Source organism: Malus sylvestris, chromosome 15 (assembly GCF_916048215.2).
Source record: "Malus sylvestris chromosome 15, drMalSylv7.2, whole genome shotgun sequence".
NCBI classification, from domain to species: domain Eukaryota; kingdom Viridiplantae; phylum Streptophyta; class Magnoliopsida; order Rosales; family Rosaceae; genus Malus; species Malus sylvestris.
In genome coordinates this window covers 15,849,755-15,975,290 of record NC_062274.1, presented here as the reverse complement: position 1 = coordinate 15,975,290, position 125,536 = coordinate 15,849,755, and the positions used below count along the sequence as shown (strand labels likewise).

The 125,536-nt window shown below is 39.0% G+C and overlaps 19 protein-coding genes, 2 long non-coding RNA genes, 2 other non-coding genes and 4 pseudogenes across 34 annotated transcripts; 13 read left to right on the top strand and 14 right to left on the bottom strand.

Moving 5' to 3' along the window:
• Window positions 1–8,410: 8,410 nt before the first annotated feature.
• LOC126601564 (uncharacterized) lies at window positions 8,411–10,383 on the bottom strand. Of its 2 annotated transcripts, none has more exons than XM_050268292.1 (2): window positions 9,333–10,383; window positions 8,411–9,159 (listed from the first exon to the last, which is right to left on the bottom strand). In XM_050268292.1, the coding sequence occupies exons 1-2, from the start codon at window positions 10,186–10,188 to the stop codon at window positions 9,119–9,121; spliced, it is 897 nt and encodes a 298-aa protein (XP_050124249.1). In that variant the 5' UTR covers window positions 10,189–10,383; the 3' UTR covers window positions 8,411–9,118. The 2 variants fall into 2 exon arrangements, with proteins under 2 accessions (XP_050124249.1, XP_050124250.1); XM_050268293.1 differs by having other exon boundaries at window positions 9,339–10,383.
• A 5,971-nt stretch (window positions 10,384–16,354) lies between these two features.
• Window positions 16,355–16,460, bottom strand: LOC126606090 (small nucleolar RNA R71; annotated as a pseudogene).
• Window positions 16,461–23,767: 7,307 nt separating this feature from the next.
• Window positions 23,768–24,799, bottom strand: LOC126602720 (uncharacterized; annotated as a pseudogene).
• A 7,692-nt stretch (window positions 24,800–32,491) lies between these two features.
• On the top strand, window positions 32,492–34,999 carry LOC126605326 (uncharacterized). The gene is made up of 3 exons (XM_050272694.1): window positions 32,492–32,659; window positions 33,162–33,360; window positions 34,555–34,999. The coding sequence occupies exons 2-3, from the start codon at window positions 33,179–33,181 to the stop codon at window positions 34,739–34,741; spliced, it is 369 nt and encodes a 122-aa protein (XP_050128651.1). The 5' UTR covers window positions 32,492–32,659; window positions 33,162–33,178; the 3' UTR covers window positions 34,742–34,999.
• A 1,400-nt stretch (window positions 35,000–36,399) lies between these two features.
• Window positions 36,400–38,412, top strand: LOC126605894 (probable phospholipase A2 homolog 1). The gene is made up of 4 exons (XM_050273342.1): window positions 36,400–36,595; window positions 36,677–36,716; window positions 36,822–36,941; window positions 37,998–38,412. Exons 1-4 carry the CDS (start codon window positions 36,479–36,481, stop codon window positions 38,174–38,176), a joined length of 456 nt encoding a protein of 151 aa, XP_050129299.1. The 5' UTR covers window positions 36,400–36,478; the 3' UTR covers window positions 38,177–38,412.
• A 319-nt stretch (window positions 38,413–38,731) lies between these two features.
• LOC126602719 (uncharacterized) lies at window positions 38,732–40,683 on the top strand. The gene is made up of 2 exons (XM_050269611.1): window positions 38,732–38,740; window positions 40,030–40,683. The coding sequence occupies exons 1-2, from the start codon at window positions 38,732–38,734 to the stop codon at window positions 40,552–40,554; spliced, it is 534 nt and encodes a 177-aa protein (XP_050125568.1). The 3' UTR covers window positions 40,555–40,683.
• A 1,162-nt stretch (window positions 40,684–41,845) lies between these two features.
• LOC126603525 (uncharacterized) lies at window positions 41,846–47,730 on the top strand. Its single transcript, XM_050270402.1, has 7 exons — window positions 41,846–42,171; window positions 42,392–42,524; window positions 42,999–43,102; window positions 43,329–43,500; window positions 43,828–43,968; window positions 44,113–44,362; window positions 44,467–47,730. Exons 1-7 carry the CDS (start codon window positions 42,140–42,142, stop codon window positions 47,454–47,456), a joined length of 3,822 nt encoding a protein of 1,273 aa, XP_050126359.1. The 5' UTR covers window positions 41,846–42,139; the 3' UTR covers window positions 47,457–47,730.
• Window positions 47,731–48,071: 341 nt separating this feature from the next.
• On the bottom strand, window positions 48,072–50,805 carry LOC126603526 (deoxyhypusine synthase). Of its 2 annotated transcripts, XM_050270403.1 has the most exons (7): window positions 50,709–50,805; window positions 49,956–50,239; window positions 49,495–49,881; window positions 49,292–49,378; window positions 48,880–48,985; window positions 48,563–48,798; window positions 48,072–48,420 (listed from the first exon to the last, which is right to left on the bottom strand). In XM_050270403.1, exons 2-7 carry the CDS (start codon window positions 50,148–50,150, stop codon window positions 48,340–48,342), a joined length of 1,092 nt encoding a protein of 363 aa, XP_050126360.1. In that variant the 5' UTR covers window positions 50,151–50,239; window positions 50,709–50,805; the 3' UTR covers window positions 48,072–48,339. The 2 variants fall into 2 exon arrangements, with proteins under 2 accessions (XP_050126360.1, XP_050126361.1); XM_050270404.1 differs by lacking the exon at window positions 50,709–50,805 and having other exon boundaries at window positions 49,495–49,877; window positions 49,956–50,095.
• Window positions 50,806–51,313: 508 nt separating this feature from the next.
• On the bottom strand, window positions 51,314–51,385 carry TRNAP-UGG (transfer RNA proline (anticodon UGG)). The gene has a single exon. It is a non-coding gene; the product is annotated as a tRNA-Pro (tRNA).
• Window positions 51,386–51,423: 38 nt separating this feature from the next.
• On the top strand, window positions 51,424–53,385 carry LOC126603477 (60S ribosomal protein L28-1-like). Its single transcript, XM_050270329.1, has 4 exons — window positions 51,424–51,566; window positions 51,709–51,874; window positions 51,990–52,153; window positions 53,034–53,385. The coding sequence occupies exons 2-4, from the start codon at window positions 51,727–51,729 to the stop codon at window positions 53,172–53,174; spliced, it is 453 nt and encodes a 150-aa protein (XP_050126286.1). The 5' UTR covers window positions 51,424–51,566; window positions 51,709–51,726; the 3' UTR covers window positions 53,175–53,385.
• LOC126606096 (small nucleolar RNA R24) lies at window positions 52,344–52,435 on the top strand. Its single transcript, XR_007617118.1, has one exon. It is a non-coding gene; the product is annotated as a small nucleolar RNA R24 (small nucleolar RNA).
• Window positions 53,386–54,078: 693 nt separating the features above from the next.
• Window positions 54,079–57,317, top strand: LOC126603474 (histone acetyltransferase type B catalytic subunit). The gene is made up of 10 exons (XM_050270326.1): window positions 54,079–54,234; window positions 54,388–54,429; window positions 55,015–55,124; window positions 55,261–55,329; window positions 55,472–55,510; window positions 55,593–55,669; window positions 55,766–55,865; window positions 55,950–56,031; window positions 56,156–56,316; window positions 56,417–57,317. Exons 1-10 carry the CDS (start codon window positions 54,153–54,155, stop codon window positions 57,077–57,079), a joined length of 1,425 nt encoding a protein of 474 aa, XP_050126283.1. The 5' UTR covers window positions 54,079–54,152; the 3' UTR covers window positions 57,080–57,317.
• A 178-nt stretch (window positions 57,318–57,495) lies between these two features.
• Window positions 57,496–60,104, bottom strand: LOC126603475 (uncharacterized). Of its 2 annotated transcripts, XM_050270327.1 has the most exons (7): window positions 59,550–60,101; window positions 59,359–59,444; window positions 58,607–58,685; window positions 58,469–58,528; window positions 58,219–58,340; window positions 57,996–58,067; window positions 57,496–57,844 (listed from the first exon to the last, which is right to left on the bottom strand). In XM_050270327.1, exons 1-7 carry the CDS (start codon window positions 59,943–59,945, stop codon window positions 57,742–57,744), a joined length of 918 nt encoding a protein of 305 aa, XP_050126284.1. In that variant the 5' UTR covers window positions 59,946–60,101; the 3' UTR covers window positions 57,496–57,741. The 2 variants fall into 2 exon arrangements, with proteins under 2 accessions (XP_050126284.1, XP_050126285.1); XM_050270328.1 differs by lacking the exon at window positions 57,496–57,844 and having other exon boundaries at window positions 57,996–58,105; window positions 59,550–60,104.
• A 302-nt stretch (window positions 60,105–60,406) lies between these two features.
• LOC126604876 (zinc protease PQQL-like) lies at window positions 60,407–66,928 on the top strand. Of its 3 annotated transcripts, none has more exons than XM_050272199.1 (21): window positions 60,408–60,704; window positions 61,267–61,513; window positions 61,588–61,713; window positions 61,850–61,987; window positions 62,083–62,217; window positions 62,302–62,559; window positions 62,653–62,790; window positions 62,890–62,959; window positions 63,046–63,259; window positions 63,491–63,596; window positions 64,020–64,253; window positions 64,426–64,590; window positions 64,679–64,828; window positions 64,909–65,000; window positions 65,252–65,333; window positions 65,428–65,511; window positions 65,596–65,712; window positions 65,801–65,911; window positions 66,069–66,149; window positions 66,241–66,435; window positions 66,539–66,928. In XM_050272199.1, exons 1-21 carry the CDS (start codon window positions 60,490–60,492, stop codon window positions 66,605–66,607), a joined length of 3,027 nt encoding a protein of 1,008 aa, XP_050128156.1. In that variant the 5' UTR covers window positions 60,408–60,489; the 3' UTR covers window positions 66,608–66,928. The 3 variants fall into 3 exon arrangements, with proteins under 3 accessions (XP_050128155.1, XP_050128156.1, XP_050128157.1); XM_050272200.1 differs by having other exon boundaries at window positions 60,560–60,704; window positions 61,272–61,513; XM_050272198.1 differs by having other exon boundaries at window positions 60,407–60,704; window positions 62,653–62,959.
• Window positions 66,929–69,785: 2,857 nt separating this feature from the next.
• LOC126604442 (60S ribosomal protein L31) lies at window positions 69,786–71,676 on the top strand. Its single transcript, XM_050271695.1, has 3 exons — window positions 69,786–69,912; window positions 70,174–70,279; window positions 71,222–71,676. The coding sequence occupies exons 2-3, from the start codon at window positions 70,197–70,199 to the stop codon at window positions 71,499–71,501; spliced, it is 363 nt and encodes a 120-aa protein (XP_050127652.1). The 5' UTR covers window positions 69,786–69,912; window positions 70,174–70,196; the 3' UTR covers window positions 71,502–71,676.
• Window positions 71,677–72,195: 519 nt separating this feature from the next.
• On the bottom strand, window positions 72,196–75,391 carry LOC126604441 (uncharacterized). Of its 3 annotated transcripts, none has more exons than XM_050271692.1 (9): window positions 75,203–75,391; window positions 75,034–75,095; window positions 74,856–74,939; window positions 74,223–74,379; window positions 73,792–73,927; window positions 73,326–73,376; window positions 73,168–73,245; window positions 72,982–73,065; window positions 72,196–72,349 (listed from the first exon to the last, which is right to left on the bottom strand). In XM_050271692.1, exons 1-8 carry the CDS (start codon window positions 75,306–75,308, stop codon window positions 73,029–73,031), a joined length of 711 nt encoding a protein of 236 aa, XP_050127649.1. In that variant the 5' UTR covers window positions 75,309–75,391; the 3' UTR covers window positions 72,196–72,349; window positions 72,982–73,028. The 3 variants fall into 3 exon arrangements, 2 of the variants coding, with proteins under 2 accessions (XP_050127649.1, XP_050127650.1); XM_050271693.1 differs by having other exon boundaries at window positions 74,223–74,277; window positions 75,203–75,384; XR_007616602.1 differs by having other exon boundaries at window positions 72,982–73,245; window positions 74,223–74,277; window positions 75,203–75,380.
• A 1,487-nt stretch (window positions 75,392–76,878) lies between these two features.
• On the bottom strand, window positions 76,879–77,664 carry LOC126605977 (uncharacterized). Its single transcript, XM_050273436.1, has 2 exons — window positions 77,054–77,664; window positions 76,879–76,951 (listed from the first exon to the last, which is right to left on the bottom strand). Exons 1-2 carry the CDS (start codon window positions 77,507–77,509, stop codon window positions 76,937–76,939), a joined length of 471 nt encoding a protein of 156 aa, XP_050129393.1. The 5' UTR covers window positions 77,510–77,664; the 3' UTR covers window positions 76,879–76,936.
• Window positions 77,665–78,481: 817 nt separating this feature from the next.
• Window positions 78,482–81,646, bottom strand: LOC126602176 (IAA-amino acid hydrolase ILR1-like 4). Its single transcript, XM_050269008.1, has 5 exons — window positions 81,086–81,646; window positions 80,619–80,744; window positions 79,606–79,920; window positions 79,231–79,317; window positions 78,482–79,090 (listed from the first exon to the last, which is right to left on the bottom strand). Exons 1-5 carry the CDS (start codon window positions 81,521–81,523, stop codon window positions 78,683–78,685), a joined length of 1,374 nt encoding a protein of 457 aa, XP_050124965.1. The 5' UTR covers window positions 81,524–81,646; the 3' UTR covers window positions 78,482–78,682.
• Window positions 81,647–87,523: 5,877 nt separating this feature from the next.
• LOC126602181 (vacuolar protein sorting-associated protein 32 homolog 2-like) lies at window positions 87,524–90,384 on the top strand. Of its 3 annotated transcripts, none has more exons than XM_050269013.1 (8): window positions 87,524–87,691; window positions 87,835–87,945; window positions 88,265–88,364; window positions 88,829–88,914; window positions 89,053–89,144; window positions 89,365–89,479; window positions 89,756–89,957; window positions 90,052–90,384. In XM_050269013.1, exons 2-7 carry the CDS (start codon window positions 87,865–87,867, stop codon window positions 89,945–89,947), a joined length of 666 nt encoding a protein of 221 aa, XP_050124970.1. In that variant the 5' UTR covers window positions 87,524–87,691; window positions 87,835–87,864; the 3' UTR covers window positions 89,948–89,957; window positions 90,052–90,384. The 3 variants fall into 3 exon arrangements, with proteins under 3 accessions (XP_050124970.1, XP_050124972.1, XP_050124971.1); XM_050269015.1 differs by having other exon boundaries at window positions 90,043–90,384; XM_050269014.1 differs by having other exon boundaries at window positions 87,526–87,691; window positions 87,838–87,945.
• A 1,023-nt stretch (window positions 90,385–91,407) lies between these two features.
• Window positions 91,408–92,171, bottom strand: LOC126602183 (uncharacterized). Its single transcript, XR_007616006.1, has 2 exons — window positions 91,946–92,171; window positions 91,408–91,653 (listed from the first exon to the last, which is right to left on the bottom strand). It is a non-coding gene; the product is annotated as an uncharacterized LOC126602183 (long non-coding RNA).
• Window positions 92,172–92,270: 99 nt separating this feature from the next.
• On the top strand, window positions 92,271–93,453 carry LOC126602184 (uncharacterized). The gene is made up of 2 exons (XR_007616007.1): window positions 92,271–92,414; window positions 92,871–93,453. It is a non-coding gene; the product is annotated as an uncharacterized LOC126602184 (long non-coding RNA).
• Window positions 93,454–93,707: 254 nt separating this feature from the next.
• LOC126602182 (meiotic nuclear division protein 1 homolog) lies at window positions 93,708–96,081 on the bottom strand. 2 transcript variants are annotated; one of them, XM_050269016.1, is made up of 10 exons: window positions 95,942–96,081; window positions 95,577–95,657; window positions 95,259–95,375; window positions 95,111–95,149; window positions 94,898–95,005; window positions 94,728–94,790; window positions 94,576–94,627; window positions 94,451–94,495; window positions 94,273–94,352; window positions 93,708–94,078 (listed from the first exon to the last, which is right to left on the bottom strand). In XM_050269016.1, the coding sequence occupies exons 1-10, from the start codon at window positions 95,942–95,944 to the stop codon at window positions 94,010–94,012; spliced, it is 657 nt and encodes a 218-aa protein (XP_050124973.1). In that variant the 5' UTR covers window positions 95,945–96,081; the 3' UTR covers window positions 93,708–94,009. The 2 variants fall into 2 exon arrangements, with proteins under 2 accessions (XP_050124973.1, XP_050124974.1); XM_050269017.1 differs by lacking the exon at window positions 95,577–95,657.
• Window positions 96,082–99,163: 3,082 nt separating this feature from the next.
• LOC126602718 (probable protein S-acyltransferase 7) lies at window positions 99,164–100,104 on the top strand (annotated as a pseudogene).
• Window positions 100,105–104,975: 4,871 nt separating this feature from the next.
• Window positions 104,976–105,968, bottom strand: LOC126602178 (uncharacterized; annotated as a pseudogene).
• A 557-nt stretch (window positions 105,969–106,525) lies between these two features.
• LOC126602180 (60S ribosomal protein L6-like) lies at window positions 106,526–108,754 on the top strand. 2 transcript variants are annotated; one of them, XM_050269011.1, is made up of 4 exons: window positions 106,526–106,907; window positions 107,071–107,177; window positions 107,915–108,096; window positions 108,323–108,754. In XM_050269011.1, the coding sequence occupies exons 1-4, from the start codon at window positions 106,651–106,653 to the stop codon at window positions 108,515–108,517; spliced, it is 741 nt and encodes a 246-aa protein (XP_050124968.1). In that variant the 5' UTR covers window positions 106,526–106,650; the 3' UTR covers window positions 108,518–108,754. The 2 variants fall into 2 exon arrangements, with proteins under 2 accessions (XP_050124968.1, XP_050124969.1); XM_050269012.1 differs by having other exon boundaries at window positions 106,530–106,907; window positions 108,457–108,754.
• A 1,221-nt stretch (window positions 108,755–109,975) lies between these two features.
• Window positions 109,976–111,378, bottom strand: LOC126602179 (transcription factor MYB36-like). Its single transcript, XM_050269010.1, has 3 exons — window positions 111,139–111,378; window positions 110,880–111,009; window positions 109,976–110,610 (listed from the first exon to the last, which is right to left on the bottom strand). Exons 1-3 carry the CDS (start codon window positions 111,272–111,274, stop codon window positions 110,106–110,108), a joined length of 771 nt encoding a protein of 256 aa, XP_050124967.1. The 5' UTR covers window positions 111,275–111,378; the 3' UTR covers window positions 109,976–110,105.
• Window positions 111,379–116,517: 5,139 nt separating this feature from the next.
• LOC126602177 (zinc finger CCCH domain-containing protein 20-like) lies at window positions 116,518–118,379 on the bottom strand. The gene has a single exon (XM_050269009.1). It carries the CDS (start codon window positions 118,314–118,316, stop codon window positions 117,123–117,125), a length of 1,194 nt encoding a protein of 397 aa, XP_050124966.1. The 5' UTR covers window positions 118,317–118,379; the 3' UTR covers window positions 116,518–117,122.
• Between the last annotated feature and the right edge of the window lie 7,157 nt (window positions 118,380–125,536).

The following is a 125,536-nucleotide window of genomic DNA, read 5'->3' as shown; positions in this document are numbered from 1 at the left end:
ACATGTGCAAAGAAGGCCTACTGACGTTCCGATTAGAAGATGCGACTATGGGACAGAGGTTCAGGGCCGAAGGGGTAGAGGAAGACCTAGGAAAACTTTGGAAGAGACTCTAAGAAAAGACTTAGAGTACTTGGATCTAACGAAGGACATGACACAGGATCGAGCACAATGGCGTTCTAAGATTCATATAGCCGATCCCACTCAGTGACTTGGATTTTCCAAGTCTCCAACCGAGAAGTTTTCCTCACTCGGGAAATTAAGGGAACACTACCCCAACCTACATGCTCCACTCAGAAAGCTTCAACATACAAGCTTTAACAAAAGAAAATTCAAAGAACTTAGCGAAGAAGGCTTTGGTGTATTTAACACAATACGTTGAAATGAAGGAAAGCTTATTTATTGATATCCCCGATAAGCTACAAATATGTACATATACATGAGTCAAAATAAGCACACAAGAGGGAGCCTTCACAAAGGTTGCTTAGGAGAAGTCTCAGCAGTCGGTAGAGCCCCAGAAAGAGAAGGCACCGGAGGGGGATCATTTGGAGCCTCAGTACTGGACAGAACCCTAGAAGGAGGAGGCATCAGAGGTTGATCATTTGGAGCTTCATTACGCGGTACAGCCCCAGAAGACGAAGGCAATAAATGCCTTTGGAACAAACCCACAAATCTCTGATGATCAAGTAAAACCTGACCATCAGTTTCCTTCATCTGGTCAAGCTTCCTCTTCATGTTTGTAGCATAGTCATGTGCAAGCCGGTGCAACTGTTTATTCTCATGCTTGAGCCCTCTAATCTCCTGTTTGAGACTCATCACTTCAGCCGCCAATGATTCAACTTGGCGGGTTCGAGCAAATAGGCGTTGGGCCATATTAGACACAGAACCTGCACACTGAACACTGAGAGCCAGCGAATCCTTAACAGCTAACTCATCAGACCGTTTGGAAAGTAGTCTGTTATCTTTGGGAGTGAGAAGGTTCCTGGCCACCACCGCAGCGGTCATATCATTCTTCATCACGGAATCCCCAACGGTAAGAGGACCAGTAGGGGAGACGAAGGATGGGCGCCATATGTTGTCTGGAGAAGGCGGGGCTGCCTCTTCAACAAGGTTCAAGTCAAAACGACGGTCGGAGGGGCCAGACATTTTCAAAGGTGTTGAAGAGAGAAGAGGTCGGACAAATCAAGATCTTAGAAGTGCAAGAATGAAGCTTCTACTGGTGGAGATTCAAGTGTGCTTTGGAACTTAATGCCAGCCCCTATAAAAATCTGCACTCGACGAAGCTTCAGAAATCGAAGAGGCGCCTGCTCAGAAATCGAAGAGGCGTTTGCTTTCTCAAAAGCTGGGCTGCTTAGAGATCACGAGGGTTGATCTCAGAAATCGAAGAGGCGTTTGCTTTCTCAAAAGTTGGGCTGCTCAAAGACCACGAAGGCCGATCTCAAAAATCGAAGAGGCGCTCGCTTTCTCAAAAGCTGGGCTCCCCAGAGACCACGAGGGCCGATATCAGAAATCGAAGAGGCACCTACTTTTCCAGCCTTTTCCAGCCTTGTCAGCACCTGTCACACGCACACTCAGTTTTGCGGAAATTATGGGCATTCTGTCAAAGACTTCTGGGGAAGTAGAAAACATATGAATCTTACTGTTCAATCACCCACTTCCCACACGCAACAATAGCTCATGGGTACCACAGATAACTTTGCCAAAGTTCTCTGCCAAAGTTGAGCACGTGAAGGTTGCAGCTCCCACTACATCGCTCTGACCAAGAAGGGTAAAAGAATAGCAAAGAAACAGCACTAACAAAGTTTAGACCCATAAATTTTGAAGGTCTAACTACCATATTATTACCCACAAGGGTAAAGGAACAGTACCACTGCTGGATAATTGGAAAGTCCCTGTGTGTCAACCTATGTGCTTCGTGGCAAGGTAGACTAGCAAACATGCCCAACCTTTACTCACATTCGAGAAAACACTCCCAATAAGATTGCTTGCTCCAAAATCGAAGAGGCACCGTCCTCCGAATCTCGAGAGCCAGACTCCCAACATGACTACTTTCTTAAAAATCGAAGAGAGGGTAAAGGAACAGTACCATTGCTGGATAATTGGAAAGTCCCTGTGTGTCAACCTCTGTGCTTCGTGGCAAGGTAGACTAGCAAACATGCCCAACCTTTACTCACATTCGAGAAAACACTCCCAACAAGATTGCTTGCTCCAAAATCGAAGAGGTACCGCCCTCCGAATCTCGAGAGCCAGACTCCCAACATGATTACTTTCTCAAAAATCGAAGAGACACTGCTCCCCGAATCTCGAGAGCCAGACCCCCAGCATGATTGCTTTTTCAAAAATCGATGAGGCATCGTTCTCCGAATCAATCGAAGAGGCGCTCGCTTTCTCAAAAGCTGGGCTGCTCAGAGACCACGAGGGCCGATCTCAGAAATCGAAGAGGCACCTACTTTTCTAGCCTTGTCAGCACCTGTCATACGCACACTCAGCTTTGCAGAAATTATGGGCATTCTGTCGAAGACTTCTGGTGAAGTAGAAAGCACATGAATCTTACTGTTCAATCACCCACTTCCCACACGCAACAATAGCTCATGGGTACCACAAATCACTTTGCCAAAGTTCTCTGCCAAAGTTGAGCACGTGAAGCTTGCAGCTCCCACTACATCGCTCTGATCAAGAAAGGTAAAAGAATAGCAAAGAAACAGCACTAACAAAAGTTTAGACACATAAATTTTGAAGGTCTAGCTACCATATTATTACCCACAACTGTAAAGGAACAGTACCACTGCTGGATAATTGGAAAGTCCCTGTGTGTCAACCTCTGTGCTTCGTGGCAAGGTAGACTAGCAAACATGCCCAACCTTTACTCACATTCGAGAAAACACTCCCAATAAGATTGCTTGCTCCAAAATCGAAGAGGCACCGTCCTCCGAATCTCGAGAGCCAGACTCCCAACATGACTACTTTCTCAAAATCGAAGAGAGGGTAAAGGAACAGTACCATTGCTGGATAATTGGAAAGTCCCTGTGTGTCAACCTTTGTGCTTCGTGGCAAGGTAGACTAGCAAACATGCCCAACCTTTACTCACATTCGAGACAACACTCCCAACAAGATTGCTTGCTCCAAAATCGAAGAGGCACCGTCCTCCGAATCTCGAAAGCCAGACTCCCAACATGATTACTTCCTCAAAAATCGAAGAGACACTGCTCTCCGAATCTCGAGAGTCATACCCCCAGCATGATTGCTTTCTCAAAAATCGAAGAGGCATCGTTCTCCGAATCTCGAGAGCCAGATACCACAGACCACTTTTTCAAAGTGCTCTGACAGAGTTAAAACATGTGAAACTGGCAGCTCCCACTACCGTGCTATGACCAAGCAGGGTAAAGGAATAGCATTACTACTTGTTGTTAGGGAGACTCCTATATATGTCGACCTCCATCCCCAACGGACAGGCAGACCTGCAAAAATGCTCAACCCTTCATCATATCTGAGAGGGCACTCCCAACGAAGCTTTTCGAAATATTCAGCTTTCTTTCCCCCCGATAATACCTCTGCAAACAAGCTATACTAGAGCAAGAATATCTCATATCATCAGGGTTAAAAGCAAGAGTATCCCATATCATGCTTTTTCCCTGTCTTTTCTTTTGGCCTTGTTTTTACCTGCAAGACAAGGAGAAAGAGAGCAATCAGTCAGCACTTGGAATCAAGCTTCCAGCCAGGAACTGACTGCCTGGAACCCCTTACCTGATTACTTACCTGGCATTGCTCTCGAGTACTCATCTTCAACATCTTATGTTTCCAGGGAAGATTCCGCATCTGCTTGAGGAACAGATAGGGCAAGTGCGAAGGATACAAGGAAGCATGTGGAGACAAGCGTAACAGCACACGTGCCGATACATTCATTACTCTGTCAAAAGCAAAAGTATCCCATATCAGCAGGGTGGAACGTACTCTAGATTTGATGGACTTGTTTTGACCCTCAAATTCTTCAGTCGGCCTTATACTCTGGAGAAAACCAGAAAACCCTCCAGCTCAGTTCAAGAATAAGCCTGTGGAAAGTTACTTCTTCAAAAGCAAAAGTATCTCATATCATCTCTTCTCATTTTTCTTCTCTTTATCCTTCATGCTGCTGCAAGATGGGGAGAAGGTGAACAATCAGTCGGAGCTCTGATTGCTTACCTTGTCTGTCACCTCTTTCAGCAGACCCCCTAGCTCGGCGACTTGGGGGACTCCTACTACATGGTTTGTATCGCGCTTGACCAAGCCTGAAACTACAAGTAAGCTTCAAGTGAAATTGATACATTACCTTGTGCATCTCCACCAGTTAAAGATACCACCCCTGGATGGAGGAAGAGTACTTCCAGAGAAGATGCCACATCTACCTATGAGACAGATAAGGCAAGTCAAGACGACACCACACTCCGATACTTAGAAGTTTCGTGATTACGAGATCATTCTCCCACAATATTTCCTAATGTCATTTGTACTAAATCATTCACTTGTACTCACTAAATGAGAGCTTCAACCTATGTACTTGTGTAAACCCTTCACAATTAATGAGAACTCTTCTATTCCGTGGACGTAGCCAATCTGGGTGAACCACGTACATCTTGTGTTTGCTTTCCTATCTCTATCCATTTATATACTTATCCACACTAATGACCGGAGCAATCTAGCGAAGATCACAAAAAGCGATCGTTTTCGCTACCTAGGATCTATCTTGCAAGAGAACAGAGAATTAGATGGAGATCTCAACCATAGAATACGAGCTGGATGGAAAGAGTACATCCGGCGTGTTGTGTGACCGTCGTAGGCCACTGAAGCTCAAGGGAAAATTTTATAGGACGGCAATAAGGCTAGCGATGTTGTATGGCACAGAATGTTGGGTGGTGAAGCATCAACACGTACACAAAATGGGTGTAGCAGAGATGAGGATGCTTCGTGGGATGTGTGGGCACACGAGAAAGGATAAGATTGGGAATGAGGATATCCGAGGTAAAGTAGGAGTAGCCGAAATTGTAGGAAAGATGAGAGAAAATCGGCTCCGGTGATTTTGAACATGTGCAAAGAAGGCCGACTGACGCTCCGGTTCGAAGATGTGACTACGGGACAGAGGTTCAGGGCCGAAGGGGTAGAGGAAGACCTAGGACAACTTTGGAAGAGACTCTAAGAAAAGACTTAGAGTACTTGGATCTAACGGAGGACATGACACAAAACCGAGCGCAATGGCGTTCTAGGATTCATATAGCCGACCCCACTTAGTGGGAAAAGGCTTTGTTGTTGTTGTTGTTGTTGTTGTAGTCCTTATGAGCAACATGAAGTGACCATCTTTGGCCTTTTACTCTGAGGATGTTGACAAATTAGCTGTCCTATTGACTTGTTCTTGTCAGAAGTACAAGAACCCTAATCTCTGGTGTGCTTCCATTACATGCATGCTGGCTGCCCTGTTATTAATTAGTTGGAATCCACTTGGGAATGTTAAACACTTTCGTAGCAAAAGAGCTTGACAATTGACATGGTTTCTTGATCATCTACCTATTTAATTCATTAATATGTAGTTGATATAGCAAACTAATTTAGTTATGTCGATCGGCTGCTAGGCTGCTAGGCTGCTAGCAAGTGATTCCCCACTTCTAATGAAATTAGATCGGCCCGCAGCAAATTGAAAGTCATGACCATAATGTTAAAAATTTACAAAGTAGAAGTTTCGTGTCCATACAAATATGGAAAATTAGCTAGGTTTTATTTTATAGAGAAATATTCTCATTGATTATATAAAAAATTGAAGGTCCGTATCTTGTGTATAGATTTTGTTTGATACTTGTCTCTTGAATGCAGGCTGAAGTCGCCCTGGTAGTCGTCATATGATCAGTGGCTATATTTCACGTTCTCTCTTTTCATGTTAGGAAGGTCTATCTACCATTTCCAAATCTCATGCTAGCTGTTGCGTTTTTGCACATGGATTCTCACGACCTCGAGCCCCACTCTGTAGTTCTTATACCCCTGTATTTAAATTATCTTTTTTCCATAGCCAAGTTAGTTGATTATAATCTACACAAATTAGAGACGCGATCTCAACAAATATATATCTTGACTCCATGCATATATTGATAACGCTGATAACAAACTATGAAGAAGAACTTATGAAGAACTCAAGAAAGCTTTCGACGAGAGAGAATGTAGAGAGAGAAACTGTATTATCATTATATCCAACTATTACATCATACATCCTTATAAATACAATGACACATAACTGACTTCTAGAGTTCTCAATACAATTGTGACACCTGGCAATGTAAAACAATACTAATCTTTTATCCTAACATTCCCCCTCAATTTTATGCTGGGCATTGGCTAGCATAAGATTGTTACAATGAGAACTAAACAAAGGAAAACAGAGACCCTTTGTAAGAATATCAGCAAATTGTTCAGATGAGTTAACAAACTGCAACATAATGGTGCCTTGCTGCACTCTTTCCCGCACAAAATGACAGTCTATTTCTATGTGTTTAGCTTTAGAATGGAGAATGGGATTGGTTGCTAAAGCCATGGCTGATATATTGTCACAATGGAGTAAAGGAGTTGTGGAAGGAGATAAAGATAGATCCTGAAGTAACTGCTGAATCCACACAACTTCAGCAGTGGTAGTTGCCATTGCGCGATATTCTGCCTCAGTTGAAGAACGACTAACTGTATGCTGTTTCTTGGAACTCCAGGAAATTGGATTATCACCTAAAAATACAACAAAACCAGTGGTTGACCGTCGATCATTGGGATCCCCAGCCCAATCAGCATCTGTGTAAGCTCTTATATCCAAATTACCAGGTTGAAAACACAAACCAAGATGCAGAGAACCTTTGAGATACCGCAGTATGCGTTTGACAGCAACAAAGTGACTGTCAAGAGGAGAATGCATAAACTGACATACCTGATTGACAGAATATGCTATATCAGGGCGAGTGAAAGTCAAATACTGTAATGCCCTGACGATACTTCTATAAAGACCGGGATCATGGAATGGAGGACTACCATGATTTAAGAGCTTTTGATGTGGATGACAGGGAGTGGTACATGGCTTACTGTCAAACATATGTACCTTATGCAACAAGTCCCTGATATATTTGGACTGATGAACTAACAATCCCTGAGGTTGATACTCAATTTGCAGCCCAAGAAAGTAGTGGAGGACCCCTAAGTCCTTCATATCGAACTCCCTAACAGCAACACAACAAGGGAAGGACCATCACGTTTTACATATAAGGAAGGATCGGCATAAGAGGATGTGAAGCCCAAACTGAGAAGGAAGCTCGAGAACCTTGCATTCCAAGCACGAGGGGCTTGTTTGAGGCTATACAAAGACCTTTCTAATTTGCAAACAAAATCTGGATGATCCTTGTCAATAAACCCTTGTGGTTGAGACATATACACTTCTTCATCTAGAAAACCATGCAGAAACGCATTTTTAACATCTAACTGCTTAAGTTTCCAGCCATTTGTTGCAGCCAATGAGAGCATTAACCTAACAGTAGTAGGCTTAACCACGGGGCTGAACGTTTCATAGTAATCAAGGCCGGCTTCTTGAGAGAACCCCTTGGCCACTAAACGAGCCTTATACCGAGCCACAGATCCATCAGGATTTCTTTTGACTTTATATATCCATTTACAACCCACCAAGTTCTTATGAGATGGGAGAGGAACAAGAGTCCATGTATGCTGTTTAATAAGAGCATCCATCTCTTCTGTCATTGCTTGTCTCCACTGAGATGATCGAGCAGCAATACTAAAAGACTGAGGTTCCTTGACATCTTCGTGAACAACAGCAGAAAAAACCTTCTTTTTGAAAATCCCTGACTTGGACCTTGTTTGCATAGGATGAGTATTAGAACTGACTACAGAAACATGTTGCAAATCTGGAACTTGAGAACTTGTTACATCAGGATGAGACTCGGACAGCAACAATGAAGATGCAGAACGTGAAGCAGAATTGCCTCCAGTAGGACCAAGATCACCAAGTTGCTGAAAATCGGACTAAGTAACTGATGGGTGAGAAGATATGTGTGGAAATGGTATTGGAATAAATGGAGGATGAGAAAAGGTAGTAGGAGGAGCTAGTGAAACTGGAATTGATGCAGAAGAGACAGTAGAACTGAAGGATGAAGAAGACAGACCATATGTACTAGGGAAGACAGATTCATCAAACAAAACATGCCTAGAGACAATTAGTTTATTATCACTTATAGCATAACAAATATACCCCTTATATTGAGCAGCATACCCCAAAAATATACACATAGTGGTCTTAGGATCAAGTTTATTGGTTCGATAAGGTTTTAAGGAAGGGTAACAAGCACAACCAAAAACCCTCAAGTGATCAAGTGTAGGTGGGGATTTATACAACACTTCAAATGGAGAGTGCATCTTCAACACGGAAGTAGGTAGTCTATTAACAAGATATGTACTTGTGGCACATGCATGAAACCAAAACTTAGATGAAAGAGAGGCTTTTTGAAGTAATGTAACAGCAGTTTCAACAAGATGCCTATTTTTCCTTTCGGCTAAACCATTTTGCTCAGGAGTGTATGGACAAGATTTTTGATGGACAATGCCTTTGGTGGTGAGAAAGTTTTGAAATCGAGTACTAACATATTCCCCTCCCCCATCACTTTGCAAAACTTTGACAGTTGCAGAAAAATAATTTTGAATATAGGCATGAAACTGAACAAAAATCTCAAAGACAGCAGCTTTATTATTCATGGGAAAAATCCATGTATATCTGGTACATTCGTCAATAAACGACACATAATAGCTATACCCTTCTATAGACTTGGTAGGAGATGGACCCCATACATCCGTGTGAATGACCTCAAGTGGAACAAAAGATTTGGAAGCCATTACAGGAAAAGGTAACTTGGTGAACTTGCCTTGGAGACAAGCAGTACAAGTTTGAGATGGGGAATTACAAGAGGAAGTAATAGCTGACTTACTAAGAGCTACTTATAGAACAGAATTGGTGGGATGACCCAATCGACAATGCCAAAAAGAATCATTTATTTTCTGTCCAAGAAAAGCTGCAGGATTAGTCTTTGGTGGTTTGAGAAGTGGAAGAGGATAGACAGCTTGGTTACTCAGTCCTTGATAGAGAACCTTGTTGGTGACCTTGTCCTGTATACACACAGAAAACTCATCAACAATACACCTACAATTGTTGTCTTTGCATAATTGATACATAGACAGTAAGTGCTGTGACAATTGTGGAACATGTAACACAGAATTTAACTCGAGTGTATGAGAAGGAGTGGATAAGCAAGCTTGACCAATATGAGAAATTTGTAAACCTTCACCATTAGCACCAGTCACAGTTTCTGATGAAGCATATGGAGTAGCAGCTTGCAGATTTGACAAATCAGATGTCATATGATTAGTTGCTCCCGAATCCAGCAACCAATACTCATGTGTGGGGGCGGATGGTGAGAAATTAGTGCGTGCAGTAAAAGCAGCCTGCGAATTATTGGGAGGAGACATCATTCCATTAGGATACTGTGATGAAGACATCATAGTAGGATGCTGCACGGGAGATGAAAATGAAGGTGAAGAGTGAGGATGGGGCTGCAACTGTGAAGAATTCTGAGAATATGAATGCTGCGGAAACATCATAGGAGATGAGGAGAAAGTAGACATAGGCAGAGATCCAGTATTGTTCCTGTCAAAGCAAGTGGCAGCTGTGTGCCCTTTTCTGTGGCAGATTTGGCAGCCATTCTGAAAGCAGTTCAAAGCTACATGGCCCTTTTTATCACATATTTGACAAATCAGCAGTGGTTGAAAAGATTGTCCCGAAGCCATTTGAGATCCAGAATTTTGAAACTGAGACTGTGACGGAAGAGAGGGTTGAGCAAAGTGTTGATGTCCAGAAGGTTGTTGAAAACCAGTGTTAAACCTTTTCCCTTTACCCTTGTTTCGATAGTTAGTCCCCCTGAAATTGTTGTAAGTTCCAGAACCAGTCTGAGAAACAAAAGCAACATGACCATTGGGAAATGGCAATTGTTGAAACTGAGCCATTGGTGAAAATGAAGAACCACCAGTATATGGACCAGTATGAGAACCCAGATCAAAGTTTCCAGTATATGGACGAGAATTGGAAGATCCACCAGTTTCATAAGTTGTGTTGGAAGCATTAGCAAACATAGTTGCCATTAAATGTGGTTGTTTAAGACCTTCTTCCAAAGTAGACTCCTCTGCCTTCAATTAAGACCGAAGTTCCTTCAAGGAGACCAAACTTTCTCTGCCCCGAATCACAGACTTAATGGTATTGTAGTCTGTAGGTAATCCTCTTAAAGCCACAATCACAATATCTTCATCAGAAATCACAACACCAGCAATAGCTAACTGATCCCTACATTCTTTAATCCTCTGCAAGTAAGCATCAATCGATTCTGACCCCTTCTTAATGTTCTGCAGATCAATTTTCAGTTGAACAATACTAGTGCGAGACATATGAGCAAATCTTTCTTTCAAATGATTCCACATATCACTGGAGCTTCGACATCCAATAACACAAGATAAAGCAGCAGTAGATAGTGTGGCAGTTATCAAGGTCATAAGAGCTTTATCATGAATTTGCCAAACTTGATAGGCATCAGTCAGTGGAGAATTATGTACAATCGACTCATCATCAGACTCCAACTCAGTATATTTCTGAGGACAAGGAATGGTGCCATCAAGAAATCCCATAATTCCATTCCCTTCTAGTAACAAAGAAATCTGGAAATTCCAAGTAACATAATTGGAATCATCCAATTTCACAGTCACCGTGTTTCCAACACTAGGTATAAGCGACGAAATTGGAGATTGAGTGAGGGCTAATTGTGCAGCCGTAACCATAATGCAAGAACAAGAATCAATAGATCAAGAAAGCAACAGAGAAACACCTCAAGAATTACTCAGCAAGAAGTACCACAAAGCAATAATTGTGATAGACAAAATCTTGCAAATATCAATACGGAGAAATCGAAAGAAAACACCTCAAGATGATCACGACGGCAGCTGCAAAGATCAACGAACAAATCAACCGTTGACGACTACAGAACAAACAACCAACAAGAAGAAACTCCACCGACTTAGAGCACCAGACTACACGAATCACGGCACGGCAGTAGCTGCACAGAACGACGAACAGATCAACAGTCTCCAATGGCAGAACGAACAACCGACAAGAAGAAATGCCACCGACTTAGGGTTTGAGAAATCAACACTTCTCTGAAATTGCGAACAACCAGCAAGGATCCGATGTCGGTCACCGGAACAACCACGACGACGACGACTACGACTACGACGACGACGACGACGAGCGGAAGCACATGAATCGTTAATCACAGGTGTTAACCATGGCAGGCTCTGATACCATGATAACGCTGATAACAAACTATGAAGAAGAACTTATGAAGAACTCAAGAAAGCTTTCGACGAGAGAGAATGTAGAGAGAGAAACTGTATTATCATTATATCCAACTATTACATCATACATCCTTATAAATACAATGACACATAACTGACTTCTAGAGTTCCCAATACAATTGTGACACCTGGCAATGTAAAACAATACTAATCTTTTATCCTAACATATATATGTCTGACAAAAATACATAGCTAGCTTCCACATTATATATATGCCATTATAACATTTTGTATATGTGGCTATTGGTTATGGTGGAGAAATAATGTTTATGTTGCATGGAGTGATGTGGTTCAGATTCTCACTATGACAATATAAGGCAGAATAAATCACATCAAACAAACATAGTAAATCCCTTACACGGGCATTACAAACAACACAATACACAACAATCAACGGTGGAAATTTGTCACAAAAGAACAGTGATACAAGTTCTGAAACCAAGGAACGCACAAAGCCATAACGAAAGTGAGGCCATGCAGCCGTAGACAACACATACAAACACAATTTATAGCTAAGCCAAGAAAAAAACCACCAACGACTCATCTCCAGAGTAAAAATTAGGGCAGCTACTTCTTTGTTAGTTTCTATTTAATTATGTATCCATTTTGTTTTACATATCGCATTTCAAACAAGGAATTATAAAGTTTTCTATTATGTATATATTTCTTATTAAGTCTCTACTCTCTAGGTTATTTTCTCTATTTAAGTAATGTATACAAGAGTTTATGCTAGAGAATTTTAGAATGATTTTACTGAAGGAATTAATGCATGTTTACAGTGTTCTACCATCAAATTAATTGATAAGATAAAGATGCATTTAAATAAACACATACAGGGTCACTTTGACCACTACTAAAAATGAAGGTCAATGGTCAGGGTTGCCATGGCCACAGATTTACTTGTCAGACCAATAGCCATAACTCTCTGGCCAATCTTTGAGGGGAACTAGTAAAATAATTGAAGTGGCCCCTGATTGAATTAGCTGTTTACAAACAAATTAATACAAATAATTATTTCTTTTAACGCCGAATTCATACTTTCAACAGTTACTATGTTTGTTGTTCTTTTGAGCACCAAATGTCTCTTCGTTTTATTTATTTATCATGCGTTGCTGTATTGGTGATTGTTATTAACGTGAGCCATTATGAATTCGTATAAAAAAGGTTACTATTGATAATTTTATGTATTGGTTCTTTAGTTTCTTTCCTATACTTTGTATACAAAACAAAACTTACATATATTGATTCTTTAATTTATTTTCTATACTTTGTAAACGCCACATTTTTTGTTTTGATTTGGCTTTCGCTTCTATGTATTCTCTCCTTGTTCTCGTTTTCGTTGTCTTTTTTCTCTTCGGTTGTTTGGTATACTTCTCTTTGTTACTTTTCTTTGATTGAAGTTACAAACTCTTGGTTTCTTGATTGTCTTGTCATTGTCATGCTGGACTTCTCAGGCTGCTGTTTTGAAAGAAAGAAAAATTAAAAAAATTGGTTGGGCAAACATTGCAAATGCTTAGTCTTGGATGATGGTCGCTCATGAAACTAAAGGTGATGCTTGGCTTGGATATACATATGTTTGGTTTAGGATGAATGTCGACATACGCCATCTTCAATTCACACAAGCTTGTTTGTTTGTTTAAAGCTCACATTAGAGGGATTAGCTACAATGCTTACACATATATTTAATATAATTATCATTACGGATTATATATAATTCACGTTGATACATGTATTTAATACAATCATCATCTGACAGTTTAGATAATAATTGTATTAAATATGTTGATGCACAAAACCGGAGGTCTTAGAATAACGTAAATCCGACCGTGAATATGCAAGAAATGTAAAGAACACAAGAGGTATCGTGATTCACCCCAATGTTTGGGGCTATGTTCACACTGATATTGTATTTCTCTGTTTGTGAGATGATTGTGAGGGTGAGAGCTTTGCTCTGAATATGAGAGGGGATGTGAGGCTTTGGGGATCTCAGGCCTAGGAATTGGCCTCTCTCAATGAGGAGAGTGAGCGGTCTTTTTATAGAATAAGGGATCCTCACTTATTACATATTTGTCCCTTCATTTATTACATAATTACATTTGAGTCCCCCGAGTATTTATACGAGATCTAAATACGGAAGCCCTAAGTATGGTACAAACAGTAGTCCCCCAAGTCTTCGGTCAAGAGAGTTGATGAGTAGATTTTATATTATAGATTTTACCCTAATCTTAGTATATTTTGGTTAATATTTTGGAAGAATTTTGATACTTTGATTTGTATTTTCAATATAAGATTTTTGACTTCCTCTGGAGCAAAACAGGGCCAAATTGACGAATTTTGGAGTAATTTCAGTTGGAGGATGTTCGTGAGTCACTTGGCATGTTCGTATCAAAATTTGGGATTTTTCTACCAAACGGTTATTTTCTGGCGATGGAATAAAGAAGCAGTGCGCGGTGCTGGAAAATGACGTTTTTGGGCTTAAATTGCATTTTTGGAGACCAAGATGACCTCGGATGAGTTCGTGGCCTTCTGGAGAAGTGTTTATAATATTTCAAACATTAAATCCAGCTATATTGGGCCAGTTTTGGAGCAGCTCATGGGTCCAAAACGTGGCTGTTCAGATTTTAGGCGAATTTTACCATTTAATTTAGGATTATGTTTCCTATTTTATTTGATTATTAATTTTAGTTTCCTAGGGGGAATAAAGGACCTGTTTGTGTGGGGACTTAGCAAATATATTTGTTTGGCTGTCTACAATTTTTCTCTATGCTTCCTTTTATGAAACTTTGGAGACATAAAGAATTGATGATAGGGTTCTTGAAGATTTTCTACTTGGAGGTGTTTTTATTCTTATTCATTTTAATGATATTTCCTTTGATTTTTATTATGAGTATATGTAACTAATTCTTTTGCTAGGGTTAGGCCATGAACCTTAGCAAGAATATGTAGTTTTATTAATTTGCTTATGAACGTATGCATGTTTGCTTTGAATTATTAATCACTGCGGTTAAGACTATATATATATTTTAATGATTGATCACCATTAGGGTATTTAGACAAGTAATTTGATGCAATTTTTGTTGAAACATCACCTTGAAATTGAGAAGGGCTTCTTGTGATTAGTAATTGTAAGTTCGCTTAAGGCGAACATCACGCTCTTAAGGGTTACATGGTTTTTCAAAGGGTTTTCACGAAGTTTAGTGAGTCTTGCTTTTTTATATTTGATCTGAACATCACAGACGAATTGCATGCTAGATATACGTTTTCGCTTGAACATCACAAGGAAAATATGCATTAGAAAAACCTAACATTCAAAGCATGGATGTGGAAATTCATAAGTAATTGATAGAATTGCATAGGATTGTGATGGTAACGGCTAAACCCTAGTCTTTCCCTAAATTGATTTTAATAAAAACAAACAAAAAACGTTTGGGATTTTTGGAAAAGTAACCATATTTTAGACCCCATATAGAATTATAGCCTCCATTTTAGTTTTTTGATAATTATAACCAAAACTTGATGTAAAAGTACTAATATATCCTTAATGTCAAAAAAAATCCCATTACTCTTAACCATGAAAAAACAACAATTAATTGAGATCTTGAAGCATAAAAGATGTAGCCTCTTGAATACTACCCGGTGCCCCTTACTCTCGAACCCCTCCATTTCCTACAATCTTTTTTAATCTATATATATATATGTATGTATGTATGTATGTATGTATGTATGTATGTATATAGATATAGAGTAGATATAGATATTCACATATTGTTGTTAAATTAAGGGTATATTATGAAAAATTGGCAAATGGTGCTCATCTGGTTTAAGGTGAGAAACCAAAAGGTTGCAAGAGAGTTTAAAGGAGTTTTTGTTGTGAGAAACCCTAATATTAAGGGTACATTAGTACTTTTACATCAAATTTTGGTTAGAATTATCATAAAACTAAAATAGTGGCTATAATTATATATAGGGTATAAAATATGGTTACTTTTCCAAATTTCCCAAAACGTTTTTATTTTTTTCTGTTTGCTGCTTTTATTTTCTAACTTCTAGGTTTCTTTAATTGTTAATTCAATATTTTCAAACTCAAACATCTCAAATCTTTGATAAAAATCTGTTTTAACGGTTAATTAAGAGTTGATATAATTACGAATTCATGAAACAATCTTTGGGACAACGACATTGCATGAGCAATTATACTACAATTACCTTGTCTTCTTGCAAGTATTTTCAATGATTTTAACCCTATTGCGCAGGTATAAAAAATCATATCAAGAAATTGGCGCCGACGCCGGGGATTGTTTTAATTAATTTGTTTTTATCATATTCTTAATTAATTATTTTCGTTCAAAAAAAATTCTTAAATTTTAATTTTTGTTTTTTTTTCCAGATTATTGAAATCTGTGCATGGTCAACACCAGGTCACAATTTGCACAGCTTGTTCAATTTGATCCTGAGACTGAAAGAACGTTACGAAAGCAGTGACGGGAACAATTTTTAAGCGTTTCAGAAAGCGAAGAAACAATGGCTTTTGCTATGCCCGAAGCTGGGCATCCCTTGAGACAAACACTAGCAGCCCGTGCTAACGAATTACCGAGTTGCGTTGTTTATCTAGAAGATGAAGGTGATACTTTTGAGATTAGACATCACATGTTGGAAATATTGCCTACTTTTCATGGACTAGCTCATGATGATCCTAACATGAATATTATCGAATTTCTGATGGGTTGCAAGAATATTTTGGTTAAAGGGTTTTCTGCAAAGTCTATTAAGCTTCGTCTTTTTCCTTATACTTTAAAAGACAAAGCGAAAACATGGCGTTTTACACTCCCATCTGGGAGCATCACTTCCTGGGCACAGTTAAGCGAAAAGTTCTTAAGCAAGTTTTATCCAGCATCCAAGACTCTTGACATAAGAACTAAAATTCTATCTTTTGTTCAAAAGCCTAATGAAGAGTTCCATGAAGCTTAGGAGCGATTTTCAGATTTATTCAGGAAGTGTCCTCATGCTGATATTAATGGGGACACAAGAATGCAAATATTCTACAAGGGTTTAAATCCAACTACTAGAAGTTATGTGAATGCATCATCCGGATGTTCGTTTTCAGATAAAAATGCCCAACAAGCATTTCAGTTATTTGAGAAAATGGCTACAGAGACATAACAATGGGCAGCGGACTAGACACAAACTAGAGGCGTTTTTGATATGTCAATTGGAACTTCACATGTATCTGCTCAAATCGAAAAAATGGAGAAAAAAATTTGGAAATTTTGACTCAAAATTTGACATGCTTATGCATAAAATAACAGTACCAGTGCATCAGGTTGCTGTACAGCAGCCTACTGCAGCAATTTGTAGCATCTGCAGCATGCCAAATCATGATTTTATGGGCTACCCACATAAAGATGCTTATCCAGAACATGTGGTAGAATAAGTAAATGCATTCAACAATTTTCAAAGACACAGAAATGATCCATATTCTAATTTTTATAACCCAGGTTGGAGGGATCACCCAAATATGAAGTGGGGAGGAAACCAGCAAGTGCAACCTTTTCAGCAAAATCATATACAGCAGCCAGTTGTACAGCCCAAATGTTCTTTGGAGGATACACTCCAAATGTTTATGCAATCTACAAAGCAGTACATAGACAAAAATGATCAAAATATGCAGAATGTACAAGCTTCAATTCAAAATCTGGAAAAGCAATTTGGCCAGTTAGCAAGTCATATCACAGAAAGGGAGAAAGGAAAATTTCTTAGCCAAACAGTCCTTAATCCACGGGGTTCAAAAGAATGCAGTGCTGTTAGAGTTTTGCGGTGTGGTAAAAGTTATGATAATCGTGAGAATGCAAAAAGTGAAGACCACTTGGTAGAAAACCCTGTAGAATCTGCTGCTGAACAACAACTACCCAAAAACAATCTAGCAACAGAAAAATGCCCAGAACATGTTTATGAGGCCCCAATTCCATATCCAGAACGTTTGAAGCCAAAAGAAAAAGATAAGCAATTGAGGGACTTCATGCAAACTCTATCTAAAGTTCAAATTAATCTGCCACTACTTGATGCAATAAAAAACATTTCATCATATGCCAAATTTTTAAAAGATGTGTGCACTCACAAAAAGAAATTGGTTGATTTTGAAAAAAGTCATTCTTATTGAACAATGCAGCGCAGTTCTACAGCACAAATTGCCACCCAAAAGGAAAGATCCAGGGAGTTTTACAATTTCTTGCACAATTGGAAAGTCTAATTTTAAACGTGCATTAATTGATTTAGGTGCTAGTATTAATTTAATGCCTTATTCTGTTTTTCAAAGATTGGGCCAAGGAGATCTAAAGCCTACATCCATTATTCTCCAACTAGCAGATCGTTCTGTTACTTATCCTAGGGGGATTATTGAAGACTTAATTATCAAGGTTGATAGTTTATATCTACTAGCAGATTTCGTAGTTTTGGACATGGATGAAGATTTGCAGACACCAATTATTTTGGGAAGACCTTTTATGGCCACTGCCCGAACATTGATTGATGTGGAAGCAGACACTTTAACATTTAGAGTTCAAGACCAATCAGTGGTTTTTAGCCTATTTGAGGCTGTAAAACGCCCAGAAGGACAGCAAGAGTGTATGTGGGTTGATGTGTTAAAAGGTGTTATTTAGGCAGAAATTATGACTCGATTGACATCTGATCCATTATTGAGTGTTCTACATAGTCCAGATACAGCACAAATAGAGGATGAAGACGTTTTTGAGTATGTAACAGCATTAGACAGTGTACCAGCCCAATTACCACGTTGGAGACATGTTTATGAAAACCTTGGAGAGCCAAAAACGCCCCTGCAACCTTCTAAATTGCAACCCCCAAAAGTGGAGCTAAAAGCATTGCCAAAACATTTAAAATATGCACATCTTAGGGCAGATGAAACGCTGCCAATTATTATTGCTTCAGATTTGACAAGCATAGAAGAGGAAAAATTACTGCGTGTTTTAAGAAAATACCAAGATGCATTGGGGTGGACTATAGCTGATATTAAGGGTATAAGCCCAACCATTTGCATGCACAGAATATTGATGGAGGATGACATAAAGCCTATAGTTGATGCTCAAATGAGGTTAAATCCTATCATGAAAGAAGTTGTGCGAAACGAAGTAATGAAACTACTTGATGCATGCATGATTTATCCAATTTATGACAGTAAATGGGTTAGCCCTACACAAGTTATGCCTAAGCGTACATGTATTACATTGGTGAAAAATGATAATGATGAGTTAATTCCAACAAGGTTGACTACATGTTGGAGAATGTGTGTGTACTACAAGAAGCCTAACGTAGGGACAAGAAAAGACCATTTTCCATTGCCTTTCATGGACCAAATATTGGAAAGGTTAGCTGGCCGAGCATTTTATTGTTTTCTAGATGGGTATTCTGGGTATAATCAAATTCCAATTGCACCAGAGGATCAAGAGAAAACCACTTTCACTTGTCCATTTGGTACTTTTGCTTATTGGAAGATGCCATTTGGGTTATGTAATGCACCAGCCACCTTTCAACGGTGCATGATGAGCATATTTTCAGGCTTGGTTGAGAGAATTGTTGAGGTATTCATGGATGATTTTTCAGTTTTTGGGGATAGTTTTGATCTTTGTCTACAAAATTTATCTCAAGTTCTCGAAAGATATCAAGAAACAAACTTAGTGTTAAATTGGGAGAAGTGTCATTTTATGGTAAAGCAATGCATTGTTTTGGGACATCTTGTTTCAAACAAAGGAATTGAAGTTGACAAGGCAAAGATTGATGTAATTTCCAAGTTGCCGCCCCCTACTACAGTAAAGAGCATTCGATCATTCTTGGGTCATGCTGGGGTTTATCGACGGTTTATCAAGGATTTCTCCAAGATTAGCCGTCTTTTGTGCAACCTACTTGCTAAAGACGCCCCGTTTAATTTTGATGCAGATTATTTAGAGGCATTTAACCAGTTAAAGACACTTTTAACTACAGCTCCTATCATTGCTGCCCCTAATTGGGGTTTACCCTTTGAGTTGATGTGTGATGCTTCTGATTATGCAATTGGGGCAGTTCTTGGTCAGAGAAAAGATAAAATTCCTCAGGTCATCTACTATGCTAGTAGGACATTAAATGATGCACAATTGAATTATGCAACCACTGAAAATGAGTTATTAGCAGCTGTTTTTGCATTGGAAAAGTTCAGATCCTACTTGGTTGAGGCTAAGGTTATAATTTACACAGACCATGCTGCATTGAAATATTTATTATCTAAACAAGACACCAATCCAAGGTTAATTTGTTGGGTTTTGCTTATGCAAGAAGTTGATTTAGAAATTAGAGATAAAAAGGCAGTGAAATTCAGTCCATGTGTGGGCCGAAGTAACTAGATGTCGTCTAGAACTAAATACTCGATATGAGGTGGTTCTCAATGTGAAATGATGCTCAACTAGAAGTAGCACATGTTGTGAGGCTACTCGGATTGTGGCTTATGTTGCCTTGGTTGGCTCGGCTTGTGGCGTTGAAAGTGAGGGAGTCCCTTTTATAAAATAAGGGCTCGCTCCTCAATACATAAATGATAGGCTAGAGTTGATGCTCGCGGTGAGGCGGTTGCTCAGTAGGCGGCGATGCTCTCTAATGATGGTGAGGGAGTCCTTTTTATAGAATAAGGGCTCGTTCCTCAATACATAAGTGATGGACTAGAGTTGATGCTCGCGGCGAGACAGTTGCTCAGCTGGCGGCGATGCTCTCTAATGATGGTGAGGGAATCCCTTTTATAAAATAAGGGCTCGCTCCTCAGTACATGAATAATGGGTTATGAGTGATGCTCGCGGCGAGGCGGTTGCTCAGCTGGCGGCGATGCTTTCTAATGAATGTGAGGGAGTCCATTTTATAAAATAAGGGCTCGCTCCTCAGTACATGAATAATGGATGCTATCTAATAAAAGTGAGGGAGTCCCTTTTATAGAATAAAGGCTCGCTCCTCAATACATAAATAATGGGCTAAGTCTCCCAACTATTTTTCATAAGTGCTCTTTAATGAAAGTGAGGGAGTCCCTTTTATAGAATAAGGACTCGCTCCTCAATACATAAATAATGGGCTAAGTCCCCTAAGTATTTTTCATGAGGCCCAGTTGAGGGGTCATTTTATAGAATAAGGGTTCATCACTTATTACATATTTGCCCCTTCATTTATTACATAATTACATTTGAGTCCCCCGATTATTTATACGAGATCTAGATACGGAGGCCCTAAGTATGGTACAAACAGTAGTCCCCCAAGTCTTCAGTTAAGCGAGTCTTTTGGCTGGAGACTTGAAATTCAGTCCATGTGTGGGCCGAAGTAACTAGATGTCGTTTAGAACTGAATACTCGATATGAGGTGGTACGCCACACAGCCACTGTAGCTCGTCCCCATCACACTGAATCTCTCCACCCCGACCTTTTCCATTATCTTGGCAACCGAGGATGCCTGAAAGACCCCAGTTTGCTATGGGGATGCGGTGGTGGAATTCCTAAAGAAGACAAGGTTGGGGATGTAGAAGTTGAAGTGGGGGAGAAGAACTGGACTTGGTTCCGTTACTGCCACATGGCGGTGAGGCCAAAGCCGTGGATTAGAACTAGTAAAGCTTTTTCGGGGTTTTAGGTTTGGTTAGAAAGTTTAGGGTTGGGACCCCAGAAGTGGAGTGTGGTTTGATCATTGTCGAGTTATAAGTTTTGCTGGGAGAGGCCCGAGCTGGCAAAGCAACGGCGGACGCAAATGGTGAAGGAAAAATTTTGTCCTAGCTAAGAACATGTGAGAATATTTGAATACATATGCAAACTATTAACACATTAAAGTAGGCATGCATTAAAAAACAATTCATAAAACTCATGACTTTCAAAGCCTAGTGAATGGTGAACCAATAAACTCTTTAACAACATTAAAGAGAATAAAGGATTTAGAGATTCTTTACCCTTGAAGCTCATCCTTGATAACACAAGGAATTCACCCAAGTGGAGGGCCTTCAAGTCACCTCCTTGCTCCTTGGATCTTCCTTGTGAGTTTCTTCCTTTTAGTGCTCATTTGCTTCTTTGAGGATTTGAGGATATGTTCTCCAAAACACCAAAAGCTTGATGTCTCTAAGTCTCTTCACCAAGGATGTATTGTGAAGATGAAATGGATGACTTAGAGAAGAATAGATTGCTAGCTAAAACTTCTCTGAATACTCGATATGAGGTGGTGCTCGATATGAGGCGGCGATGCTCTCTAATGATGGTGAGAGAGTCCCTTTTTATAGAATAAAGGCTCGTTCCTCAATACATAAGTGATAGACTATAGTTGATGCTCGGGGGCGAGGTGGTTGCTCAGCTGGCGGCGATGCTCTCTAATGATGGTGAGGGAGTCCCTTTTATAAAATAAGGGCTTGCTCCTCAGTACATGAATAATGGGTTAGGAGTGATGCTCGCGGCGAGGCGGTTGCTCAGCTGGCGGCGATGCTCTCTAATGAATGTGAGGGAGTCCTTTTTATAAAATAAGGGATCGCTCCTCAGTACATGAATAATGGGTGCTCTTTAATAAAAGTGAGGGAGTCCCATTTATAGAATAAGGGATCGCTCCTCAATACATAAATAATGGGCTAAGTCCCCCAAGTATTTTTTATGAGTGCTCTCTAATGAAAGTGAGGGAGTCCCTTTTATAGAATAAGGGCTCGCTCCTCAATACATAAATAATAGGCTAAGTCCCCCAAGTATTTTTCATGAGGCCCAGTTGAGGCCCAATAGATGGTACATAATGTAGTCCCCCAAGTCTTTGGTCAATAGAGTCAATTGGCTGGAGACTTCAAATTGAATCCATGTATGGGCCGAAGTGGCGGTTGTTCGGAGGCGGTAGTTGTATATCCTGCACTGAAGCTTTGTAGGTGAAGCTTTGCAAGTGAAGCTTTTGAAGATATAGCTCTGTAAATGAAGCTTTCGAAGCTGATTGACATGAGTGCTGCTTATGAATGTTTATGTTGACTGAAATGAGTGATGCTCATGGATGTTGACATGAGTGATGCTCATGAATGTTGACATGAGTGATGCTCATGAATGTTGACATGAGTGATGCTCATGAATGTTGACATGAATGATGGTCATGAATGTTTATGTATGATTGACATAAATGATGCTCATGAATGTTTATGTATGATTGACATGAGTGATGCTCATGTATAATTTTGGAGTACTGGACGTACTTTTGATCACCTGGTTGGTGATAATAGTGACATGTTGCTGAATAATTTTGGAGTACTGGGTGTACTTTTGATCTGGTTGGTGATAATAATGGCAGGCTGCCGAATAATTTTGGAGTACTGGGCGTACTTTTGATCACCTGGTTGGTGATAATAGCAGCAAGCTGCCGAATAGTTTTGGAGTACTAGGCGTACTTTTAATCACCAGGTTGGTGGTAATAGCGGCAGGCTGCTGAATAATTTTTTGTAGTACTGGGCGTACTTTTGATCACCTAGTTGGTGATAATAGAAGGCCTGACTCTTTTGGGCATATAGGCCTTCGCCCTCCACATAACATTCCAGCCCACTATTTTAGGCTTGCCGGTTTTTTTTTTACCCTCTGATGGGGTTATATAGATATCTGCGAAAAATAAGAAAAATAAATTACATCATTCAAAACAAAGGTTTCGATACAAAAGCTTCGATAGTTGCAGATCGTTGGTGTGTTGCTTTTGCTTTTGCTTTTGTTTTCTGCTTTGCTTTTGCTTTCTTCTTTTCTCTTTCTGCTTTGCTTTTGCTTTCGTTTTTCTCTTCTTCCTTTTAGCATATGGCAGACAACACAAAGGAGAATAATAATAGAAATATTGTAAGAAAACTTATCTTCATCCTGTTTTCCACTAGTGCTCGTGGTATTCGCAGGAGATGGGATCTGAGCAGCAACAAGGCCGCTAACGTGGGCCATGTCGCAGAGCAAAAAAGAGCACTGCACTTATCCGCAATGACGCGAAACCGAATCTGAGGGATTGGGTTTGGATGAAAACAAAAAAGCTATGTCTCCCCCTCATCTGATTTGTAGTAACTTTTTGTCTAAAGTAAGCCACACCCATCCAAAACGCTGCAAAGCAGCGTCTTGATGAGCTAAAGTAGCTCGTCATTCGAAAACTTGGCCATGGCTTTAACTAACAAGAATCGTCGTTTGGAGAAGCTTAGGGTGTCGTTTTGAGAAACAAGTAATGGTAAAGAATCAGCTTGAAAACCTCAGGTCCTCGTCCTTCCATCATCGCCTGTAAATCTCTTGAATTTCCAGAGAGCGAAAACTTGTGGTGTAGGAGATCGAGCCTGGACTTGTCAACGGTCTGTCGGTGCGCAGATTAGTAAGGCAGATGCGTCGAGCACCATGAACCAAATCGAGACAGCTTTTCTGCCAGTAACTGTTAGCAAGAATCTTCCTATACCTCGTCAGTTCCAGATCCATGGCAGTTTTTCCCTAATACCCTGAATATCAAAGCCTGCAGCTCCAGCTCCTGCCACTGTGACAAGCTGAAATAGCTTCCCATTTAGGGAAATCTGTATTATGTCGCTTAAGAAAAAGTCAGGAATGATGTCGAGCTGCCGGGCCATGGCGAGGTTGAGTAACTTGTTGAGCTGAGCCGCTGTGGAAGGCAATATGAAATCTTCAATCTTTTCCAACTTTGCCCTCTTCAAAAGTGCCTCGTGATCTCCTCTCCTCATATTAACCCTAGAGCTAGCAATCACCACTTTCTCTATTCTCTCCGGCCACATCTTCGCCAAGTGGTACGCCACACAGCCACCGTAGCTCGTCCCCATCACACTGAATCTCTCCACCCCGACCTTCTCCATCATCTTGGCAACCGAGGATGCCTGAAAGACCCCAGTTTGTTATGGGGATGCGGTGGTGGAATTCCTAAAGAAGACAAGGTTAGGGATGTAGACGTTGAAGAGGGGGGAGAAGAACTGGACTTGGTTCCGTTACTGCCACATGGCGGTGAGGCCAAAGCCGTGGATTAGAACTAGTAAAGCTTTTTCGGGGTTTTAGGTTTGGTTAGAAAGTTTAGGGTTGGGACCCCAGAAGTGGAGTGTGGTTTGATCATTGTCGAGTTATAAGTTTTGCTGGGAGAGGCCCGAGCTGGCAAAGCAACGGCGGACGCAAATGGTGAAGGAAAAATTTTGTCCTAGCTAAGAACATGTGAGAATATTTGAATACATATGCAAACTATTAACACATTAAAGTAGGCATGCATTAAAAAGCAATTCATAAAACCCATGACTTTCAAAGCCTAGTGAATGGTGAACCAATAAACTCTTTAACAACATTAAAGAGAATAAAGGATTTAGATATTCTTTACCCTTGAAGCTCATCCTTGATAACACAAGGGATTCACCCAAGTGGAGGGCCTTCAAGTCACCTCCTTGCTCATTGGATCTTCCTTGTGAGTTTCTTCCTTTTAGTGCTCATTTGCTTCTTTGAGGATTTGAGGATATGTTCTCCAAAACACCAAAAGCTTGATGTCTCTAAGTCTCTTCACCAAGGATGTATTGTGAAGATGAAATGGATGACTTAGAGAAGAATAGATTGCTAGCTAAAACTTCTCTAAGTGGCCGGCCTCTATAGAGAAAAAGAGAGAAAATGTTTCACCTCTTTTTATCAAGAAAACTCTAAATGAAAATAAAGCTATAAAGTTGAATTTATACTTCATCACATGTGAGTGGCAAACTTGTAATTAATCCAAGTTTGCATCCACTCACCCTATGGCCGGCCATGTTGATGTTATTGGGCTAATTGCCCATTTTGTTTTAGTTGTCATACAACTTAAACATAATGGGCCTTGTGGACCAAAACGCTTTTGGGCCCCGAAGCCCAAAACCAACTTAAAAGCCCAATACGAACATTTCGTATAATTAATTAACTAATTAATTAACTTTGACCATTCTTCAATTAAACCATTTAATTGCATATCCATTTCATTTAATTTCTTCACTTTCATCCTTACTCGGTGTACGATCCATTAGGTTCCATTTAATGAGGTAGTGGGCGATTGTTGCTCTTAACGATCGATTGTGAATTGAAACCACATTTCAATTTTCCCTTAAAATTAGTGTTTGCTAATCATTAGGGCTTCCACAAACCATGAGTGACACCTAGCAGCATGTCATGGTTACCCAAGCTAAGTAGAATTGGTTGGAAAACCTATCCAGTTACAACTACAATGCAATACGGTCCTTCTCTAATACAATATTCTTAATCACATTGTTTAAGTGATAGTTTGTTTCATGTCTACTATCTAATGTGATACTTCTCCATATGATTCAATTGAATAAGATTTGGAACAAACTTCCTAAGTCATATTCATATGTTTTGGCCAAAGACTCTCTAATCATATCTTAGAGTATTCTCCTTCCACCATGGAAGGTTAGAGATCCCTTGTTGTGCATTCATATGCCTACATAACTAGATAGCTTGACCCCAACAATGCCGTGGACACTCCAATGGAATGCCTTTGACATGATCAAAGGTCAAGGACCTAATCATTAGACATCTATGATGCCTCAGGTCAAATGACTACTTTGCATATTGCAACTATCGAGTTCTTACATGACATGTATGTTCGAACTCTCCTTTTTTATCGTAGTTCAGTGTACTCGATTACTCTTTCGAGCACCTATGTGTTTGTCTTAGTGTCCAACACCAAATGACTTGAGACTAGTCATACTCATGCTTGAGTCGACATAACACATACTAACCTTAGCGGATTGTCAATGCCCAATTGTCAATCCTATGGCTAGGAACGTTTTAGGAATGAACATAGGAGAAAGGTCTCGTTAATCTAACTTACTTAAATCACTTATCTCTTAGATCAAATACATTCATTGGATTCTCTTATTGCTTAAACACATGATACAATAAATAGTGATTAACAATAAGCTTTACCCTTCATTAAACATATAATAGTTTAATACAATAAGTATTCCAAAAGTTATTACATCAAATGAGTGGCTTTGTGGGCATACTTCCAACAAATGGCGTATAAGGAAACGGGGCTGAGAAAGAAGGGTAATATTTTAGGAGTTTTTTATCATGAGAAAGATTAGTTCTTTCTGTTTTTGAGGTTGTTTGGGTTTCTGCAGGTTCACGGTGGTGAGATGGAAAAATGAAAGAGAACCGACATAGCTTTTCGTGTCGATTCCTACAGACAACGCCAAATGTTGATGCACAAAACCGAAGGTCTTGGAACAACGGAAATCCGACCGTGAATCTGCAAGAAATGTAAAGAACACAAGAGGTATCGTGGTTCACCCTAATGTTTGGGCTACGTCCGCACTGATATTGTATTTCTCTGTTTATGAGAGGATTGTGAGGGTGAGAGCTTTACTCTGAATATGAGAAGGGATGTGAGGCTTTGGGGATCTCAGGCCTAGGAATTGGCCTCTCTCAATGAGGAAAGTGAAGGGTCCTTTTATAGAATATAGGCTCCTCACTTATTACATATTTACCCCTTCATTTATTACATAATTACATTTGAGTCCCCCGAGTATTTATACGAGATCTAAATACGGAGGCCCTAAGTATGGTACAAACAAAATACATGTAAGTATTGTAGCCAAACTCCATATTAACAATCCATTTGTAAGTTTGAAATATTATTGTTATTGAAATTTTGCATTGGCATGGGCATCTGCATCATCAAACATTATCGTCGTTGATTTCCCCCTTTGTAAACTCATGATGTGGTATACCTGTAAACACGAAATTTTCTTGAAACAAAAGAGACAAGAACACGTGTACAAAAAAAAATTGTATTAATGATTTAGGGGTTACAATCTCTCTCAAATTTGATCATCTGATTCGATCTCTGTAAGGTGTTGATTTGTGGATTGTGATGCTGATCCAAGGGCCGTCAAAGCTTGATCTCGGATGAATGGTTGGAAGTTTCTTCAAGGAAGGCTTTTGGGCTTAATCATGAAGTACGGTTGATGAACGGATCTTCAAAGGGCATTTGAGGCTTGATCTTGATGAACAGTTGATGGATGGATCTTCGGGTTTTTGGGCTTGATCTTGAAGAACTGTTGATGAACAGATCTTCAAGGGCCTTTAGGGCTTGATCTTGATGAACAGTTGATGAATGGATCTTCAAGGGCTTTTGGGCCTTATCTTGAAAAACGGTTGGATATATGGATTTGTTGATGTTGTTGATCCAAAGGGTCGTTGGGGTTTGATCTTAGGATGAACGAATGATGAACGATTAACGCTTTTTTCAAAGGTCGTCGGGGCTTGATCTTGAATTGGTGGAAGTTCCTTCAAAGGGTCGTTGGGGCTTGATCTTGAAGGTTGGGTTGACGAACAACGAAGAGAGCTTTCTTTATCCTTCGGGATTTGCTTTGGAGCTTTGGAGTTTCAAAGCTTTAAGGTTTTGGTGTGAGGTGAATTGGTTATGACTTGGTTTTTTTTCTTTCTAAATGAATGAAATGGCTTATATTTATAGAATTTTCCAAAGCCTAATTTTGAATATATCATTCAGATGAAATAAATCCTTTCTGCCAGGTGTTGACACATGTCTTGTTTGATGACTTTTCTGATGATTCTTGATTTTTTGTTAAGTCACCTGCTATGTGTAAAATTTATGTGACACGTGAACGTTGAAATTTTAATTATTGATCAACATTTACTTCACCGAAATTTCGATGTCTACAAATGCCCCCATTTCAAGGCGCGCCGTATACATGTGCTTGTCACGTGTAGAAGATGCGTTTTGAAGTCCCTTAATGTAAATGTCGATCCAAGGGCCGTTGAGGGTTGATCTTGAATTGGGCTGGAGATTTCTTCAAGGGCCATTGAGGCTTGACCTTGAATCGGGCTGGAGATTTCTTCAAGGGCCGTTGAGGCTTGATCTTGAATTGGGTCGGAGATTTCTTCAAGGGCCGTTGAGGCTTGATCTTGAATTGGGTCGGAGATTTCTTCAAGGGTCGTTGAGGCTTGATCTTGAATTAGGCTGGAGATTTCTTCAAGGGCCGTTGAGGCTTGTTCTTGAACTTTGTTTGAAATTTCTTCAAGGGTCGTCGAGGCTTGATCTTGAAGGTTGAAATTGGACCATAAGGAGCTTCATGTGGTAGATGATCATTGGCTTTGGTAGTGGATGAATCGGCACATATTTTGTTACACTTGTTGACTTTCCACAGCTTATTCTTAAACTAGGTTGGAGGACGTTTTGGCTTCCTCCGATTGTTGACTTTCCATAACTTATTCTTGAACTGGATTTGATTCAAGGGTGGTAGACACTTGATCTTAAATCGAACTTGTGATTTCCTCAAGGGCCATCGAGGCTTGATTTCGAATTTGGCTGGAAGCTTCTTCAAGGGCCATTGAAGCTTGATTCTTGAAGGTTGACTCGAACACATGGCAAGTAGGCACGAGGTGAAGGTGACGACTTGTTGCTTTGTTCAATCTTTCTAATTCACACCTGAGCAGTTTGGTCAACGGTATGATCTTCAAGATTGATGGGCTCTTCTTCTAGTTGGTGACTTGATCTTTAAGGATTTGATTCAAGGGTGGTGAATCGGCACATGCAGCCCACAACGCCTAGCGAGTCGACCCAAGAATTTGAGGGTCAAAACAAGTCCTCCACCCAGAGTGATTGCAACCCTGATGATATGAGATACTTTTGATTTTGAAGAAGTAACGGATGAATCGGCACATGCTTTGTTGTGCTTGTCTCCACATGCTTCAATGTATCATTTTCCCTTGCCTTATCTGTTCTTCTGGCAGATGTGATATCTTCTCTAGAAGCATAAGATGTTAAGACAATAGGTACTTCGAGAGCAGTGCTAGGTAAGCAATCAGGGAAGGGTTCCAGGCAGTCGGTTCTAGATCGGAAGATTGATACCAAGTGCTTGCTGATTGCTTTCTTTCTCATTGTCCCGCAGGTAAGAACAAGGACAAAGAAAAGGACAGGGAGAAAGCATGATATGAAATACTCTTGCTTTCGAAGAAGTGGTGGCGATTTGACAGCTTTGCACTGCGAGGATTTGTTCTTCGGCGATGGTGCTGTCAATATGTTGTTGAAGCTTCTCGAGCTCTTGGATTCAACTCATACCCCTTCTTCTCTCTAATTCTTCAACTCGGACTCCTTCTGCTGAATTGATTGTGCATGCCGCATTTCCTTATTTGTTCTTCAGGCAGATGTGGCAACTTCTTGAGTTCCTCAACTCAGACTCCTTCTGCTGAGTTGACTGTGCAGGCTGCATTCTTCTCTACTTGTTTCTTCTGCACGTTGTCTCCACATGCTGCAAGGTATCGTTTTCACTTGCCTTATCTGACTTTTCCGTTGGATGACTTATGAAACGGTGGAATCTACAGTACCTTGGACTGTCAATACGATTCATCTCTTCCGGCCGTCTCCACTCAGGTAAGTCGATCACCTTTTTGTCGAGCAAGTCTTTTAACATGGCAACCACATCAGAGTCAGGGAATGGATAAGTCTTCTCCTCAAGCTCCTTCAAAGTACGTCTACGCATCTCTTGATCACAAAAAGCTTCGGCTTGAATCGCCTTGCCTCGTGTAGAGATTTTGACGGGAGCTGTGTTGACCGTCATTGCTTCCTTGGTGGATTTCCACGCAGCCTTCTCCATATTTGTCCCAAGAGCTTTGTCGTTCTTGTAGTCGGCGATCGATTTTTTCTTCCTATGATAAGCGATGCTCAACTCCATGTCATGGGCGCGGGTGGCTAACTCTTCAAAGGTCTGTGGTTTAATGCCTTGAAGGATGTAGTGTAATCCCCACTGCATGCCTTAAACACACATCTCGATTGATGAGGTCTCCGAAAGTCTGTCTTTGCAGTCAAGACTTAGAGTGCGCCATCGGTTGATGTAGTCCACGACTGGCTCATCTTTCCATTGCTTCGTACTTGTCAGCTCCAGTATGCTTACAGTGCGGCGGGTGTTGTAGAAGCGGTTAAGGAATTCTCTTTCCAATTGCTCCTAGTTGTTGATGGACTCAGGCTCTAGGTCCGTGTACCACTCAAAGGCGTTTCCTTTCAGCGAGCGCACAAACTTCTTGGCGAGGTAGTCTCCCTTCGTCCCTGCGTTGTTACAAGTTTCGACGAAATGTGCAACGTGCTGCTTTGGGTTTCCTTTTCCATCAAACTGAATGAACTTTGGTGGTTGATAACCCATTGGCATCTTCAAGGCATCAATCTTCTTGGAGTATGGCTTCGAGTAGAACAATGAGGTATGTGAGCTCTCTTTGTACTGCGCCTTGATGGTGTTGGTGATCATCTCTTGCAGCTGCTGGATAGAAAGAGATCCCATGAGTGCCGCTGCTTGGTCTGGCTCCGGCTTCACATTGATTTTCTCCACCGGAGGCTCCTCTTCTTCGCCAACTCCTCTCTTTAGTGGATCATCCTCTGGGTTGGGGTTCTCGCCGTCATGTGGCTCCAGTCGATTGACGAGTGCAGCGATTTGCAAGTCTTTTCTTCCACAATCTGTGTTAGCCTTGCGATCGTTTCATTCATTTGAGCCAGTTGTTCTTCAATAGAGGTAACGCCGATGGTCATGACTTGTGCAACCAATATACGTGACTTTCCTGTAGACATCCAGGATACTGACGAAGAACGTTGTTGGCTGCTTTAGGATGTCATTTTGTGTGCCTCAGCAGCATGTTTCGGTGCCTCCAGCGAGGTCAGGTTAATGACGGACTCACGCTTTTGATGCTCCATTTGCTCCTTTAGCAGCACCAACTTTGAAGTGGCATGTTGAGGAGCGGTTGTGGCACCAATAGATTGTCTGTTCGCGGCAGAAGTGCTCAGGATCCTTCCCTTGGTGGTTGCGAGAACGGCTTGTCCCTTGCTTGATGCCATTGACTTTGAGGTGTATTTGGATTCCTTGAACGAACAAAGAGATAAGAGGTAGAAATGGTCCCACTAGGCGTGCCAAATTTGTAAACACGAATTTTTCCTGAAACAAACGAGAGAAGAACACGTGTACAAATTTTTTTTTGTATTAATGATTTAGATGTTACAATCTCTCTCAAATTTGATCATCTGATTCGATCTCCGTAAGGTGTTGATTTGTGGATTGTGATTCTGATCCAAGGGCCGTCGAGGCTTGATCTCGGATGCATGGTTGAAAGTTTCTTCAAGGATGGATTTTGGGCTTGATCTTGAAGAACTATTGATGAACGGATCTTCAATGGGCCTTTGAGGCTTGATCTTGATGAACAGTTGATGGATGGATCTTCGAGGGCTTTTGGGCTTAATCTTGAAGAATTGTTGATGAACGGATCTTCAAGGGCCTTTGGGGCTTGATCTTGATGAACAGTTAATGAATGGATCTTCAAGGGCTTTTGAGCTTTATCTTGAAGAACGGTTGGATATGTGGATTTGTTGATGTTGTTGATCCAAAGGGCCATTGGGGTTTGACCTTAGGATGAACGAATGATGAACGATGAACGCTTTCTTCAAGGGCCGTCAAGGCTTGATCTTGAATTGGTAGAAGTTCCTTCAAATGGCCGTTGGGGCTTGATCTTAAAGGTTGGGTTGACGAAGAACGAAGAGAGCTTTCTTGATCATTCGGGATTTGCTTGGGAGCTTTGGAGTTTCAAAGCTTCAAGGTTTTGGTGTGAGGTGAATTGGTTATGACTTGGTTTTTTTTTCTTTCTAAATGAATGAAATGGCTTCTATTTATAGAATTTTCCAAAGCCTAATTTTGAATATATTATTCAGATGAAATAAATCGTTTCTGCCAGGTGTTGACACGTGTCCTGTTTGATGACTTTTCTGATGATTCTCGATTTTTCGTTGAGTCACCTGCTATGTGTAAAATTTATGTGACACGTGACCGTTGAAATTTTAATTATTGATCAACATTTATTTCACTGAAATTTCGATGTCTACAATACCACCGTGAGTTTCACAGGTGTTGAAAAAGTTAGCAAGTTAGCAAAAAACAGTTTATCGGGGAGCAAATGGGCCTTGGACATTCTAAAATGGGCCTATCAAAATGGATAGAATGATTGCAGGCCAGCTGAGATGGCAAAACGAAAGCCCACATGTTGGTCAAAATTACAGGAACACCCTCAATAGAAAGCCAAAACCTCTGATCCCAAAGGCGAACTTCTCTCTACCATAAGCGCACAGGCCGCTCCGCAGCACAAAGAGAAGCTAAGGACTCCGGGAGTCTCACTCTCTCTTCGGATTTGCATTCGAATCCAAGAGCACGAACGCGAAGGTAAACCCACTTCATATTTTGCTTTCCCTGGTTCAATTCACTATCTGTTGATTTTTCTCATGGCTCTGAAGCTTTTGCTTGTTTAGATCTTGCGATTTTGAACTGACCCTTTTGGTGTTTTGCTTTGAATTTGTAATCGGAGCATGAAAATCTATGTGGTTGATTTGGGGTTTCAGACCCAGATGCAAAGATTTGATTTGTTCTTGCGTATGAAGTTTTCTGCTGATTTAATTTTGTTTTAATCTCGATGATTAGGGTTTATCTCAATACCCAATTGTCAATTTTCTGCTTTGAGGCTGATAAAACTTAGGGTTTATGTAAATTTCAAAAAAAAAAAAAAAAGGGGGGGGGGGGTTTTATTGTGCTTGGTGCAAAATGATGAAATTTTTGTTTTGGGTGGTGCTAAGATTACTTATTTTTGGTGAATTGTAGTTATTTTACTTAGTTTAGGGGGCGATTAACTGATTGTTATATTGGGTAATTTGTTGTATTGTGAACTTAGGACTGATTTGGGGATCAATGGCATCGAAGTTGCGTCAGTTGCAATCTAAGGCTTGTCAAGCAACACAATTTGTGTCCCAACATGGAGGTACCTACTACAAGCAGTTGCTAGAGCAGAACAAGCAGTACATTCAGCACCCACCAACCGTGGAGAAGTGCAACGAGTTGTCCAAGCAATTGTTTTACACTCGACTTGCTAGGTTATACTTCTGAACCTTTTTTGTTTAAGGACTGAATTTAGTTACTACTTGGCTGGCTCTGGTACGAGTTGTAGAGTGAATACCATTAAAGAAGTCTCATATATGTTGACTGAATGCTCTTCAAGATTTAAGTCTGCTAGTATTTTGTTGCATCCATGTAGACGATATGATCCATTATATCTCACAGCCTTACTTTGAAAGTCTTAGCACTGTTCTTACTTCCTAAACAGCCTGCTCATGGTAACTAAAATGTATGACTACAAATAAGTAGATTGAGTGACAATTATTGTGTAGACATTATTATCACGCACAATGATAGGGTGGATGATTTCAGACACACTCTTGCCGACATTAGGATCAAAATTTAGAACTTTATGAAGAAAATGTTTTATTTACATTTTAATACATGTTTGCGTATTAGATTTCTTTCATTTATCTGCTCTAAGTAGCGTTTCTTTTGAGAAGAAAGAAAAGAAAGCCTACTTTTTAAAACTCCGAAAATTGAATTTGATGTTGATGCAGATTTTATAATCGAAGGAGAAGCATGTAGATTGGGTTACTTGTTTGTCTTGCCTCCATTTATTTTTTATAATAACAATATGTGCTCTGCGAAGAAACTAAGAAAAGTGCATTGTCTTTGCTCCTATTTCTTTGTGCTACTAAGTTTTTATGAAGTTTTCAAGTGCTTAAGAAACTGGGTGAGGTCTATGGAACATGGGGACTAGTTGAAGTATCAATTGAGATAATGACAGATCATTTGACCTTTTAAGTTGGAACTTTATTGGTAGGATCTGTACTTCAATTGAGATAATGACAAATCATTTCACCTTTTTAGTTGGAACTTTAGGTGGTCCACCAAAAAAGATAGTGAAAAAAATTATTGCTAGAGTTTATAGGAATTGTTCATGTTGCATATGGTCTAGCATCGGGTATTCATTTTCCGATTTGCTTTCTAGATCCAGGAAGTGGCACTAGAACTTATTACAATAGTCTGAATAATTTGGATACGTCCTTGAATTACAATCTTTCATGGGAACTCAGTGGTTTGATTTTGATTTTCACAAGGGCTCGGCTATATTTGTGCAACTTGGAAACCGTCATTCAGAATGCATCTGATACCTTTTTTCATTCTTTTTCATTGCAACGACATCCTAGTTGTATGACTATAACTGACTCATTTTCCACTACATACAGTATTCCCGGTCGTACCGAGTCATTCTGGAAGGAAGTTGATTATGTCAAGCATTTGTGGAAGAACAGGAAGGAGTTGAAGGTTGAAGATGCTGGAATTGCTGCTTTGTTTGGGCTGGAATGCTTTGCATGGTTTTGTGCCGGTGAGATTGTTGGAAGGGGATTTACTTTCACCGGTTACCATGTCTAAGAGCAACCATAAGGTAAAATGTTTCTAGGGATTGCACATGGCCTTTCTCGTCATTTGTGGTTGATCTGAACCGCGAGTACTGTACTTGAAATTTTTTGTTTTCCGAGACGAATTTTTGAAGCTGAGAAATCGGTGGGCAAGTTTGACAGCCATAATAATCAAATGTATTTGAAAGTAACTTGAATGGGATGTTGTTCGGTTATCTTTTTTCCGGAATCATGAATGATGCTACTACTTTAAAATTCTGATTTGGATTCACTCTTTCTGTCCATCAATGGAGCTTGTATTTCTTGTTGGAACCACTCTGCCTTGTTCGGCGCCCCCAGCTTTATAATGGGGGACGTCGAACCCTGATGGCTAGAACGTAAGTTATTTGGAAACCAACCAATCTACTTTGGCATTATATTTCTGTTAACTGATTTTCATGTATGGCTATCCTTTACAGCAAGTCAACCTCTAAAAAATGTGCTGGCGCTCAGCCCATTTAATCCATTCAGTGAACAGTGATATGTTCCCATGAACAGTTGAATTGGTCAAATGCATCTACACCCTTAAAACTAAATAGCCTAGTCAATTTTATTAAAATATTATTAATTTTTATTATAAAATAATATTTTGACTTTTAATTTCTGACTTTTTAATAAAATAATAATAATATAAAATAAAATTATTATTATTAAAATATTTTTATTTTTTGCATCTCCACCCTTCATCCTCGTCGCTACTGCTTTCCACCCCTCCACTTCCCTTCCATTCCCACCACCGCCTCCAAACCTCCTCCTCCCATCCTCCGACGTCGTCGCCCTCCTATCCTTCAAATCTCAAGCCAACCTCAATATCAAACTCTTCTACACCCTTAATGAGCGCTTCGACTATTATCAATGGTAAGGCGTCAAGTGCGCCCAGGGCCGCTTCGTCCTCCTGTCCTTCTCCCTCCAACGCCACGCTGTCGTCAGCATGGTGTCCGATGGGCCGTCCAATGGGTCTGTCGATTCTGGATCAACCTATGGCCTGGCTTGGGCTGGGTGCCAGCTTATTAGGCTGGGGTGGAGCAAAAAAAGGGGACGCCGGTCCATTTTTCAAGCTGGGTGCCAACCCATTAGCCTAGGGTGGAACTGCTCTTATAGTTGTATAATTTTTTTTGGAGCTATTGTTAGAATCCAAAACAGAGCACTCCATTGTTTATAGCCACGTATCAGTTATCATGTGCTCCTCCTTTTTATAGAGGTGATTTTCACACACCCCTCTTCATTCTTGATTGTCGGATTGAAAAATTAAACGAAAATAACAGACAAGATTAAACAAAAGTAAAAAGAATGTGTGGTTATCATTTTCTATTACAAATTACTGGACCAATTTAAAATTGGAAAAAACGTTGTAGCGAGTTCAGAACAAAATTATTAGCCGTCCATTGTATGATTTAGTTGAACCCTCAATATTGTTTTATCACCCAAAAAAAAAGGCATTATAATTTATTTTGAAATGTTGATAATATTTGAAGTGCTTCATTCTCCAAAAAAAAAATAATAATAACAAATACGGCAGCGAGTCAGGGACCAGTGAAGGGTACTTCAGTAAAATCATACGAAGCCATTCGGCGAATGAGAAACCGACAGATCTGAACACAAGGAAACGACAAAAGTATTACGCGGAAACGCCTCGAGAGCAGAAGGCGCCGAGGGCTTCAATTTCTGGTAAACCCGTTGAGCCCAAATAGCTAAAACGCGAGCAACAACAATGTCGTCAATGTCGCGAGACGCCGGCCTCCATCGCACGACACAGTTCTCCGCCGCATTCGCCGTCGCTATCTTCTCCCTCGCCGTCGTCGCCCACTGTTCCAACAATAATTCGGAGGTAAAATATCCTCACTTCCCACAAATTTGGAAAAAAATATTGAGTAAATTGTTTATAAAATGAGGCTTCTGGAATTTTCAGGTGAATTGCAGCCGCATCTGCGTGGCGGAGAACTGTAATTGTAAGCTCAATCTCTCTACTGCCTAGTTAATTTCTCAAAATTCTACTTTTTTTTCGGTATTTTAATTTGTATTTGATTTTAATTCGTTGTTATTTGTAAACTTAGCGGTTGGGATTCGATACGGGAAGTACTGCGGGGTAGGGTGGACCGGCTGCCCGGGAGAGCAGCCCTGCGATGATCTTGACGCGTGCTGCAAGATTCATGACGATTGTGTTGGCAACAAAGGTAGCAATTTTACTTCATTTTTGTGTCGTTGGAATTTTGGAAGTATAAATTATCATTTTTCTTTGTTGTTGGAATTTTGGAAGTTTAAAAAGTATCATATTTCTGTGTTGTTGGAATGTGGTTGTTTCAGTTACTTCGGTGATTTGATAAGCTTTGGAAACTTGATTTTTGGATGAATGGGAAACAAAATGTCAAACGTGTTTGGCCTTTTGATGGCAGAAAGAATTGATCTTTCTATTATTAGAATATAGCGATGAATTGGGATAATTATGAGCAAAAACTTTTTGGTTGTTGTTCTGTTGAAATGGTTATGGTTTTATTTTTCCGAAGGATAGTAAAGGATGAACAAAAACCAACATGTCGTAGGTCGTACCCAATGCACAAGGCTCCCGCTTTACGCAGGGTCTGGGAGAGGTGAATGTCGGCTAGCCTTACCCCCATTTATGGAGAGGCTGCTCCCAAGTCTCGAACCCGAGACCTACCGCTCATGGGCGAAGGCACTTGCCATCGCACCAAGTGCGACCTGTACTTGGTTAAATTCTAGGCCTGCTCTGCTATAATGTAAGACACTTCTTGTACAAAGCAAGTTGGTTTTTGTTTAGCAAGTGATGAGTGAGATAGGGATTAACTTACACCGAGGAAGGATATATCCTTCCCAGCGAGCTGCTCTCCCTCGGGAGATTAACTTACACCGAGGAAGGATATATCCTCATTATGAGTGAGATAGAAACAGCGGGGATATTTCCTCGTCAGAAGGTACTTTAAACTTAGGGCTTAATTGGGGGGTCGATGTGTTGGTTTTGTGGTGCATCCTGAAAGACAGCTTACACAATTTATATCGAAGTTCTGTTAACTACCAAACCAAGAAATTAACAAAGGGAAGACAACTTGTGCAACCGTGAGTTGGATATATTATAGAGTAGACACTACAATGCTCGAGCAGTTTGTCGTGAATTATGCACATAATGTTGTTTGTTCTTGGCATTTGTTTCTGGTCTGTATATGGATGATTGTAGTTGAAGGTCCTCTGATTCTAGTTATATGTTGGTTTTATAGGTATGACCGATATAAAATGCCACGAGAAGTTCAAGCGCTGCATAAAGAAAGTACATAAATCTGGGAAGGATGGATTTTCTAAGCAGTGTCCTTATGATACCGCTGTGCCTACTATGGTACAGGGTATGGATTTGGCTATCTTACTGAGCCAGTTTGGTAACTCAAAGCTTGAACTCTGATTTTCGGAAGAACAGAGACATTTCCCAGGAGTGGAATCATATATAGCACCCCTACCTACAATTTATCTCCAACACCCGTAAAAAGGGGAGTGGAACTAACTATGATTCAGTAAATGGATCCTCAGATACCTGATTTTGTGTTGCGTTGACTCTTATTCCTTCGTTTTTGCAGTTGATTCTTATTCCACAACAATGTGATTATTGACATGAATTCGACAATTGCTTAGCCCCAAAAATTCTCTTACTGTGTATAATGTACAGGAAGCGAGTTGGATTCGCTCTGATTTTTTCTTTTTGGTGATAATGTCGTGATTATGTTCGGAAGAATGTTATCTTGGTAGGTATTTAGGTATCTTAGAAGCGGAACTAAGCGAAAGCTTGGTCTCCAGGCATCTGAAATAAAGACGAACTCAAGCTCCTTGTTTGCTTACTTTAACTCGGATGATAGTGAGTCTGAGGAAGATCTTCCTAGGAAGATTTCCACCAGCAATGCTCATCTGAATACCAATATTTCTTGAAGCGTCACGGAGAGACCGGGACAATGTTTCATACAACATGCTGCAGGTAAGTTTTTCCGGACGAATGTGAAGTGCCATGAAGTGATTAGATTTACTCGGCAGTGTCCTTGTAAGACAAATGTGCCTACTATTTGTGTATGTGGTAAAACTGATGTTTTACCTCCCGAACTATCATCCTAGTTGAAATTGTTCCCCTGAACATTACATAGATTTTGTTAGGTTAGATGTTAGATTAGTCTCGAACTTACGCCATAGAACTCAACTCCTTTCCACCACTGTGATGAAGGGCCACTTGCCAATTTGTTGTTAATTAAGAATATTATAAGTTTCAAATTTTATAAGTTTGAAAATTTAGTAAAGATATATATATATATATATATGTTAGTTCATTTGTTCTATGTTTATTGGTTGGTCCAAGGCGACCCGTAAGGTCATTTCTAACCGAAAGGTCCAGAGGGTCGAAAATAGCCCGAAAATCGTCTCCAACTGAGGGTCAGGCCAAATGGCTCGATGGGCTCCATTGGACAAAAAAGGGCCAAAGGGCCAATTGGTAGTCTGGGCCGGGCCACAATTTCAAACACAACGGCTAGCTAACGTTAGTGTGATGCCAGTTAGCAACTGCTAGTTGACGTCAGTTACCGTTAGATTTGAATTTTTTTTTTTTGGGCCAAATTTTTTTAATATATTTTTTTTTAATTCTCATTTTTTCATATAAATACCTAAGCCACTCCTGTACCATTTGTCACATAATTTTCACCATTCCTACACCCTTTCAATTTTCATATTTTCTTACCTCTTCCAATAATTTTTCCTTCAATTTTTTCAATAATTTTCAAATGGCCTCATTTGCAATGAAAGGTAGGGTTTAGACCCGAAAAGAAGATGAAGCTCTTTGCATGGCTTATTTGGAAGATAGTGTAAGGGGGAGTTCTTACAAGTGAAAGTGTTTGGACTCGTGTGTCCAAAAAAAATAATATGAGTTCTACGAAGGCACCACTCCATCGAATACCCGAAACCACGAGAGTTGTTCTTCAAGATGAAAAAAACATCTTCATCCAAGTTTGAATGAATGACATCAAGCATTGTTAGCAGCCGCAAGTAGATATGAAAGCGGCGCCAATTACTACGACGAAGTAAGTGTTTTCACAATTTATTTTAAATATTTAATTATATTACATTTAATTTCATAAATTAATTTCCCTTAATTTTTGTAATTATATTTAATTATATTACATTTAATTTCATAAATTAATTTCCTTTAATTTTTGTAATTATATTTTCTAGGTACTCAAAGCGGAGGAATTGTATATGAAGGGCAGCTCGAAACCCTTTTAGCATCATGGTTGTTGGGAAATTTGTAAAAGGTGGGTGTTATTTGAAGATCCACCTCAACATAGAGCAGGTCCTGCACCGGTGTTCGAAATTGCATCCTCAACTGTATATGTGGATGAAGATGGATCTCCTACCATTCAAGAAACAAGGGTAGAAAATTTGTCTTTGGGCAAAGGTTTCATACCTAGGGCTATGAGAGAAAACAAGGCCCGAAGATTGATGGAAAATGGCAAGGCAAAGGATGATTATGCCGCTCAACAGGAAGTGGCGGCCTCATTGCGATTAATGGTGGAGCAAAATGCCTTTGCTGTGGAAGACATGAACCGTAGGCATGAAGAACAGGCCAAACAAATACAAGAAGAGATGGATGATAGGAATATGCAAAACAACACTTCGGATTACACTCCAATGAGTAAGGCCTATTTTGATCAAAAAAAGAGGGAAATTATGGCCCGATGGCAATTGTTTACCTTCAACTATACTCCTACATTGGTGGATGATGAAGATGATGTTGATCATGGACTTTAAATTTAAGTTGTTGTTTTTAAATTTAAGTTGTTATAGTTTTTAAAATTTAGTTGTAATTTTTAAATTTAAGTAATAAATTATGTTTGGCCCTATGGTCCTTGGCCCTTGGTTGGAGATGATTTTTTATCACATGACTATGTTTGGCTCTTGATTGAAGATAGTAAGAAATACAACTTTGCATTGTTTATTAAAATATTAATTTCTTTGAAGATTAGATGGTTAAAATGAACCATCTGACCCTTCTTTGATTGGAGATGCCTAAGAAAGACTAATATCAGTTTGACTAAAATGTGGATCGAGTCCAATAGTAGAGGTAAATTGGCTACTTTTAAAATTTAGGTCCTTAATTTATAAAAAAAATAATAATTTAGGAAGTCAATTTCGATTTAAATAAACAGTTTAGGCGTAGAAAGTTGGCGCCCACCTGAAAGCACAGAAGTAACAACTTTTGCTGGCATTTAATTAAATTGGGCACATTCTGTAGTTATTATGACGGCTTGCAATATTGTATGAAATACTTGGTTACTAGTCGTTGCAAGAGAAAATCTCTAGCATTGATAATTTTGAAATTAAGTTTTGTTGTTATTGTGTATTATATTTGGAGAAAGCGGAACAACCATATATTCAAGAATTCATGTCAACCCGTTACGGTGGTTCTCAACTCAATTAAGTTCATCTTTAGACTTTGATTGAGTTATTTGAAAATTGTCCATTACACTGTTAATTACTCTACTTTACGGAAATAGAATATAAATATGAATAATTAGTGCTTGTTGTTGTTGCAGCTCTTTGTTGCGTGCTTGTATTTTTAGCTACTATTTACTGCTTGTACTTTTTTTTTCATATGTTTTATTTATAAAAAATAAAATATCTGGCTACCATTCTAAACTTATCCACGCCACTTGGTGAATGAATGCTTTTGCTCACAAGTTGGCTCGATTCCATGACAAGTCGTATCCGTTTTTATATATTTCGCATCCCGTAATCAAGTCACGTGAGAAATTATGTAACTAGACCTATATGTGAGAGACATGTAAGTGCCATAACAAGTAACAAAATACAGAATCATGAAATGACACCCATCATCATCACCCACCGGTATGGTTGCGGCCATCATCACATACAAATACAATGACGGCTTTGGGCATGTGCAATGGACGACATCGACATCATCAAATTTAACTATACACAAAATTAAATTAATCCATAAAAATTTTACAAATTATAAAAATAAAATTCTCTCATTTCGATGCGTTATTTTAGAGTTCCTTTATTAATCTCAAGTTTAGTCATTCGAACGCTGTGTAAGAGTTCATATGATTCCTTTATATTAAGGAAATTTTAATTAAAAGCTTCTGTTACCGTTTATTTTATACTAAACTATTTACTTTTCCTTACTTTTTTTACTAATCCCAAACATCAAAAAAATTCTAATTTGTAATAATATTGTCACACGCTTCCCCGAATCAAAACGCCATATCGATTTCTTACGCTCTCAGAAAAATTCAGAAAAAAATATTAATAATCGTATAAATTTCGCGATTTCGGAGCATTCGGTTTTGAAGATTCTCAATTCGAATTCACCATGCTTCACAGGAGCTTCAAGCCTGCCAAATGGTAATTTTCTCCCTTTTTTTATTGTAATTTTCAACGACCTGTTTGGTTTCCGAGAATCCTAGGGGAAGAGAAAGGAAAATTGGAACAGAGTTCTGTAATTACGTGATGAATTTGCGCGGGTTGACTCAGCTACTGTGGAATTTTTAGTTTTTATCGTCGAAAATTAAGTATGGGAGTTTTTATTGTTGTATTGATGGATTTTGGCGGGTTTTTGGTGCAGCAAAACGGCATTAAAGCTCGCGGTTTCGCGGATAAAGCTATTGAAGAACAAGAAGGATGCACAAGTGAAGCAGATGAGGAGGGAATTGGCCCAGTTGCTTGAGACTGGTCAATACCGGACTGCGAGAATTCGGGTTTGTCTTGATCATCATATCTAATTGCAATTGATCTTCTGTTTTTTTTTCGGTTTTTCTCTGCTTGAGATTTTAAATTCAACGTTTTGGTCTTGTATGGTAGAGTATGCTTCTTGATGGATTTGATCCTATTGGCTTTGACAATATTTGTACCTTGCATTGCATTGTTCACTAGTTTGTTTAATTTGGAGGACCTGTGTATGAATATTGCATTTTAAGAAGGTAATGATATGTTTTGTTTTCCGATTATGTTGGTTGAAATGGATTCAATGGGCGAGGATACGCAGTTTTGCAAAAATTTAAAGTGTGGTGGTGCACTCGTGAAAGGCCAGGAAGTGAATTAGAAAACTGAACTTCTTGCCCTGGCTGTTTGTATTTGATGTCTGATTATAGTAGCAGACTCTACTTTTTTTGAACTTCCAGTGTGCTAACATACATTTTTTTGCTGACTTTTACGCCAATCCTGTATCTCAGGTTGAACATGTGGTCAGAGAAGAGAAGACAAAGGCAGCGTTTGAACTTATCGAGATATATTGCGAACTTATTGCTGCACGCTTGCCTATGATTGAGTCACAAAAGTATGTAAATCCATTAATTCTTGAATGGTTTGGGCATCTTTTATTCATTCATATGCTCTTATGCTTAAACTTAGCAGTGTTTTTTTATGCATCAGTTACGTGGTCCATTGTCAGTGCTTCCCTTAACATTGTGCATTTTACTATTTTATGATAGGTTCATAGCTTATTCATGAATCTAGTACTATTAGCGTTCCTGCAACTAAGGATTTCTTTTATATTTTTACAGAAACTGCCCCATTGATCTGAAGGAAGCAATTACAAGTGTAGTATTTGCATCTCCAAGATGCGCAGACATACCAGAACTCATGGATATTCGCAAGCATTTCACAGCTAAATATGGAAAGGAGTTTATCTCTAACGCTGTTGAATTGCGTCCAGATTGTGGCGTAAGTCGCATGGTATGTACCTTGTGCAATTTCATGGATAATTTTAATATGGAAACTAAAATATCTCCAGATCCTGCGTTTTTGGATCATGGATCGAGCCAAGTATCACAACTTCTTCTACCTATCCTGTATATTGTCCTTTTAATTCTGTGTTGAAATATGAACTTATTAGTAGGTGAGATTTTATGGAAAAAGGTTCTTTATCTTCATAGCATAGGAGAAACAACTATTTTTTATTGGGCCAATTACAGATGGTTGATGGACTTGTCAAAAGTCAGCACTCAGCAGATTAGTTTTATTGATCTTTTTATTTATTTATTATTAATATTATCGTGTCAGTTAGTGGAGAAATTATCTACCAAATCACCTGATGGCCCTACCAAGATGAAAATCTTAGCTGCAATTGCAGAGGAACATAATGTCAAATGGGATCCTGAATCCTTTGAAGAGAAAGAGTCCAAGCCTCCAGAGGACCTGCTGGTAAGATTTGTTTCCCTCTAGCCTGGTCCATTCATTGCTTGAGAATACATAGATATCATAAAACTAGAGCTTCACTTTAGTCACATTACATTTGATTGTTTAAGACACATCCGTTTATTGCTATACTTTTTGACATTTGAGCAGAATGGGCCAAATACTTTTGCTAGAATTCCTGAGGAACCTCCTCGTGGCCCACTTCCTCCTAATCATGATGTCAAGGCACCTTCTAGTGTTCAGGCTCCACCTCAAAATTATGGGAATTATGGTCCACCCACGAACTTTAACGAGCTGAATGCAAGATCTGCACCTCGCTTCCAGGATTCTGCTTCTTCAAATGTTTCTTCCAACAAAGCAACTACATCTGGCTCATTTCATTCAGAAGTGAGACCTTCAGGTACATCAATAATCATTGGAAGATGGTGGTTTAATAAGTTTATTATTTACAAGTGGTATTTTTATTTTATCCTGTCTCATTCTTAATTTGACATTCCCACGCAGGAAATCAAAATGATGGGATGGAAAATAGACATTCGTCTCCTGAGGATGGAAATTCTTCTTCACCGGGTAGGCAGAGTTGGAACATGCATTTTAAGGATGCTGCTTCTGCAGCACAGGCAGCTGCTGAATCAGCCGAAATGGCAGGCATGGCTGCCAGAGCAGCTGTTGAACTTTCAAGAAAACACTATTCAGAATCACAGGATAAATTTAGCCAGTCAGCTCCCTTGGCATCTGATAGAACATCCACAAATGATCCTTCGGTGAATAGGCACCAAATGCAAGATCGACATCCTGACGAAGTGTCAGATCGATATCCTCAAAAGAAGTCATCTGAACCTGAGAAGCATGACTTTGTAAGTGAAGTGAGTACGACAAGACAGTCCAGCAACACTAACGTGTATGCAAGTGAGGTGCAAACTGGAATGAAACTTGATAAAACTTATTATTTGGGTAATATGAGATCAGAAGAGAAATCAAGTAGACCTTCCCAATCCAATCCTATAGGTGAAGTGAGTGTGAAGAGACAGTCGAGCAACACTGGTGTGGAGTATGGGAGTGAGATGCAAACTGGAAACAAACCTGATAACGTTGCTTATTTTGGTGATATGAGATCTGAAGAGAAATCTAGTAGGCCTTCCTCCCGATCTAATTCAAGCATTGGCAGTGATGATCAGGAAGATGTTTTCAGACGGAGTGACGATATTTCTTATTTGGGAAATAAGAGGAGTGGAGAACAATCTATCTGGTCTTCCTGTCATTCTCATTCAAGAAATTTTAGTAATGATCATGAAAGTGTTTCAAATGGCCGTGATGAGGATTCTTTTGTTAACGATGTTAATATCTTCCAAAGCACTAAGGAAATATGTTCTGATGGAAATGCTCCTTTGGTTTTTGATGAATCTGGTTCAGACGACGATAAATGTAAATTTGATGTGGAGGACTACAAGGGCCAAGAACCCAGTTTGTTTTTTCCTTTTCCTGATAGAAACTCATTTTCTCCTTCAGCTAGTTTGTATCCTTGGAGCTCTAAACAACAGACGTATGAAGTACAATTTAAGTCCAGTTCACAACTAAGTTCTTCATCGGTGAAGCACTCCCCTCCTGTTTTTTCAGAAAATTCAACAGGTTCCATGGACTCTTCACAACCAAATGACTTGTTGCCTGTTGCTTTTGATGCGTCAGATGGCCCAAGTTCAGACAGTGAAGAGGAGGTAGACAAGCTTGCCAAGAGCACAGTTTCTAAATTTTCCCTTGTGCAGAGCCAAAGTGCAAGTCGTAGGTCGTTTGGATCTTCATCCTCGGAGGAGATAAATATAGGTTCTAACACAAAGCCAGGGTTGCTGCTTTCATCTCATAATTTGGACTCAACTGAAGCACATCCCCAGAGAAGCCAAGGAGACAAAAATAGAATCGTCCCGGAGGAAAAGTATGATTTTGATGAAGTGCCTACTGGTCAGCCATCTGTAAGGCTAAGGAAATCTGGATTTGATTCAAATGCCAGGGACGATTTTCAAACACAACATTTGCATCAAACTATGAAAGATAGTGAGGTTTCAGATGGATGTAGTTGTGTCAGTGACACTGACAATGAGCTGAGCTTAGGGATGTTGACAGGTGGGCTGCGAAATAAGGGTTTAAGGCATCCACCGTATACGAAGAAATTACCAGGAAACTTTTTGTCTGTTAAACAAGATACTGAAGACACCAAGGTTGAGCAACCTTCCTTCTTTCCATCAGTCAGGACTTCTGTTGTCTCTGAAGGAGAGCAAGGGAGCAAAAAACTGATCAAGGAATGGAGCACGAGAACCCCCATCTCATATGTGGCTTCTGATGATGATTCTTCCGAGGATGAATTGTCACACAGAACTGCTAGAAGTAGCCAAGACTCATTCAATAAAAAATTGGGATCTGAAGTAAAGGCTAGCTCCAAATCCACGTTTTCTTTCTTTGATTCAGAGGATAGTGAGCCGGAAGAAGATCTTCTTACAAAGATTTCCACCAGCAATGCTCGTCCAAGTGCTAGACTGTCTAGAAGAACACAGCTGTCTTCTTCGAATTCTGTTAGAAGCTCTAGCTCAAAGACAACAGTAGTTTCTGACTTGTCAGGGACTTCAGAGTATGGAAAACCCTCTTCAAGGAGTTCATTTGACACTGAAACTGTAGTAAAGCCCTCGTCCCAGATCAAGAGCTCAGAGCAGGAGTGGAATAGACCTGTAGAACAAGTTGCTCCTAAACCAGTACGAGAATCCAAGAGGACATCACCTGTAGAGACTTCAAATTCAAACAGAAACTCCATTTCAAGGAGTTCCGATGCCACTGAAACTTTACCAAAGTCCTTGTCCCAGGCGAAGAGTTCAGATAGTCCAGGAAGTCAAGAGTGGCATAAACCAGTAGAACAAGCAGCTTCTAAACCAATGCCAGAGTCCAAGAGATCCTCACTTGTGGAGACTTCAAAGTCATATGGAAACCCCTCATCAAGGAGTTCCTATGCCGCTGAAAGTCTACCAAAGCCCTCCTCCCAGACCAGGAGCTCAGAGCATCCAGGAAGTCAGGAGTGGCATAGACCAGCAGAACAAGCAGCTCCTAAACCAGTTCGAGAATCCAAGAGTCCTTCACCTGAAGATGTAGAGACTTCTAAGTCATATGGAAACCCTTCTTCAAGAAGTGCGTATGCTTCTGAGACCCTACCAAATCCCTCGTCACAGACCAAGAGTTCAGAGCACCCAAGAAGACAGGATCGGCAAAGACAAGTAGAACAAGCAGCGCCTAAACCAGTTTTGGAATCCAAGAGGCCCTCCTCACATGTAGAGACCTCAAAGCCATTTGCAAGGGAGCAATCATCCGAAAATTCTCAAAAGATCGAAACATCAAAGTCCTCAGGTTCTACAGAGAATCCACCAAAGGAGAAGGTTTCTCATGTTCACCCAAAGCTTCCCAACTCTGATGACATAATCGCCAGGTTTATGGCTCTCCGGCAGAATCGACAGTAAACATAGTTATTACCACATACGTATATAGGATACATTTTCATGTGATTATATCAGGGTTTGTTATTCTTTGGTATGCTTGAATTTTGTATGATCGTCAGGTAAAGTGTTGATAGCTGTATCGTTACTTCGCGTCGAAATTGAGTCTTATATTTTCCAGACCATTGCAAATATGATGAGATTACGTTTGTTGAAGAATTCTGTAATATAGGTTTTGTCCCCTAATTTTCTGAAGTTGGAGACTTGAATTGAATAGAATATCTTGTTAATTTGTGAATTTCTGTTGTAATTTGTTTTTCAAACTCGGGTGCAAAGAGGTGGGCACACTGCTTCAGTGGTTTGATTTACAACAGCAGTTCAATATATTGATATCATACTCATGAATAAATTGGTATCACACTTAAATTTTCCGACCTATTGTAAAAGTGCGATTCATATATATATATATATATATATATATATTGGTATAACTTGCACTTTTTCCGGCCTACTGTGTAAGGCCTTACATGTATAACGAGGCATAAACAACTTCATCTTTGCAGTTACGAAATTAAATGGCAAACCGAGGTTCGAAGATCATTCAAACCAAAAATGAATTAAAACGAAACAAGGTAGGCATGTTCGAAATTAGACGAATTCGTCTACTAAAACTTCTTATTTCGTAGTTCAATTAAAACATAGCTAGGAAATTTAAAGCAAGGAGAATTGAGGAAGCCGGAGTTTCCTAATTCACTCCTATAGTCTCAACCTCCGCGATAATGTAAATCAATTTAATCTAACTTACAGGGAAGAAATGCGCCATCAGAATGCATCCTAACCCTACGTTAACAGCTTTAACATGTAAAAACCATATACTACGAATCAATCTTCACAATCAAAACCTGTATCAAGTCGTAGTCTGGACAGCGTTCTTCGCAAATGTTTCAGCAACCAGCAGAGGAAAAGCAATTGTTGCATCGCAATGCACCTAGTTCAACCAATCAAAAAAGGTGGAAAGTAATCAGAATGATATTACGACAGAAACGAGGATGACATATTCAAGAATGCAAAGGACACAATAGAACGCAATGAGATAACTTAGCAAAGATATGGGTTAAATTAAGTAATACCTTGACGGTTTTGGCAGAACCCCGTATTTTCCCCCACGATACAGCCTCGTCAGGACGAGCTCCAGAATCACTCCCATCAAACTCTTGTGCAGTATTGATGAAGACAGCATAATCCGCACCATTACGAAACATATTGGCATTGCAAATGTGATGTTTGGGCATTCCCCCTCCAAGTATGATCATTCCAGTCTTCCTTGGGCTTGCATGGACAGCTTCACCATTAATGGCCCTAATATCTGTTCAAAGGCATACTATCATGTGATTTCATTTCCCAAGTATATTATCAGCTGCAATGACAATGTAAACGAGCAACATACCTTGCACTATGTCGATGATCAGACCTGGGCTGCGGAAAGAATGAAAGTACAACATGTCTCCCAGCGAGCCATCTGTTAAGCCCGGACAGTAAACTGGGACATTGTTCTGGAAATAAACCACAAAAACATACCAAATGTAAGTGGACTGTCAGTAATTTCATAGAAACAAGTTTTAAAATGCAACTGCAGTACTAATTGACGGTACCATTTTGAAATCCTGAAAACTGACCCCTAAGACCACAAATAACCATTTCTATTCTCTCTACTCATCAAAATACAATTTCACAAGACGCTGTGTTTATGCATGCCCATCCAAGCAAATTTAGATTGTAAAACACATAATTCGTAAGGTAAACATACTATAGAAGCTTAAGAGCTAAATATAAAGTGCTTGATTAGGTTGATTTCTTGCCTTGTATGCCCAATACAGGTATGAACGTCGATCATTTATTTCCTTCCCCAAGCGTGCAATCAATTTAGACGGAGTCCACAATGCGTTCTGCTAAAAGAAAAAAACAATCAGAAAAAACCATATTGATCACAGCCTAACCACTACACCATACCCCTAAAAAAACTAACTTGAAAAGAAAGTTATCATTATATTTGAATCCATGCCTGCTCAGTTTGTTCCTTCAACATCTGGTCGAAAATTGGTATGATCCAATCCTCAAATTTGCAGTAATTTCCATTAGGAACAAGCAAATTACCAATACGATTCAAGCCTTTTGACCGCAAATGTGCTCCCGGCAGAGAGAAATCACCTCTATAAGTGGGCGCAAGGCATTTAATTAGATCTTCCTCTATACCACCAGCAGTTGAAACCACAACATCCACCATATGGTGCTCCACCAAGTACCGAATTGTATCTCTAATCCCCGACGAAACCAAATTCGAAGTAAAACCTAGGAACACTTTGCATTTCACCGACTTTCTGTATTTCAAATCCCTCTCCTCCTCACTGCAATCTTCATCTATAGCCTCATCTGCTAGCCTCCAATCTAGCTTCAGTGCAATAAAAATAATGGTTAGGTCAAAAATTAAAAGACAACTAGGTCAGTTTGGTAAGAGAAACCTACCATTTGGTTGACGACTTGAATGGCATCTCCGAGATTGGAGGCTTGAAAGCCAGTGGAGAGCATGGAGCTCATGAGGCGAGCGTAGTCTACTCCCTGATTGAAATCATATCCTTCGATTTCGGTGCTTTGGCCTTGCAAATCCTCTGACTCTTTGAACACTGTAGAGTGCACGGATGCCAGCCGGTTATCTTCCATTGCTTCACTAACTGATTCCAAAACCGTATTCTGCTACTACCGCGGTTTCCTTGTAATTTGGACAGCTTTTGGCTCACTCACCGAGTAATCTGAACTCAATGCAGTCCAATCCAAATTCATATTAGGTTGGATTACAGATTAAATATGCACAAAAATGCAGAATTCATCATCAAACGATTATCAAACGGGCCCTAAAAAAAACTAGCACGAAAGGCCGAAATCATAGTTAATCTTCACCTTCCTTATTCCTCCTCCCTCCCACGCACTTTCCCACTAAAAACTAAAAACTAAAAACTAAAAAGCGGAAAATGGTTATCAAACGGGCGCTAAACTTTCATAATAAAGTACAAATGTTAAGAAAGCAATGAACAACGTAAACGAAAACAACGACAGGAACAATTAAGCAAGAATAAACAAGTAAAACAACATAAAAAAATTTCAGTTAAGCTTACCGCAAGAGGAAAGGCATTTCAACGAACCAAAGTTCTCACCTTTTTGATCCCATCAATTTAAATTTCATATATTTTCGGAATTTAAGAGGAAGGGCAAAAATCTTACCGCAAGAGAGGGAGAGGCAAATGGGGAGCAGAGAAAAACGGCCGCCGCGATGGGTTGTGGAAGGGAAAGCAACGGGCTGGGAGCAGGGTAGTTTTATGGGCTCAGCCCTTCGAGCTGAGTGGCAAAGCTGTAATTTCCACTTTAATAATAAAATAAAAAAGAAAGTGTAATTTGTACTTCAAAATTTTCATTTTACACTCTTCACAAGTGTATTTTTTTTTCTAAATATAAAACGTTTGGAATGTAAAATAAGAATTTTGGAGTGTCAATAACAATTCCTATAAGAAATAGGAAACTTTAGTGAAAAGCTCCTGATACCGTTCACTTTAACGAAAAACCACATTTTTACAGCAAGAAGTCAATCATATTACTATTCATTTAACCTTTTATTTTTTTCTTTATCGTTAAAACTCAAATTTTTAAATCATTTTCATTAGTTTTCTTTAAAAAATAAAAAATCATATTTTTACAGTAAAAAATCAATCATATTACTATTTATTTTATTTTTTATTTTACCTTTATCGTTAAAATTCAAAAATTTCAAATTATTTTCATTAATTTTCTTTAAAAAATAAGTCTAATGAGAAAAAACAAAGTTAAAAAAGGGGCCGTTCCGAGAATCGAACTCGGGACCTCTTGCACCCAAAGCAAGAATCATACCACTAGACCAAACGGCCGGTATTGTTAACCCATCATGACTTTATAATGATACAGGTCGTCATTTACATTCTCAGCTGATCGTTTTAAGAGTGTAGGGTTTTTGTTAACGACGACTATATAAACGAAATCTTGAGCAGCTACACTGGTAAACCAACGGAGCCTCCTTCCCTCTCTCAGTCTCTCTCTGCCTCTGCAGATGTAAGTCCACCGCCGTCGCCGAGATCTCTCGAGCTCCGATTCCATTTCTGTCTCTCCGTTGACTCAGATCACGGTTTCTATCGAATCATTTTTGGTCTCGGTGTTGAATCTGAGCCGTTGATTTTTCTTGTGATTTTTGCAGCAGCGGAATCCAGGCGCCATGACAACCGTTCCGGGACAACTGATCTGGGAGATCGTGAAGAAGAACAACTCCTTCTTGGTGAAGGAGTTTGGCCGCGGCAACGCCGGTGTCCGCTTCAGCAAGGAGCCCAACAACCTCTACAACCTCCATTCCTACAAGCATTCCGGTAAATTTTCCTTTCTTACCTTCTGTTTGTTTCCGGGGAAAATAAAAGAATGTAAAACCCCGGGAAGCCGAATCGTCGTTCTAACCATCTGTTTGTTTCGGTGGGGGATTTCTAGGTTTGGCGAACAAGAAGACGGTTACTATTCAGGCAGGAGGCAAAGACCAGTCTGTGGTGCTCGCCACCACCAAGACCAAGAAGCAGAACAAGCCCGCCAGTCTGCTCCACAAGTCTGTGATCCGAAAGGAGTTTCCCCGCGCCGCCAAGGCTGTTACCAATCAGGTAATTAACAATGTGATTAGCATAAGCTTTGGATTTAGCTAATTGAGTATTGCTGTATGAGTCGAATTATCGATATGCTTAATATCAATAATCCTTGGATTAAATTGATTGTAATCGCAATTTCGTTGCCATATTATCATCTTTGTGTAGCCCTAGTTGTTCATGTGTAATGTGCTATGTTAGTTACTTTTTAGCAGTGATGAGCAGCTAACACGTAAGAAAATCCTGCTTTGTGTGGTATTTTCGATGAAATACATTTGTTACGCTTGGCTTCTGAGCACCCTCTTTAGCTAATACAATTTGGGCTTTTGTTTTTTGTTTTTTTTTTTTGAAGTTTCAGTCAGATTGGCATATATATATGTTTTGTTGAGTGATTGATGGATGATTAATATGGTTTTTGAAGACCTGAATACATTAGCGACACCTGAAGTAAAATCAAAATTCGCCTTTCAGGCCCGTCTTAAAAACTGTATCGTTATATCTTGTTTTCAGATGTTCATCCAATTTTGATGACCATAGTTTTATTGTAGTGTAGTTTGTGTTCTTTTACATTTGAAATGCTTACATTGTTTTTTCCCTGTGAAAACCTCTCAGTAAAGTAATAACTTTTCGAATTCGTTTAGTGTCCATGCTTTCTAGGCTACCCGAAATATGAACACACAAACACACACACACACACACACTCTCTCTCTCTCTCTCATGCATACATGTTTCTGAGATGATTAAATAGATTGATGTAAATCATGCAACGATAATTGAACTATAGGGTTGAATGTCCATGCCAGATTATCTGATTCCTCTTATTTCTCTCATTGCACAATGCAAACTTTGATTGAATTCTGCACTCACTGAATAGTTATTTGATTGTGACGTGTTACAGGTTGCGGATAACTTCTACAGACCTGATTTGAAGAGAGCTGCCCTTGCCAGGCTCAGTGCCGTTCACAAGAGTCTCAGGGTTGCCAAGTCCGGTGTGAAGAAGAGGAACAGGCAGGCTGTCAAGACCCCCGGTAGGAAGTGAGGGGAAAAATGTGTCATCGTTGTGTTCATTTGGTGTTTAGTTCCCTTTTCCAGGTCCAAGGAGAGACATGATTTCCGGTTTTAGATCTTGTATTTTCTCGTGATGAACATTAAGACTAGCCCTTTGACTGAACAAAGGAAGGATAGTGTTTTGTTTCTGTCGCCAAATTTTGCTGAAGATTAATTTCGTAATGCAATCTAGTTTTTAGAAATATCTCGATCACAGAGCTCAGTGTTGCAATTTCTACACCTGCATGTGAATGGTTCACTCTGGCTATTTCATTGCAAGATGGCTTAAGGTTATGGTTAATGAATGACAGTTTAAACCAAAATTTATCTTTCACTTCATTTTTTATTAACTAATTGAAGTCGAGGCGTACCAAACCAGCCCGATTTACCTTATAAGAATTTGGTTCTAAAAATACTTGCATAAATTGGTTTACTTCGAGTATTGAAGTTAAACAAAGGCTGAAGCGTGTGTGCTCGATCGATTTCGTTGTTGGAAACTTGGAATACTTGTTTATGTTTTGTGCAAATTTGGTTTTTAAGATCCAAAACAATCTCAAAACGAAGGGAAAAATAAGATCTTTTTGGCATAAACTCAAACCAAATCTAAACCGACAATACTAAAGTTTTTTGATTTGTTTGATTTGGTTTGATTGTATTGATATGACCCCTATTGTTCAACTTCAAATCCAAATACTTTATATGATTCGGTTTGAGTTTCAGGTTCCAAAAGAAACCAGACCAAACTAAACCGAGCCGAACCGTGTCTACACCGGTGAAATTCAACATTTCAAAAATTGGAATTTTGACAAAACAAAAATATGAAAATTGGAACGAGTAACACGTGCATTGCACGTGAGAGTTATCTTTACCAATTTCCGCTATAAATATCACAGACGTCCCAATTTGCAACAGTGTAATTTTCCCGCCTCTCTCCCTCCCATTTCCAGCTCCGGAAACCCTAATTCGAAAAATGGTGCAGAAGCAAGGAGCCTCCGCCGATCCCACCGCCACCGAACCTAAGAAACGACGTCGCGTCGGCTTCTCCAGCGTCGGTGAGTCCTTCTGGCATCCGTTTCCTCAGTTATGTTTCCGTTGTTTTTAGAATGCACTTCCATAGTTCCACGTATTCTACTCAAATTTCAATTTTTATTTCTGTTTCTGCCCTAAATTCATTGATTTTGTTTGTTTTGTCGATTTGGGAGCAGATGCTGGACTGGAGGCCAAAGATTGCATCAAGATTTACCTAGGTATGATGGGTTTTATGCGTTTTTTTTGGGATTATTTGATTAGTGTGCTTAATTCTGCCGATTTTAACTTTGAGTTAACGTTTTTGTATGATGATTTGCTGTTCGGTATCTTGTTCTGGTTCTGTAAAGTAGTTCCCTTGGCAAGAAACAATTTTTTTCGTTTTGGGTGGGATTTCATTCATTCCAGCTGTTTGATTAATCAGTAACTGCGGTGGCGGAAAATGGGAGTTTTGATTTTTAAGTTTGATTTATTGGACTTAAGGTTGGTATTCTGTCAGTAATCGAAAAGTGTTGATTTTTGGCTGAGTGGAAAATAAGATAGTTACATGATTGAGTTGCAAGTCCTAGAATGCTTAATAGTTTAGATGGAGGATGTTAAGAATAGACGCAGTTGGTTGCTTTATGGATTTTCAGATTTGTTGGAAAAGTTTAATTGTCGACTGTGATAATAATGTTTTACATTTTTATAATACTTTCGTTCTCCTCGATCTGAAATTCAATGATAATGGTTTTGTTGTGCTTAATTTATTTTAATAATATATCTCTATTTTTACATGCATGCTTAATCAATGGCTACGATCATAGTTTCTAGCAAAGAGGAAGTGGGTTCTACAGACAGTTTTTGTATTGAGCCTGTTGATTTGAATAGCTCTTTTGATGATGATGGGAAGATATATGGTTACAAAGGATTGAAGGTAATCTTTGTGCGTACCATTTGAAGTTTACCTTCACAGAATTTGCTGCACCGGTGCAAGTAATTTCAAAAGCTATTTTAATAGTTTGAATGGAGTGATTTAGAATGGCTTTGTTTTAATCTTTCTGCGGATGCAGATTACGATATGGGTTAGCAGTTTATCCTTTCATGCGTATGCTGATATTGCATTTGAGAGCACAACTGATGTAAGTACTCTTGTTCTGTTGATCTCTCTCTCTCTCTCTCTCTCTCTCTCTGTTCTATCTGCCAACTTTGCTTATTACTTGTGCTCCTATCTTCCTCTTTATCAAGAAAATTTTACTGATAGCAATTTCTAAATGTTATAAGGGTGGAAAAGGGATCACCAATTTGAAAGCAGCTCTTCAGGTATGCCTTGCTTCCCAATTTAAACCATCACTTTTGTTTAGTATGTTGTTAGTTCTGGTGCTAAGTCAGTAATATTCTCCAGAGAATTTTTGCTGAGACCCTCGTTGAGAGTGAAGAGGAGTTCCTTCAAACTTTTTCAACGCAGAGAAATTTGATTAGGTAATGAATTTTGCATTCCTTTCGTTGAGTGCAAAAACATTTAGATTTTTTTTGTTTACTTAATATCATGAATTCCACCATTTAATACGTGTGCAGATACATGGTCACAACCGGGGAGGTGTTACAGTGCAAGACCTCTAATGGACAAATAAGTTATTGTAATGGTCAGCTTGGAGCAACCACTTCTGATTTGCAGGTGCTTTGATGTGGCAAGCTTTTTCGCAGTATCTAAAATATGACAAATTTTCTTGCATTTTGGAATAACAGTGACTATGTTCAGGTTGTTCGCTTGGTTGTGGGCAAGACAGCTGCTGGGAACCTTTACAGTCACTTGATTCCTCTTGTTCTTCTTCTTGTTGATGGTAATCTCTTCAGTTACCTTGTCTTATCAGACAACACTGGTAGTTTCTTTCTGTTATGGAAAGAGAGGGGAGGGGAGTGCAGTACATGACTCACTGTGACATCAGTTGCTGTTTTTTGGATTAGGTAGCAGTCCGATCGATGTTGTGGATCCAAGATGGGAGCTGTATGTCCTGATCCAGAACAAAATAGATGAGAAGGGGGACATCTACAATATATTGCTTGGTTTTACAGCTGTTTATCGTTTTTACCATTATCCTGATAGTTCTCGGTTGCGGCTCAGTCAGGTTTGCTCCTTGTCAATATCACTTATGTAGTATTTCTCATTACCTTCGTTGTTTGTGCACTATTGGTGCTGTTCTTTACTAGAATCTTTGTTGATGTCAGATATTGGTATTGCCTCCTTACCAACACAAGGGTTATGGACGATACCTTCTTGAGGCTCTCAATGATGTTGCAGTATCTGAAAACGTCCATGACCTCACAGTTGAAGAACCATTAGATTACTTCCAACATGTACGTACTTGTGTTGATGTACTACGCCTTCATAAGTTTGACCCAATCAAGGATGCGGTTAACTCAGCAGTTTCGCAACTGAAGCAAGGAAAGTTGTCGAAGAAGACACACACTCCTCGACTCATGCCAGCTACTAGTGTCATTGAGGATGCCCGGAAAAGTTTGAAAATTAACAAGAAACAGTTTCTTCAGTGCTGGGATGTTTTCCTTTATCTCGGCCTTGATCCTGTGGACAAGTACATGGAGGATTTTGTGGGAATTATTTCTAATCGCATGAAGGAAGATCTCATAGGAAAAGATTCTGGGGCGGGTGGGAAGCGAGTGGTTGAAGTTCCAAGCGAATATGAGCCGGAGATGTCATTTGTCATGTTCAGGTCACAGGCCGGTGAAGCTACTGGTACTGTTCAGATAGACGAAAATCAACCAAATCAGGAAGAGCAACTCCAGCAATTAGTTGAGGAGAGAGTGAAAGAGATCAAATCAGTAGCTGAGAGAGTGTCTTCGCAGATCTCCCTCGCTGCGGAGGCATCATAATGGACTTCGATTCTTCTGATGCGGTTGCAGTTAACCCAGTGATGCAATTTGTTAGGCGAAAACTGGTTTTGTGGATTGGGATATCGGAGGAAGCTTATCTGTAAATTACTGAGTTTATGCGTGATTCTAGCTTATGTCATCTGAATATTTGCACAACTTTATTAGCAGTAAGTTTGAGCAGCTAATGCCTTTAACATGCTACTTCCGTAACTTTTTATTCATTCATAATTGTTGTGAACCGAGTCTACTCGTATTCTCGCCCCTGGAACCAAAACCTTTTCTTCTTACCTCCATTCCCCCTTGCTCCTTCCTGCGCTACCGATCACGTCCTTGTTTTGTCGAAAATCTCAACACTTTAGTTTCTCCTTGGAAATGAACATATATACATCACAAAGTTTCTAACGAAGGGAAAAAGGTGCGAAGAAAATTGTCAATGGATGTTGTGCAAGTTTCAAAATTTTCCGTAATCCGAATAACCGAAACCACGAGGATAAAAAACATGAGGTACGCGACTTGAAGTTATCACTGAATTGGCTTGCCCCAATGTCTGCAATCCTGACTGTATTTGTACCGAGTCTGAGATCTTCAACCCTCAGATGTTGAGCGTAAAAAGCCATGACTTAACTGCATTGTATAGAAATCTCCAATGCACCGCGAATTGGCTAAATGTTGTGGATGCTATAACCTGCATCCTCTGATGTCATGTTCTCCTTCCAGTTTTCAAATTCAGATCCACCAAACACCACTTGCTTGATTCCGACAAAGCTGTTTAACACCAATCAAGGGATAAGAGTTAGAATGAACATCCGAAATAAGAAACGAAAAAGTTTTTTAATCTAGGACAAGGCATTAAACACGCAACATCAGAAGATGTGAACAAAGATGCGTAGAAGATATAGGGATGTTAGAGGCGCACTCGGAGCTTATCTGAGTCAATGCGTTTATTAGAACATCCAGTAGCAATGGTTCACTGGTGCCGATATCCACCCTGCCAAAATTTTCATCAGATTGGTGAGCAAGAACCATCTGCACTTCCATTCCCAATGGCATAAAAGCATCAGCATGAAACGAAGCGTCACGGTAAAGTCTCAAATTATAAAGACTACAGCATGTCTAGAAATACTAGTTGAGCTCCATACCAAACACGTGCTAAGTTGTCCTGAACCTCAAGATCTCCGATATTGTAAAAAGTAGTTGGGGTCACATTTGCTCCCTGAATCGCATCATAACTTGGTCGTTTATCAAAAGGAGACTGTGACAACTGCATGAATGAAATTAAAGAGGGTGAGGACGTATGCCTCAAAAATTCGCATCATGTACAGTATATTTCTACTGGTTACCGACTCATGAAGTCTAAACCGAAATTTTATAGACTGGTTGAAAATTTACCTGCATATTCATGGAATTGCATCCACCCATGCGCCCAATGATGTGCCATGATCGAATGGTCTGTAGACAAGCCAGGTCAAGTATGTTACTGCATACATTACAAAGTGATATAATTTCAAGGTAAGATAAGTTACTTACATCAGAGATTAAGGTAACATCTTGCTCCAACGGAGTGTTGTAGAATTCAAACCATATATACGAGTTTGAGAAACCAAAGCTGTCAGTGGCCAAGACCCAAGAGCAAGTTAGTAATTCTGTATGTTTCAGCAGATATCGAACAAACAAGACCAGTGATAGCTTGACAATATAACATATGACAAAGAAGCAGGGATTAGGCACAACGCATTTCGTCTGACCCATCAAAAGTCGCTGATAGAGCTTAGTTCTAGGAATGAGAACAGGGTTCCTTTTTTTTTGAGCATACAACACATGAGGACAGTGAAACCAGTTCGGTTTTTTCAATCCCGAGCTCCTCAACCTAATAGCAGTCATTTGACTCATTTCGAAAAGAAGCCATACCAAAAGAAACAAAGATCACATACATTCAAAGAAGACATGAGGTCTTAGTTCATCGAGTAAACATCCTTAATGCACAAATTCACAATTAGATTGAAAATAAATCAAAATAGCATTTTATACAAAATTTCTGACGTGCGCTGTCCGTCAAGCATGTTCGCACGGGAACAAAAATTCATTTATTTGCTTCAGCTTTCGAGAGGCTCATTCAAAATTTACTCCATTACTCAGTGTTACTACTGAACTATAACTAATAGCTATGATTTCGGCTCGTCGGGATACAATACTAAGCATCACAGCATGAACAATCCAGAAAATGGACCAAAAAATCACACTAACAAATTGCTTTGTGTTCCTACATCATCTCAACTTACTTGTTGAATGTCACATTCATGGGCAGCCCTGAACCAGACTTTGTCTGCAAAATCTTGTTCCTTTTCTTCCTCAACCTATCTTCCATCTGAAATTTGGTTCAAATATCCTTAAACATTAAAAAAAAAAAAATCCTTAAACCTCAACAATTCCAAACAACACAAACGTCAAATTATCCAAAAAAAGGGATTACCTTGGACCTAGCTTTTTCTGGGTCATCAAGACAAGCACCCATAATTTCAGCAAACTCGGGATCTCGATCAAAGTCCTTTTCTTCCTCTCTCCCTCCGAAGCCGGTTCGACCCGGAAACCCGTCTTCGGATTCAGCTGCAACTTCGAAATCTATATCCACAAAGCCGCCGTCTTTATCTTCTTCTCCGTCACTCGCTTCCTGGGTCTTCAGCCTTAGGCTCCGACCCGCTTTTGCGACGAATACGGAGGTCCTGAGCTGCCCCGGCTGTGCAGAAAAGCTCTGAAAGTGAAGTCCAACGGTACTAAATGGCGGGAAGCGGTTTGTGTCGCGGGAAAACATGGATAAGGGAGTGCAGGGAGGTTGAAGAACGGGTGAGCGGGTGTGTAGATTAAGCATGGTTAACGTGCGCCTCTGTAGGCTGAACGGAGCTGAAGAATGAAAGACTCGGAGAGTGAAGCAATGCAATGTGAGGGGCTGTTTGGGCTGCTTCTGAAAGCGGTAAGATAAAATAGTGTCCACCTCGTCGCCAACTGAAGTTAAACTTAAAACATTCTACCCAATATTGACGAGAGTAATTGTGTATGTTCTTAATCACTTAATTTTAATGACCTAACGAACACTTATGTTCTAAAATATTAAGTAGTTATTTAGAATATTTAAAAAAAAAATTGAATAAATATAAGATTAGTCTTAAAAGTTGAGCAGAGTTATCCATATTTCTAATACAACACATATAACAGACGTGCCCATAACAGTGTAATCCAGAGGAAAAAGTAAGGGCCCAAGTCTATTTCGGGTGGGCTGAGACCCAAGATATGGACACAATTTTATTATTATTTTTAATATTATCAAATTTTCAATCTTTGCCAACAATCCACTGAAATCTGCAATTTTTAAGTGAGTCCCAAATTTCCCAATTCGGAAATTGCTACAGAAGGACATGGATTTGCTTCCGGCGGAGACCACCACCTCGAAGATAGTGAAGAAACATGGGTTCCGGTCGCTGAAGCTGCTGACCGTAGACATGGACCAGGAGCTCGGAGACCAACCTGTCGGAGTTGACTACGGCAGGCTTGACAATGGCCTCTCTTACTATGTCCGTTGCAATTCTAAGCCCCGAATGAGAGCTGCCCTCGCTCTTGCTGTCAAAGTCGGGTATGTGTATATATAATTGCTTTTTTTTTTGTTTGTACTTTCAATTGGGTTTGTTTTCTTTAATGTTGTTGGTTTTGTTTGTTTGGTCGTTGATTTGTGTTGCTTGGGTCGGTTGCTTTTGTCTGCTTAATTTAGTTGTTTTGTGTTGTTAATGGGGTTTGATGAACTAGGTTGTTGAATTTGGTTGGTCAGTTGGTTTTGTACTGTGGAATTAGGGTAATGTGATTTGACCCAAAGACAACGAACTGAGATTTTGATGAGATTTTGATTATAGATGCCGAAACCGAGCAATGTATTGAGTGAATAAGAGGAAAATTTGTGTTTCCCCCTTGGGAATTACCAAGTAACTAAAGTCGAATTACACGGGTTGAAGTAAACATAGTGACACCGCTTAGAAAACCAAAGTAATGGTGTTTTTCCCACAATGACGGTGCTTGAGTTGGAAAATTGTATTGTTCGTTGAGTTAGCGAAAAACTACTGACTAGATAGGTTCGGAACTTTCATGTATGAATGTATGCTTGAATCTATAGAGGGTTTTTTATATTATCGGGTTCATGGCAGATCAGTTTTGGAAGAGGAGGACGAACGAGGAGTTGCTCACATTGTTGAGCATCTTGCTTTCAGTGCAACTAAGAAGTACACAAATCATGATATAGTAAGGTTTCTTGAAAGTATCGGAGCAGAATTTGGCGCTTGTCAGAATGCAGTTACATCCGCCGATGACACTGTTTACGAGTTATTTGTTCCTGTAGATAAGCTTGAGCTGTTATCTGAGGCCATTTCAGTTTTGGCCGAATTCAGTTCTGAGGTATAAACTAGTTTCACCTTGTTCGGTAATCCTCAACATTTTTACTCCTGGGTTTAATTACTTGCAATTTCCAGGTTCGTGTCTCAAAAGATGATTTAGAAAGAGAAAGGGGTGCTGTTATGGAAGAGTACAGAGGAAACCGAAATGCTACAGGAAGGATGCAGGATGCACATTGGATTCTAATGATGGAAGATTCTAAGGTACTTCCACTAAAAGGCTTATATTCCCGGACTACCTTGATCAGGAGATTTTTTATTCTATAAAATAAGTCATCACCTTTAATGCTTTTACACTCCAACAGCATTCTGAGTATGCAAAACTTTCTTTTGATTGCAGTATGCTGAGCGTTTACCGATTGGTTTAGAGAAGGTGATTCGAACTGTTTCTCCTGAGACTGTGAAGCAGTTTTATAAGAAGTGGTACCATTTAAGCAATATGGCAGTGATAGCTGTTGGAGATTTCTCTGATACGCAGGTTTGCTATTGTCGACATGTTAATGTTTACTTTGGATTTATAAGGGTAGTTTGTAAAAAAGATTTATTAACAATCTCTCTCTTCCTTTCTCTCAGAATGTAGTAGAGTTGATAAGGGATCAATTTGGACGTAAAATTTCAGCACCTGACCCTCCTCCCATACCAAGTTATCCAGTTCCTTCTCATGAAGAGCCGCGTTTTTCATGTTTTGTTGAATCTGAAGCTTCTGGGGTTAGTACGGAATAAATCACACTCGTGTTTGTACCAATCTAAATGGAACATTTCAGTTCTAATGTAGAAAATTTCTTGTGACAGTCTGCAGTGATTATTAGCTATAAGATGGCAGCTGATGAGCTGAAAACAGTGAGGGACTATAGGGATTTACTGGCGGAGTCCATGTTCCTTTACGCTCTAAACCAGAGGTTCTTTAAAATATCTCGTAGAAAGGACCCGCCCTATTTTTCATGCTCGGCTTCTGCTGACGTTCTTGTTAATCCGTTGAAGGCTTATATAATGACTTCATCTTGTAAAGAAAAGGGGACTGTTGAGGCACTAGAATCAATGCTGATTGAGGCAGGGTTTTCATCCAATACTAGAAATATACTTGATTGATTTTCTTTTTAATTTGGAACTACTTTTAATAACACTTACATTTCACTATTTTAGGTTGCAAGGGTACGATTACATGGCTTTTCAGAACGGGAGGTGTCTATTGTTCGAGCTTTACTGATGTCAGAGATTGAATCTGCCTATTTGGAGCGTGATCAAATGCAGTCAACTAGCTTACGTGATGAGTATTTACAGGTATTTTCAGATTGTAGTTTTCTTGTAAACTTCCAATTTTCTTATGTAATGTTTGTATTGATTTGGTATAATGCTATGCCTTTGTATTTCTTTGGGCAGCATTTTCTCCGCAATGAACCTGTTATTGGGATTGAATATGAAGCTCAACTCCAGAAGACTCTTCTACCTCGTGAGTCATTGCATATTTGGATATAGTAATTTGATGGTTATAAAAGAAATGTATAGCTGTTCTCATCCCGACTTTTATACCTGTAGATATAACCGCAGCAGAGGTATCCAAATATGCAGTGAAGTTACAGACATCATGTAGCTGTGTCATTAAGACAATTGAGCCACGAGCTTCTGCAATAGCCAATGATCTAAAACATGTTGTATCAAAGGTCAATCGCCTTGAGGAAGAAAGAATAATTTCTCCTTGGGATGAGGAACAGATTCCAGAGGAAATTGTTAATACAAAACCTAATCCGGGGTATTTTTGGACCTAACGTCTCAGCAATTCATATCATCATATGTATTTATTTATTTTTCTCCCTTGTGTGTGTGTGTGTGTTATTCCTTCTCCTGTTCACGTGGGAATCGTTTCTGTGTGTAAATTTTGTGGTTTTTTTTTTTTTTTTTTTTTTTGCATTTTCTACATCCATTATCGGCTCTATGAATTATTTGTTCTACATTCATTCCCTTTATAAATTATTTGTTTCAGGAATATTGTGCAGCAGGTTGAATATTCAAATATTGAAGCTACTGAGTTAATTTTGTCAAACGGAATGAGAGTTTGCTATAAGTGTACCAACTTCCTCGATGACCAGGTAAACTCAGTGCAGTCAATGAAATATCTGTAGTTCAAGATCAATGGACAAACTGTGTGAATCTCATTATTCTAGTTTGCTCTAAAGCTTCGTCAATTTGTCGCTTGGTTGTTTGAAGTTGTAGTTCTGAACATAAGAGAACATTCATCGTAGTAATTAATCAGTATTCTATAAGGCTAGGGATGAAAGAGAAAGGAAGAAACTCAATTTCCGATGAATGAAGGGAACATTTAGTAATTCAAGGCTGAAATAGATATTTATCTGATATTGTTCCTTTCCAATCATGAGTAGAGAAATTTCCGTCTCATATGACATTCTGTTGTCATGTATGTTAGTAGCAAAGTTCTGAAAGTTGTTGTATAGCATGTGTCAGTCATTTTTACGTGTAGAATTGTGATTCTTATCCATACTTTATTTTCATAGGTTATCTTTACAGGGTTCTCATATGGGGGTTTATCTGAACTTCCTGAAAGTGAGTACTTTTCTTGCTCAATGGGGCCAACCATTGCAGGAGAAATTGGTGTATACGGTTATAGACCTTCTGTTCTTATGGATATGCTTGCTGGTAAGAGAGCCGAAGTAAGCCCAAAACTTGGAGCATACATGAGAAGCTTTGTTGGTGATTGTTCACCCTCAGACCTGGAAACTGCTTTGCAGGTGTGCTTCATGATTCTCTCTCTCATGATCGCAATTTTACAAGAGTATTGTCTGTTGAAAATTTAGATTAAAAAAATCATGGTTTGTCTTTATGCCAGGAGTTCTCTTTATTTTTCATGGTTTTTCAATATCGTCTGAAGCTGCAAAACTTTTGCAATATTTGTTCTGGCAGCTTGTATATCAACTGTTTACAACAAATATAATACCTGGAGAAGAAGATGTCAAAATAGTGATGCAAATGGCAGAAGAAGTGGTCCGTGCTCAAGACAGGGATCCTTACACTGCATTTGCAAACCGTGTGAAGGAGCTCAACTACGGAAACTCCTATTTCTTTAGGGTACGATACCCATTCTGAGTGTTCAGTGTAGTTTTTTATTCACCTGGTGTATTCGAGTTACAACTTTGGGTTAATATATATTTGGCAGCCTATTAGGATAAGTGATCTCCGGAAAGTTGACCCTTTGAAAGCCTGTGAATATTTCAACAAGTGTTTCAAGGATCCATCAACTTTCTCCGTTGTGATTGTTGGGAACATTGATCCCTCTATAGCACTTCCTCTGATATTGCAGTATTTGGTAAGTAAAAATTCCTTTGTAGTCTACTTACACCGGGATTATATATATATGTGCTCACAGGTATGTAATTTACCATGCAGGGTGGAATACCAAAGCCTCCTGAGCCACTCCTACAATTTAATCGTGACGACCTCAAAGGACTACCATTCACTTTTCCTAAAACCAGAATAAGGTAGAATAGAGCACAAACCTGAATGCAGCAAACATACTATACTTATGTTTGTGGTTGAAAGGAGTTTAAAATATTGTTCGATTGAGCAACTCCATTGATCACCCAATAAGCTCGGTGTTTGAATATTGTCGATTCCTGCCCTTGTCTGAGATCTAGGATTCCACTGAAGTTTTTCACAATACTATTTGACAAGTCACCTATTTTTCTTGGTCCAAATCCCTTCTTACAATCTGGACTGGATGTTCTTGCAGAGAAGTTGTTCGCAGCCAGATGGTGGAAGAACAATGTTCTGTCCAGCTGTGCTTCCCAGTGGAACTGAAAAATGGAACCATGGTGTGTGGCTTTCTTGTCCTATATTACGAAGCTTTTGATGGAGAGTTGAATTTTCACGATGATTTATAACTCAGGAAAAACAATTATATGGCAGGTAGAAGACATTCACATTGTTGGATTCCTGAGCAAACTTCTTGAAACAAAAATTATGCAGGTTCTACGGTTCAAACATGGACAGGTATGCGTGCCTCCATATTATTTTATTTCTATTTATCATCTTCATCTTTGAATTCAATTTTTCTTATTACCTTCTATGCTATAGATCTACACTGTAGGTGTTTCAGTATTTCTTGGCGGTAATAAGCCTTCCAGAACTGCAAATGTTCGTGGTGATATAAGCGTAAACTTTTCTTGTGATCCAGAAATCTCCTCAAAGCTGGTTGGTGCTTTTGTAGTTAGACATGTCCTATTATTTTGGTTTATTAATCGATTGGTCGTTCAACTAGCTGTTTGATACCATATTACAGGTCGATCTTACTTTGGATGAAATATTACGTCTTCAAGAGGAAGGGCCGTCAGATGAGGATGTCTCAACCATCCTTGAAATTGAGCAAAGAGCTCACGAAAATGGGCTTCAAGTAAGTTTTCTTGTTATTATAGGGTTCATTTTGGTCGGTGATACACCATTGTTCCTGACAATCACCTAGTGCACAAAGTTTCGTGGAAGCAAGAGATGAATGAAGTGGATATAATTACAGCCCATTTGATTTCTGTTGCGGATTTTCCTTCTTTCAGGAGAATTACTACTGGTTGGACAGGATTTTACACAGCTATCAGTCAAGAGCCTACTCCGGTGATGTTGGCACTTGTTTTGAGGTTGGTTGCTCGTCTTCTCTTATTAACTGAAACAGAAACATTTCCTAGCATGTTTCCAAATATTCTAATGATTATTGAACGTCTGTTACAGATTCAAGATGAAGGTCGGTCCACAGTCAGACAATCTCTGACACCAACAACGGCGCAGTCAGCATTACAAAGGATACTACCTTTCCCTTGCAAAAAACAGTACACTGTAGTGATTTTAATGCCCCGTTCATCTCCCTTTAAGTCACTAAAATCGTTCTTCCAATCTACTGAAACCAGTTATCAAAGACACACTAAGGTGAGTTCTAGTCAAAATTCCTCTTACTTCAACTGATTATCTCCACTGATTTTTAATCTTTAGAGTAACTGTATGACAAATGAGTTTTTACTGGTTGTGGCAGATTTTGGCCGGCCTTGCTGGTCTCACAGTTTTGGGTCTTTGCTTATGGAGATATTCACGACGCACCTAAACTCGTAGGTGAAATTTACATAGAAGAGCTCTAGAATCTAGATACACAACAAGCACGAACGTTTTGGTTACAAATTTAGGACGCTTCTGTGGTTTTTTTTTCGTTGCTCCAATTAATCGAGAGGTACATAGGAAGCTGAAACTAGCTGAATTTCTGCAGAACCAAATACAAATTTATTTTTGCTCCGTTCGTAGCGTGTAACGTTGATGTGTATTTCTTTCCTTCCCAGCTCCATAACATGTATTCAGTAATTTTGTTGGAAGAGAATTATCCGGTAATATAATAAATATGATCGGAAAACAGAAAATTTGTTTGTGAAAATATGTTTTTCACTGGACAGTTGATTTTTCATGCATATTTCCTTGGATGAAATTTGTCTGTGATGCAACTTACAACTGTTTGATACTTTTCTAGTGATGTATTACAACTTCATAATTTCGTGGGTTCGATCTGATCCAACGTTACCAGAGGTACCGTTTGGTAACGTGGGACGGAACGGAACGGAGTGGGATGGGGAGTTCTGTTCCACGTTTGATGCGCCTAAAAAAGGTGGAACGCATTGTTTCAAGGGACAAGTTTTGGATGATTTTTCGTTTCGCCTCCCCTCTGGGAACAACTTGTTCCACATTCGTGGAACACATATTTATAACATTTAAGACAAAAATAGCTCGTTTTTTTAATATTTACATCATCTAAATCATACAACAAACCCTAACTATCATCTTCTCTTCTCTGTTGTTGTGAACTTCTTCAGCTCTGCATCTCCCCTTCGCAACCTTCCTCCTCATCCTTTTTCGTGTAGCCTCTCTGTGAACTTTAGCTCTGCATCTCTGTTCTAGGGTCGATCCGATTGTGATTGTGTAGCCTCTTGGTCTCTCTTTCTTTGTATTTTGTAGTGCTTTGATATGCCCAATACTACATCTACAACTAAAAATAAAAAAATTGCTTCCAGGAGGTCCCTTAATTAATTTTCATGTAAATTTGAAGTGGCATTATTATTCTTTTCTGATTAGCTTGTTTCGATTTCATTAACACCCATTTCCTAATTCTGCTGAATTTCTTTGTATTTTGTAGTGCTTCGATTTCTTTGTATTCTTTTATGATTTGCTTGTTTTGATTTCTTTGTATTTTGTAGTGCTTCGATCTGCCCAATACTGCATTTGCAACCAAAGATCCGCCTATGTTTATCTGCTTCCACTCCCCCTATTGAGCTTGTTTCGATTTCTTTGTCTTTTGGTTCCGTTCTCCGTTCTGCGTTTGTCCTGCGCACCAAACGCAGAACGGAACAACTCTCTCGTTTTGTCCTGCGCATACCAAACATAACATGGAACCACTGTTCCGTCCCGTCCCATTCCTTCCCATCTGCGTACCAAACGGTACCAGAAGAGTGAATTTGACATGTTTCTTGTCGCTTCACTAGCTAAAAGGTCGAAAAAAGGTAATAGGGTTTAGGGGTGTAACAAGAAATCAAAATTTAATATGCATTACAAAAGAAAAATAATACAGAAGTCATAATTTTTTTGGTGATAATGTCATGTTATGTTACCAGTAACACATAATTATTCATTTACACTATGCTCTAAAGTCTACACATCAATACTATCGTGCACGTATATTATAAGGCACAATGAGTAAATATGCGTTGTCTCCGATAATCCATATGTATAAAGACTATTGCAAATTTGCAATGTAGTCATATGGGCACAACAAAGTTACTTCTCCGCAATGAGGCTAGCAACAATTAGGCATTAAACGCAAAATATATCGTATTCATAACTCATGAGTTGAATTTCAGATCTCCTCCGCTTAAGTGAAGACAAGCATCATTTTACCAAAAGTTAGTCGAAAATTGATTAGTTGTTAACACATTTTCGAAAGAAAAAATACGGCTTATCCTAAACACATTTTTTTCAACTTGAAATAAAAAACAAAAGGGATGTGCTATGCACACACTCCTTTTTACTTCTCATACACCCTCTTAATTTTTTGCTATCGAATCGAATAAATTGAATAATATCAAATGGCAAAAATGACAAAGGGTGTGTGAGACCCCAGCAAGATAATAATTTGTTTAATTTATTTTAGGCTTTTTAGCCAAAATGATTTATAAGATTTGCATAACATATCACTTTGGTCCCTGAGATTGAAAATCAATAGAAATAGTCCCTGAGATTGTCCACCATCCATTATTTTGGTCATTCCGTTAAAAACTTCGTTAAGTGTCCCGGAGCTCTTGGCCGAAAGTTTGAGCAATTTTCAAAGCTTCGTAACTCAATCGTTTCTTAATCAAATTCGACCCATAATATATCAAAATGAAGATAGGAAAGTGTAGAACAAGATTATACCTTGGAAGCCCAATGGTTGATAGAGATGGCCGGTAAGTAGCTTGAAAGGTGACTGGTCTGTAGGAAAAAAGGAAAACTTGTCGAAAACTGGGTAAACTTTAAACGTTCATAACTTCTTCAATACTCAACGAAATCAAGTGATTCAAAAACGAAAATCATACTTCTCGACGAGATGAAGAGAATGGTACTTTATTCATGGCTAATTCGATGTGGTTTGGCTTGAAAATGGCTCGAAAGTGGCTGTTTTAGTCTCTAGTTAACCACTTTCGAGCCATTTTCCGACCAAACAACAGCGAATTAGTCATCAAAAAGGTACCATTCTCTTCATCTTGTTGAGAAGTATAATTTTAATTTTTGAATCACTTGATTTCGTTAAGTATTAAAGAAGTTATGAACGTTTAAAATTTACCCAGTTTCCGGCGAATTTTTCAGTTTTCCAGGGGACTAGTCACCTTTCAGGCTATTTTCCAGCCATCTTCGGCAACCATTGGGCTTCCAAATAGGTATAAACTTTTTCTACACTTTCCTATCTTCATTTTGCTATATTATAGATCGAATTTGGTTAAGAAACGATTGAGTTACAAAGCTTTGAAAATTGCCCACACTTTCGCCCAAGAGCTCCGGGATATTTAACGGAGTTTTTAACGAAATGACCAAAATAATGGATGGTGGATAACCTCATGGACCATATCTATTGATTTTCAATATCAGGAACCAAAATGATGTGTTATGCAAATCTCTAAAAAAACCTTTATTTTTTAAGAAATAAAACAAAACGACATCATTAGTAAACTACCATCTCTAATCGGCAACAAGCGACACGTCGTAGAACTAGAAGAACGGGAGTCTGATAGATCTTTATAAGGGTGTGGAAGCTAGGGTTTTACGCTTCTTTTTTAGTTGATCCTGCAGCGCCTCTTCTTCCCCCCTCTTTCTGCATCCACTTCCAAGCTCCCAAAGGTCCGTCTCTCTCTCTCTCTCTCTCTCTCTCTCTCTCTCACATTCTTCCTAGCATGTATAGCAATTCTAAATCTCAAGTCCTTCAATCCCTGTTTGGCCGCCGAGAAATCGACGGAAAACAGAAGAAAATTATATCTTTCCAATCGGATTTATGCTTTTACTTTCTGGTTTTCTGTAGTTCAAGTCTAGGGTTTTTGTTTTAAGATTAGAATTTTGAAATTGTGGGTTTTTTTTTCTGAAGTGAGGGATTTGCATTTGCAGGTACTTAGAAGGAGAGTGTGAAAATGGTTGAGAAGACGAAGGGAAGGAAGGAGGAGGTGGTTACCAGAGAGTACACCATCAACCTCCACAAGCGCCTCCATGGCTGGTATTATATTTTGCCCCCCCCCCCCCCGCTTTTCGTGATCTGTTATTACATTATGTTCTTGCTTTTGGTTAATCTTTTTATAAAATAGTTGCTTTTTTGTTGTTGTAGATCTTGATTACGGATGCTTGTTTTGCGTATTGTGTTGTCCGGCTAGCTTCGTGTTTGTCTATTTTCTGATTTTTATGTGGGATTGGGATTTATTTGCGGATTGTGGATATTTGATATCAATTTGCATTTCTTAGTTGTTGCTAGCCCTGTTGTGGTGGCGTAACCTTGTCGTCGACGTGCTTGTTATGAACTTCTGTTCTATTTTCATGATTAGTTATTTAACTAGAATGAAATGTATGTTTGTATCGGGTGTGAAAAGAGTAGGGACAGAAAAGAGATATGATGCAGATCTTACTTATTAGAACTGGCTGGCTGGGTCTTCTAGCAAGTTCGTAAAATCTTGCATGGGGTTTGAGGTGGACAATGTCCACTATAGTTTTACGTTTAGGAGCAGGGAGTGATGATTTTCTTAGCAAAATTTGGTTTGAGGTCGCTGAAATTAGAGTTACCAGATGGAGATGCATTGGTTATTGTGTGGTGTCTTGGTGATGGATTAAAGAGGGGGGGGGGGGAGTGGAAGCGAGACTGCTAGAAGAAATCGTTTGTAGGACTTTAGTAGGGAAATGGTGTAAGCTACTACGTGGCTGTGGGCATGGGGTTGTTGCAGAGGTTCTGGTCCAAAGTGAGGGAGTGAGTTGGGCTTGGAATTTGTGAGGTGGGGGGCAGTCGATGCTATTGAAAGTGTCGGGAGATGGTAGGGTCTGTAGAATTTTTCCTTTTGTTTGCGAATGTTTCTTTGTTCATATGCTTGTGCATTGTTGTTGAACCATTGAAATTTGTACTATCATTAGAAAGCCATCAAAGTAACTCTTGTGCATTGTTGTTCCATAACAGCACATTCAAGAAGAAGGCTCCTAACGCCATAAAGGAGATCAGGAAGTTTGCCAAGAAGGCCATGGGAACAAATGACGTCAGGGTGGATGTGAAGCTGAACAAGCAGATCTGGAGCAGAGGAATCAGGAGCGTCCCAAGAAGGATCAGGGTTCGCATTGCTCGCAAGAGGAACGACGACGAAGATGCAAAGGAAGAGCTCTACTCCCTTGTTACCGTCGCTGAGATCCCAGCCGAAGGACTGAGTGGGTTGGGCACCAAGGTCATTGAAGAGGATGAATGATCTATTCATTTCTGTTTCGAGTAAGCTACTCTCATTAGGAAGAAAAGGGAATTTTATATGCATTTTTCGAAAGACCTTCAGAGTTTGTTGCCAAACTAAAGACTTACCTCAGAAGTTTGGTGTATTTTTGTTTGGTTAAATATTCAGCATCAGTAATGTACGTTTTGGTTTTTAAGTGATGTGCTTTTCTGGTTACTAGACACCTTTGGATCTCTTGGTCTCTCTCTCTCCTCGAATTTGCTTTCAGAGGAAATGAAACTGAGAAAAATTCTATTCTGCGACGACCGGATCATGTGTCAATGTACGGATCATGTGTCAATGTACGGATCATGTGTCAATGTACGTTTTGGTTTTTAAGTGATGTGCTTTTCTGGTTACTAAACACTTGGTCTCTCTCTCCTCGAATTTGCTTTCAGAGGAAATGAAACTGAGCAAAATTCTATTGTGCGACGAACGGATCATGTGTCGAGCGTCCAAAGGCGGCATAGGCCACAAGCAGACGCATGTCCAAATGCGGGCATTTGGACGGCCGTATAAGCTATTTGATCGCTAACCGCCACAAAAAGTTATTTTAGGCAGCGGTTGAGGAATCGCTAAGGTATTTAAGCAGCAGTTGGAAAAATCGCCATGGTATTTTAGTACGCGGTTGCAAAAATCGCCGTTAAAAAATCGTAGAAAAAATATGACCCCTCCCTTGACGGTTTAGATAACGCTTTTACACTAATAAGACGTATTTTTACAAATAGTAATTTTTGTGGTCTTTTACAAAATTGATCTCCCTAGCATTACCTTTTATGATATTATCGTTCGTGCGACATAAAAGCCAGCAGGTCCCAAAAGTTTGACGCCTGCAAATTCACACATCCAAAGCTCAGAAATCACGCGATTACAAAACAAAAAAAAAAATCACTTTCCCCTACTAACATAGGCAGTCGAGGACCAATTCAATCTCTTCTTTTCGAGCAATGCAATCGCAACATTTTAGTTTTCATAGCGACCAACATTCCACTTCCTGTATTTCAGTTCTAATTTTTTACCCTTTACATGCCATCTTACATGCTTCTATTAAAACAAAATAAAATTCCATTTACTTATCATGTAATTAGCCACTTATTTGGTACTATCTATGTACCCTCCATTTCAGCAAGAAATGACTTCCAAGAAAAACATGCAATTAAAACTGGAGTGCTTCTCTCCGTTTTTTTCCCTTATATCCATTCGAAGAAGATAAAATTAACCGACACCGATCAATATTACTATGCTTTCTTAGGTTGCAGCACAGGGATATATGAATAATTTTCAGAACCTTCGACTTTAATTTTCATATTCAACTTCATTGACTTCAATTATTCAAATTATCTAACAACAGGATTGATGTTTAAACCAAACCCTATCAGTGACTACACAATCGGAAACCACAAAATTTCAGACCTGACACTATTCAAAATGAGTATTACAAAATGTGATTAAAGAGAATTACCTTCGAGTTCAACCAGGAATTTCCATGTGATTAACACAGTTCGAGAATCAAGCTTGTACGAGCTCCCTTTCCCTCTCCCTCTCCCTTATACCAGAGTCAAACTTTTAGTCTACAGCCCGTGCTATTTATCTCGGATCAATGTCAAAGATGGACAAACACAAGGTTCAGCTAGCTTTGTAAGCATACATATAGCCTCGAAGCTTTCTTATCTCTTCTGATGACTCAGTTAGCAGATGATCAACGTACAGAGCCAGTGCTGCTCCGCTGCATACCAGATAAGCGTTCATGAATAAATTTAAAAGTTGCACGGGCAACTTGTGAACATGAATCGCATTCTAACATACCTTAGAGGTCCAAATGGAAGCCAGATTACATCCCAGCGGAACCTTGGCAATCTGCACAAATATCATATTTGTTCAAAACTAGTTTGTTTGTACCTTAAACTACAGCACAGTTCACAAGGGAAATAAACTTAAGAGCAAGGCAAGATGATAACATACTGACCACAAATCAGAAAATAAAATGTGGGTGCAGTGGTGCACCCTACCCATGCTCAACACAAAAGTGGAATTGCACATTTATTTTCTGTTTTTGCACAAGTCAATTGAATGAAGGGCCACTGTCTCAGGGGCTGAATGAAGGATATTTATAGAGAAATGAGATATTTTAATGTATTTAATTTATTGTTCCACTTAACTACCTCAGAGTGACAGTTTCATCGTATTTCATTCTCAATGTTTCGAAGTTGTGAATATTCTTGTATAAGACTGGTTATGTGAGTAGAATGTGTGAGTTTGAGAAGTAACATACCTCAACATGTAATACAGCCAGAAAGCCGCAAGTACAATGCCAGTAAAGAGTGAGTACCAAATCCATTGGCGGTGATGCTTTGAATCATGAAGCAATCCTATGATAGCTGATGAATATGCTACAACAGCTAGCCAATCTGTTATAGTTTTAAATAGTTAATTATTTCATCTCAAAGTAATGTAAAAGACAGCCAACTAAGCATACTAAATGCCATGCAAAGCATACTTCCCCTAACAGTGAAAAATCACGGACTAGGTTTAAAACCCAACGAATTCCCATTAAGTATTAGTACATATTCTAAATGCAGAATTTCAAAAGTCCCAACTATAAGAAATATTGGTTGAGCACTTAAACTACAATGCTACAACCATCACATGACTGTTGACACATTGAAAAGCAACTCTACTAAATGATAAGTAGGGGAACATCACCTGCAGATATAATCATCCATGAGAGCATCTCTTCCATGAAATAAGCATGATAACGCTGTTGATCAAGATCAAAATGTGACAATTTCATCATGAGTAAACACATTTTCCAGATTAACATAGCCGCAAAATCACATATAACCAGTAGTTGCCCATCTGACTGCGTGGCACTAAACAATGTCATTATCGATATTAGAACGACAACAAATGACGAAAAAGGATTCATCCTCTACAAAAGACAATAGATTACTACATCATTCAAATGTCACAGGTTCCATAAACAACAAAAAAGCACTCAACTCACAAATTCTCAACTTCTCAACAACAACGAGCTCTACCCAGTGAAATTTTGCAACTTGATCTTAGAACCCCTACCCTTATGGTAAGTAACTGAAGATACCACATATTCACAACATGTAAAGATCTCTTGCTCATAATACTTATTATTAAATAAAACCCCAATTGAGACCCAACGGCTCCCAAGTCCCAAAGAATTATTTGAAATGCAATTGAAAGAAGATGCCCACTGTCAAACATATAGTCCTAATAACCCAGAAAAATGGTAAATTCAATGAGAACTTAGTGAAAGCAAGATGCTTGAACTTGCTTTTAATAAGAGAAAGAGAATCCGCATACCAATTCCCAAGGAGACAGAACCTGCTGACAGATTGAGTACAACAGAAACACCGCGAAACAAAAGAGAAGCAATGCAAACAAAACCTAGCAAAAGAAAAATCAGCAAAGTTACTTCACATTGTAGAAAACCAAAAGCAAAATAAGATGTAAAATTGTTTAGTTGGAGACAACTTTTTACCCTCCATAACCGACTCTGTTGAGCTTGACTCTTCTCCATTTCACGAACCAACTCCTCTTGCTCTGTAAATTCGACAACCCAGTAACTAAAATTGGAATGAAAGTTCAAAATTTTGCCAATTTATCATTTTTCAGCAGCCAATTGGAGAGAGAGGGAGAGAGATAGGGACCTTGAGTATCCATGGGGCGAGAATCGTTGAGGGAAGGATCGTCCCAAGTGGGTAGAGAGAAGTCGTCGTCCTGTGAATTTCTCAATTTTCTCCTCAGCTTCCTCATCGCTCACACTTTTCGCAGTTGAGGTTTCTAATTTTCTGTTTGGCTTTGGGGAAAGTGGAAGGGAAAAGAAAGGAAAATTTGGGGATTTATCTCGGCCGAAATTGTTAGTCCTATCGTTGACGGTGGATCATGTGGGTCTGTTTTTCTCCTCTTATTTTTGACCGTAGGATGAGTAAAACCGGAATTCAAAAGTCGGGCGGTACTCATGTTTTTTTTTGTTGAATGCATAACCGTTTGGAACTGTCTCTCCCTTATTGTTTTATTCTATTCTTTATTTTTTGTGAAGGTTTCAAGTATTTTATTAGCTATTTGGCCACTTAGCACAAGTTTGGTAATCACATCAACACAAATGAAGATCTTATATTTGTCACGTCATCATTTAACAGTTAACTTAACAAATTTTTTAACGGTTGTATGAAATTTAAAATGAAATAATAGTAACCGTACGAGATTAAAATATTTTAAAGATGATGTATGAAATTGCAATTACACCAGTACTTGAGGATATAAAATGTAATTTACCTTTTTTTTTTTTGTCAAAGAAGCCGCACTTCTTTTTAACATGACACGTTTGTTTCTATTTTTCACTTTTGAATTTTAAATGAAATGTTTTGGTTATTCGTTCTATTGATCATATGTCTTGTTTCACTTTTTTTTTTTAACTTCTAATTCATTGTAATGTAAATTTATCGTTAATTTTAATTATTCTGCCAACTCGATGTTATTTTCATCCATTTTAGTCAGTAAAAGCCTTTGGATTTGCTATGTGTTTAAGCTTCCGTTCCTGCAAATTTTGTTCATAATTAAATTATTTGTTAATTCAAAGTATTTATTAATTTTTATTCCAAGTGTGCTAGTAAACCTGTATGTTCTCTAATTTAGTTTTGAAAATATTGTGCTTTACGAACACAAAATAAATGAATATTAATGCAGTTCATGAGGAGGGAAATTCTGATAAGTCTTACTGTTTAACCGTTTCGACGTGGTCATTTTGCAGTTCATGTACCTTGGAGTCCAAGCTACCATGGAGGGCGAGTGTAACGGAAGCCTTGCATTAGTAATTCGACGACGTTCCGATGGACCACAAAGCCTTTGCAGAAACACAGAAGAGTGAAAAGAAAAGTTGTGTGGGGAAGGGGATGAAGAACAATCAACTAAAAAATTAAGCAGATGTTTTTCCAGTCTGGGAAGTGGTCCAAAATATCAGCAGAAGCTCTTAAATTCAGGGGAAAAAGGAAAAGACTTGCTGTGTCTGCAGAAACAGGTTTTACATTTCAATTGGCATAGTTAAATGATTATCACATGTGGAATGAATGATTCTTAGAGTCATAACTCATTGCTCGCAAGTCACAGTTTGACACGTATGAAAAAATAAAATCACACAAAAATAAAGTTTATGTTTACAAATGTCAAACCGTCTTTTGCCTCTAAGATGAAATGACCTTTTTACGTATGCAGAACCGAGTAATTTCCAAAGGAATTGATGGAAAAGCATCCATGAACTTTTGTACTGAAAAAACAGCGAAGTAAAATGGATCTCCTTTGCACGGCTTCTTTTAACATGCTTTATCAGATGATGCAGATTCCAGATATAAAAAAAATCTTATCCACCTTCTGCTTATATAACATCAGTTTTCTACCATCTGCAATTAACACCAATCATATCATATGTCAATGTAATATATATTATATATATACATTACATGTTCTTGTCTGTCAAGTGAGTGAAGTAGAAATCTTCTTACCACTTCTGTAGGTTCTGTAGAACTAGACTTCCTGCAGTAGAAGATCACCTCCTTCAGATTCTCGTCACGCTCATCAGCACTCATTGCAGAATAATACTCAGCATGATGTTGTCCCTGCAGGGGTGACTGCATTCCGCTTCTCGTTTTGGCTGAATCATCACCACCACAAGGCCTCATTCCGTTGGAATCATTTTTCGCAGTCCCCGAATAAAGTCTAGGCTTAAAACACTTCCAAAACCGAACCACAATCTTCCCAAACAAGCACCTCCCTTCGCGTGGCTTGGGTAAACTAGGGACGGTGAAGTAAGTTGTGGGAGAAGTAAAGCAGCTTGGTGATGGTGCAGAAAAGCTACTTGGTGAGGGAAGTGATTTCGACACAGAATGAATGGAGCCATCAAAGGGCTCCAAAACCCAACAATCACATTGTTCATCATACTTCAACTCTAAACTCTGCATTATATGATCTAAGAAACTACTTCCCTCGTCTCTCACAAGAATATTAGGTCTTTACCCGCTCCTATATATAAGCAAAAAATTCATCTTTTTACCTTTTTACAGAAACATTGATCACCTTCAATAATCTGCCGCACTGGTTGAGGGGAATCTTTGATGAACTGGGAAGAGTTTTTGGTTAACTGCAATTTACCAAATTTACCAAGGACTTATTTTTGGAAAGCAACTTGATTGATTTTGCTGGGACCATGAGTCTTGTTTTAGAAATACAGTTCAAAAGAGGCTTTAGATTTGATTGATTGATATTATGTGATTTTGTTTCTTTCTTGTGTTCCCGACAATTTCTTTAGGAAATTATTATGAAAGTTTGTAATCCCAAACATGGAAAAGGCATGTGACCCAAATTTCTTTAGTAATAATTGACTGCATAACCAACTAGTTATTAGTTTGGTCATACTTCTATTTCAATGTCGAAACAGATCTTAAGTTTGAATCTGTCCACCATATTGATAAAAAAATTAGGTCATATATTCCGACTAAGTTTTGATGAGATGAATGTTAGGTGTGAACAACTACTTAGTCATGAACAACTATATAACCAACTAGTTTTTGGTCTAGTGATACTTTGTTTCCTAATGACAGAAAAAGTTCCAGGTTTGAATCCGTCCACCCCGTCGAAAATGACTACATAAGATTTGAGGGCATATTCCGAATGGGTTTTCGTGAGATAAATGTTAAATTAATTTTGTATGAGGATAAAAAATGAAAATTGTTATTGACACTCTTAAACTTTCAATATTAAAAAAAAACGATAATTGATATTTTCAATAGGTTAAAGTTAATATTATGAAAGAAACAACGCAATTTGCAAATGGCTTATAAGTCAAGTGGTTAAGAATATTTGCTTTCACACTAGAAGTCTCTAGTGTGATTCTCCCCTCTCACTATCGCTTGTATAAAAAAAAACAACACAACTGAACCTATAAAGCATGCCATGCTCACTATTAACAAATTAACACAAGAAGATTATCGCTTTAAACATCAACAGGTTAGCTGAAATTATTTATATGAAGTCAGCTTTACTTTACATGCCTAAGAATCTGCTCAAATTCATATGAAGTTGGAAACTTTGATGTGGATTATAACATTCGAGCCCTAACTATCAATCCTAGCACTTCACAATTCATCTTGAGAGTTCCCTTTAGACGAAGTAGATTCCGGTTGATTTTCAAGTAGGTACCTTGTGGCCAAGGATACATGTAATGCCGCTCCATACGGAAGCACATCTTCGTTTACTCTGAAGTTCGGTGAATGCCCTGATTCGAGCTCTCCTTGAGACTCGTTCTTCATACCGACCGCGAAGAAGTATCCTGGAATTACTTCTTGATAAAATGCGAAGTCTTCTGCACCCATCGTTGGTTGCCTCTCAACTATGTTCCGAGGGCCTAGCAAATCTCCCGCAACATTTAGGAAGTGTTGATGCAGATCTCTGTCGTTAATGACTACGGGGTAAAAGGGCTTAGCCTTTTCGTTGAATAGGACAGTTGCATTGCACCTCTGTACGCTGGCTTGTCTAGTGATGACCTGCAACTCGCATAAATAATTAACGTTTATGATGAGACATTGTAAAAGAAATGAATGAGTCGGCACAAGAATTTTTAACTTCAGGACTCAGGATGCCAAAAGGAAAGGCAGGAATCTAAGCCAGTAGAAGCAAAGCATACCTCTTCAATTCTTTGTTTAAGATGCATAAAGCTTTCCTTCAAGACATTGAAAGCACCGCCTCCTTGGAATTTTCTAACAGTAACAACCTGCAAGACGTGCTTTCATGTAACTGGATGGATACGGACTAACTGAAGCGTTATTCCTTGTGTAGGGGTCTACAAATCATATGAAAAAGATGCCAACATTCACGTAAGGGAGAGTGACTGGCAGCACATGGGAAGTAAAGTAATTAATTGCTTGCTATAGTGGAAAACAGAATTGATATGGGTAGAACCTTTAACTCCAATAAGTAAATAAGCAGTAGAGTAATAACAGGAACAAAAAATGGATTATAGGTACAGACACAAGCAAAGAGAGAAGGAGAGAGAGGGAACCTGTGAATCCAAGGGGTTGGCTTCACGTGAAACAAGATGCTGCAGACTAACAATAACAAATGAAGCGGCCAAGATCGGGTCTATTGTGTGCTGTGGAATGGCAGCGTGACCCCCCTTCCCACTTATTACCGCCTCAAAAAAACCACTGGCAGCAAAAAAAGGGCCAGACCTGGAGGCCACTGAACCAATGGGGTGATTAGCGGCGACATGCAACCCAAAGATGGCACCAACATTCTCCAGAGCCCCTTCATCTACCATCTTCTTTGCTCCTCCACCTCCTTCCTCAGCTGGTTGGAAAACAAGAACAACTGTTCCCTATAAGAAACATAAGAAACAACTAAAAAAAGGTTCTCATGGATAAGAGAGATACAAATGACATTGAAAGCCAGTTGACAGAAACAGTATCTCAGAGAAGAGAAACATCTAAGTACACTTCAGCTCTATGTAGGATACACATAATCTCCAATGATAACTGGCATACAGAAGCACAATTAGAGGTCTTTATATAGATAAATTAGTCGGCAAGCAACTTCCTACAAGCATTATGCAATTACATTTGAGAAAATTCCATATTCAAGGTACATTTTCTACGATTTGGAATCTGGTCAAGTAAGAAAAGAAATTTTTAAGCTAAAAACAAGAAGTTCTAACCATGAAATTTAACACACAGAAGGATTAATAATCTCAATGAGCTAACCTGCATGCTTCTAAACTGGTATCGCCCAAACAGGGAACACATATATGTTTTAATGATATTGTTTTTTTAATTCCCTGATGTTTGCGTAACCTGGACATGAATCGAGAACTTCGCTTTCCTATCTGAAATGACTATTTTAAACATAAGTTCAAGTCAACTGAATCAAAGGTCACGTAACAAACTCAACCCGTAAAACTAACGAGTAAACAGAACACAACAGATTCAAACCAATCAAGCAACCAGACTCGCAATGCAATTGATGACATTTTAGAACCATTATATACATTCATTATTTTAACAAGTCGTCCAATAACACCTGTAATTCTTGTCGATGTTCTTGAAGTATCTTTGCAGCACCAAGAAGCATGGCAACATGAGCATCATGTCCACAAGCATGCATCTTCCCTGCAACTTTGCTCTTGTGCTCCCACTCCACACTCTCCTGCATCAAACCAAAAGACACAATACTTTCCATCAATTCCTCATTAGCTTTAATTCAAAACACCAGTCTAAAAATCACGATTTTCTCCAACTCAGCAAGTCAACAATCACCGATTTCTAAAACAAGAAAATACGTGCATGTTTGCGATTGCCTTGGAAAGAGATAAAAGTGCTTTCTGACCACAAAAAACGCTACTAACTGTTTTTGACAGAAAAGTTTAAAAGTGCTCGTGGGTCATAGAAAGCTATTTCTAGCACTGCCTAGCTTCCTTTTTTAACCCTTTTAGCAAAAGCACTTCCCTTTCTGCAGAATCAATTTAAAGCTCCAAAATTTTACTAAACCTGCATAGCCAGAGCATCCATATCCGCTCGAATCGCAACGAACGGCGGTCCACCACTCCCAACAAAGCCAACAACGCCGGTTCCGGCGAATGGGTATTTGTAACGGACGTCCATCTGATCAAGTTCGTCTCTGATAAGCTTACTGGTCTCGAATTCCTCGAAACCAAGTTCTGGGTTTTCATGTATTTTCCTTCTGACTCCCACCATGTAATCGAAAAGCTCCTGACTTTTGGCGAAGTCAAGGAACTTCACCGGGATTTGGGCCAACTCTTCCGGGGTCAAAGAACTGGCTGAAGAAATGAGAAGCAGGAGAATCAGTAAAACAGTAAAAATCGGGGGGACCCATTTGCCGGACGCCATGGATTTGCACGGTGGAAGTGGTGATGGATATGGAGAGTGGGGTTGAAATTTTGTAGAAGGGTGTAGGATGCAAATCATATCGAAGTGTGGATGATTTTTTTTTTTTTTTTGGATTAATCAGTTTACTACTTTGAATTTTGGTGGTTTTCAATATTTGGTGCATAAAATTTTTTCATTCCAAAATCATTCTTCAAGTTTTAATTTTAGGACAATTTCATCAGTTAAGTTTTCCATTAGAACTTCTGTTAATTAATGACGTGACGCTGACATAGACAATAACCAAATCCCACGTGCTAATATAGGTCCGCTTCAATATTAAAAAAAATATATAAACACAAAAAAAAAAAACTCACCCGTCTTCTACCTCCCCTATCCTCCTCCCTTCCTTCTTCCCTCTGCAATCTATACCCTCTCCTTCAACCTTCCTTCACCACCAGTCTCCCCCAACCTTCCCCCACCTTCCTTCTTCCCTCTGTAATTTCTTCCCCCATCCCCCCCCCCTCTCTCTCTCTCTCTAAAATCCCTACAAACCTAACCCATGTGGATATTTCTCCTCCTACCACAATTTCTTCCCCCATTCCCCTCTCTCTAAAATCCCTCTATGTAACCTGCAATCTGTCATCTCCTCCAAACACTCAAATTATAATTTGTAAAACCCTAATTTCTACCCATTTGTGAGAACCCGCATAAAATTTTCTACACATTAGAGTAAATTACATAGTAGCCCTTCAGGTTTGAGGTCAATTACAACCCCATACAATAACTTTAAAACATTTCACTTTCATACATCCAGTACCATTTTATTTCAAAATAACACATCCGTTAGATTTTCCATCCATTAGTCTGTTAAATGCTGACGTGGCTGCCACATTTGTGCTGATGAGGCTGCCACGTGGCAAAAAAAAAAAAAAAAATTTTAATTTTTTAATTTTTTTTAATCTAATCTTCTAAATATAAAAAAAAAAAAAAAAAAAAAAAAAAAAAAAAAAAAAAACTTGAAAACGCAGAAACCCCCCCACCTCTCTTCTTCCTCTCTATTTCTTCTTCTCCGCCCACTCTTTCTTTTCTCCCTCTCTGCTCTCTGCTATCCTTTTTCACTTTTTCTTCAGCCTTCCTCCCCTCTCTCTCTCTCTCTTCTCGGTGCGGCATCGTTCCGTGGTTTGAGATTAACCATTCAAAAATCAGAACTTTGACCGCATTCGTAAGCACCCCAAACCCACCAACCAAGCACTGAAAAAATTCAAAATTTGAATACATACCTCGTTGTTAGAGCCGACGAGAGGAGCACTGGGTCCGGGTTTTTTGGGGGGGGGGGAAAGGGGAGAGGTTTCGGATCTGGGTTTGTTTGGGGGGGGGGGAAGTTTTCTGGGTTTGGTTGCAGATTTTTTGGGGGTGGATGTTTCCAGGTTTGCTTGCGGCGTCGGGGGGGAAGAAGAGAGGTTGCGGCGCGCGGGGGGGGGGGGTATGTGGGTTTGTATGCAGAGAGCAGAGAGGGAGAAAAGAAGAGGTTTCGGGATCTGGGTTTGTTTGGGGGGGGGGGAAGTTTTCTGGGTTTGGTTGCAGATTTTTTGGGGGTGGATGTTTCCAGGTTTGCTTGCGGCGTCGGGAGGGAAGAAGAGAGGTTGCGGCGCGTGGGGGGGAGGGTATGTGGGTTTGTATGCAGAGAGCAGAGAAAGAGAAAAGAAAGAGTGGTTGGTGTTTTTCTGTGTTGGGCGGAGAAGAAGAAACAGATAGAGGGAGAAGAGGGGTGGGGTGGGTTTTTGCGATTTCAAGTTTTTTTTTTTTTTTTTATATATTTATATTTAGAAGATTAGATAAAAAAAAAATTTTAATTATTTTTTTTGCCACGTGGCAGCCTCATCAGCACAAATGTGGCAGCCACGTCAGCATTTAACAGACTAATGGATGGAAAATCTAACGGATGTGTTATTTTGAAATAAAATGGTACTGAATGTATGAAAGTGAAATGTTTTAAAGTTGTTGTATGGGGTTGTAATTGACCTCAAACCTGAGGGGCTACTATGTAATTTACCCTACATATTAATTTATGCTTTGCTTGGTATAGTAATATTTATACTACTTATAGTATAATATTGCATTAGTATCCACGTGGCGACAATGTGTGAAAGGAGGAATGAAGTAATTGCAAAGCTACTATGAGAACACTTCAATCTAGCAGGAGCTGGCATAAAACAAGACAACAAATAAATTACTTATTAAATATTTTTAGTCAGTCGGTAACTTGCTTGTCATTATCCTACAACCCAACCGACTGAAGCCATGTATTTATAGGCAGAGACCTTCAGATTGAAACGAGAGGGAGACAAGAAAAAAGAAACCGAGAGAGGGAGAGAGAGAGAGAGAGAGAGAATAGAGTAGAAGTAGCAAGAAGTTTATATATGTATAAGAGAAAGGAATAAGAAGCTGTAATCTGAGAGATGGCTTGTGGTTTTAACCAATAGCATGTTATGTATGGAGGTAATGATCTCTATATTTTATATCCTTCCCATTCTTAGATTACTCATTGTTATTCAAATTAGTTTTCAGCAGATTCTTATTTTGATCGCATATAAAGAGATTTGGCTCTAAGTATATAGGTGTGTGTGTGTGTGTGTGTGTGTGTGTAGGGTTTATAGCTGTTATGGTATATTGTACCGTAGGTGGGTTCAAATACCAATAATATCGGGTTTTGTATATTTTAGGGTTGTGCGATAAGGAAGAGAATGGAAAGTTTTCCTACATGTTTGTATTATAAAACAAGAGGGAACATAATGTTTTGGATGTGTAGATAAATGGAATGGGTATAGAGAGATCAGGGACACTAATATGAGAAATACAGCTATTGAGATTTGTTTGGCTAAAGTGCTCTTACTGTTGTTAATTCAGGATTATGGTGTTGCTATTTGGTTATTGAAGGTAGAAATGAATGTGGAAAACAAAAAGAGAACATCAAATTTCACAAGGTATAATCAGTGTGGTTGGTTGGTAAATGGAGCTAAGTTGTAGCATGACTAGTTTTAGAATCTAGGTAAGGGAAATACGGTAGATCTTTACGGAAATTGATTTTATTAAATTTTGTGAAGTGCTATAATATTCTTGATCTTTTTGGTTGATTAATACAATTGGATATTAATTGGCTAATTGCTTCAGTAAGTGTTTACTTGTTATTGATTATGGAATTATTGCTGGAATGCTATTCATTGAGAATATATTGTGATATATGTGAAAAATGAAATGACATTATCTGTGCATCACTCACGTTGTGAGATGTGATTGGAACTTCAGTATTTAGATTTGAATTCGGGAAATGAGGGTAGTTGGAAAGGTTCTTTTGTATAGTTAAATCTATTCATTGTGAAACCAGTTATAGGCAAGCCCAGTGTGCACAATAGAATAGGGTATCGATGGGAATTGTCGATGTGGGTGATTTGGGCTGGAGATCAATGAATTAGATACGATGACTAGCAAAAAGGGTTTATGAACTTGGGATATCATATGGGGGTTAGTATGCTGGTTGTGTGGAGATTGTTAGTTGGGTTGTATTGCCAAAGCTTGGATTATCGAGGTGAGTGGTTTATGTAATATGTTTCAAAATATTCTTATTTTTTGATAAACGAAAACCACGAGCTATTGTGGGTTTTATCTATTTCAAATCTTTATCTATTTTCAAGTCAAGCATGTTAGCTTTCAAGAAATATTTTGATGAGTATATATATTTTGTGTTGTTGAGATTGTTCATGGAGAATAAGAACTTTAATGTTGCATTAATCCGAGGGATAAATGTAAACTGCATACAGGTACATTAGGGTAGAATGACCAGTGGGGGTCATGTGGTGAGTTACAATTTATAAATGATATAATGAACACGTAAAGGGATGATGTGATATGGCATTATATGGCTAAAGCTTTGATATTATTATTCTATTTTATAGTGTGATTAAAATGGCAAGTTTGACTTGCATATTACATATTTTACTCCCTGAGCGACGGTGGTTGTTGCTCACTCCTCACCTTTATATTTTACATATGAGTTATTTGGCAAGACAAGTGATAGACGAGTTGAAGTTGTGTTAGATGAGAGTTTTAAGGATTTTAATTTATTACTTTTGTACACCCTGTAAGAATTTTGGAAGTATTTTTATAAGAGGAATTTATTTTCCAACTCGTTTCAATTTCCTTCTATTTATTGAGCTTTTAACTCGCGTTTCAGATTCAGGTTTGAGTTTTTATTATCGACTCCAGGTCCGGGGCATGACACCATTTCTCTCTCTCCACTGCTCTAGAGAAAGAAAAAAACCCCTAATTTCCATTGGCGAAGGGACGAGAAGAATCGGGGTTGCGGAGGAATCGAAGATCAAAGCTGGGGAGGCGTAGATGCATGTTGCAGGAGTGAGCTTGGATCTGAATTGGTTCCTGCCCTTCATATTGTAGGTTGCCCGGAGAGAGAGAAGAAAGAGAGGGTGGTGAAGGAAGGTGGGGGGGGGGGAGGAAGGTGGGGCTTCACGACAGGGGTTTTGGTATTCTGCTTCTTGTTGCAGGGGTTGCCGGCGACTGAAATGAGAGGGTGTAGGGATTTTAGAGAGGGTGCGGGTTGCAGAGGGAAGAAATAAGGGAGGGGTTGGGGGAGGTAGAAGACAGGTGGGTTTTTTTTTTTTTAAATATTGAAGTGGGCCATATTGACACATGGTGCTCAGTTATTGTCTATATAGACCCTATGTCATCAATTAATAGAAGTTCTAACAGAAAACTTAACGGATGTATGAAATTGTCCAAAAATTAAGACTTGAGGTATGACTCTAGGATGAAAAAAACTTTATGTACCAAATGTTGAAAATCACGAAACTTCAGGGTAGTAAACTAAGATTAACCCTTTTTTTATATGAAAAATGTATAGGGTGTTATGTCAGATTTTTATTTTTTATTTTTATTATATAGAAAATAATCTATTCAACTTCATAGTTAGAAATTCAAAGTAATAGAAAATAATCATGTTTTATAGCAAAAAATCATCCAATGCTTGTGATTTTAGGAAAGGGATCATCTCTAGATCCCTTCCACTAAATCCACCTAATCACCTAATTCGAACTCTTGAAATTTGATCTAACGGCTAAAGTTATTATAACTTTTAAATGGATCTTCTGTTTGTAGCTGTTTGATCAAATTTCAAGGACCCGGATTGGTTGATTTGGTGGATTTGGTAGAAGGGATTCGGAGATGATCTCTTTCCGTGGTTTTATACTTATTTGAAATATATATTATTAATTTAGATTTTATTAAGTTAGATTTTTGGAGTGTGGATCCTGCAAGGATCATCTTTGTAATGATATCGGGAATTCTCAAATCATATCAGTTTATCATAAATCGTGCGGTAAAAAATAATTGTAATTTTTTTATTTAAAATTAAATATAAATAATATATGACGAAAAATGATCGTACGATGTACGATCAATGGATGCGCCGGGTCCTCTCTCTGATTTTTGTATTAATTTATGGACCATACGGGCACACAGGTAAGCAATAGTGGATCCATTTCATTTTGACGGAGTAACCAACATACTTCGACAGTAGAAGAATAGAAGGCAAAATGAGAGAGAGTTAAATAAGAAGTTTCAGAATCAACTATTACAAATAAGAAGTTATATAATATATCTAATTGTTTAGCTTAGCTTAATGTTTTCCTAAACTTTCACTCAATATTACGTTCTAGTGGTATATTTTCTTCAATTATAAATGAAAGATCTTATATTCGGTTCTCATAAAAGACGAATTTGAATCATATAAACAAAGGGTAATTTTGTAGGAAATGAGTTATTTACATTAAAATTCTACGTCTTACAGTAAAAATAAAATCATTCAAACTCTTTTCTAATTAGAAACACTTCCCACTTCCACTACATTGCAATTGCAACCCAAAACTAATCAGCGTCCGCTTCAGAACGACCAACCAGTGACTGCCAAAACGACACCGCCCCAAAAGATAAACACCATCCAGCCGTCCCTCGCGGCCCCAGGGACCCGACAACCCAGACATCACGCCACGTGGAAATGCATAACTCGGAAAAAGGCAAAGCAACTTTCCCTTCTCCTCCTTCCAACACGACACCAACACGCCTAAGCAAATTGGCAGAGCTCTCACCCACTGTACGCGGGTCTCTCTTTCCCCACCCCTTCTTCTTCTCCATCAAAACCCTAATTTCTCCAATCCGATCCGTCGTCTCTCCCCAATTTCCACCGTCGATTTCGAGGTACGCGTACACGCCCAATTTATACCCGCACGTATGTATGGTCTGATTGTTTTCCGATGATTCTTTTCGGTGAAAATTTTCGATCTTGATTTGTGTGGAAATAGGGTTTTGCTTTGACGTTTTTTTAATTGTGAATTGTGTAGAAGATCGAGAGGGTTTGATAATCTGCAGAGATGTCAACCATGTTCACCAGGATTTTTGGGAAACCTAAACAGGAAAACAGTGCCCTAACCACCTTAGACAAGTTGAATGAGGTAAATTTTCGATTAATTCATCGTTACGTGTTGTTTTGCATTGATGGTATTTGATGAAGTATTTGAATTTGCGTGGTTCCTTGGTGATTTTGTTCGTTTGATTGATTTGGGTTTTGGAAATTTGATGAGTTTACTGTGTGTTTCGAACTTTTGGCATGTCGACGATTCTTTTCGGGTTTGTGGATAGCCTACAATTTAGTTTGAGAGGTTGTGGTGGCACATGAAATGATTCCTCATTGTGTAGCTCTTCATGGTTTCTTTGAAGTTGGTTGATGCAATTAGATTGCTCTCTGAATCAATTTTGGTAAATGTTCCACAGACGCTAGAAATGCTTGAGAAAAAGGAGAAAGTACTACAGAAGAAGGCCGCTGCAGAAGTTGATAGGGCCAAGGATTTCACCAAAGCAAAGAACAAAAAGGGTATGTTTGCAAAGTGTTTTCATTTTTCTTAGGAGAGTTTGAGTGGTGATATTTAGTTTTGTATCATGTTCTCGATGAACTCATTAAATTTCTGCTTTGAGAGAGGGCTTATGTTCACATCCGTAATGGTGTCACAATTTCCACCTAGTTATGTAGACACAAATATGTCTGCTTCCATGTATTGCTTAACTCAATCTATGTTTCAAACTTTACCTGAGATTTGTTTATCCTTTTCACCATTGCTTTTAGCTCCAATTGAATATGTTAGTGATGAAGACTCACTGTTAAGAAGCCCTTGAAGTTGGTCAGATGCATGAATGATGACTGTCAAACTTTTTTAGATTTTGTCCTTAAGGTTGAAATCATTAGGAGGTGATTTGGATCTAAAACCAAAGATGTCTTAACCGCGGCTTTTTAAATTCTAGTATTGTGGTTGAGTTATAACTTATCTTGCTATTTTGCAGCGGCTATACAATGTTTGAAGAGGAAGAGGTTATATGAGCAGCAAATAGAGCAGCTTGGAAATTTCCAGCTGCGTATCCATGATCAGGTAACGATGAGATTGGAATTATATTCTCCCATGCTTTGAAAGTGTTTCAAATATATTTTATCATTTTAATATATAATATAATCTTTGTTTTGGATTTTTTATGTTGATGGAAAGTATTTGTGTGTATTGATGTTGCAGATGATAATGCTAGAAGGTGCAAAAGCCACAACCGAAACTGTAGATGCCTTGAGAACTGGAGCTGCTGCAATGAAGGCAATGCAAAAAGCAACGTAAGTAGTGTATATTATATATAGAGGATATTTTCAGGTCCACTGGAGTTTTGCTCTAATAATGTGCTCAAGTCGTTAATTTGAGAGTACTAGATCTGTATAATATTATCAGTTACTTACTATTTATGCTTTATCTTCATTTCCTGATGTCCCATGGGATCTGAATAATTCAATTACGGGTGTTCCCTGACATAATTGAAATGTGTATGTTTTTGTACAGGAACATAGATGATGTGGACAAGACTATGGATGAGATTAATGAGCAGACAGAGAACATGAAACAGATACAGGAAGCATTGTCAACTCCAATTGGTGCAGCTGCTGATTTTGATGAGGTTTGCATTCTCGTTTCCTTCTTTTATCCCTTCGATGTTTGGTTTTTTTTATATATGAAAATGATAGTATCGATGATTGATATTTTTATTTATGAAAAAGATAGTATCAATGATTGGTTTTTTAAAGGATATGTTTTTGTTAGCCCTCTTTGTTTACCCATGGGATGTGTCTTAAAAAAGGATGTGTTTTTTTTTTTTTTCTCTTCTGTTAATTTTGTATGTATTCTATTGAGTTTGCATACAGCTACTTAGAAGTTTATACAATATTATTTGCAGGATGAATTGGAAGCAGAACTTGAAGAGCTGGAAGGTGCCGAATTGGAAGAACAACTTCTTCAGCCAGCAACACAAGCTCCTGCAGCTCCAGTGCAGGTCCCAGCTGGAAGGCAACCAACTCGTCCTGCTCCCCAAAGGCGCACTGAAGAAGAAGATGAATTGGCTGCTTTGCAGGCTGAGATGGCGCTTTAAGCAGCAGCAGGTCTGTGGGTCAGTTTCAGTACAAAGTTCCGCTCATACGCGGTTCTATTGTTTTCGTGTTTGGGAGTTGATTTTGTTGGTTACAGTGTTTGCAGGTATTCATTCTTATGAGTCAAGGCTATGTCAAGGATTGGTCTGATTCTACAATGGAGATTTCTGTTCCGATCACGCATCGCAGGTTTCTATGTGGCTTCTTCATTATTAAAGAGAATGTATATAAAAGTGGCATAAATTCAAACAGGGTCCCCTTTGAAACTTGTATTCTGCTTTTCTCAGATTTTTCTCTTTCTTCCTTGTTTTCTTTCTTTTAAGTTTACTTTTTGAACATTTGTTCAATGTTCTTGTGGCCTTATATCAAATAGCTTGTTCTATTATTATGTGATATTGTGACCAAGTCAATAATAAGAATATTCTCTGGGAGCCTATAATAGAGAGAGGATCATTGCCGGATCCTCTTTGTGAGGATCCTAGGAATCCTTCAATCACATATGTTCATCGTATATTGTACCGTCAGTTTTTATCAGGTACTGTTTATATTTAATTTTAAATAAAAAAAATTACAATAATTTCTGACCATACGATGTTATGATAAACGGATGTGATTGGGCTGGAGCTAAGTTTAGGTTAGTTTTCCGGGTTCTTGACCAGCGGTTGACCCAAGTCAATGATGTGAAGGGAGACGCAAGTCAATGATCGGAAGGGAAAAAAATGCAAAAAATTTCACCCTTTCCCGGGTTTGGTGAAGAAAAAGAGGCATTGATTTTAATTAATTTCTTTTGTAAATGTATAATTAGATTTAAAACTCAAACCGGGGAGGATACTAGCCCCAAACGATTCACATGAATGATGAGTTTGATACTTAATTATTATAGTAAATAGTTGATATATTTTACATTTTATAATTTTACATTTTTCTAAAAGTAAAGTGTAGTGGAAGTAAATAGAAAAGCGTATTGGAAGCAAATGGTTTGTTTTTGTTAACGTGGCTTAACCGTTAAAGTATGAGGGAAGGGAAGGGAAGCGGTTAGGAGGAAAGAGAATCCTCCTCCTTTCATTTTTTTATTTTTTATAAGGTTTGATGGGGAGTGCAAGCAGTCGGACATGGTGGGGAGTTTTTGGTACGAACTGAAATCGAGCACGAACGAAGAAAAAGGGTGCTCCCACGTTTTAATCAACGTGAGGACATTCTCCCCTTCCGCTTGAGAGATCCTCTCGTCTCGTGTCACCTGAATTATATCCTTATAAATCACGAGTTTCGTGGATTCATAAGAATTTATTTCTGGTTACAAGTAAAACACTCCCTTCTCTTCTCGTGAATTGATTAAAATTGCCCCATGAGTTCACTTTAATAATTTCAATAATTACGAAAAAAATGAGAGAGAGAGAGAGAGAGAGAGAGAGAGAGAGAGAGAGAGAGAGGATAAGAGACGAAAAAAGAACGTATCTTGAAATTGAAAAGAAATAGGGATTTCGATAAAAATGGTAATAACAAATGAACAAGAACATAGCTTTAGCTAGCTAGCAAAAGCCAAGCAACAAGAAGATGTAACAACAATGCACTTCACATGTTTCTTGAAGAATTAATCATGGATGGATCTTAATTTCTCCAAAAATGGCGATTCATCAGTGGATAATGTAGGTGAGGAGCAATGCCAATACCATCAACCCATAAGCAATTCCCTGATCCACTGCCACCCCTGCATACCAAAACACAACAATCATCAACCACACGATATAAACAGAAAGCAAACACGGGTTAAGCCAGTTGGTTAGCGTTAACACCCACATTACAATATAAAATTTAAACTACCGCATCCAGAAATCATTTCCGCACACATTTTCTCTCTCTCTCTCTCTCTCTCTCTTTCTGCAAACCTCTTTATTTTCTGCCATATCCAAATGGCTCGAAAAAGAGAGTGCAGAAAGAAAAAACCGTGTGCGGAAATCGTTTCTCTACGGCATCTTCAAGAGAGAGGGGGAGAAACTAACCATCACTTGTAGGGGCAGGAGCAGGAGCGAGGCTTTGAGCATCGATGGAAGGGAGAAGCAGAGAGATAACAAGGGCAAAAACTGCCATCACAAAGAATTCAACCTTCAAAATCTCCATTTTCTTTTCTTTTCCTTTCTAAAAGCTGTAAAATTTTCTCACTTCCCAAACAGCTTTCTCTCGCTCCCCCCCCCCCCCACCCCCCAAATCGGCCCCAATGGGATTTCTCTTCTCCAGAACAAATGTTGTGCCAAATGAGGGTGGCTTTCAACCTCTCGGTTTTCGATTTATATAAACCGGAGGACTCGTACGACAAACCCTAACGGCCTAAAACGACAGTCGGACTAGGAGAATCTTTCCACAAAGGAAACGGCCACTCTGGCTCATTGGCTCTCAGCCTCCCACCCCAAATCCTATGCTCTTGACCCAGCCACGTGGACGGCCGAGATTGCATGCACGTTAAAACTACAGGTAATGTCGAGCTGTGGATATGTGGGCCTCCACCAATGACTTGGGACCCCTTCTTCTGTGTACTTCCCACATGCAACTCAATCCTTAACTTATATGTCGACTCCGCTCGTATGTTACTATTCGAATTTTTTAGAATGTTCCGGGATATTTTATACTCAATTTATAATTGTTATAATTTTTTTTATCGATGATATAATGACAAAGTTCTAACAACTAAATTTTACTCTGAAATATTATCGTTGGAAGATGCTACATAAATTACGTTTTGCAAATTACATGTGAATTATTTCTCTAGTAAAAGTAGCATCCACCAATATAATTAGATCTGACTTCTATTTGATAAATAATTCTCATGTGGTCCACAAAATTATAAAGTATGATATTCCCAACATTTTTCTTTTGTCGTCTATTATTTTTTGAATTTTTTTTGTGGAAAAATAATTTGAAATATTGTAGGAAATGATGGTGCCGTTGGTGTGTTTTATAGACAGATCGGATCTCTTCCACCAATACCACCGGATCAAGTGATTCGGACTTTTGAAATTTCATTTAACGGAAAAATATTATTATAACTTTTAATGGATCAAAACAGATAGGCCGATTGGATGAAATTTCAAAGAAAAATTATTATAACTTTTAAATGATCAAAACAGGTGGGTCGGTTGAATGAAATTTCAAAGATCTGGATCACTTGATCCGGTGCCCTTAGTGAAAGAGATCCAGAGATGATCTTTTCTTTCATAGACACATCATAAAACAAGATAACTGACAGAGATCCAACTTGGCAAGCAACAACTGTTCAGTTTGTGTTGGATTTCGGAGCATGCGTTGGAGAGAACAGACAGATTTGAATTTTGAACCGTTTGGTTTTATGATTTTGTACAGACAATGAAAGGTCAGAATGTTCTTTCATTGATTCAAATCTGTTTGGTTAATTAATTTGATCCACCTGTACATAACAACTATGTGCTACATACTTAAGAGCGTATTTATAGGATTGTAACAACAAATAACAGATCATCTTTAATTGTAATTTTAATCCCACACGTATGAGAGTAAGTCAGCAAAATTACAAGTTTACTTATTAAGAACACATGTCTGAAAACACTTAACAAAATTGAACATCAATAATCCTAAAGACGTAGTTTTAGAAAATATAACAACGTATATCATGGTGATAAAGAAACAGACCTTAGATTGCGATAACAGTACTCTTCTAGTAAACATTAGCGGAAATATGGCTTGCATGTTTGTTCGTTGAACAATTGACACAAGGTTCACCCTTAAACCCTATACCAAAATGTATTGCCTTCTATAGAAATAAACATCAGAATACATATACAAGTCAAATATACTAATATGAAATGGTTTATAGCAAAACTTGGAATAATGTTTTATAACATTGGCTCGGGAATTTAACATTAAACTGTGAAGTGGTAGAGAGTCATTCTTTGAGAGTCTCCTTAGAATTTCTCATATACGAGAATATTTAACAAAGTAAATCAATATGCTTCTGTGTTTGTACGATCTGTTTAGTCTCGATTTTTCAACTCGATAGAGCAGTAGTTGTTGAAAATAGACATCATAGAGCAATACTAATCACCAACTGAGCTCAGTGGAACCGGTGCCATCTCCAGATAGTCAAAATCCTCCGTTATTCCAATCTGCATTTGTAAATAGAAATACGAATACGAAATGAAACAGATAAACTTGGAAACAAGATAGCGAGATTGCAAGATTAAAATGGAGCGTGTTTTTTCAGCTGACATACAAACAAAAAGACAACCAAAGCATGGCAAACTCATGAGTCCAAAACAAAAATAAAGGCATGCCCTCTACTCTTTTAAATCTAAATTACCTCGTTGTACAAGTTTTCGAGCTGCTCTTTGGCCTGTGGGAAATTATTTGCACACCATTGACGCACTGTGAAGATGTTGTCTGCGCAGCAATGAAACGCAGTTATTAAATCTCCAAATTCTCTATGGCCTGCGGAAAGTTATTTCAAAAGAGGATCGAACAATATGTGAAGGTAAAACCTGTCCATCGATTAGCTGCTGAGTGGGCAACTTCAATTTCTTTCTCTGCAAACACAATTATAAATACGGTCAGTTCTATGGTGTTAAAAGGCTGACATTCTACTATTGTTGAAATGTCAACTAACTCATCTCTTCGAAGGCGGCTGGGTCATTGTCTGCGTACTGCGCCACCTCATCCTGAAAACGACAATAGACTACAGTCAGCAATTTGATCTAATCATTTATACTGTCTAAGACACTAATGCATCAGAAATGTGCAGAATGTATATAATCCTACCTTCAGCTCATTATGCTTTAGCTCTATGGCTTTCAGTTCAGCTAAGGCCTCATCTCGCTCGTCCTAGTAAAAACTTGAGACTTAGATGCGTGATGATAACCACATAGAACATACTTGCAAAGTAGAAAACAGTCAAGCCTTTGGAAGAAATGTAACTTAGAAACACTCACAGAATCCTCTCGTCCCTTCTTCAGTGCATTACACTGGTCAATGAGTTCTGCATGACGCTTCTTACTGCTTTTGAGATCCGACTCAAGCCTGCTATACACATTCCTAAGCTGCCCACCACCCAAACATGTTACCATGTATTTACTCATCAAAATTCAGAAAAATATCCTACTCTGTACAAGCAAGGTTAAAATGTAAAACCATCATAGATTCACCTGATTTCCAGCAGTGCTAGGAAGACTCCAAAAATACACCTGACATTTCGAAACAATATGCATTACGAACTGCCAAGATAAACAAGCATTTGCAATTTTCTTCAACAAAATACGATCAGGAAGGATATTCACCGAAACATCTACTTACGGAGGTTCCTATCTTGTCTTTGAAAACAAGATCATCATCCACTAAACTCTGAATCACATCTTTCACAGACTGAGAGATTACACCTTTCTTTGGCCCTGACTTCTCAAGCTCCTTTAGCTGAAAAATCATCAAACAAAACACTCAAAATATAACCAAAAATGTTAATCTGAAAAGATCAACACCGTCCACAATCACGAAGAATTTCATACAAGAAAATTGGAAAATAATCCCATTTAGAATCACAGAAATCAACTAAAATAGGATTCGCAAATTCAAATTAGTAACAATAATTATGAATTCATTAAAATTAACACTCACAAGGAAGAAATCTTGAGAATCGTAGAAGATCTGAAGCATCTTCTCACGCTTCTCGTCCAACGAAAGACCTCGTTTCTTCGACTAAACAGCACTCAAAACATCGCCACCAGAATTCAAAAAATCAGATAGACGAAAAATAGCAACGTATTCGAAATTACGCACTTCGTTTCTATGAGGTAAATTAACTAACTGGAGTAATTAATTCGAAATTAAATTGAAAAATTATAAGATTCTAGCTCTTTCGCGCATTTTCTCAGTAACCAAACGGCGCATAAGATTTGAAATGAAAATTAAGAGATCTGATGGTGTGGATTGAGCAGTGGAAATTGAATTGGGAAAATTAGGGTTTGGAGAGAGGGCTTTACCATTGGAGGCGAGATTTGGAAGACGGATTGCAGAGGAAGCTACTGGAAACGAAGCCTCTGGTTTGGCGGGAAAAACTTGTATCCGCTGCGGCAGCACAGTAGGGACCGAGTAGCACGCAGCTTCGGCTTAAATGAAATGACTATCGTGTCGTTTTATATGGAGCGGCTAGCTTGTTCAAGCGACGTGCCGTTTGAACGTGAAGAGCAACACATGCGTTGATGTCGTTCTTTCGTGACATCTCTTCAACAATTAAAAAAAAATTCAAATTAACCATTATTTTTTTGTCAAAACAAATTAACCATTGAATCAAATCAAGTTTAATGGTTATGAATAAGTCATCAAACCAAATTTCTGGAATTTGAATGTCACATAATTTTTATCGTCACATTTTTATTTATTTATTAACTTCATTACGTATTTAAACATTTATGTTAAGATGACTGTGATACGTTATGAAACTATTCAATGTTAAAACTATTTATTAGAAAACTACATGTTTGTGTAGGCCAGAATAGGTCAGGCCCATCTTGAAATATCACCCATTTGTATATGTTGATTGCTAGTTTATACAAATAAGAGTATGTGACCTGTTGGGGGAGTAGAGTTTAAAGTTTCCAGCAAGTCATGGGTTTGAGTCTAGACTTGCTTAAGCAAACAATTTTTTATTTTCTTACCATCTAAGCCTTATAACTAGCCTATATTTTTAGGGGTGTGCTATCCACACATCCATTTTTACTTCTCACACATCCCTTGTTAATTTCTGTCTGTTGATCTTCTTCAATTCATCCGATCCGACAGCCGAAAACCAAAAAGGTGTGGGAGAAGTAAAAAGGGGTGTGTGGATATCACACCCCTATTTTTACCATATAAGCCTTATGATGCCTATAACCTATTTAAACCAATTCTTTTTTTATTTTTGTCAAATCATATCAAACAAGATCCATACAATCTAGAGGAAGATCCAATTATGTTGAAAGGAAAATCTCATAGTAATAGTTTTGAGCTAGCCATAACTTTAAATTTTGGTTCGAACCTAATGTGTTAATCCTTGTTTACTAAAGCTCGTAAATGGGCTAACAACAATAATGTGGTTCAAATTCGTCTTTGGCGAGAATTGAATCTAAAACCTCTCACTTACAAATGAAAATAAATACTACTAGACCGTAGTATTAAGTGACACTAGCTCTATTCTTATGATATCGTCATCTCAATATTAAATTTTTATACAAATTTTAAAGCTCCATCAATCTTGTTTGATTAAAATTTTCCATGACAATACAAAACAACAAAAAACCTTAGATTGTTCTCCAATTAATTATATTTTAACTATTTTTTTTTCTAATTCTTTCATTTGGCTTAAAGACCCCTCCTATGATGGATTTATGGCTCCACCACTGGTTGAGTCCTTATAGAAGAGTCAAAATGTATCTTCAAAGATAACCTACTCATTCCATTCTTGATCATCTCATTCACCCATATGAAATGCACTTTCGTGGCGAAACCATGTAAAGACGAGTGAAAGTTATTGTCCATGCTTTCCTCGAGTATAGATGTTGTAGGAGAAAAGTGTTTGCCAAAAGTCCTCAAACTGAATTAAGGCATAACAAAAGTCGACAAGTGGCATGGACTAGGGCTGGTGGGAAGGAATGAAAAAAGTGGCTTATATGTAGACCATACGAAGAAAACTTTTAGAATCCGCTATTGAGACGCGCATTACAAAAACCCCGAAAGAAGGAAAATCCGATCAAGGAAAAAGAGTAGCACAGCATCCCCCATTCATACGTTCATTACATAAATATCACGATTAACAATAACAACCACAAGATTTGTCTTCCTCGAACTGATCATGTCTCTCCTACACAAATCCTCCTCCCGGTCAACAAGCGAAATGACGAATAGCTTCCTATACAGCTTGAAGCAAGTAATGTTGCACAATCTTGGCAAGTACTCTTCAATGCACATCGTTCTCTTTTCGAGATGAAAAGCATGTGCATCCAACACATTTTTTTTAGTGCATTGATAATTGTTAGTTGCTCAGAAGAAGAAATGCTTAGCTTCATATCGGTAATGTTTGATCTCGCGTTGTTAATGAATGCAGTCGAGTAGACGCCATAAGGAACATCAAAACTAGGTATCGAATAAAAGAATATGGGCCAGTGATCCTTGTGGACCTAAGAATTTCTCTTGGGAATGGAAGGTCTAATGCAACTACAACACTTCTCTTCTTCGGTTTTCTTCCCTATGAGTCCTTCTGATGAGGAAGTAAATTAGCTAACGGCTATAACACATGAACTATTTTGATACTGAAGCCCTTAAAATATCATGACCTAATTGGATTAATAGCCTCATGATGGTGATAGGGTAGTTGGAAGATATCTCATATGGTAAAAAAAATTTAGGATTTAAACCCTTGTGGTGAAGTCTGTTAGAATTTAGGCCCAAAATTGAAAATTCCGTCAAATCTCCGTTAATTATTAGCACGTGAGCCACACATATTAGGCTTGTTTGTACCATACTTGATCAATCCCGAAACTACTGAGCACTGGTCAACATTATACCGTCAAGGATCCAGAAGAGTTTCCCTCAAACCAAGAGGCCAATCACAGCGCGACACGTGTCGATATCAGAAGTCAATCATAGCGCGACACGTGTCAACATCAGAAGCCAATTACAACACGACACGTGTCAATGTCAGAATGAAACTAGAAACTCTCTTCTATAAATAGAGATCATTCTCTCACAATATTTCCTAATGTCATTTGTACTAAATCATTCACTTGTACTCACTAAAGGAGAGCTTGAACCTATGTACTTGTGTAAACCCTTCACAATTAATGAGAACTCATTTACTCCGTGGATGTAGCCAATCTGGGTGAACCACGTACACCTTGTGTTTGCTTCCCTATCCCTATCCATTTACATATTTATCCATACTAGTGACCGGAGCAATCTAGCAAAGGTCACAAATTTAACACTTTCTGTTGTACCAAAGTCCTCACTGATTTTGTGCATCAACATTTGGCACCGTTTGTGGGAATCGACACGAAAAACTATGTCGGTTCTCTTTCATTTTTTCACCTTTACCGTGAATCTGCAAAATCGGCAAAATCTGCAAAATCACAAAAAAACTCAGAAACCTTTCTCTTTCATATTCAGAGCTTTGCTCTCAAGCTCTCTCTCTTTCTACCATTTGCTGCTCATAACATAAGCCACCAAAAGGGATGATGAAAAGCCCTTTTACTCCTTTCGCTTCAACCCCACCTGCCCGCACGCCTTGTCACCCAGCTCGCTGGAATCTGACCCATTAGCAATTTCCCCCGACCCGATCGACCGCTTCAGCTCCGGTTTGCCGTTATTTCTGCTTCGGAGTCCGCGCCTGAGTCAAAAGCGAGGACTAGAGAGTGGAATCGACATTGCTGTATCGGGAATCGAGCGAGGATGACCTTAACGAGTTGAAGCTGAAGGGGTGGTTGTTGGCGGCGAAGAAGAGATGTACGTGGTGCCTCCACCGCAGCGATCGGATCCGGCTTTCAGATCCGCCGGTGTCGTCGATGATTTGCGGGTCTACCAAAATTGGAAGGGCAACAATATATTTTTCTTTCAGGGGAGGTTTGTTTTCGGACCAGATGTAAGATCGTTGAGGTGACCATATTTCTGATTGTTGCTCCTGTCACAATATTTTGCATCTTTGTAGCCATAAAGTTGATAGATCATTACTCACATCACCTGGGAATATTCATCATGGCTGTCGTTGTTGTATTCACTATTTATGATTTAGTTCTTCTCATGCTTACCTCTCGAAGAGATCCTGGTATAATTCCCCGTAACAACATATCCCCCAGAACCTGAAGGATTTGATGGGAATATAGAAGGTGGGGCTGGACAAACTCCACAGTTACGCTTGCCTCGCACCAAAGAAGTTGAGGTGAATGGAATCTCTGTCCAGATCAAGTACTGCGATACTTGTATGCTTTATAGACCTCCTCGCTACTCCCACTGTTCAATGTGCAACAACTGTGTAGAAAGATTCGATCACCATTGTCCCTGGGTTGGGCATTGTATTGGTCTGAGGAACCAGAGGTGGGTTCATGGTCCCCTGACGATTTGCGAGGCCCTGAGGGCTTTTGGATCATCATCAGGCAGTCTAGCAGCTCTTCAATAATGCAGATAGGCTCTACCAACCCTTGCAGTTTTGAAAGTTGCAGGAAACAAAGCAAAAAAGAGAAAGGCAAAAACAATGACGCCAAAAGAGAATAAAAAAGCAGAAATACTTAATGATGGATATAGATGGAGGAAGTATGGTCAAAAAACAGTATACTCATCACCACTGAATACTCTGATGGTTCTTCAAAGTATTTAAGATGCTAAGTTGGTGTTGAAGGTACTGATGAGGAGGAGGGCTCCAGCTTCGACCACCCACATGCAAAAGCAAGAAAGAAAAGCAGAAAGCATAAAAGCAATGGGGAACAAAGCAAAAAAAGAGAAAGCAAAAGAGAAAGTAAAAGCATAAAACAAAAGAGAAAGCAAAAGTAAGTAATAAACACCCCACCAGAATGATGTGATTTACTTTTGTTATTTCTGAATGATGTAATTTATTTATTTTATCTTTCGGATACATCTGTATAAATCCCATCAGAGGGTAATATGTATAAACCCCATCAGAGGGTAAAAAAAAAAAAAGTTGGTGTTGAAGTATGAGGAGGAGGGGCTCCAGCTTCGACCACCCACATGCAAAAGCAAGAAAGAAAAGCAGAAAGAAAAGCAGAAAGCAAAAAAGCAGTGGGGAACAAAGCAAAAAAAGAGAAAGCAAAAGAGAAAGTAAAAGCAGAAAGCAAAAGAGAAAGCAAAAGTAAGTAATAAACACCCCACCAGAATGATGTGATTTATTTTTGTTATTTCTGAATGATGTAATTTATTTATTTTATCTTTCGGAGACATCTGTATAAATCCCATCAGAGGGTAATATGTATAAACCCCATTACCGCTAAAAAAAATAATAATAAATAAAAAGAGCCCAAAATAATGGGCTGCAATGTCATGTGGAGAGCGAATGCCCATATGCCCAAAAGAGCAAAACCCTTTATTATCACCAACCAGGTGACCAAAAGTACGCCCAGTACTCCACAATTATTCGGCAACTTGCCGCTATTACCACAAACCAGGTGATGAAATGTACAACCTGTACTCTCATTCATGCCACCAACCAGGTGATCAAAAGTACGCTCAGTACTCTAAATTATATATGAGCATTACTCATGTTATTCATACATAAACATTCATGAGCATCACTCATGAAAACATCCATGAGTATCACTCATGTCAACATCTATGAGCATCACTCATGTTAATCAAACATTCATGAGCATCACTCATGACAAATCAGCTTCAAAAGCTTTATTTACAGAGCTCTAGCTTCAAAGGCTTCATTTACAAAAGCTCTAGCTTCGAAAGCTTCATTTACAGAGCTTTAGCTTCAAAGCTTCACTTGCAAAGCTTCACCTACAAAGCTTTAGTGCAAGGTATACAAATACTGCCTCCGAACAACCGCCAATTCGGTCCATACATGGATCCAATTTGAAATCTCCAGCCAACAGACTTTATTGACCGAAGACTTGGGGGACTACATTATATACCATATATTGGGCCTCAACGGGGCCTCATGAAAAATACTTGGGAGACTTAGCCCATTACTTATGTATTGAGGAACGAGCCCTTAGTCTATAAAAGGGACTCCCTCACTTTCACTAGAGAGCACCCATTGTTCATGTACTAAAGAGCGAACCCTTATTTTATAAAAGGGACTCCCTCACCACCATTAGAGAGCATCGCCGCCTACTGAGCAACCACCTCGCCACGAGCATCAACTCTAGCCCATCATTTATGTATTGAGGAACGAGCCCTTATTCTATAAAAGGGACTCCCTCACCACCATTAGAGAGCATTGCCGCCTACTGAGCAACTGCCTCGCCGCGAGCATCAAATCTAACCCATCATTTATGTATTGAGGAACGAACCCTTATTTTATAAAAGGGACTCTCTTACCTTCAAACGCCGCAAGCCGAGCTAACCAAGGCAACATAAGCCACGAGCCAAGCAGCCTTGCAGCATGTGCTACTTCTAGTTAAGCGTCATTTCAGATTGAACACTGCCTCATATCGAGCATCAGTTCAAGAATAAGCATGTGGAAAGTTACTTCTTCAAAAGCAAAAGTATCTTATATCATCTCTTCTTCATTTGCTTCTCCTTATCCTTAATGTTGTTTACGACACAAAGAGAAGGAGAACAATCAACCGGAAGTCGAAGTCGAACCTCCGATCCAGGCTGCTTGCTTGGAAGTTTGATTGTTTACCTTGTCTGTTACCTCTTTCGGCAAATCTCCTAGCTCGGCGACTTGGGGGACTCTTACTATAGGGTTTTGTATCGCACTTGACTAAGCCCGAAATTACAGTTAAGCTTCAAGTGAAATTGATACATTACCTTGTGCATCTTCATCGGTTAAAGATACCACCCCTGGATGGAGGAAAAGTACTTTTAGAGAAGATGCCATATCTACGTATGAGACAGATACGGCAAATGAAAATGATACCACAATTCGGTACTTAGAAGTTTCGTGATTACTCAATGGCTTGGATCTTGCAAGTCCCCAACCGAGGAGCTTCCCTCACTCGGTAACTTAGGGAAGCACTGTTTGTACCATACTTGACCAATCCCGAAACTACTGAGCACCGGTCAACGTTATACAGTCAAGGATCCAGAAGAGTTTCCCTCAAACCAAGAGGCCAATCACAGCGCGACACGTGTCGATATCAGAAGCCAATCATAGCGCGACACGTGTCAACATCAAAAGTTAATCACAACACGACACGTGTCAATGTTAGAATGAAACTAGAAACTCTCTTCTATAAATAGAGATCATTCTCTCACAATATTTCCTAATGTCATTTGTACTAAATCATTCACTTGTACTCACTAAATGAGAGCTTGAACCTATGTACTTGTGTAAACCCTTCACAATTAATGAGAACTCCTCTACTTGACGTAGCCAATCTGGGTGAACCACGTACACCTTGTGTTGGCTTCCCTATCCCTATCCATGTACATACTTATTCATACTAGTGACCGGAGCAATCTAGCGAATGTCACAAACTTAACATTTTCTGTTGTACCAAAGTCCTCACTGATTTTGTGCATCAACAAGGCTAAAACAAAACTATCCGTTAATTATTAGCACATGAAGCTTACATGTGGGGCTAACTTTATATTTTTAGTTTCATACATGACCTTCATGTGTTAACAATAAACTGAGAGTTGACAGAACTTTCAATTTTGGGTCTAAATCTTAACAGACTTCACCATAAGGGCTTAAATCCTAGTTTTTTTTTTTACCATAAAGGTTATCTTCTAACTACCCTATCACCACAGAGACTATTAATTCAATTAAGCCAAATATCATTATGAAACACTAATTGTTTTACTTTTAAAGCCAACTATTCTTAAAGGGTAATGCTAGCGAGATTTAATTTGTAGATAAAATTTTGTAAACTAAGTGACATGAAAATTGATAATTAGATTATTATTTAAGTGTTGATAAACGTTATTTTTCATATTGATGACACATAATTTAATTTACAAATTTAGTCTCTTAGCATTACCCATTCTTAAAACTCAAATGTTATTCTAAAAGCACACAACACAAAAGCGCAAGTAAAGTTTGGTTCATTGATAAGCATGCCCTTTTTGCAAAGAAATTTTCAATTTAAAAAAAAAAAAATAGGAATTAGGTGCAAGGTTCACTATACATTAAACTTTAATGATTTGAACCGTTTATTTTGTAATTCTCAATTCATAGATCATTCTTGCAAAAATTCAATTTAATCCGAACCCATTTGCCTATTTAATTATCAAGATAAAATTTCATTGTTTCTTATATAACAAAGTATTCGTTAATTTCTTTGAACTCAATTAGATGTCTTAAGGCCATCTCTAACCGAAGGGTCCAGAGGGCTAGAGGGCCGAAAATAGCCCTAAAATCGTCTCCAACCGAGGGCTAGGCCAGAGGGCTCTAGAATCTGGGAGGGCCCCATGGGATCAAAGAGGGCTGGAGGGCTGGCTATTTTTTTTTTAAGAAGAATTTTTTCCTTGTTTTTTTCCTTTTCATATGAATCAAATTTTGTTTCATATTTTTTTTTAAATTCCATTTTTTTCCTATAACTTTTATTTCACAAAATTTGTTTCAGTTTTTTTTTAAATTCTATTTTTTTCCTATAACTTCTATTTTACAAAATTTGATTCATATTTTTTTTCATATAACTTCAATTTAAAAAATTTGTTTCATATTTTTTTAAATTCCATTTTTTTTCCTATAACTTCTATTTCACAAAATTTGTTTCATATTTTTTTTCAATTCTATTTTTTTCCTATAACTTCCTAGGCCATTTATACAACATTAAATTAAATTAAGTAACATGAAACAACATTAAACAATATGAAACAACATTAAATAACATTAACCAACATACAAATTATACAACATAAAAAAACATTTAACAACATGAAACTTAAACAACATTTTTAAAAACATTTAACAACATAAAACTTAAAAGCCTACTCCATGCTTCTTTTGGCCCAAAGATGTGCAACAAGATCCTGTTGTAGGTACTTATTTGTGGCACGAGAACGTATCATTCTATAGCGCCTCATATACTCATTTATAGAGATACTACCAGTTCTTGGATTGAAAGGCAAATTAGGCCCATCATATATTTTTGCTAGAGCCCTTCTTGACCTATTTGGATCTTCTTGGTCATCATCGGACTCTCCATCAATATACCCGTCTCGCTCATCCTCCACTATCATATTGTGTAATATGATGCAAGACATCATGATGGAGTTCAAATTTTCTCGACTCCACCCTCTTGCCGGTTCACTGATAATCTTCCACCGTGCTTGTAGAATACCGAAATCTCTCTCAACATCTTTCCGGTATGCCTCTTGGTGTAAGGTAAACAACTTTTCTGCATCATTCCTAGGGTTTGGAATTGCTTGGACAAGTGTCGCCCACTTTGGGTAGATGTCATCTACCAAGTAATACCCCATATTGTATTCACGGCCGTTGATGTAGTAGTCAAGTTGAGGTGCTTTACCTTCCGTCAAGTTATTGAAGAGTGGTGAACGCCCAAGAACTGTAATGTCATTTTAGGATCCAGGGACTCCAAAGAAAGCATGCCAGATCCATGTGTCATATGAGGCAACTGCCTCTAACACAACAGTTAGCTTTCTCGACCTTCCGCTAAAGCCTCATTGCCATCCAGTGGGACAGTTCTTCCAATCCCAATGCATGCAGTCTAATGACCCTATCATGCCCGGAAACCCACGGTCTTCAGCTTTGTGAAGGAGCCGATTCAGATCTTCTTGATTTGGCTCTCGGAGGTACTCGTCTTTGTAAACCTGAACAATTGTGTTACAAAATTCTTCAAGAGTATTAAGGCATGTAGACTCAGACATACCATGGGTTTCATCAATCGAATCAGCTGAGGAGCCATATGCCATCATTCGGAGTGCAACAGTAACCTTCTGATGAGGTGAGAAACCAGGACGGCCTGCTCTGTCCCACTTCTGTCGAAAGTATGGATTGACCTGCTGGACATCACGAAGTAAACGCTCGAAGACATGACGCCTCATCCGGAAGCGACGTCTGAAATCCTCTTCTGTGTATATCGAGTTGGGGTTGAAGTAGTTGTTCATCAGATTGGCATGCGCCATCGCTCTGTTTCGTGGTTTGTAAGAGCGACCAGCAACAGAGCCACCCCATTGAGGTTGTTTCTCAGTTGGCTGACACACCATGGCCGCAGCCATGGCTGCTGCCATGTTTTGTTTGTTGCGCCTTACTTGAACTTCTTCATCAGACTCCTCATCTTCTCGTCTTATTTGCGCCCATTTTGCTTCCAATTTGGAATTGGATGAGGACCCCCAATTGGAATTGGATGAAGATCCAAAGTTGGAATTCATTGCAAACTTGAATTGAAAGAGATTGAATTGAAATAGATTGAATTTAAAGTTGTGTGAATTATAGCCCAATATCCATCCTATTTATAGCAAAAAAAAATTCAAATCCAACGGCTAGCTGACGTCAGCATGATGTCAGCTACCAACGGCTAGCTGACATCATGTTGACGTCACTTAGCCGTTAGATTTGAATTTAAATTGTAGTTTTTAAATAATAAATTATGTTTGGCCCTATGGCCCTCGGTTGGAGATGGTTTTTTATGACAGGACTAAAACGAGCCCTCTGGCCCTCGGTTGGAGACAGAGGCCAATATGGCCCTGTACTGTTCATTAAAATATTAATATCTTGGGGAATCTTGGAGGGCCAGAGGGCTAAAACGAGCCCTCTGGCCAACCCTCGGTTAGAGATGGTCTAAACATTTCCGATTTAGCTAATATTTTGCAAGGATGATCTATGTGGTGCAACTTGAAAAATAAACGATTCGGATGGTTAAAATTCGATGTGGTGTAAACCCTACAACTAATCATTTTTTTTATAAAAAATAGATCCATTCCCTTAAAATATTTCCGAATGATACAAAGCCCAAGACCAAAAACAAAAACCAAAACCCCAGTTAGGGTTTTACATCAACCCCCGCCTGCTCTTCCTCTGTCGTCACTCTCTGCAAATCTCAACCCGTAGAGAGACTGTGTCAACTCAGCAATGGCGGCAAAAGCAAGGAACCCGAGAAAGACCCGAAACCCAGATCTCGTTCGCGGGGTGGGTAAGTTCTCGAGGTCCAAAATGTACCACAAGCGTGGTCTTTGGGCTATCAAGGCCAAAAACGGCGGCGTTTTCCCTCGCCACGACGTGAAGCCGGCGGCGGAGACCCAGCCTGAGAAGCCGCCCAAATTCTACCCCGCCGACGACGTCAAGAAACCTCTCGTCAACAAACGCAAACCCAAGCCCACCAAGCTCAGGTTCTCTTTTTATCTACTCTCTCAAATTTTAATCATTTTTCAAATTAGAATCATTGGGTTTCTAATAATTTTTAGATAATTGTTGAAATTAGAAACTAGAAAATGGGTTCTTAATAAATTAAATTTTGATTGTTTTATTTGGTTGGTTGGAACTTGGATGCAGGGCTAGTATTACACCAGGGACGGTGCTGATTATATTGGCTGGAAGGTTTAAGGGAAAGAGAGTTGTTTTTCTTAAGCAGCTTTCTTCTGGGCTCCTGCTTGTTACTGGTGAGATTTGAATTTTTTTTTTTGTTTTAGCTGAATTGTCTCGAATTTCGCATTAATGTTAAAATTTTCATGTTACCGGGATAAGTTAATAATGTTTAGTTTGGGCTTATAATTACCTAAGAACTTTCGTCGTGAACTCCCGCCAAACGCCGATAACCTTGTTTCGTAGCGGCGCAAGTAGAATTTGGTGCAAAAATGGAAGGCTCATTTTGTTTTAAGTTATTGCAAAAATGGGATTGCTCCCCTCCTGTTGGATGGGATAATTTTCAAGGTGGGGTTTGCTTTGAGTGCGGTATATTCACATAGGGTTAGTGAGTGAGTACTCTAATGCTAATATTTTTCTTCCGAAAGTGTATGGAAGGATGAAATTGATCTTGTGAAGCAATGATTGATGACATGAAAGAGTAACATTTGGTGGAAAGAGAGAGGTACAGACATTGCGGGAGTTTCACTTCTGTAACAGCATAGATAGTGTATCAACTTGTGAAGTGTCATCTAGTAATCTACATTCTTACCTTCTCTAATTTATGCAGACGTTTTTTTCTTGAGGATATGATCTATGTTCCTTGCATTATTTTAATCGTGATTGTTATGAGGACATATAGATATAGTTAGAATTTATGAATTAGCTTTTATGCCTTCAACTTTCATAGACGTGGGTTTTCCGTTGCCAGCTTCTTGGAAAAAACTTGTTGATTGCCATTCTAACTTTATTGCTGGTATTGACGCCATTGCAGGTCCGTTTAAAATTAATGGTGTGCCTTTGAGACGTGTTAATCAGTCTTACGTGATTGCCACTTCTACCAAGGTTGACATTTCTGGGTTGAACGTTGAAAAGTTCGATGATAAATACTTTGCTAAGGAAGTTGAAAAGAAGAAGAAGAAGGGAGAGGGCGAATTTTTTGAGGCCGAGAAAGAGGTTAGAATTATTGTCCTTTTCATTTACATATACTTTTGAGCTAAAACTTTATTGTTCTCGTGATTCTCTTCTCTTTCGTTGTTGGCACTGTCTGCCTGGACTTTCAAAGTTCAATGTGGCAAAATGTGATCATTGTCTTCCGATTTTGCTGGTATTTTTCTTATACAGATTTTCTGATCCTTTTTTGTTGCCCTCTTAATTGTACCTATCCATCTCTTTCTACTAGCTTGATCTCTTCTTCTACATGTTAATGGCAAGTATGTCAGTTATTGGAGAATTACATTCACTGTGCCAAAGCTTCTGGTGGAAACTTTTCGTTGTCTCACTACTAATTAATATTTCCCGAACAACAAACTGTAGGAGAAGAATGTGCTCCCGCAAGGAAAGAAAGACGATCAGAAGAGTGTGGATGCTTCATTGATAAAGTCCATTGAGGCTGTCCCTGACTTGAAGACGTACTTGGCGGCAAGATTCTCTCTCAAGGCTGGGATGAAACCTCATGAGCTTGTCTTTTAGACCATTGTCCTATAAACTACTACGCCTTAGGATAATTTCTGCACTTCGGCTTGTTATTTTCGCTTAAGATCATCAGCGAACTCGGAATTTTCACTTTGCCGGTGTATTCAAATTTATACTCATTTTGGTTTGGTTTTGATTACTACTGCTTTCGGCACATAGAAAATACCAAGTGAAATTCATATGAAATGAACAGGGGATCATTCGAAATCAGCTAATTTAGTATGTTATTCGAAGTCAACAAAACAACCAGCAGTCGATGCGGTCGTTGAAGTACCGCAGAGCGACGAAAACGCTCACTGTGTCGACCCTCCCTGACAATAAATCCCAGTAACGACCCAAAATTTTTGCTTCTGCAAGAATGCTCTCTGCCTGCAATGCAAATGCAACACTCTATCACAATGTTCTTAATCTTAGTACTTGCGGAGAAGTACTAACCGCAATGTCAATGTGTCACCATCGCATGTCAGAAACACGCGTTGTTCTATGAGAAAATTCAACTGAAGAAACTCGTGTCTGATTGCACCATACCATAGTTCACCTAGAGTGATTTCCAGATATACAGATTCCACAAATGCAGGTTCCATGACAGCACCATTTGCTAGGTAGCTGGTTAGGCGTTACCTTTGCTGGTTCCTACGCTATTCTTTGAAATTCTTGGTTTTTTTAAGTACATAGTTAAGCTTTTTTATTCATTTTTTTTCGCTCATTTGGCGCCAATGTATTGTGTTGAGTTCAAGTGGTTAAGAGCATATCGACATTTTACATTAAATTCCTCACTCCGCCAATATTAATTGCTTGTATAAAAAATAAAAAAAAACAAAGAAAGACCAGCTTACTATGAGAACCAAATAAGTTACTTAATATGGAAGAAAAAGAGAAAAAGAAAAGGAAGTACGATGGTAGAGTTGAATGAAAACAGATCAATAATTCATCAGAGTCGTGAAATTTCATGGAAGGAGAGGAAAAAGTACACAGAGAGTACGAAGTTTACAAGGGCCACTTCGTCAGAGAGAGAAATGCATAGTAAATTAGTCAATAATCAGATGGAGACATTTCTTCCCCTTGACTTGGCTAATGTTAGAGACTTTTAAGGTGCTCCGGCGTATCCGACACTCTAAATATTTTAATTTTTAAATTTATGTTTCAAAATATAAAATTTAAGATTTAACGGTTAAAACATTTAGAATATCGGATACCCTGAATAACGAACACAAATTTTAAATTAGACTAGCTGCACAATGCAACTATCGTGACTACGACTAGTCAGAAGAAAACAAAATATTGCTGGCTGCATATCCTATGTATGTCACAAGATTTCCACAAACATATTAGTACAAAATAAGACTACAACAGCACGTGATTAGTCGATAAACTTCGTGCATAATTCCATCATCCAAATTATTTGGTCTTAATTACCTTACAGAAAACCAAAACCTTAGCTAGTAAATAACATAGTCGCATCCCACTATTTTCGTGTTAGTCAATGAAACTTAATAACCGAAGCCATCCAGAAGATCATCATTAGGAGGCTCAAATCCATAGTCCATAAGAACCCCACTGACATTATCGACACATTCATTGCCAGACCAGATGCTGTAATTGTTCTCCAAACCCAAACCAGATGAAGTTGGAAGGCTTGAAACTTCTTGAGATGGTGAAATAATGCTGAAACTCTTGCCTTCTCTAGTCTCAAAACCATTAACTTCCATAGGGTTTGAAGGAGAAATTTGAGTGCAGGGATCAAAACTTTGCCCCGAGCTTACATCCATTAGATATGGCAATGTGCCATCAAAACAAGATGGTGCTCCCTGGTCCTGTAGGGTTTCAGTTTTCGGAATCGAATCCGAAAACTGTGACAAGTTGGTATCAACGGTGTCTCTAGTAGCCAAATTCATGTTGTTTGTTGCCAAGAGTTTTTTCTTCAACTTGGTGTTCCAATAGTTTTTAATATCATTGTCAGTTCTTCCTGGAAGTTGAGAAGCTATAATAGACCACCTAAATCCCACAACACAAAAGCATAAATTACATATACACGTTCACAAATACATACAAAATAGATTGAAATATGCACAAGTGGAACTCGTTAAAAAATTTAACCAAAAAGATAATTGGGGACACCAAACGAACAATTTGCCGTCTATAAAAAAGTTTGTAATTGGTTTTGTTTGTCATATATCCGAAAATTAAACTAAGATACATATATGTACATATATATTATGATTTATATATAAATATATATATATATATGATGATTATTGACTTGCCTACTTCCAATGGTACCATGGAGAGTGCAAATAACATTGTCTTCTCCCTCAGTAAAACCTCCACGCTTGATGTCAGGCCTAAGATAGTTTAGCCATCTCAAACGACAACTCTTACCGCAACGATTGAGGCCTTAAAACATAGAATTAAAATTTAATTAACCTCCGTGAAGAGGGTAAAAAAGGATGGGTTAAAAATTAAGAAATCACTGTTGTGATCTAAACAACTAGTGATCAGTTAAAAATAGAGGATGGGTTTTACCTGCTTTGGTCGGTAGAGCAATCCAGTTGCCACCAGTGCCATGTTTGTGGAGGTAGTTCTTGAGGGTGGTGTCTTCTTCCGGTGACCAGGGTCCTTTCTTCACTCTGGATTTGTCACAGCATGGAGCTCTTCCCATGGCAGCCAACCACTCAAAACAGCACCAAAAGCTCGCTAGCGGAGGCGGAGGACCAGAGAACCAGGACAACTAGCAAAAACAAACAGTTGAGAATTTGACAGATGGATAATAAAAAGAGGTTTCGAAAGCTTGACTTTGTCTGACTGACACCATATTCTATTCATTTTTAATAAGAAAGAGACTGGTCAATGTTGGTGTTTGAGGAATCACGCAGGTTGCATGCATTTGTTATTAAAACACCAATTGGTAGCCAATTGGCCAAATTGGCCAAATTGCCTATGACATAATATGCATATGAAATTAAAATCGCTTTCCTTTTACAAGGATATTATAATCTAACGGAGATTTGGTGTCAAACACATAATACACAATTAGGTATCGAACTTATCATTTTCGATCACACAAAGTATATCAAACTCACTATCTATATGAATTAAACATGATATCTCTCACTTAAAAATGTTTGTTTATGTGGGTAAAATTGCACAAATTTCATGCATTTGTTGTCAAACAAATATTAGAGCCAATGCCAAATTGCCAATGACATAGAACATTGTTCATTGCTTTGCTCCTCACACATAAGAGTCATTCTTCATTGCATATTATAATATGGCACATGCATACAAAAAGAATAACTCATTAAAATACAAAATGTAAAATGTGTACATATATCAAACCGTAGTTGGTCTCTAACAGAATCTATCTAACTCTGTAAGGAGTAGACGAGTATTTTTCCAACAACATACATAAAAGTTGAAATGAGGTTTTAATATGAAAATATGGTTGGCAATGGCATGAAACTAAATATTATGTGAATTACTCCCTAATTGAAAATTTTTAGGAGACGTATGCTATTTAACTATGGCAAGGGGTGGGTTGAAATGTTTTTAACCTTTTTGAGCTCCATTGGGGATTAGTTTTACCCTTCGCGGGTGTGGGATACCTTAGGCTCCAGCAAAAAAAGGATGATGTGAAGTGCTATTGTATTAGTTAAGACTCAAACTACACATTAAAGGTGTCATTTAGTACTACGGTCTAGTGATATTTCTCTTCACTTGTAAGTTAGAGATCTTAAGTTCGATTTTTTACCAAATGTAAATTTGAACCACATTATTATTAGCCCATTGTGAGGCTAAACTGACCTCTCTGCCTTTCATTTTAGTATAGATAATCTCGTTTATTAAAAAAAAAAAACTACACATGATAGGGGAGTTAAAAATAGGTTCAATTGGCATAGTAGGTAGTTGGGCTTCCAGCCTTCCAACAAAATCCAATTCATTCGGCTCTAGCCTATGGGAAACTTTCCTCTCTTCCGGTCCAATTCTTCACCTTCAAGATTTCAAGGTATAGCCCATGACATTGATGGAAAATATAGCCTCTTGAGGAGCAAATAGCATGTTTCACTTCAACGATGCAAAAGTAGTCCAATTCTCCATCCGATCCAAAGTTCCAAATTATTCCTGGTTAGAAAGAACGAGAGTCGAATATTGACTAGAACAAAAACTTATAGCTCTAGTGGTTAAGAGCATATATTTTGATTCAGTACATACAACCAAAGTCTCATGTTCAGTTCTCTCATCTGCACCTTACAAATAGGAACACAATAATTGATCAACACAACTAGCAATAAAATATGCAAATTGATCCGGATTTGCAGAAATCTAAAGGCAAATAAATGGTTTACCACCTTTCATGTCATGCATGCGACTGTGCCCTTTGATCACATCTCATCCATATTTCATTATTTCTAAGTCACAACACCAAATTATCTTTACAATTTAGTCCATTCCATCACCATCATACTCATGCTTGCAGCATAAATTATATAAATTATAAATTACATATCGTCTGTCTCTAAAACACATTAGACTTGAATATATTAATTGGTGTTGGATCATCCAAAAGTTTGGCTTTCAAAACCACCGGCGCACTATAGCGACTGCCAATATTACTTTAATATGTGATTTAATTAGTGACTTGGTTTGACGATAACCTCAACTTGCTGGGATATCAGACTACATAATTACTCAATTTCCTGCTCCTCTTCCTCCCATGCTCATTGACAATCACACACACCAACAATATTACATTAATATGTATTCGCTTTGTCTCGCGTTAAAAATGGACCCCATTTCAATATTTTCTTTGATAATGTAGATTTCAGTGGACTTAAGGTGATATTGACAACGAAGAATTTAAAATGATTTTTCGTACTCATTTTATCATTATCTTTTAGCATTTTAATAATACAATTCATCGAAGAATCAAGAGATAAATAAAAGAAGACGGCGTAAGAACAAGGGATGGAAATTACCATGCTAAGAGTGACATAAATTAATTGCCACGGTATACGTTATACAGATTCATCGTAGTTACTCATGTTTATAACATTTACAAAGCCCCTGAAAGAGGAGGGTGTTTGGATTTATGCATGCATGCGCACGATTGATAGGGAGAATTTATGCATGCATGCGCTCGATTAGTATTATCATTTTGCAACTAGTTAAGGTGAATGTACGCATGCATGCACGCGATTGATCATAATACTCCTCTTATCGACAATATTACTAAATAATTATACACAATTTCTTCCCGCTGGTAGAAGCCAAACATGACTCTTTATATATCTGTCTTTTCCTTCTTCCTCGATGGATTCGTAATTGTTGTGGTCCTATATAAATAATTGCTATTTGCAACATCGATGTTTTCTATTGCCGAAAATGGGCTTTTAGTTTTTTTATTTTTTTTACCCTAAATGGGATATTCTTGATAATAATCTGGCAGTCCGCGGTCAGTGTGGCATCTGCCCAGATATAATTGACAGAAATTCTGGACCGCAGCCTCCAAATTTGCACTCACAAGAGCAAAAGAGACGAACAAAATTAATGTTCGGTGCCGCAAAGCATACACGCGGCAAGCATGCAGATGCATGATCACACTTCTTATGTGATGCGGCTTATAGCTTATGACTCGTGTAAGAAGAAAATGACACTTGGAGTTCGATCTTCCAAACTCAACGGGAAATTTTTTGCTCACTATTAGTGGTGATGTTTTCCACTTTGAAATTTTAAAATTTATGTAATGGAGAGATAAATATTAAAATTTAAACTCATAAACGATAATACGTAAAGTGGGAGAAGAGAATTTTTAGTGTGTGTAAATATAAAGTGGTACGTTACATGTTATTATACAAGTAAAAATAAGTTCATTTTTCAAGTGTCCATCGACTTGAATAATGACTTATTGCGTATGTGTTTGTATTTCACTACTATCAGTGGTGAACAATATCTCTAATTGAAGGTGATGTGCAAAAATACACCCAACCCAACCTCAATATTATAACTCTCTCTTGTTTGTCGGCAAACATAAATTCTAAATTCGTCTTCCTAAAATCTATAGCATTCAGTACTCGGTATGACTACTTAAGATCATCTCCAACCAAAGAGTCCAGATGACTAGAGGGTAAAAAAATAGTTCGAAAATCGTCTCCAACCAAAGGGCAGGTCAAAAAGCTCGTGGACCCCACTGGATAAAAAAGGGCCAAAGGGCCAACCGGCCGGCCCCAGGTCAGGCCAAGCCACATGCTGACGTCATTTTTTTTTTTTTACAAAATTTAAAAATTATATATACTTTTTCCTATAACTTCCTAAGTCATTAAACAACATTAAATAACATTAAGTGTAACATCCCACATCGCCCAGGGGAGTGGGTCCTATAAGTTTTATATGTATATTCTCATCTTTACCTAACACGAAGCTTTTTGGGAGCTCACTGGCTTCGAGTTCCATTGGAACTCCGAAGTTAAGCGAGTTCACGCGAGAGCAATCCTATGATGGGTGACCTACTGGGAAGTTCTCATGTGAGTTCTCAGAAACAAAACCGTGAGGGCGTGGTCGGGGCCCAAAGAGAACAATATCGTGATACGGCGAAGTCGAGCCAGGGATGTGACATTAAGTAACATAAAACAACATTAAACAATATCAAATGACATTAAGTAACATTAAATAACATAAAAAAATTAAACAACATGAAACTTAAACATTTTTAAAAACATTTAACAACATGAAAATTATTGACAATCAGTAACTTAAAATTATTGAGGTAATTTAATTTAAGTAACCATAATATTTCAATTAAAATAATAAATTATGTTTGGTGTTATGACCCTCGGTTGGAGATGGTAAGAAATATGGTCATGCACTGTTTATTAAAATATTAATTTCTTAGAAAATCATAAGGTTAAAACGAGCTATCTGACCAACATTCGATTCGAGATGAACTAACTGGAAAAAAAATAAAAACCATAAAATCAGCATGGTTTACGATAAAACCAAAATCACATACGAGTGCTCTGGCGGCTGATTCAACAAGTAATAAAGTGAACTTTAACGAAAAGCACCTGGTATTGTTCACTTTAACGAAAAACCACATTTTTACACTAAAAAGTCAATCCTGGTACTATTCACTTTACCCTTTATTTTGTCCTTATCATTAAAACTCAAAGTTTTCAAGCCCTTTTCATTAGTTTTCCTGTAATAAAAAGCCAAAAGCAGCTTCCTTCACTAGGGAAAAGTTTTAACTATGACGGGAATACGGATGGTGCACCACGTGTTTTTATGCAAGTGGTAAAAAATTTTAATTTTTAAGTTATTAACTTCTTAATACATATAACTCATCATTTATATAGAAACACGTAGTGTATTATTTTGTGTGAACGAGAACACTGAAAAATCTCTCCTCCACCAGCCAGCCCTACAAAAAGACAGTGGAATGCTCAGAAAATTAACAAATTACGCCAGAAATTATTGTTCGTGTCATGTCATTATTCCATCTCCCAATAATACTTCCAACACCCATACTCCATACATTGAAATCATCATATAAGTAATTATCCAAGTCCATATCAATCACATCACCCCCATCAAAACAAAGACTAAAACCCTATTAGAAAAAGAAAGAAGGGACTAAGCCCGATGCACCAAGTCAAAAGGCAACCAAAAGAAACAGAGCAAACAAAATACCATTATTTTCCGAACCCAATCTTTCCTGCAGAACAGATGTAATTCCCAAACTGACCATTACCACACAGTAAAAGCTTCATGTAACAGCCAGCCGAGAGATTATATTCGCACTCCACCTCAAATTACTTCCCTACACCTTTTTAATTTTTTAGTACTTTTTTATCAAATGTTGTGTGTAAAATATATAAAAATATTAAAAAAAAATATGGAAGAAGTACTCAGTGGTATGAATATAATCTCTCATTCACAAATCCAAGTACAGAATACACAGTAAAACCTGATAAAATACTAATTTACATTGATAATTGCATTAGCACAAAGAGACTATGCATTACAGAAGAAGCAAGCATAAGTTTTTACAATGATTTGATGAGATCGGTAAGAGGGGATGGTGGTAATTATACCCCAAACACCACAATTAACAAAAACAAAAGAGGGATTAGATGTTCTTCCACTGTCCACTCCTTCAACTACAAAAGAACCGAAGCCCAGTTCTTTTCATAATTACCATCCTTAAATTTATCTACTTGTCCTTAATCCGATAGATAATCCCCCTAAAAAAGACATAGATTCATTCCATTACTCATCTCCGACAAAAGACATCCCACTAGTTGTGTTTCTGCAAAAACATTTACACAAAACAGCATAATCTTCAAATTCTTCAACTTGGCTTTGCTACCAAAATCAAATTCCCCTCTCCCCTCCTCCATGCATTATTCACATAATCTAGAGAGAGACCCAAAATATATGATAATTATAGGCCACCAGAATCAAGCACCCTATACAGAATCAGCGTAATAACAACAAATCATCGGACAAGTAGTCCTTCACTGAACCAGCTCAGAAACCCACCCAACATCCGGAGCACCCGAACAATTCGGACCCGGGTCGACCCGGCCCAATGAATTCTCCTCCCTCAGCTTCTCAAACATCTTGGCTCTCAGCCCCCTTCCAGACTCCACCCTCTCCATTGCAGGCTCCTCCTCACAACTCTCCTCGCAGAAATCCAAATAACTGATTCCGGAACGGGGCGGGACCCGGGTCGGTGTTGAAGGCAGGCTGGAGAATCCGGGTCGGAGCATGGGCCCGCGTGGTGACCCGAACCCCGGAGATACTGGAGACCCAAACCCAGAAGATCCCCCCATCTGAACATTCCGAGAAGAGGGAAAAGACTTGACCTTTCCGAGCTGCAAGTTCCTAAGCGAAGCTACCATTTCGTTAATAGAGCCCGACCCAAGAGACCGGCTCATCGGAGATACCGGCGGCGACACCTCCGGCGACTGTTGCGGCGGGGAGGACACGAAAGACATAGTTTTCACACACGAAGCAGCAGCGGCCTCCATCGCCTGCCTCAGCGGCGACCCGTCATACGACTCGGCCGAGTTGAGGGAGTTGCCTCCGCCTCTGGGGCTCTGCTGAGGCAAAACCCTAAGCTGCTCGGGCGTGTGAGCAAAGAAACAAACCCTCCGCTTGCAGCTGGTGCCGTCCTTGCACGGCTGAGTACGGTAGCGAGACGGGTGAAGCCAGCACTCGAAAACCCCGTGCGCAAACTCGCACGCATCGCCCTTCTTGCAATGACCCTTTCGGAAATCGGGGCAGGCCGTACCCGAATAGTGATACTTCCTCGGGTCGCGGCGCCTGGCCTTCTCCCCCGGGTGGGCGTACGGACACTCGGTCCAGTCATGTGACCGGCCACGTGCGCACCTCCTGACCTTGAACTCAAACATCCTGAAGTGGTCGCAGGAGTAGGCGTCGACCGGCGCGTCCGATTCGCGGCCGGAAATATCTGAGTCGGAGTCCGGGTCGATCTCGTTGGAAGGCAAGTAGCGCTGGAGCGTCGTTAGGGCTTCGTGGAGGTAGTACGGGCCGTTGAAGTCGGCGCCGTTTGCATTGCCGTCGGAGCTAACAGAGACGCCGCTCAGGGGAAACGGTGAGTACACCTCGGCCGTGGAATCGTCGTGTAGGAACCACGGAGGGACGTGGACCGTTGGATTGGGACGGTGCGGTTCTCCGAGCATCATATTTTCGGTGGGTTTTTATTTTCCTTTTGCGGTGGATGGTGGTGTTTGGGGATACATAAGTGAGGAGTGGGTTTATATACCGCTAAAGGAGTGGGTTTTGAACCGTGGTTGGGTTAATGGGGCTGTAGGTTAACCGTCGTTGGGTTAAAACTTCTAGGAGCTGCTGCTCCAGTTACCACCGCGGTTTGGGGAGTTTCTCGGTCACTGGCTGTCTGGTTGGGTTCGGACAGCTAGAGTTTTGTTCTCCACGTGGTTACCGCGAGGGGCTGGGGTTTATTTGAGTTGATGTCCGTGCCACATGTAGGGTAGAGATTTGAGGGTGAGCTGAATGCAGATGGACATGCTGTTTGTTGATCATCAGGCTTCCTATGGCGGTGGAGAGTGATAAGTAATTAAAGGATTTAGAACAGCAATTAAGTAATTCAACAAAAACATAAACATAAATTTTATTTGAACCCATATAACATCTTTTTACACTCAATTTACTCTCTTTACCAATATCATTTTTGACATGCCGACCCTGATATCCTCCAAACATCAGGATAGGCACGTACTGACTGACACCCAAAGGTGGCGAAGCCACACTAATATGCATGAGAACCAATGAATATAAATAAGACTTATAAATTTAAATATAATTAATATGCAAATGAGGAAATTGTTTAGAGCATACAACTAAACCGAGACACTAGAAAAGAAATAATATAAAATTGAATGAACAAAGGAATGGGTTCTACACCAAAAGGACTCGAAAATGCCAATGCAGAAATGCCTTGATGCAGGGATTGTACACCTCGATTTTAAGTCCTGAGGGGGCGCAAAACAAAACATGAGTCGACCAAATTGATATATAAGTTGTTGATGCACAAAACCGGAGGTCTTGAAACAACGTAAATCCCACCGTGAATCTGCAAGTAATGTAAATGACACAAAATGTATCGTGGTTCACCCCAAGGTTTGGACTACGTCCACACTGATTATATTTATGAGGGAAAGAGAGCTCTGAATGAGAGTGAGAGCTTTGAGAGGGGTGAGGAGCCTTAGGAATTGGCCTCCTCAATTGTGAGGTTGAGGGGTCCTTTTATAGAATAAGGACTCCTCATTTATTACATATTTGCCCCTTCCTTTATCACATAATTACATTTAAGTCGTCCGAGTATTTATACGAGATCTAAATACGAGGCCCTAAATATGGTATAAACATAAGTAATACTAAAATGGTTATTTCTCAACATACTAACCCCAAAAGTTTATGAAAACTTATTAGTATAATATGTAATGGGTTTTCCGAAAACCCTAGCATACCATAAAACCTTTCATAAAACATATATCATATATAGTGTGCTAAATAGTGGTATCATACTTGCCCGTAGGCAGGACATACACCCGTAGGCAGAACATATGCTCGTAGATAAGCACAAAAATCATTGAACATAATATTTTCAAACATAAGTACATATATTTCAACGGAGCTCAGTAGCTCAAACATCATATCTTAAAACATCTTCATAGTATATAGTCATCAATCAAATATACTACAAAGAACGTAAAAATCGATAAAGTATGGTATTCCAAAATATTCTCAGTAAAGCATGACTTTCATGTATGCATTTCTAATAGCAAAATTATGCATTTTGGAAGGGGTCCACTCATAGATACTTTGTTGTCGAAGAACCATGCAAACTAGTGAAAACGGAAACGCCACAATAAATGCACTTAAGCACATAAAGGGTCTAATTAATAAAACTGAACTTAAACGATCGAATTTTGAAAAACGGACATCATAAACGGATTCAGAATGTCGAAAAACATAAGATGGGACCTCGGGTACCCCCCTACACGCCATTTTAGGCCACCAGAAAGTTCGTCGAAAAAGTCGTCGACACCACCGTGGATGGAGACGAAGCACAATACCTCTGGTGAAGGCACAAGTGCTCCACGTGCGGCCTAGATCCTGGGATCCGACTGGGTTAGGCCGGATCAGGGTATGGGCTTGGCCCTAATGGGTTTCAGGGTTTAGTTAAGTGGGTCTGGGCTTTACAACTGGGCCTGGTTCCATGACCCAAAGGTTGGGGTTCCATTTGGATTTTGGGCTCAGGGAAAAGGGTTGGGCTCCCTAGGGTTTGGGTTTGGGTTCATTGTCCTGAAGGCCTGAGTTAGCATGGCCTAAAACCCTGGGTTCAATGGATCTGGGTTCAGGGCTACTAGGTCGGGTTGACCCAATTTTCAGGCTGAATTTACAAATGAGGAAGTCAGAGCTTCCCGAGCTCCGTTCAACTCCGATACACAACGCTAGGATACGATATACCTACCAAAATGAAGCGTAACGAGTGTAGATTAGGACTTTACCTTTTGTTTCACAAGTGGTGCCCGGGGTTAGTCGGCAATCGGCTTGAAACTATCGAGCTAGTTGGAAATTCTGGAAACCACATCCTTGTGTTGTTTTCATGATTCAACCTTCACCACAACACCCCTCCCCCGATGCCTAAGTTGTTGCTTGTGTGTAGTGCGAGGTGCTCGGGGGATGAGGGATGGGTGTATATGTGTGGGTCACTGGGAAGGGGAGAGCACAGAGAGAGAGAGCACATGGGAGATGAAAGAAAAGTGAGGGAGAGAGAGAGAGAGAGAGAGAGATAGAGAGATGGAAGGCTACGTGGCAGCCAAGGAAGAAGGGAGATCGGGGACCAAAAAGCAAGTGGGTCCCAGCTGACTCACAATTTAAGGCCTAAAAGAAACTCCCTAAAATATCTCACCCGTGAAAAGCTCATAATGCCCTCGTTCCAAAATCCGTAAAAATAATCGGGACGGGTTGTTGCAGTTTTTTATTAAAGAATTAATATCTCTTTAAACCCAAATTTATTACCTAAACTACCATCTCAAATCGAATTCAAAATGTAAAATTAGCTTTACACTCATTCTCTTTATAAAATAACATCTCTAATTGAATGTTTTTTTTTCTTTTCAAAGAGGCATCCTTTGCCCCCTATAATTGAGACTAGCATTCCATGGCTGTTTTTTTACTTTCTGCTACCACAACCCATCCATGGACTTGGGATCCAAGAGATCAGTCCATAGACTTTAATTTGCCAAGAGAATGTTATGCAAGCTCCAATTCAGTCATTTTTAAATCGAGCATTTTCATGTACTGTTTAAGAAACTTTGAAGTGACATAGGGTTTGGTGTTTTGCTGCTATGTTAATAAACAAATAAACAAATTGAAGCTATTTTGAATATAAAATAATGTGCAAGACATGCCACCCGCTAGTTCGTGGATAAGGTTGAGCAATCTTTATTTGCACCAAGAATCAAGTTTTGTCTTTGCAGTACTAATCAAAAGTCCTCGCACTGGTGTTTTGGCGCATACTGACGGCATAGAAAAACAAATACAATATAATACAAAAAGTATGAAATTTAAAAACAAAAACAAAATATCTAAAAATGGAGTCATATCTTAGTTGGAGGATTAAAAATTTCAAAATCACCATCCATCAATAGAAAATCTTGTTTTTCTCTATCAGAGCTATTAGGGGGCGTTTGTTTCACCTCATTGGGAGGGACTGGACTACAGTCCCATATTTGATAGGTGCTAGGACTAAGTTAAGTGGGACTAAAGGGGACTCGTGTGGACTAGAGGCCTCCTTAAAGGTTCTTAGCGAAGTTCTCCCCAAACCATTGGACTTGCTAAGACCGGCTTCTTCCTCCTCCCTGCGAGCCCCTTTGTGAGTTATGGGCTTCTTCCTCTGCTCCTATGTTTTCACAAACGCCGAGAGCCACCATCATTCCCCCTCGCCAATTCCCCCTTCCCCTTATCCTCTCTCCTCGTTTTCTTCTCTTTCTGCTCCGCTGAGATCCGAACTTGGCCGCGACGGCGACAGTTGCTCCATCCTGTTAGTACTGTAGTTCTGCTACGGCGGTAACGACTCAGTAGCAGTCGGCTTCTCCTGCGCAGAAGATATTCTAAGCACGCTCGAGAATCGCTATAGGCCGATTCCGCCGCTCCACATACTTGTGGCTCCGATTGAATCCACATACTTAGAAAGCTCTCTCCAGTTAGAATCTTGCACCGAACAAAAACCAGAAAAACCAAGCTTGATTCTTCATTTTGCAAATTTTTTTTTGGCAATTAATCAGAAAAAAGAGGAAAGGGAATGAAAGTGTGGGACAGAGAGAACGAGGAATAAAAGGATGGAGGCTTCCAAAGAGAGGGAGAGTATTATTAGAAAGAAAAAAAGATAGAATTAATTAATATAATATTATTATATATGAATTAAAAATATAAAATATTGTAGTTTGTTATTATCCTTCTTTTTAGTCCGACACTGCACCAAACGCTTTACTAAGTTAGCCCAACTTAATCTAGTTTAAGTTAGTCCAGCTTAGTCCCTGAAGCTAATCCAGTTCGAGATAGTCTGGTGCAACAAACGCACTCTTAGGGTTTTAGTCGAAATGAACACAGAATAAACAAAAAGTGATTCTACGGGTTAGTTATAATATGTGGGTCTATTGATAAATTTGATTGTAGTATTAATTTCATTTTGTACTTAATAGTAATTATGCAATAAGATAAAATAGACAATTAATGTCATATCCCGGCTCGAGCGGGACCACTTCCCAGGCTCGCTTCACCACCGTAGCACGATATTGTCCGCTTTGGGCCCTGACCACGCCCTCATGGTTTTGTTTCTGGGAACTCACAAGCAACTTCTCAGTGGGTCACCCATCATGGGAGTGCTCTGGCCTCTTTCTCGCTTAACTTCGGAGTTTCTAAGAACTCGAAGCTACTGAGCTCCCAAAAAGCCTCATGCTAATTGGAGGTAGACATGTACATATAAGACTTGCAGGATCTTCACCCCTGGGCGATGTGTGATCTTACAATCCACCCTTTAAGGGCCCGACGTTCTCGTCGGCACACTTCCGGCCAGGGATTGGCTCTGATACCAAATTGTCACACTCGGCCCGGGCCCCCACCATATCCCGGGCTCGACTCCACCATAGCACAATATTGTCCGCTTTGAACCCTGACCACACCCTTACGATTTTGTTTTTGGAAACTCACGCGAGCAGAACTTCCCAGTGGGTCACCCATCTTAGGAATGCTCTGGCCCATTCTTACTTAACTTCGGAGTTCCTACGGAACCCGAAGCCAGTGAGTTCCCAAAAGGCCTCGTGCTAGGTAAGGATATGAATATACATTTAAGGATCACTCATCTGAGCGATGTGGGATGTTACAATCCACCCCTTTTAGGGGCCCGATGTCCTTGTCGGCACACTTCCGGCCATGGATTGGCTCTGATACCAATTTGTGACATCCCGGCTCGGGCGGGACCACTTTTCGGGCCCGCTCCACCACCTTAGCACGATATTGTCTGCTTTGGGCCCCGACCACGTCCTCAAGGTTTTGTTTCTGGGAACTCACACGATATTGTCCGCTTTAGGACTCGACCACACTCTCACAGTTTTGTTTCTGGGAACTTACAAGTAACTTCCCAGTGGGTCACCCATCATGGGAGTGCTTTGGCCCTTTTCTCGCTTAACTTCGGAGTTCTTACAGAACCCGAAGCCACTGAGCTCCCAAAAGGCCTCGTGCTAATTGGAGGTGGGTATGTACATATAAGACTTACATGATCCTCAACCCTGGGCGATATGTGATCTTACAATCCACCCCTTAAGGGCCCAACATTCTCGTCGGCATGCTTTCAGCCAGGGATTGGCTCTGATACCAAATTGTCACATCTCGGCCCGGCCCCCACCATATCCCGGGCTCGACTCCACCATAGCACGATACTGTCCACTTTGGACCCTGACCACGCCCTCACGGTTTTATTTTTGGGAACTTATGCGAGCAGAACTTCCCAGTGGGTCACCCATCTTGGGAATGCTCTGGCCTATTCTCGCTTAATTTCAGAGTTCCTACGGAACCCGATGCCAGTGAGTTCCCGAAAGGCATCGTGCTAGGTAAGGATAGGAATATACATTTAAGGATCACTCATCTGGGCGATGTGGGATGTTACAATCCACCCCCCTTAGGGGCCTGACGTCCTCGTCAGCACACTTCCAGCCAAGGATTGGCTCTGATACAATTTGTCACATCCCATCCCAAGTCCACCACATCTCAGGCCCATTCCACCACCGTAGCACGATATTGTCCGTTTTGGGTTTACCATTCCCTCACGGTTTTGTTTTTAGGAACTCACGAGCAACTTCCCAGTGGGTCACCTATCTTGGGAATGCTCTAGCCCATTCTCACTTAACTTTGGAGTTCCTACGGAACTTGAAGCCAATGAGTTTCCAAAAGGCCTTGTGCTAGGTAAGGATGAGAATATACATTTAAGGATCACTCATCTGGACGATGTGGGATGTTACAATTAACATTTAAAATTTAAGTTAGATGTAGAAAGAGGTTAAATGGGTTTAAATAACAATTTCCAAACATAAAAGAGAAATACCAAGGACACTCTATGTAAACACCCTATGAATTTACAATTTAACATTAATTCTCATATTAATATTATAAAACAGTATTTAAAAAATATAAAGTGTTAGAGAGTCCATAAATGTCTACTTTTAAAGAGATTCTGCTTAGCATTTCTCAAACATAAAACAACAACAAAATAAATGGAACAACGAAACAAATTAAATTTAAAATAGAAAACTCCGAATAAATTCAAAACAACTTTGTTTAAAACGAACTAGTTGCTCATAGAAGCATTCTATATAACATTAGTGAAGATAACATCAACGCGTGAAAAAAAAAATAGTTGGGAGTGATGCTACTGTTAGGTTATACCTAATACACTTATCTTTGGACATAATGTAGATCCCATTGTTTGATTTGTAGCAATCAAAGAGGTATAAACACACACATTTCATATTTTTGTAATGTGAATTGTTATTAGCACTCCAAAAATCTCATTCTACATTTCAAATTTTCTATATTAGGAAAGAAAATACATTTATGAAAGATGTAGAATGATATTTTTAAAGTGCCAATAATACAGTCATTTGTAATTACTAATTTTTTTAATTTTATTGACAATTCCAATAAAAAAACTCTATGTAAGTTCTGCTTTCTTTACTTCTTTCAGAAATTATTGTGCAAGCTTCTTTGATTAGTACCTTGTTCTGTGCACCGCAGATTTTAGCGTGCTCGAAAGGTCAAATCAACATCCAATCCAATTGTCCTGAAAATATTCACAAAGAAACTCGGCAAAATAGCCCGA

What these genes read in the sequence shown, in the direction of transcription:
- LOC126603475 (XM_050270327.1), bottom strand. Translation starts at nt 59,945, where the DNA reads ATGCTTAATCTACACACCCGCTCACCCGTTCTTCAACCTCCCTGCACT. An exon ending in GCAATTCCATGAATATGCAG is followed by an intron (nt 58,341 to 58,468) that starts GTAAATTTTCAA and finishes TCATTCATGCAG; the next exon opens with TTGTCACAGTCTCCTTTTGA. An exon ending in GACAACTTAGCACGTGTTTG is followed by an intron (nt 58,068 to 58,218) that starts GTATGGAGCTCA and finishes AAATTTTGGCAG; the next exon opens with GGTGGATATCGGCACCAGTG.
- LOC126602180 (XM_050269011.1), top strand. Translation starts at nt 106,651, where the DNA reads ATGGCGGCAAAAGCAAGGAACCCGAGAAAGACCCGAAACCCAGATCTC. An exon ending in CCCAAGCCCACCAAGCTCAG is followed by an intron (nt 106,908 to 107,070) that starts GTTCTCTTTTTA and finishes ACTTGGATGCAG; the next exon opens with GGCTAGTATTACACCAGGGA. An exon ending in TGGGCTCCTGCTTGTTACTG is followed by an intron (nt 107,178 to 107,914) that starts GTGAGATTTGAA and finishes ACGCCATTGCAG; the next exon opens with GTCCGTTTAAAATTAATGGT.
- LOC126604442 (XM_050271695.1), top strand. Translation starts at nt 70,197, where the DNA reads ATGGTTGAGAAGACGAAGGGAAGGAAGGAGGAGGTGGTTACCAGAGAG. An exon ending in CACAAGCGCCTCCATGGCTG is followed by an intron (nt 70,280 to 71,221) that starts GTATTATATTTT and finishes GTTCCATAACAG; the next exon opens with CACATTCAAGAAGAAGGCTC.
- LOC126604441 (XM_050271692.1), bottom strand. Translation starts at nt 75,308, where the DNA reads ATGAGGAAGCTGAGGAGAAAATTGAGAAATTCACAGGACGACGACTTC. An exon ending in TCGCCCCATGGATACTCAAG is followed by an intron (nt 75,096 to 75,202) that starts GTCCCTATCTCT and finishes TCGAATTTACAG; the next exon opens with AGCAAGAGGAGTTGGTTCGT. An exon ending in ATGGATGATTATATCTGCAG is followed by an intron (nt 73,928 to 74,222) that starts GTGATGTTCCCC and finishes AAACTATAACAG; the next exon opens with ATTGGCTAGCTGTTGTAGCA.
- LOC126605977 (XM_050273436.1), bottom strand. Translation starts at nt 77,509, where the DNA reads ATGCAGAGTTTAGAGTTGAAGTATGATGAACAATGTGATTGTTGGGTT.
- LOC126603525 (XM_050270402.1), top strand. Translation starts at nt 42,140, where the DNA reads ATGCTTCACAGGAGCTTCAAGCCTGCCAAATG. An exon ending in CCTATGATTGAGTCACAAAA is followed by an intron (nt 43,103 to 43,328) that starts GTATGTAAATCC and finishes ATATTTTTACAG; the next exon opens with AAACTGCCCCATTGATCTGA. An exon ending in AGCCTCCAGAGGACCTGCTG is followed by an intron (nt 43,969 to 44,112) that starts GTAAGATTTGTT and finishes ACATTTGAGCAG; the next exon opens with AATGGGCCAAATACTTTTGC.
- LOC126603474 (XM_050270326.1), top strand. Translation starts at nt 54,153, where the DNA reads ATGGTGCAGAAGCAAGGAGCCTCCGCCGATCCCACCGCCACCGAACCT. An exon ending in ATTTGAAAGCAGCTCTTCAG is followed by an intron (nt 55,511 to 55,592) that starts GTATGCCTTGCT and finishes AATATTCTCCAG; the next exon opens with AGAATTTTTGCTGAGACCCT. An exon ending in CAACCACTTCTGATTTGCAG is followed by an intron (nt 55,866 to 55,949) that starts GTGCTTTGATGT and finishes GACTATGTTCAG; the next exon opens with GTTGTTCGCTTGGTTGTGGG.
- LOC126602182 (XM_050269016.1), bottom strand. An exon ending in AGCAGCTAATCGATGGACAG is followed by an intron (nt 94,353 to 94,450) that starts GTTTTACCTTCA and finishes ATTGCTGCGCAG; the next exon opens with ACAACATCTTCACAGTGCGT. An exon ending in TCGAAAACTTGTACAACGAG is followed by an intron (nt 94,079 to 94,272) that starts GTAATTTAGATT and finishes TTACAAATGCAG; the next exon opens with ATTGGAATAACGGAGGATTT.
- LOC126602179 (XM_050269010.1), bottom strand. Translation starts at nt 111,274, where the DNA reads ATGGGAAGAGCTCCATGCTGTGACAAATCCAGAGTGAAGAAAGGACCC. An exon ending in TGCTCTACCGACCAAAGCAG is followed by an intron (nt 111,010 to 111,138) that starts GTAAAACCCATC and finishes CTATGTTTTAAG; the next exon opens with GCCTCAATCGTTGCGGTAAG. An exon ending in CATGGTACCATTGGAAGTAG is followed by an intron (nt 110,611 to 110,879) that starts GCAAGTCAATAA and finishes TGTGGGATTTAG; the next exon opens with GTGGTCTATTATAGCTTCTC.
- LOC126605894 (XM_050273342.1), top strand. Translation starts at nt 36,479, where the DNA reads ATGTCGTCAATGTCGCGAGACGCCGGCCTCCATCGCACGACACAGTTC. An exon ending in CGTGGCGGAGAACTGTAATT is followed by an intron (nt 36,717 to 36,821) that starts GTAAGCTCAATC and finishes TTGTAAACTTAG; the next exon opens with CGGTTGGGATTCGATACGGG. An exon ending in CGATTGTGTTGGCAACAAAG is followed by an intron (nt 36,942 to 37,997) that starts GTAGCAATTTTA and finishes TTGGTTTTATAG; the next exon opens with GTATGACCGATATAAAATGC.
- LOC126603477 (XM_050270329.1), top strand. Translation starts at nt 51,727, where the DNA reads ATGACAACCGTTCCGGGACAACTGATCTGGGAGATCGTGAAGAAGAAC. An exon ending in CCATTCCTACAAGCATTCCG is followed by an intron (nt 51,875 to 51,989) that starts GTAAATTTTCCT and finishes GGGGATTTCTAG; the next exon opens with GTTTGGCGAACAAGAAGACG. An exon ending in CCAAGGCTGTTACCAATCAG is followed by an intron (nt 52,154 to 53,033) that starts GTAATTAACAAT and finishes GACGTGTTACAG; the next exon opens with GTTGCGGATAACTTCTACAG.
- LOC126602177 (XM_050269009.1), bottom strand. Translation starts at nt 118,316, where the DNA reads ATGATGCTCGGAGAACCGCACCGTCCCAATCCAACGGTCCACGTCCCT.
- LOC126601564 (XM_050268292.1), bottom strand. Translation starts at nt 10,188, where the DNA reads ATGGCAACTATGTTTGCTAATGCTTCCAACACAACTTATGAAACTGGT. An exon ending in GACTGGTGCTAATGGTGAAG is followed by an intron (nt 9,160 to 9,332) that starts GTTTACAAATTT and finishes GTGTGTATACAG; the next exon opens with GACAAGGTCACCAACAAGGT.
- LOC126602181 (XM_050269013.1), top strand. Translation starts at nt 87,865, where the DNA reads ATGTCAACCATGTTCACCAGGATTTTTGGGAAACCTAAACAGGAAAAC. An exon ending in CAAAGCAAAGAACAAAAAGG is followed by an intron (nt 88,365 to 88,828) that starts GTATGTTTGCAA and finishes GCTATTTTGCAG; the next exon opens with CGGCTATACAATGTTTGAAG. An exon ending in CAGCTGCTGATTTTGATGAG is followed by an intron (nt 89,480 to 89,755) that starts GTTTGCATTCTC and finishes TATTATTTGCAG; the next exon opens with GATGAATTGGAAGCAGAACT.
- LOC126605326 (XM_050272694.1), top strand. Translation starts at nt 33,179, where the DNA reads ATGGCATCGAAGTTGCGTCAGTTGCAATCTAAGGCTTGTCAAGCAACA. An exon ending in TTTTACACTCGACTTGCTAG is followed by an intron (nt 33,361 to 34,554) that starts GTTATACTTCTG and finishes CACTACATACAG; the next exon opens with TATTCCCGGTCGTACCGAGT.
- LOC126602176 (XM_050269008.1), bottom strand. Translation starts at nt 81,523, where the DNA reads ATGATTTGCATCCTACACCCTTCTACAAAATTTCAACCCCACTCTCCA. An exon ending in TGGATGCTCTGGCTATGCAG is followed by an intron (nt 80,745 to 81,085) that starts GTTTAGTAAAAT and finishes GGTTTGATGCAG; the next exon opens with GAGAGTGTGGAGTGGGAGCA. An exon ending in CCAACCCCTTGGATTCACAG is followed by an intron (nt 79,318 to 79,605) that starts GTTCCCTCTCTC and finishes CACGTCTTGCAG; the next exon opens with GTTGTTACTGTTAGAAAATT.
- LOC126604876 (XM_050272198.1), top strand. Translation starts at nt 60,490, where the DNA reads ATGGATTTGCTTCCGGCGGAGACCACCACCTCGAAGATAGTGAAGAAA. An exon ending in GAGATTTCTCTGATACGCAG is followed by an intron (nt 61,988 to 62,082) that starts GTTTGCTATTGT and finishes CCTTTCTCTCAG; the next exon opens with AATGTAGTAGAGTTGATAAG. An exon ending in CTCTGATATTGCAGTATTTG is followed by an intron (nt 64,829 to 64,908) that starts GTAAGTAAAAAT and finishes TTTACCATGCAG; the next exon opens with GGTGGAATACCAAAGCCTCC.
- LOC126603526 (XM_050270403.1), bottom strand. Translation starts at nt 50,150, where the DNA reads ATGGAAGATAACCGGCTGGCATCCGTGCACTCTACAGTGTTCAAAGAG. An exon ending in TGAAGGAACAAACTGAGCAG is followed by an intron (nt 49,379 to 49,494) that starts GCATGGATTCAA and finishes TTCTTTTAGCAG; the next exon opens with AACGCATTGTGGACTCCGTC. An exon ending in GATCATCGACATAGTGCAAG is followed by an intron (nt 48,799 to 48,879) that starts GTATGTTGCTCG and finishes GCCTTTGAACAG; the next exon opens with ATATTAGGGCCATTAATGGT.